Raw genomic sequence first — 144,179 nt, 5'->3', positions numbered from 1 at the left:
AGACAAGAAAGAACACTAATTCAGGACACATCAGCTCAAATTATATGGCTGAAATGGAAGCTATTCTCACTACTTTGAAAGAAATAAACAGCAGAAACAGAGGCGGATGTTATGATGTTAGAAACTCTGCCTGTGGGTCAACTCAGTTCCTTTTAAAGAAATCAGAACACTATTATCAATCATAAGGAGGCTGAGAGTGTGAGGCAACACTCTGACTTTTCAGTGAATTCCATCGTACATTGGTATATAGGGGAAGTAGCTTATGATCTGGCTAAAGTAGGAAGATTGGAAACTCAGGTAGGAATGACAACAGTTGAGGATACTGATGCCCTATGAATGAAAATATTAGCTGGAATAAATGGCTGAAAAATAAAAGATAATCTGACCGATATCGGAGCATCTCAGAAAATAATATCCACTATTATGAGACTGCAGACAGGGCACACAGCAGGAATGAAAATTAGTAGAGATCGCACCAAGATATATCCACTCTACAAGTTATGTCAGGAGCATGCTTTAGCACCTGGCCATGCTTTTGAATGTAATTTTGTAAGGAAAATGATACTCTTTGGATTTGACATCTTGGATCAAGCCCTAACAAAGGACCCTGTAAGAGTCGCCAAATTCATTCTTGAACTTAATGGCCTGATATGATTATTGTGGGACATGACAATAACAGCAGCAAAACAAAGCATTCTTATGATAGAGAGGGGACAAATCTACCCAAACCATATCAAAGCTCCTCAATTCTTTTCTTTCAGATGACAGACTAAATTGAATACAATCATAATTTATCCATATGACTCTAAAGTGTCATGTCATCTTATTAAGCTTTGATTTACAAAGGTTTCTGTACTAAATTGAAATACTTATTGACTGTTGTTTTAATTTGCATTATATTAGAAGATGTCTTGCTGAGACAACAATGTATATTGGCTTGGATTCAGCATGCTACTTAAGCACATGCCTAGCTTTAAATGAGTAGTCCCATTGAAATCAATAGGATTATGTACATGCTTAAAGTTAGGTACCTAAGCTTGCTGAAGAAGGGCCAATACTGCCTGTATCAGATTTTCAATTTTAAATAATTTTACCAGCTTTAGTATTGGCCCAAAAAATCTCTCAAGTGAAGTAACATGGTTAAAAAGTAGTTAACTAGATTTAGGACCACACTACAACATATTAAATGCATTTTGTAACTGTGTTAAACAATAGCCTTTGAAGCCTGCTTTGCAAGATAGCTGAATAGGACTTTGCTTAAATCATTTTAGCAATAGTAAAGTCCGGGCCTGGGCGTTTCAGGATTTGCTGTAGATCCATGTTAGTTATTCATTCCAATCCAGGGGCGCCGGAACGCGGGGGGGGGGGGGGGGGGAAGAGCAGGCAGCTATGGCCCCATCACTTTTAAAAGTGGGAGGGCTATGCTCTTCCACTTTTTACCTGCCTTAAGGGTGAGTGATGGAGGGAGGGGCAGAGAGAGCAGGGGTGGGGCCTCAGAAGAAGCGATGGAGTCAGGGCAGGGCCTTGGGAGAAGGGCGGAGCGAGGGTGGGGCCATGGTTCAGGCACCTGTGTCCCCCCCCACCCCCACCCTTCTAGGGAGCTTCTGGCGTGCCTGCTCCAATCAATCCTACCACACACATTGATGGCACAAAAAACACATGGGCCAAATTTTCTAAGTCACCAACAAACTTGTGACTGCAACATATGCACGTGCACCCATTGCCTGCACAAAATGTAGCTTTGCCCATGCAAGTTGGTGTTTGTGCACAGAAATGGTATATTTCCCAGTATAAATATTCATTTGAGAGTATTTCACACCTAAAATTTAAATGGCCAGCTTTGAAAAATCTAGCTCCACAACAACAAAACCCTAGATCCAGATTATCAAAAGCATCCTGTAAGTCTGAACCCACAATTTTACATGAGGGGAAAATTGAATCCCAGTGTCTCACATCCCAGGTGAGTATCCTAACCACTTGGCAAAAGCTTACAAGGGAGGTACCACCAAGCACCACCACTTCCCCCACCTCCAGCTGTTTTATGCATTCTTTTCTTTGTTTCCATAAAAATGCCTAGAAATCTAAACACAATTTTTCAGGTCAAAACGAAGTGTTTAATTTTGACTCATTGTTACTCAACATTTTTTCAACTTTTCAAGTCACTGAAAAACAGATTTTGGTTCAACCCAAATAAAAAATAATTCCAATTTTTTTAAATTGCCAGTGAGCTGAAAAATCCATTATTCACCCAGCTCTATTTAGGTGTTCAAAAATAAATAAATAAATAAATAAAATCAAAACATGTCCATTCAAATTGCATGAGCAAACTGTGTAAATGTCTATCCATTTTCTGCAAATGAAACATACAGTAACTCTTCACTTAAAGTCATCCTGGTTAATGTTGTTTCGTTGTTACATCGCTGATCAATTAGAGAACATGCTCGTTTAAAGTTGCGCAATGCTCCCTTATAACATTATTTGGCAGCCGCCTGCTTTGTCCATTGCTTGCAGGAAGAGCAGCCCGTTGGAGCTAGCTGGTGGGGACTTGGAACCAGGGTGGATCAGCAGCCCCCCTATCAGCTCCCCTAAGTTCCCTGTGTGGCAGCTGCTCAGCAGGTTACAATTGCCGGCAGTTCAGCTGTCCCTCCCCCCACTGCCTTGTGCTGCTCCTGCCCTCTGCCTTGGCGCTGCTCCCAGGAGCTTGCTGTGGGGGGGGAGGAGGGGGGAAGAGGGGTGCTAATGTCAGGGTGTCCCCCTCCCCCTGCTCCTGTACCTTATCCACAGAGCGGGGGGGACACAACAGGGCTCAGGACAGAGGGAGCTTGCTGGCAGCAGCAGCTGTCTCAAGTTGCTGATCTACTTGAAAAGGGCAATGTACTTAGAGTGGGGTTAGCGTACTTAAAGGGTCAATGCGAGTCGCTCTCACACACACTCGGTATGTGTCTCTGTCTCTCTCTGCTATGCTGTCTCCCCTCCCTACATCTGTGCTGCCTTGTAGAGTGTGAGACTACATTAACAACAATGTGTTAACCCTTGAGGGCCCAGCCAAGTGCTAGTTCATCATTTATCAGTAAGGCATTCCCTGGGAAATATCCCACCCTCTTCCACCCTCTGACTTCACGACCTAAACCAAGCTTCACAATCATCATTGCTGTGTACTGTATTAAATTGTTCGTTTAAAACTTATACTGTGTCTATGTATGTGTATATATAAAAAATATAATCTTTTGTCTGGCAAAAAAAATTTCCCTGGAACCTAACTCCCCTATTTACATTAATTCTTATGGGTAAATTGGATTCGCTTAACATTGTTTCACTTAAAGTAGCATTTTTCAGGAACATAACTATAACGTTAAGCGAGGAGTTACTGTACATGCACCAGCGTGAGTTGTAGGATCCAAAATTCGCACATAAAAAACATGCATGCAAAATGGAAACACAATTTTAGATGCTTTGTTAACATCACTTACAATTTTTGGACCAAATGGTCAAAAATGGTCAAAAAGAACAAGAAAGACAGATCCTTCATATCACATATGGATATAGAGAAGTATAGCAAAGATTACCAATTGCTTCTGTAGTCAGGGGTCTATAAAAGTGTCACATTGTTCTTTACGAGCAGAGACTCTCAAAATAAATCAAGAATCATTTAATAACCTACTAGGATGCCTCTGAATTTAAATAAAATCAGTTTTCAGACTCTGACTATTCTCTTGTATCAGTCTAATTAAATTAGTTTACTGTGCCTCAGTGATTTGGCAGAGATACCGATTAATCATCAAGATGAAGAAAGCCCACTAGCAAACTGCTATTTATAGTAGAATTCAGTGCATGGTAACGATGAGAACCTGAAGCATGACAGGAAGGTGAAAATTAAGATTACCCATTTGTAGAAAACATATTCCCATAAACTGTTAGTGCAGCAGTAACTGGAAAAATAAAATGACAATGGTGTGATTTTTGCAGGGAGCTGAATGGCAATTCCTCACTCTGTAAACAATAGTTTTGATCCACACGTACATCTCCTCTCTGACTGTTTAATACTATTTCTTCTGCCCTTCTTATTGCCCCACTCATTTGTTGTACTTTATAAATACAAAGCCCAGCTGCTCACTAAAGCCTCTCCTAGAAGTGTTATAGTTTCCTCTCCCAAGTTTAATTTATATTTTTCCACCTTCCATAAAGTAACTGTCAGCAGAAAACAAATTGGCCTATAGATTAAAGATAATTACTGCACTTGAGCCTCTATTCAAAGTATGTGTTTCCCACACTCTAAGGGTGTGTGCCCCCTACAAGGATAATACATGAGTAAGCAAGTGCCAGAAATGGCACCACAAATCCCTTTCTCACACAATTTCTATGGTAGGAAGGAAAATATGGCTTATGCCAGTGTATCTAACATATGAACTTTAAACTGACACAAGCGTTATGCACCTCTAACCTGATTATGGATGCTGGTTTCCGATAATAAAAGCAGGTGATGAGATTTGCTACAAAATAATCATTAATTTAGCAAAGTGTTGACTATGTATTTTCACAGTGAAGCATCCAATTACGCTGATTAATAAAATTTCCTGTGGGAATGGTTCACTGTAAACAATATCCTTACAATAGATCCATTAGAAAATGTAAGTTGCTCCAAAAAGAGTGCTACTTAAGGTGTATTAAATTATAGCTATTAAATAGCATATGATGTTTACATAATTAGAGTTAAATTTGCAAAAAGATGAGGGTTTCCATCTGCTGGTTTCCAACTGGTGGTGTGTAAAAGCAAAGAAACTACCGTATGAGAGCCCTAATCCTATTGAGAAATCATAAGTGGGGAGAACGGAAACAAACAGGCAGACTTGGAGGGATAGCCCTTTATTTAAGGACATAACTGAACATCTATACCTAATTAATAATGTGCAGTGTTTACATATGTAAATAAATATTGTGGCAAAGTAGCATGAACAATATCTAACAACTTTTTACTTATTTGGGCTTGTCTACACTCAACCACTATTCCAGACGCATCTTCAGATGCATCTGAAGAAGTGAGGTTTTTACCCACGAAAGCTTATGCCCAAATGAATCTGTTAGTCTTTAAGGTGCCACCAGACTCCTTGTTGTCACTATTCCAGAGTAACTCCATTTCTAGGCAAGCCCTTAGAGGTACTGTTGTCTTTAGAGAAATAAAAAATACAAAGGGAATTTTTAAGCCTTCTTTGTTATACATGATACGATTGATTAGTTTAACAACATAACCAAAGAAAACTGAAAAAGCAAGCTAACAGAAATTGTTGCATACAGACATGCATTTCTCCCTGCTGGAGTCTACTAAACTTCATGCATGTTCATTGACTATCCTGCTTTAATTTAGGTCATTCACACAGAATCAGAGTTTGTGCAATGTACGTTATGCCCCTTGGACTATACAGTTTGTTTTACTGGAATCATGCTCCCATAGGGCATTTAAGATCATGGGATAAACTGTTAAATGTCATCAATGCAAATTATTAGCATTGTGATATTGTAAACAGTGTCTCAAAGCTAACCAACCCAGACCTCATTAAAAATTGCTCAAGTATCCAATTCACAAGAGTTAGCACTGCTCATATTGGAATTTATCCAACACCCAGATTTTTCCTATTGATGGTAGATGGATTACATGAGATCAAGATGGCACGTTGCCTAAATACTACCCATCTACATGTGTTTTACTGGAGATTCAACATCAAGAAACTAACAGAATGGTAGGGGGAATAGCTCATGGGATAGCTCTATCACTTTTACTCATGCTAAATTGCACCTTGTCCCACTGACATCAATGGGACTATTCACAGGGTAAAACTACTACAGTGGGCAAAAAAGGCCCTCAACTCACTACATTAAAAAGTTTAAATTGGTCAAAATGAGTGACATGAGCACACACATTTCCAGAGACAGAGAAGAAGAAAGGAATTGCCCTTCCTTCTTTTAAGTTTGGAATTAGTTTAATCTTTTAGATAATCAGAAAAAAAACTAACATCACTGTGAGGAAGATTTTGCAAAATAAGTATTTTCTGCCTGAAATTTAGCACCTGCTTCCTTGGGCTCATGAACTGACTTCTCAGCAGGGGAGCAAAGAGCAAAAGTATGTTATTTGAACAGCTGATGTATGGTGCAAAGAGTTTATGATGGGAAGACTGTGACCTACAGGCACTTTATATGTTGGCAGCTGTTTTAAAAGCTTGCACAAATTTAAAGGGCATAGAAGTCCTTTATTACATCACATTAGAGATACTGAACTTGCCAATACATTAAAAAAAGATACAAAGGTTCTATTTGGTGCGTTAAATAACTGCAGCATCTATTTCAGAGACTTAGTTTGAAATATTCTCATTTATCTGTGTGTCCATTCTTACTAACAATATCTCCCTACCCAGATGAATTAAGTTTTATTAGTTGCTCAGATAAATATATTTGTTTCAGTCCAGGTGACATGAAGATCAAGCACAACAAATAGCTAGCCAGCAAAAGGCATATGGTTTTGTACAAAACCACTCTTGTATTGTAGATTATACCTACTATACAGTTTTGCACTGCAGGTCACATGAAGCCAAAAATCTGTGCTGTAAAATGTCATTCCAACTTTAGCTATTTCCTAAAGAAATGTCATTGCTGAAAAGGAATCTATAACAAAATCTTCACTGGACTCTACTTCAATCAAAATTTTAAGTGAAGATGTTGCTGGATTTAGAAAGAGAGAAAGTGTCCCTATTTTAACACAGAGTTCACAGTGGCAAGAGGATGAAGATTTAGAATTCCAGTATTTCTAGTAATGTGATCGTTTTTTTAGGGTAGAAGCAATAATACCATTCCACAGATACTCACTGTGTCATTCATATTTTAAACAAACCACAGTGGCTACATATTTTAATAAGCAAAAATTATATGGAGTTATGCAAGTGTGGGAAAAAGACAAGTGTGGGAAAATACAAAGGGGACAGGCAATGAAACTTGTGTTGACCTTTGTTCAACATTCCCAGAATCTAATACAGATTGAGCTGTAACTCATGAACTGTGGCAATGCTTTTATGATCCCCTATGTTGGATTTATGAGCATTGCTGTACCTTTAAGAACAATAGTATGAGAGAATAAGGACATAGTCTTTCTCTAGTTCTCAACTGATTCTAAAACAAAATCAGTTAGAGAAGTGTGGGCTCTTTTTACTAATGCTACATTCATGGATTTTTCAGTTTCTCCCTTTTTTTAAATTTGAGGTTTTCAACAGAAAAATCAAGATAAATTTAACAGAGCTTAAGGAAAATAAACGTTCCTTTTTAAGAGTTAAAAATGGACTTATGTAAAAACTGTTCTTCATGAAGGATGCATCCTGTCCATTAGGGCTTCATATACAGCGAGTTACCATTATGCTGAAGTGATTCTTGCCTGACTTCATTCATCATAGAGGGTGATGTTTTTCTGAAGTAGATTTGCTGTTGCCTTGAGAACCACTTCTGTCTTCTAAAAGACTGTGCTTAATTATTATCCTAGCAAAGCTTAGGTGCATGTAGCCTCTGAGAGCATTTAAGCCATAAAATGAGAATCCAGAAAGATCACTCTCCAAAGCCTTTCATAGATGGTAGATGGGAAAGAGCTTCAAGGGGCCCCTCTCAAGATTTACAAGGCTTGAATTGCTGCCAGACATATGCAACTTGGAACTTTTTTTTTTTTTTTTTTGGCGTTTTCTGAGCTTTACCGGACAAGTCCAACCTTGGTGATATTCCTGAGCAGTCATTGCACAATGTAAAACATTACAAAAAATATAAACAAAATGGCTCAAATCAACTCTGTGGACAGTTTTCTGAAAAGAGTTAAGGGTTTAAGAAGCAGCACTTCAAAAAGCCATGAGTAAGTGCTTCCCAGAACCAGAAAGATCAGGAAGATTTAAATTTCCAAACAAACAGGACTTCAGCTGCTTAGCCTTTCTTATCCCACAACATTCACGACTGAGTTTAACTTGATCTTTGTAATCATGTAACCTTGACTAAATGGGGGAACTCTACTCCTCAGACCCCCATGCAAAGGAAACCATCCTCACACAAATCCCCCCATACCCCTATGAAAGGGGGCCTCAGCCACTTTTGCGCTACCGTTCCATCTTTACTTAAGTCCCATGAGGATGCTCCACAGGGGCTGGACCCACATGGTAGGAAGGGGTGGTGAGTGGATGAGCCCAGGACACACTCCGCCTCCCAACCCTCTGAAGCCTGCAGCGTTTACCCAGAAAAGATCACTGGATTATATACCGTATGAGATTATATTAGTTCTATTGAGCCCTCTCTAATAGCACAGTTACTTTGGAGTCATTTTATCAGAAAACATGGACGGGAGCTGCCACAGAGATGGCCCTGGCCTCCTGCAAACCCCAAGGAGTAAGGAGCAAGATCCTCAGCTAGTGTAAAAGGTCATAGCTCCATTGACTTCAGTTGAGCTACTGATGATTTACACAAATTAAGCATCTGTCCCTTGAGCTGGATCCTGTGGTCTGTTCCCCCATGGAATGATTTGGGAGGGAGCGGGGAAAATCTGCAAGGGGATCCTCACAGAGATTTCCTCCTCTGACTCCCTTGCCATAGGTTTCACCAGGCAAGATGGAGGGTGATGATGCTCAGTAAACCTTGATGCAGACACACAAGTTATTATTTTCTAATTATATAATAGAGTGCAAAATATAAAATAAAAAGTAGGATCACATGGAATAAAATGATACATATTATATATATATCATAAATACTTGTTTTTCAAACTAATGATTCTTTAGAGTTTTGCCAGTTGTTTGGACCAGAACATTTCAATGGACAACTTTATCCTCTATTTAAAAATACAATCCTTTAATATCAAGTCTAGAGGTGTTTTTGTAATTTTTTTTTTTTAATATTACCCTATATTGAAATAGAACATCAGCTTTTATAAATTACAAAGAACTCTGACTCCCTCTTGTGACTGAGGAACAGAAAGTGAACAAACCTTCAAGTTGAAGTTTGTTTCATAGAGTGTGCAGTATGTTATTCTTGCAAATGAGATTGCATTCAGAATGAGTTCCAAAAACCTTTCGCCCATTGGAACTAGAGAGAATTAATTCAGATTAACTACATTCCAAATGATTTCTTCCAAACTTAATAGCAGAGATTCCAAGGGGAAATGGATCATACCGCAGTGACAATAATATTGTGTGTGTGTTGTATGTCTGAGTGCCTTTGCTTTAGGACCCATTGTGAATTTCACCTCGTCTTTATTCCTGAAGCACTGTGTCTTAAGATAAATACAATATTGACCATCAAGTACCATTCCACCAGCCAAGGATTAGAGATGTTCATCACACTACCTGTTCCCCCTGCAGCACGCCCCCCCACCCGGTCTCCAGAAAGCCATTATGTGACCCCTATGTGAAGGTACAATGGAATGGGTGGTATAAAACTATCCTGGCTTTATGTCATCCACACCGGGGAAATCCTCAGATGAACCTTTAGGGTAGCTTTAATGTCATTTTGTGCTGTTCTAGTGGTGCAAAGTGACCTTACAGGGGCTGAAGTTCTTCTGCCCCATTATTAGGATGTCTCCCCAGGAACCAACTAATGGTAAAAACTGCAGCCTAATTTATGCAATTCCTCTTAGTTCCTCTTAGAATTTTCCAGCCTGTGTCAAGTGATTGTTTAATGTTTTTATTTAAAAAAAACAACAAACACACCTCTAGCTTTTATACCTATGTTTATATATTAAACATGCAGAAATAGCTTTCTGAATACAAACAATGACCATTAGCACTGCCTGGAATCTCCACAGTGCTGTGTGGGCCTGCCCTCAACACATCCCTCCTACCCGCAGCCTTGCCCCTGCACACTCCTTACACCTGGGTTTGCAAAAGGGTCACTGGAAGGTAGCCTTATGGCTGTTTTCCACAGTGCTTCTCCTGGGGGAATTCCACCACAACTGAAACCAGGGCTTTTAGGGCCCCTTTATGTGGCATTAAGTGGCTGGAGTGTATGTGTGGGTGAGTGGGTGAAGGATCTGTGGTGTCTGAGACTGACAATCCTATAATTACAGCAGAAAGGAGAAACTACTCCCCATTTTTTTCAGATCATCAAGAACCATCATTTCCACGGTATTGATGAAGTAATGAAATGTCTTTTCTTATCCATACCTGGAGTGACCTAGTTTGAGATGACGGTTTCTTCCCTTATGTCTGGAGCGAGCTCGGCAAAGTCTTCAGTCAGAGATCTTTCCCAAATATTCCAAGAAATCCCCAGATAGAGAAGAGCCTCTACAAAGAATTTTTCAGATGGCTGCCAGAATAAATAGGGACATTGGATTCAGTGTGGCCCACTTAGTGCTAACGAGAATCTGTGCAGAAAGGGACAATAATGATGTGCAACTATGCTGGAAAGAGCCACTTCCACAGTGAGCCCAATCCCTTCTTGGCACCTGGAGGAAGTGATGACCTTGTGAGAGATGTTCAATTAGAGGGCAACCCCCAATCTGAAAGGGGAGTTTTAAATCATTAAGGAATATATACAGCATATTTGTGTTACTAATGAAGTTCATTTATTATGAGACCACGGTCAAGGTGCAGCTGTCAAAGTGAGTGACTTTTCTGGTTTGGCCATCTCTGCCTTTCCCATGACTTTTCTGAAAGTTATGCATCTGAAGTAAGTAATATCCCCCTGAGGAGAGGATGGTCCTCAAATGAACAGCATAACGGGGGGGGAGGAGGGCGGGGCGGAAGGGGAACACCTTCTCAAAAATGGTGTACATATAATAGGGCAAAACCTTCTGTCTTCTTAAATGGTTATGTCATTTCCTGCTATTCTCCCTATGGAAATATTTATTTTGTGATCTCAAACCAGGAGGCCTGATTCTTTGTAGAAATTTTCAATGTGCAGTTGAATAGAATATTATTTAGAATGAATTCTTGGGCAGTGCCCTTCCTGTCTAATGAGGAGTTGTTCTGCTGGGAAACTGCAAAAGCAAAAGATATATACAGGCTTTTATTAAAACAGGTTTTTTTCCTTTGTTTTTCTCAGAGGCTACAAAGGACTAAAATAGCAAACTATAGGGAAAGTGGCCATGATAGTGAAAGATGACATTCAGGCCCACTCAGACACTGAGATGTAGAAAATGCTGCGCCTTTTGGGACAAGTCAACAAAATAACAATACATTTTTACAACTATGCTACTTTCCATTTGGTTGATAAGCAACACAGAAGTAATATTTTTGCTGATTTTCTGAAGCACTAGGAGGGCATTAAGGAGTGCATAGTATTATAGTGGAAGCATTCGTGCATACCTCTTGTAAACTTCTAAAACACAAAAGGATAGATAGACTAAGGGACTTAAAATAATTAAATATCAATGGGGCCAGAAAGTGAGAGAGTGACTTTATAGCCTGGTTGTGAGGACACTCGCCTAGATTTTGGGAGCATTGGGTTCAATTCCATCGTCCAACCAATATTTAGTTACACAAAGTGGAACAGCTTCAACAGGACAGATTGAGAGGGACCCACCCAGCCTGAGGTTTAAGGGACTCACCTGGGATATAGAAGACCCAAGTTCAAGTCCCTACTCCAAATCTGGCAGAGTAGAGATTTGAAAACAGGTCTTCTACATCCCAGGAGAGTGCCCGAACCACTGACGTATTGGCTATAATGTGGTGTGGTGTCTCTCTTTCCCTCGAGCACTTAACTCCAGAAGAGGGTTCATAGCTGTGACTCTGAAGCAGAGGTAGGTACCTCCCTCCAGCCCAGAGCTAGGCGCTTAACTACCTTTTGAGGTACCTCAACCCCTGTTGGTGGCTGTCATCACATCATCTTGTGGACACATGATTCAGTAAAGCAAAACATAGGAACAGAAGAAATGTATCCTTAAGGAGTTGCTGTTCCCAAGCAGATCCAAAGGCAGCCAAGAAAAATGTGTGTTCGTGTGGAGCTATATAGTGGCACATCTTGGATGCTCATCACCACCGTAGTTTCTGCCAAGATGGAGAATCCAAATCGATTTAAAAAATGACAGGGGGGCACTTCAGGTGTCCCCATAAATTTTGAAATGTTGATGCAGGTTAATTATCCTGCATTGTAGAAGATTGAAAGTCATTTAAGAAGAGATGTTATACAAAATCCGATCTCTTCGGTAGTATTCATGTATGTTTACCTCCAGAAGTACTCTCTAACACTGCCATAATTGAGAAAATCCAATCATTCCATTGACTCACAACACCCCTGGCAAGCAAGATATACACCTCATCATTCAGAGGGACAGCTGAGTCAGCTGGGGTATTCATGCCAGTGCTGCTCTGCTCCAAGGCTTATGTAGGGTCAGAGCAGTTTTAAAATTCATTTGTGACTCCACAGGCCCCCAGCTGATGGAGCTGCACCTCCTTTCCAGGTGGACTTAATACCAGCATGGGCCGACAAGCCAGGTTGCACCAATGGAAGTGTACATATCCTCGGGAACAAATGCAGTCAGGGTGCATAATGATGCTGTTGTAGGTACACACCTGAAGCACATATGCAAATCTTCCCTTATCACTAGATCTTCGTAAAGTACAGTCTCTTGTGAAACACAAAATAAGGCCTTGTCTACGTAATTATCAACTGAAGATTTTTGATTAACTCCTAGCATTTTTAACCATCCTATTACCATGCTGACAGCTTCAGATGGAAAGAAAGACAGTCTCACTACAGATGTGTGAATCACTGGTCTGGCTCTTATCAACACCCACCTTGACTGCATAGCGGGGAGATTTAATCTAATCATGGTAGCCGGCAAGCAGAGTACACAGAATCATAATAAAAATATACTATTTTAGGGCCAGAGCACAGCAAAGGAACAAAATGAGGCGCCTGTTACAAGAAGACTCAAAATCCTTATCTGGGCTAACAGAATTAGCCGTGGCCTGAGGAACTAATCTACCTTTTAGTTTGCTGAAACACCTGCTACATAATACAAAAGGAACTCAGCAAAAGTGAATTAGTTTCATTACATGATATGTCAATAAAGAGATTTTAATCACTTCAGTCTAATCAGAATTTCAAATTTGATTTCCTTCAAGAGGCATAAAAGAGCAATTCACAAACAAACAACTTACTCACCACTCCATTAGAAGGAAAATCATAAATAGGAAGATCCAGAATCAGAAAGGCAGCAGCATGCTCAAAAGGAAGACCAACAATTCCAGAATATAAACATTACTCCTAAACCTCATGATTAAAAACATCTTCACTTTTTAATTCTTTATAGAGAATATAGGAAGACAAAAATATTAATAGAAAATATGATCGGAAACAAAAACTCACTACCTGATGTTTTTCTATATTACTACTCAAAATCATAAGTAATCTGCTATGATATTACTGTATGATTTACCTAATGCAGATAAAAATAGGTTGTACCTACTATCTCTAGATTAGAAGATTATATCTAGACTAGTTAACTTGTATTAACTTTGTGATAGTGGTTGATAATGCCTATTTTAATGGTCATTTATTCCTTTTACAGTAAAATTTAAGAGATTAACTAAGAAGTTCCCTGGAAGTCTGACAGCCTGTGATGTTTTTTATTTTCCTTCTTATTCATTTCCAAAAAATGGTTTAACTGGGAAAGGGCAGAGCCACCAGACATCTTTGAAAACCTCATTTTTCCTCACAGCCTCTCTCTCCAGCTTTCATCTATATATGCTTCACTTTTCTAATAGACCTTGTAGAGTAACAACTGGATTAAGCTATTTAAAGGGGGGGAGGGGGTGCTATTGAGGAAGGGCTAAAGAATTAGGCCCTTAAAATTTAGGAAATGGAAAGGCTGCATATCACTTTCTGTGAACTAGTGATAGAGAAAGATCAAGAGGTTCAGAGGTTTACCTTGTTCCGATAAGAAAAACATCCCAGCTGTGTGGTGCTTACATGGACATTTTCAGCTTCATCTAGCATTTAGTCCATAGAATTGCTTACATCGGGGTGGCAAAAGCAAAACTACACGCCAGTCATATTTCCTGCATACCCAGTCAAGATTCCCTCCAACTTCCTTTTTCTGAGTGTGGAACAAATAACCTGCAGACGGGGCCGGCTCCAGGCACCAGCCCTCCAAGCATGTGCTTGGGGCGGCACCTGGAGGGGGGCGGCGCTCACCCGGGGAGAGCGGGGCCGCGGCCGGGCTCGCCGCCCTCCTCCCGGTGCTCCGGCTGGTCGGGGAGAGTGGAGCTGCGGCAGGCTCACCGCCCTCCTCCCGGTGCTCCGGCTGGTCGGGGAGAGTGGAGCTGCGGCAGGCTCGCCGCCCTCCTCCCGGTGCTCCGGCTGGTCGGGGAGAGTGGAGCTGCAGCAGGCTCGCCGCCCTCCTCCCGGTGCTCCGGCTGGTCGGGGAGAGTGGAGCTGCGGCAGGCTCGCCGCCCTCCGGCCGGTCGGGGAGAGCGGGGCCGCGGCCGGGCTCGCCACCCTCCCCCCAGCGCTCCGGCCGGCCAGGAAGAGCGGGGCCGCCCTCCCCCGGCGCTCTGGCTGGCTGGGGAGAGCGGGGCCGCGGCCGGGCTCGCCGCCCTCCCCCCCGGCCGGCCGGGAAGAGCGGGGCAGCCCTCCCCCGGCGCTCTGGCCGGCCGGGGAGAGCGGGGTCACGGCCGGGCTCGCCGCCCTCCTCCCGGCGCTCCGGCCAGTCGGGGAGAGCGGGGCCGCGGCCGGGCTCGCCGCCTTCCCCGGCCGCGCTCCCCGCCAGGGCGGGGGAGGGCGGGAGGCTTTTTTGCCTGGGGCGGCAAAAAAGCCAGAGCCAGCCCTGCCTGCAGAGTTCAAGTTCAAACCACATGACCAGAGTCTCTTCCCAGTCCCATTCCATGTCCCTCTGACTATACCACATCTCAAATTCTATCTCCTCAATCACTCAAGCCTCCCCTGCTTCCCCTCTATTGACTCAATGCATTATCAGCACTGCCCTTGAGCCACCACGGCAGTTATACCACTGTAGCTGCTCTAGTACAGATCTCGTGTGTAAATCATGACTTGCACTGGTGATGCTTCCCGCACTTTGAAACCAGGGTAAGCAGCACTGATGCAGCTATGCTTTCCACAGTGCAGCATGTCTACACTAGGGGCTTGCACCAGGTGACCTATGTCAGTGTAGTTATACTGGTGGCTAAAAACCTTCATTTAGACAATGTCTCATTCTTCCAAGCCCGTGCCACTTCCCGCAGCTCCTATTGGCCGGGAACAGCAAACCACAGCCACTGGGACCTGCGGGCGGCTGTGCAAATGTAAACAGATGGTCCAGCGGCCCGCCAGCGGCTTGCCCTGATGGGCTGCAGGTTGCCCACCACTGCTCTAGTGCCCCTGCTGTTAAAGTCACTATTTCTAATGTTTCTCCTTTTTTTAGAAAATGAGCAGCTAGCTAGAGACCTGGCGAGTTATGGTAAGATCACTAGCCCTAATAGGAGGATACCTTTGGGCTGTAAAGCCCCAGAGATTCGGCATGTTTTGTCCGTTCATAGGCAGGTTTGTGTGATATCAAACAATGCTTCCAACGTTTTAAAAGTTCCCCTAAGTATAGGACTGGGAAGTGTTACTACACTGTGTTTGTTGCCACTGAGGACATGGCCTGTTTTCCTTGTGGGAGTCTGACACATTTGGTTAATCAGTGCCCTAAAAAGAGGCAGGCTGCCCATAGGAATGGTGACCCTGTGCCTGGGCATATGGGGGTTTCTGAGAGTGAAGCACTGGGTGGGGTGGCTGTAGCAGAGACGAGGTCCCAACAGGCTCCAGAGGTCTCTGGGCTTGTTAGTTCTGGGGAGTTAGTGCCCCCTTTACAACCTGCGGGAGAGGGCATTACTGGATCTGTGGATGCTGACTAAGAGGCCTCTCAGCCTCAGCCTGACTGTGATTCTGGCTTGCTGGCAAAGCCCCAAAGTGAAAGACAGCCATGGAAGGCAGAAGGGGCTCCAATTTCTCAGGGTGCTGAGAAACGGGCTAGTTTGGTCAGCGCAGTTGGGAAGCATGCTATTGAAGGTGATTCTCACAGTGGTTCTTCGGTTGGGGTCATGGAAAATTCTCAGGTATTAGTTTTGCCTTTTCGGTCCCAGTAACCTCTCCCTCCGGTCTCTCTGAGGTTTCCCCCTTGAGTTCAGCAGTTACCCTGAGTCTGTGTGTGTGGGATGATGAACTCACAGATCCTCTGGGTCCTGAATGCTCTGAGGGGGGCGTATACCCTGGATGCTATTGGTTAGTCTCTGGATGAGCCAAAGACCAGACTACTACGTTACTCAGGGGTGTGAAAAATCCACACCACTGGGTGATGTAGTTATACCGACCTAATCCCCAGTGTAGACCACACTATGTTGACAGGAGAGCTTCTCCCGTTGACATAACTACCACCTCTGGCGGAGGTGGTTTAACTTCACTGATGGGAGAAGCTCTCCCGTTAGCACAGTAGCATCTTCACTAAAACACCAGTGCCACTGCAGCACTGTACATGGAGACAAGCCTTAAGGCAAAACTTAGATTAGAGGTGAGAAAACTGGTTTCTTGACTTTAATCTGGTTTTGTTGTCTGCTCAGAATACTATGTCAAACTCAGATACAGAGACACATCTCAAACAGAAGCGGTAGAGATTTGGGGGGGAGGGGGGGAAACCTGATGGTCAAAGCATATGTCTCTTTGAGCAATGGAAATGTTGGGAATTAATGGATATAGGAGAATTTCATGGTTTTATGGGGGGGCGGGGTTTCCCCTGTGTTCATCTTTTTCTTATTTTTTCTGATGAGTTCTGGTCTGATGGATAATTTTCTATGCAGTTCTCCGAATGTGAATGGGTGCAGGAACATTCAAAAAGAGAGGGATTTTTTTTTTTAAATACCTGTCCCAGAAAAAGCTGCACATTTCATTTTTGCAAGAGATGCACATCTATGCAGGCAACCAAAGCCACTGACTTACTGGGGTTTTTTGGAGTCATGGTTCCACTCCAAGTGCAGGGGTTGCCTTTCTCTTTACAGACAGAGTGAAGCCAGATTTGGTGGTTGTGCATGAAGTTTTCCAGGACATTTATTGACAGTTCAAGCTACCTTTGAGTAACATCATCTTTTCTGTATTAATGTCTATGGTCCTGCTATAGGGAAAGACAGGGTGTGAGTTTTTCAGATTTTGGAAGGTCGTTTGGCAAATTGTTTGGTAAGTGATATTTTAATTTTGGGCGGTGACTAATTGTACTCTGAATGAGGGACTGGATAGGAATCATTTAGGACCACATCCACTGTCTGCTCAGTGACTTGCACCTCTTTTACAGGCTTCTTACCTGACTGATGTGTGGAAACATTTTCACTCTTACGCACAGCAATACATCTGGTTGAGTACTAGTGGCAGTTCTTGCTCTATGGCCTTTTTGAACCATTATTATGTTTTTACTGATCATTTGTCTCATTTTCTTTCTAGCTGTATTGTCCCTACCAGCATTTCAGATCATGTGTTGGTCTTATTTGTGTTGTCTCTTCCTTCTATTCAAGACCATTGTCTGTACTGGCATTTTAAAGCTCACTTTTTACATGATTTCACTTTTTGGGGGAGCCTGGAGTGCCTCAAAGGATGTTTTTCCCTCCTTGAAGCCATAGAGGGAGGTGGGTGGGCACTGGTAAACCAAGTGCCAGGTCTGGCCAAGGCCATAGGCATTATTTAAGAACTGACAGACTCATAGCTGGAAACCAAAGCAGCTGTATGTTAGTTTTGTTCAAAATAGGTATTAGTCTTATAAGAATTTATTTAGTGTTTAAATTCCATGAAATGCTTGTAACTTGCTGCATGCATTAATCTCACTTGTGTCTCAATTCTATGCTACAAGGTAAAATATATGTTTGTTTTATTATTGTAAAAGTGCCTGCTCTGAACTTGAACTCAGACAGGAAGAGTGGCTCCCCCCCCCACCTATCCCGGAGGACTATCAAAATGAAGTGGGCCATTACAGGACAAAAGCTTTGTTAATTGCCCCATCCACCCATGGAGAAGTAAGTACAAAAGGCCTCATCCCATCGATTTTAATGCTGGAAAAGGGAAATAAAAATAGCTGAATGAAGATTTTTCATCTCTGTGCTATTTGGGCTCTTAAAAGGGCTGGAAAAAGCAGAGATTACTAGTGTTGACCTTAGTTAAGCTCCAAAAAGACATTTAATACTGACAGATTACTATATCTCTCTGGCACCTTTTGAATCACAGAATGAAATTCATTTGTATATACATTCTGGAATTGAAGTTAGGTTTACTGGCCTGTTGCCAGGATCAGGATCTTTCCCCTGGAACAGCAGCACCAGACAGACAGCAAAAGGGAAAGCCCTTGCACCCCTCAGTCCAAGAGCTATGACAGTGGCCAGGAGAACCTCTGAGTCCAGTGGAGGAAACTCTCATGTGCAGTATTGTCCACATGACCAAAAGCCCTACCTCCTCTGATCTCAGCAGGAATAGTAATAGCTACGATGCTTAGCTCTTAAATAGGGCTTTTTCCCCAGAGATCTCCAAGTGCTTTACAGAGGAAGACAAGTATCGTTATCTCCACTTTACAGATGCGGGAAGTGAGTCACAGAGAGATGAAGTGATCTGGCCAAGGTCGCTCAGTAGGCAGAGTGCAGGGAATATAACCAAGGTCTCCTGAATCCCAGTCCAGTGCAAGCCCATTGGACTGTTCCAGGTATGTCAGAAGCTTGGTAAGATATCTGTGGACCAGTCCATTAAAGATGGAGTCATTTAGGGCCAAATCCTGCACAAATTGAAGTCACTCGTAATTTGGCCATTGATTTTTATGAGTTCAGGTTCGTGGTCTTAGATTGCAAGTGCAATAAGGAAGGGACCATTTTCCTTGTGATTTGTAAACCATCAAGCACACTATCCACACTCAATAAGTCAAAATGAGCAAATGCTACTACTGTTACTGACTTTAGAAACACTGGAGGTGACACTGAAGACAGAGACCTCACCCACAATGGGACAGACTCCCAAGATGGGGCACAGCTCCTTTGTGCCAGTGAGGTGGTGTAAAGGGGCCACAATGTTCTGAGCATTTGTTGCAGGAGAGTAGGGGGAACTCTCCATTGGTGCATCTGTGATGCTGCTGGCCCTGAGCCTCTGCCTTCAACTCTCTTCCCAGGATAGGGGGCATGTTGGGCGGGGCAAGGGGAGCATGGTGGAGCGGTGTTCAGTTCCACTAATCCTCCACTGATGTAAGATTCATTGAGGATCATACACTGATGGCACAGCTATCAGAACAATTTTTATAGTGGGGGTGCTGAGAGCCATTGAACAAAACTGTAAACCCTGTATATGATGGAAACCACTTCAAGCCAGGGGATGCGGCAGCACCCCCCGCATCCTTATTTCCAGCACCTTTGATTGATGGCGCAACCTAGCTGGCCCCTAGAACCAAGAGCTGGACCTGGCTCTAAGTACCCCTGGCCCTCAAGTCTCCTGAACTGAGCAAAGCCCTGAGTAGAGAATCTAGACCATTATGTGCAATTGTAAAAAAGTTGGAAAGACATTCCTCAAGTAGTCAATAATGTACTGGAAACGGAAGACAAACTGCAATTGGATCCAAAATTAGTATTAATGAGCATAATTCCAGAAAATCGGCCATCACTAAAGAAACCACAAAACTCCTATTAATAGTATTCTGATGTGCCAAAACTATCATTACAAAGAAGTGGAAATCCCCTACCAGCCAACAGTAAAACAGAAGTGATGACTCAAGGTATTGCATGCTGTGAAATAAATGAAAACATGGTTTATGTAGATTTACAAAAAATGCCCTGTCAAATTTGTTACACATGGAAATCCTAGACTCATTACTCAACATAGTATTAACTTACAACATGAGATCTAAGTCTTTCACAGTGAAGTAGATATATGCTACAACTATTATCTCTATTCGAGAACTAGGTTTTTTTTAAAAATGTACAAACTGTAACAAACACTCTAAGAGATGACACCTCCTGTAAAAAATTTTAAATGGTTGCATGATATTATGCTATAGGCATATAGCACCAACCAAAAATGTGGGGAAACATGACTGTGAATCAAATCATAAACAGTATATAGTATTAGTTTAATATTCTCTTAGCAAAGCTTCATCGCCTTTTGCCCAACCTGATACTCTTCCTGTGTTTGTGCTCTGTTGAACACAAGCAAGCTCACGGCTTCCTGTGTGATAGTGATAACATCTGACTTTGTTGTTGGCTGCTGGAGTGGAGGGGAAGACAATGCCCTTTCACCTGTCTAAAGCAGCACAGAGCTTATCAGATCCTCTCCAGATATCGTTGAAGGAAATGGGCCGGGAGGGCTGGCCCCACATAGGAAACATATATATATAAAAAATGTCAGTGGTAATCTTTTTTTAATGCCATTAGAAAAGCACTTCTGCAAAATTTAGTCCTAGACAGTGGCATTTGTACAAGGTAATCTGAAGTAAAAGAACAGGAGAAAGCATTATATACAGCACATTAAACTTAGGTTCTTATCTTCTTAAGTGATTTTATAGTCACACATAGCAAGCGTGCTTCACTTTATGGTGCCAGAATAAATTGTTCTTCACTATTCTTCCTCTTCTCTGTTTCTATAGTGGACCGAGCCTTTAAAGGTCATACATTGTGTGAAACATTATAAGCCTCCTTTTCACCCAAATAGTACATTTTAGGATTTTATTAATATACTAGGACTTCTTACCAAGCTATGGTCAAGCACATTTCCTTTAAATGACCATAAAAGAAAACACATGTCCAGATGACTATTAGGACCATCTCTGACTGTCCCAGTACAGCAATCTAGATAATATTCATACTCTAAACTGGTAAATAAAAAGGACTGTACTGTTTAATAAAATATTTGATCTGTTCTACATAGTTATACTAAGTCAATTAACAGTAAAAATGATAAAAGGGCATTAACAAACCAAACTTGAGTCTGAATTTTTTTTTTCATATCCTCGTTACCAAGGCACACTTGAACTGATAACTAATTGAGATTAAAGAAAAACTCTTTTTCATTTTGTTTACTTTGTGCATTTGACAACACTTCATTTATAATCAGTTTCACTGCTTCCTGTATACAGGGCCTGATCAAACTTCCCATTGAAATTACTAGAAACACTTCCATTGACTTCAATGGAACTGGATTAGGAGAGAAACACACTAAAAAAAAAAAAACAGGATGTAATTGACAAAACAAAAAATTGCAGTGGGACTCAGGGTCAGACATAGCACCAGAAATGACAGAACTTTCATTTTTTAATTAACAAGATTTCAAGCTGGTGTTGTCCTTTTACTTTTACGTATTTATTAATGTTGTTACATTTCACTCTCAGAATTCTAAATTCTTTCTAGAAACAAACCTCTCAATACAATAACAGAATTGAACTGTGAAATAATTTAGAAGTCAGGAAATGGTGTTGGAATGCATAGAAACACAAGAGTGATGGTAAAACTGAACTTTATTCCCTGACCTAGTTACCTGACATGGGTCAGGGTTACAAAAGGTTAGTGCCCGTTTCACGACAAGGTTCAGTATCCACTTATTCCAGAGAACCTCTGAGGATTGAGAAACTGGCTTTGCGGGAAACCTTAACCACCACCAAGCTTGGAGAGAAAGATTAGATTGAGGTTTATGTTCCTTCCATTATTGTAATTTGAGTTAACTATAAAGCCAAATCCCAAGAAGAGAGAGGTGTGTGAACTATAGGCAGTGTGTGCAGAGTCTGATCAGAGCAGATGGGAACCTCACTTAATCACATTAAAGATTCATGCACAACCTTAACTCAGCTTCATCTATATCAGGGGTGGGCAAACTTATTGGACCAAGGGCCACATCTGGGTATGGAAGTTGTATGGCGGGCCATGAATGCTCACAAAATTGGGGGTTGGGGTGCAGGAGAGGGTGAGGGCTCCGGCTGGGGGAGCGGGCTGCGGGGTAGGGCTGGGGATGAGGGTTGCGGGTGCAGGAGAATACTCCAGGCTGGGACCAAGGGGTTTGGAGGGCAGGAGAGGGGATCAGGGCTGGGGCAGGGGATGGGAGCACGGGAGAGGGTCAGGAGTGCAGGATCTGGGGGGGGGTGCTTACTTCAAGCTGCCCGTGGAAGTGGCAGCATGTCCCCCCTCTGGCTCCTAAGCGGAGGCGCCGCCAGGCTGCTCTGCGCACTGCCCTGTCCGCAGGCGCCATCCCTGCAGCGCCCATTGGCTGGAAACCCATTGGCAGGGGTGGCGCTTGGGGCAGGGGCAGCATGTGGAGCCCCCTGGCTGCCCCTACGCATAGGAGCGGGGTGGGGGGAACGACGACATGCCGCTGCTTCCGAGAACCACGGAACAGGGCAAGCCCATGACCCTGCTCCCTGGGCTTGAGGGCCAGAATAAAATGTCTGAAGGGCCGGATGTGGCCCCCGGGCTGTAGTTTGCCCACCCCTGATCTATGTACACCAGTGGTAAGGTTTTACATCCACTTTGCAAAGCTGTAAGGGACTACACAAGAGTTGTAAAAGCAATAGAGATCCCATACTCTTTCCTCCAACAGTACACTCTAAAGCATTATGCAGCCTTTTATTACATTATTAAATACCTGCAGTTATAGTAACTCCTCACTTAAAGTCATCGGTTAACGTTGTTTCATTGTTACGTTGCTGATCAATTAGGGAACATGCTCATTTAAAGTTGTGTAATGCTCCCTTTAACGTCATTTGGCAGCCGCCTGCTTTGTCTACTGCTTGCAGGAAGAGCAGCCCGTTGCAGCTAGCTGGTGAGGGCTTGGAACCAGGATGGACCAGCAGCCCCCCTATAAATCAGCTCCCCGCTCCCCTAAGTTCCCTGTGCAGCAGCTGCCCAGCAGGCTAGCAATTGCAGCTGTCCCTCCCCCCACTGCCATGTGCTGCTCCTGCCCTCTGCCTTGGAGCTGCTCCCAGAGACTCCTGCTTGCTGTGCGGGGGGAGGAAAGGAAGAGGGGGACTAATTTCAGGGTGTCCCCTCCCCCCTGCTCCTGCACCCCGCTTACCCCATCTTCCATAGAGCAGGGGGGACACACCAGGGCTCAGGACGGAGGGAGCTTGCAGCAGCTGCAGTCTCAGCAAGCTGATCTCATTAACAAGGCAGTGTACTTAAAGGGGAATGTGCATATCTCCCTCCATTCCTGCTGCCTTGTAGAGTGAGAGAGTTAACCCTTGAGGACTCAGCCAATTGCTAGTTCATCATTTAGCAGTAAGGGAAATATCCCACCCTCTGACTCCTCCACCTCAACCAAGCTTCACAATCATCATCACTGTGTACCAGTATTAAATTGTTTGTTTAAAACTTATACTCTGTGTGTGTGTGTGTATATATATATAGAGAGAGAGAGAGAGAATATAGTCTTTTGACTGGTGAAAAAATTTTCCCTGGAACCTAACCCCATCATTTACATTAATTCTTATGGGGAAACTGGATTCGCTTAACATCATTTCGCTTAATCAGGAACATAACTACAATGTTAAGTGAGGAGTTACTGTATGCACAGAGGTCACAAAAATAATGAGACTGGCCTAAAAGTGATGAGATTTCTTTTTTTTTTTTTTTTTTTTTTTTAAATTGTGGTTTGGTCCATATCCTGACTTTGGAACTTCCCATCATCACACCCAGGGTACGTTGAGTCAGTTACAGGGTAAAATTCAACCTTAATGTATGCCAAGTATGCACATAAAAAATGCAAGCCTTGGCTCCACCCGGCACCTGCTCTCCAAATTCCCCCCTCCCCTCACCCAGATCCCTGCTGGCTCCTCTCAGGCTGGCTCTGCCAGCCTCCCCCATCCCCACCCCCACCCCTATCCCCATCCCAGCAGGGTCTCATGACCCTTCAGTACCCCAAGCAGTCACCCCTTGTCTCCAGCCTGCAGAGGAGATGGCTCCTCCTGGCCTCTTACTTACATGAACTCCCCCTTCCTGCACTGTGATGGTGAGGGTGAAAGCACTGCTGCCCAGCTGGCAGGGAAGAGGCAGCTCTGCTCTGCTGCACCTGCTCCAGAACTCCACCCCTCTCAGAGCACAGGAACGCACCTGGACTGCAGGCAACAGCTATGGCTGCCTGGCTGGAGCACAAGTAGCACAGAGGCCTCTAGCGGCTGAAGGAACAGAACTACAAAATTTGGGCAAAATTCCTGAGCTGCCTGAGTTCTCTTGCAATATCACAAATAGGGAGATTGCAAAATAGGCCCAAAATTACTGCACTTGTGATAATATCCTGCATGTTAACAACACCGCATCTGTAGTATTTCATAGTTCTGTGCAGTGCTGTGTGTGTGTGTGAGAGAGAGAGAGAGAAAGAGGCACTGCATCAAAGTCTAAGCTATGTACTTTTTTGGTTTATTTATTTTGGCTTGTAAAACTGCACGGAAAGAATGTAGCTAGAGAGGTCTGCTGAACTGGTATCCGCTTATTAATTTAGAACCTACTGCCCAGTTCTCAAGAGTCCACAGAAATCATTGGCTGTTTTTGTGGATTTGTTTGATAAAAACCTATACTGTAATACAAATATGATAAATTTTGGGTAACACCTAGCAGACCTAACCAAGATCAGGGCCCATTGCTCTAGACACAGTAGATACATAGTGAAAGATAACCCCTGCCCCTAAGAAGTTACAACCTGAACAGACAAGGTGAACAAAGAGTGGGGAAAAAGGAAACATTGCCCCTATTTTACATTGGGGAACAAAGGCTCAGAGAAGCTGAAACAATTTGTATAGTGGGGGTGCTGTGAACCATTGAACCAAACTGTAAATCTTATATATAATGGAAACCACTTCAAGCTGTAGCACCCCCCGCATCCCTAGTTTCAGCACCTATGAGCTAAGTGACTTGCTTTAGGTCACATAGGAAGTCTGTGGCCAAATGGGAAAATTAAACCAGATCTCCTGAGTCCCAGTGTGGTGGCTAAACCACAAGACCATCCAACCTGTCAAGTCTTAATATATTGACCTGATAGTTTTCAAATATGTTAAGGGCTGTTATAAAGAGGACATTGGCCAATTGTTCCCCCATGTCCACTGAAGGTGAGACAATAGTAGTTGGCTTAATCTGCAGAATGCAATATTTAGATTAGATATTAGGAAAAACTTTCTAATTACAAGGTAATTAAGCTCTGAAAGAGGATTCCAAGGGAGGCTGTGGAATCCCCCTCATTGGAGGTTAAGAATAGGCTAGACAACACCTGTCAGGGGTAATCTAAGGTTTACTTGGTCCTACCTCAGTGCAAGTGGCTAGACTTGATCTCTCAAGGTCCATTCCAGTCCTACATTTCTGTGATTCTGTGTAGATACTTATAGACAATACTCAAGTCTCTTAACCTTCTCTTTGTTAAACTAAATAGATTGAGCTCTTTGAATTTGTCACTATAAGACATATTTTCTAATCATTCTTGTGGCTCTTCTCTGAACGCTCTTCAATGTATCATGCATGGACATTGCTCCCCTTTCAGTGAATAACTGATTTTAATGGAAGTTAAGTGTCTAAATACCTTTGAGGATCTAGGCCAAATGCTTATGCAAAGATCTGCTTAACTTCTTTAGAAACTATACTGAACTATTAGGATAACTGGTATTTCTTGGTTTCAAATCAGGATGGAAATACAGCATGAAGAGGGAGAGGGGAGTTTCCCCGCCTCCATAAAGGGGGATTTCTCTCTTTTTTTTCCCCCAGGACAGATTGGTTATAACAGGCAGCTTAAAACTCCTTAAATTGCATAGTCCTGGCACCAATTTGTTTATTCGATTTACAGTTAGTGGCTAGAACAAGTCCAAGCTTTTTGTTCCTATTATAATTATTATTTTATAACTTTTAGAACATTATGAACAATGAGATGGGAAGCTTCTATTTACCATAAATACTCCCCTTGCACTCTGGACTTGCTTCTAAGTGAGGCACTGCTAGAAGTGGAGGCTTCTTAAACTGGAAATGATAGTGTGAACTTAATGCTGGGTCTTTGGGGAATTGTAGTTTAATAACTGGGTAGCTGTTTTATTCTAGACATTGTGCTTTGTGATTCACTGGCTCTGTTAAGAATGTAATTTTATTACAGGTGTATAGATGTGAACAGCAAATTCAGCCTAGAGCTGACAGTTGTGATGGCAGTATACATGCAGTAGATTCTCAGAAAGCCAGGTGTAAGAGAAAGGAACCCTCTCCCCCCCCCCCCCCCCCCCCGCCCCCAATATCTTTCACATAGGGCAAAGCCTCATCAACTGTCAGAATTACCAGGAAACTCCATAAACTGTACTCTGTGGAGTTTCCACTCCTCTAAGTCAGAGTAACCGCACACATAGGGAAGACTGTTGCTCTTGTTTATATACTTCTAAAGTAATTGGAGGAGCACCTAGTGTGTATAAATACAGCTTAGACCACGACCCTGTGCAAGAGAAACCCTGTAAAATGGAGTCTCAGGGGAAACCCCAGCTAGAGGAAGCACTTGTATCATGGTTCCATCAAACCATGCAATAACAATGGAACAACTTGGGTGGGATCTTTGGAGGAAAATCTTTGGTTTTTCCTGCCATATAGCCTCCTCATGTAGCTTTTACCACCAGGGGAGCAGTGATCGGGCCTAGCGATCTCATACAGGGCCTGCTTTAGGCCAATTCAACCAATTCCCCTGAATCGTGCCCTGCACCTAAGAGGGCCCCGCGCCCTAAAGAGGAGAATTGGTTGAATCGGCTTAAAGCCGGCCCTGCCCTGGAGTAGCGGGGGCTCCGGGGGCTATTTAAAGGGCCAGGGCTCCAGCTGCCTCTGCCGCCCCGTCCTTTAAATAGACGCGGGAGCCCTGCCGCTTTCCCAGGGCTCCCGTCGCTATTTAAAGGGCCGGGGAGGTAGAAGCAGGGGAGCTCCGGGCCCTTTAAATAGCCCCCAAGCCTCAGGCTGCTGCTGCTACCCCCTGTCCTGCCCGCACCAGCCCCACCCTGCCTGCAGCCAACCCGTCTCCAGCCAGCCCCGCACCCCGTGCCCGCAGCCAGCCCCTGCTGCACCCCCTGCCCTGCCCGCACCAGCCCGTCTCCAGGAGGGAGGAGGAGGGGGCACTTACCGTACAGGGTGTGCTGGGGGCTGGCTCTGACCCCCTCAGCCAGTGGTGAGCTGGAGCCGGTTCGCATGAACCGGTTGTTAAATTTTAAAGCAGTTTTAGAACCGCTTGTTAACCGGCTTCCCTGAGGGGGGAGTGGGGGGGGCACGCTGCGGCTTTGATGGGCTCTGGCCGGGAAGCATGTAATTCCTCCTCTGGCCGCCAGGGGTGCTGTGCTGCGGGATCCATGTGGGCCACCTCCTGGCCCTGTTGCTGCTCCTCGGACCCCTGGCCCTGGGGCTCCTGCTGCTGCCTGGTGGGTCCCCGGCTGCTCTGCTGGGCCTGGGCTGCGTCCTGCTGCTCGGGCTGCTCCGAGACGCTCTCCCCGTGAGTACCCGCCACCCTGCCCGCAGCCAGCCCCTGTCTCCAGCCAGGCCTGCACCCCCTGCCCTGCCTGCAGCCAGCCCCTATCTCCAGTCAGCCCCTGCCCTGCCTCCAGCCAGCCCCATGTCCTCTGGTGCCCTGCAGTTCCCAGGGCAGTAACCCTGCACACCTGTTTCAATGAGGGGGAGGGAGCAGCTGGGATCCACACATGTGCACATGCCACACCCCCAGGGAGTGGCGGGGACCCACACATGTGAAACGGAGCTCATTTCTAGTTCAGGCCCATCTTTTTAAAAAAGAACTTTAGGTAGGGTTAACATACATCCACATACATTACGCAATGTACGTAATATATAATTTTGTTATTATTTATATAGCTATGGAAAGTAAATAATACGTGGAAGAAATGAAAGGGGGAGGGATAGCTCAGTAGTTTGAGCATTGGCCTGCTAAACCCAGGGTTATGAGTTCAATCCTTGAGGGGGCCATCTAGGGATCTAGGGCAAAATCAGTACTGGGTCCTGCTAGTGAAGACAGGGGGCTGGACTTGATGACCTTTCAGGGTCCATTCCAGCTCTATGAGATAGGATATCTCCATATATTATTAATTAATTTAATTTTTTACATTTTTTTTTTTTTTAGTCATCCCTGCCAGGGCCCCACCGAAAATGTTCAAATTGGGCCCCGCACTTCCTAAAGCCGGCCCTGATCTCATATGTCCTACTGCATCAAACAACATTACATTAAAAAGATGCCATCAGAAAAGCAGCATGATCATTTCACTTTGTATTTGCATCTTACATGAGAAATTAAGAAAACTGTAAGTCATTTGAGTCTTAAAACTTCTCAGCACCATCACCCCAATATTTTGTTAATTATTTACTAACAGTGCTCTGACTAGAACCTGAAAAATATAAAATACAATGTAAAATATGTAATAAAAATATGATCAGGACAAATTTATAGTCTTTGCTTTCCTAATAACATATCACTTTATGATCCACCTAAAACTGCACTACTTAAGTCAATGGCAGTTTTGAGATTGATAATTTTGGCTATAAAAGGACACTGAACTTGCATTGTGGAAATCACTTACCTTCACAGTTCATGGGAGTAGAAGTCTCAACCTCCTTTGTGCTTGAGAGCACCACAATCGGCACCAGTGGGAAAACTGTTTTCCTAGCATTACTACATACACCCTTCACAAACTAGTAGGTGGGAAATAGATGGAGAGGAGCATGGAATGACCAGAGCCTTGGCTCTGCCTTCCAATAAGTCAGGCAGTAAAACTGAGTTGGTGAGAGGGAGTAAACTGCACTATCTTACTTCCATTCTGGGCTAAGGGTGAACCATAAAAGGAATTGAGACTCAGAAAGCCATTTCCCAGGGCTGCTTCTGGCATGGCATGTCTAAATCCCACAAATTACACAGGGCTATATTTAGGTCTCAGGGCTGGTCTACACTGGGGGGGGGGGGGCAGCCTCCTCTAGCGGCAGCCTCCCACTGCCCTCCGTCTGTCCCCTCTTCTCCCTGTGTACTCTGGGCCACTTCCCCTTGGCCCGTGCACCTTCTTGGCCCTTTTAATCAGGGGCTGCCACCTGGCAGGTAACAGGCTGGAGATCTCTCTCTCTCTGCTCCCCTGAGTCCTGCTCTAGCCTAGGTGCTCTGTCTACAGGGAGCCAGTCCTTCTCCCTTGCTTGTCAGAAAGACACTCCTATCTCCTCTGCTTTGCAGCCTTTATATAGGGCCCAGCCTGGCCCTGATTGGCTGCCTTTCTGCCCTTCTCTGATTGTCCAGGTTCTGCACAGGCTCCTCAAGCCTCCTTTAACCCCTCCTCTGCCAAAGTGGAGCAACTGTCCCACTACAATGTGGAATAAACAAAGGGGGAAAGATATTCCATAAAAGAGCTTTATTTAAGGGTTCGTGCTCATGGCAGTAGAATATACAATTTTTAAAATAAATATATCCAGAAACAAAGCTGAATAATGTCATACAGGGATAAATCTGTCAGATTGCTAGTATATCCTATAGTTATGATGATTATTTCTCTTATTCAACAAAAGAAAAAAAATACATTTAACCATAACATCAACAAGGGAAAATATATTGTTTTAATTCCTTGGGAATAATTGGTAGCACTGTAGAGCCCCCTCCCCCCCGCCTTTTTTTCATTTTCCAGTTGCATCTTGGTGGTGTGACATGGTGAACAACTGTTTAACATCAGGTCCTAAAACTGAGTAATTGTTAAAAACAGTGTACAGAAATTAGGCAATGGACACATTTGCACAGCTACTCAAAGGTATTTAGGCTCCTAGCTTCCAGTTGCTCACTCTGGTCAATAGCTTTCAATGGAAGTAGGGCGCTTAAATACTTTTGAGGATCAGGCCATAGAGTCAGTCTTTATTGTCATTTGTGAAGGGAGAATTTTGCAGGCTGTAATTGGCTGAAACTCTTATCAGTGACCATGTGATTAAAGGCTGTGTCATAATGCATATGCAGAAGGGATCATCAAATTAAGGTTGTATGGGGCATATTTCTGGCATTTCCTCACTTGTCAGTAGTTGATATTGCAACCTTGATGTTCTTTTAACATATCTGTGGACAGGGTTGTTTGTTTCATCTGCATGTGTAATGTCCTAGGTTTAAATAAAAAAAGCCAGCTATTCCATCATGTGACATCTTATTAACAACTGCATGATTCATAAGCAGGGTTGGAACCTTTAGATCTACCTCACAGACCTCTGCCACTTGAGCTAACGATATAACTGAAAGCAGTAGTAGGTTGTCATCCTCTACGTGGACCAGCACTAGAGGTGGGTGAGACATACTTTGCCAGTGAGTTTCACGTATATTTGCTGACAGCAGAAGAATGGTAGGACTCAAGAATCTTGGGTTCCATTCCAGATTTGGAAGAGAGTATTCTAAGATAGTCACAGATCAGAGCCATTCTGTTTTCTCCACTCCAACCCTGTCCATGTCCTATCACTTTCCCACCTCTGGCTCCTTGTCCCAGTGCCATTCTCTTTGCCTTCCCAATCCCAGTCTCCCTTCCTCAGGTTTCTCATCCCAGTCCCAGTCTCCTCACCCAGTCAGTCCCAGTCTTCCCCTCTGGATGTCCCATTCAAATCCCAATTTCTGACATCCTCAGCCCATCTCCTTGCCCAAACAATCACAGTTCCCTCCGCACAGTCCCTCATCCAGTCTGCCTCTTCCTCCCAGCACTTGGCGGGGGGCGGGGGTTTGGCCAGCCCAGCTCGGCCCGGCGCTCCGCTCCGGGGGAGGGCGGGGGGTTGGCCGGTGTGGCGCGACGCTCCAGGGGTTTGGCCGGCCCGGCGATGGGGGGGGGCGGCCTGGCACGGCGCTGGGGGGGTGGGGTGGGCGGCTCAGCCCGGCGCGGGGGGGGGGGGTTCGGCGGCCCGGCTTGGTGCTGGGTGGGGGGTCGGTGGCTGGTGCTGGGAGGGGGCGCGGGGGTTTCGGTGGCCCGGCGCGGCGCTGGGGGGGGGGTCGGCGGCACGGCGCTGGGGGGGGGGGGTGTTACGGCGGGGCGGCGCTCTTCTTTTTTGCCTGGGGTGGCAAAAAAGTTAGAGCCGGCCCTGCTCCTAGTCTCCTTGTCCAACAAATCCCAGCCTCCATGAGCCCCAGTCCCAGTCTCCTTGCCCAACTAGTTCCAGGCCTCCCCCAAATCAGGCACAGTTTTTCTCTCCCCCCAACTCACCCCAGTGTCACAGGCTCCTTTTCCAAATCTGCTCCCTCCCCTCAACCCCTCAGTCTGGATCTTGTGACCTGTGCATTTGAGTCAGGCTGCCTTGGTGTTAAGAGGGGGTGGGAGAGTGGAAGAGGCTGGAACGTAGGGAAGGGGGGGCGGAGGGGCTGTGTGTTTCTGTTGCTTGAGGCAGCACCCCCAGCAGCTCCAATTGACCGGGAACGGGGATCCGCGGCCAATGGTAGCTGCTGGAGGCGATGCCTCAAGCAACAGAAACACACAGCCCCTCCGCCCCCGCTTCCCTACGTTCCAGCCTCTTGCGGGGGTAGGGCAGACAGGCAGGGAGCCTGCCCTGCCCCCGGTACGCACCGGGCCAGATCCTGCCCCCCTAACACCTCCTGCAGCTGAACCCCCTGCCCTGAGCCCCCTGCTGCACCCTGCACCCCGACCCCCTGCCATACCCTGCACCCCGACCTCCTGCCTCATCCCTCACCCTTCCTGCATCCCAACCCACTATCCTGAGCCCCATGCCGCACCCCTCCTGCGCCCCGACCCCCTGCTGTACCCTGCACCCCTCCTGCACTCCGACCCCCTGCCCTGAGCCCCCTGCTGCACCCCAACCCCCTGCCTCACCCCACACGCCTCCTGCACCCTGACCCCCTGCCCTGAGCCCCCTGCTGCACCCTGCACCCCTCTTGCACCCCAACCCACTGCCCTGATCCCCCTGCCACACCCTGCACCCCTCTTGCACCCCAACCCCCTGCCCTGAGCCCCCTGCCGCACCCTGACCCCTTGCTGTACCCCTCACCCCTCCTGCACCCCACACCCCAATTCCCTGCCCTGAGCCCCCACCACACCCCACACCCCTCCTGCACCCCCTGGGGGCAGGGAGGGGGCAGTGTTGGGGTGGGGATTTCGGGGAAGGGGTTGGAATGGGAGCAGGGAAGGGGTGGGAAGAGGCGGGGCAGGGGCGGGGCCTCATGGAAGGGATGGAGTGGGGGCAGGGCCGAGGGTGGCGGGGGTGGGGGGGGAGGTGTCAGTAATGCGGCCCTCGGGCCAATGTACTAGTCCTCATGTGGCCCTCATGGTCGTTTGAGTTTGAGACCCCTGCATTAGAGGGAAAGACTGGTTTAGCTCCTAGCCCTGGCTGGAGCATGCCCGGTCACTTTCTGGAGATAATTCATGCCTAGTCTGGTCAGCAGTAGGAGTTGAGAGAGGCCTGAGCATGCCCAATGTACATGGAAGCTTTGGAGACTTTAGATACTAAACTCTAAGGCCCAGATCCACAAAGATATTTAGGTTCCTAACTTGAATTGATTTCAATGGAAGTCAGGAGCCTGAATATCTTTGTGGATCTGAGCCTAAGTCTGTACTGAGCATTTGTGAACCAAGACGTTTTGAAAAAGGGTTATAAATTGGCCAAATTTGGTTACATTTTCACAAGTAGAGCAAAAGGCATACCCCTGACACAAAGACCACTTCACTGCCTGATTTTAAGTGTCTGCTCCAAAGCATATGGGCGCTAGAGCTTCTCAAAGAAAAGGTTGTCAGACTATTTTTAAATACCAAAACAACATATTTCCCTAACCTCGTTCTCAAAAATGGCTGAACCTTTTTATAAAAATTCAGTCTAAGGCAGACAACCATCATGGAAAATTTCAGCCCAAAGAGTTAAAGTAAGGCAAACTTGCTAAAAATAGGGGGTTATAATGGGAAGTGTTGGATAACTTTAATAATAGGGGAACTACCATCCCCACTATAATATCATCTAATTCTCTGTTCACCTGCTCTTTTTAGTTAATACCTTGTGAAATCAGATTGGTGATGTCAGCAGCCAAGCGTCTTATCTTTTCTAGTGATAGGTATACATAATATGGTTATTTTAGATTAGGTAAGCAGATACAAGCTATTCCTATAATGCACAGCTGGAACATATTTGGGAAACAACTGAATGAGTCAAAACAAACAGCCTGGGAGGAAATAAATTAAACTAATCAAATAGATTTAAGATGCAGTTGATTTTTGGTCACTTTTAACTTGGCTGAAATTTGATGAAAGGTCAATATGCTATTTCTAATCTAAATCATCCAAACCAATCTAAATTATCTGTACAAACTTTACAAAAATTTAGAAGACATCTGCAAGACTTCTTGTCCGTCCCTCTCCCCCACACCCATGTTACACAAGTGAAGCTTCATATTTGTAATTAGGATCTGCTCATAGCAACACTTCCAGTAAATACAGGAAGTTGTGTCATCTTAAGTGTTTGGTAGTTACAATTTAAATGAGTGGAAAGTCTGCAAAGGAAATCTTCTGAACCTGAATAGTTAGTGATTTGGGTGGAGCACTGGGATAAGGCATTGCTTTACTATATTGACCTTTCACCGCTGGAATTTAAGCTTGGAGTCCAGAGACACGTAATGGAAAATTCACTTTAACAATTTAACATTTAATATCACATATAGTGTGAAATTAACTACAAAAATATAAAGGCCTCCACAGCTAATATTTTAACTCCTAGGGTGACCATATTTCCCAAAAGGAAAATGGGACACTGCGTTGGGATAGCCCAAGCCCTCCCCTCCCCTCTGCAGGGCTGGCCCGAGCCTCTCGCCCAAGCCCCCCTCCCTGCACCAGGCTGGAGCTGGTGTCGCTGCTCGCCCAAGCCCTGCCTGCCCCGTGCGCAAGGCTGGAGCTGGCACTGCTGCTCACATGAATCCTGTCTGCCACCCGCCCAAGCTCTGCCCCCCCCCATGGGGTTGGCATCGTCGGTCGCTTTTTTGACAAAAGTGGGCATTTGTCCCATTTGCTCTTGTCAACTGATCAAGTGGGCAAGAGAAAATGGGACAAATGCCCACTTTTGTCAAAAAAGTTGGGAGGGCCGGGACAGGGCTTAAAAAATGGACTGTCTCAGCCAAAACAGGACATATGGTCAGCCTAAATCCAACGATCAATGGATTGCTGTGATGTGAAAATAAAAAAAACAGCATGATCTGGCATGTTTCATCACAAAAAAAGAATATTTAAAGTATATATTTTACCCACTCCATTAGGTATATTCTAATTATATAATTAAAAATGAGATTGGCTTTGAGATTTAAAGAGTACAGGACCAATGACATATAGCTGAGCAGGTCTGATTCTGTCCTGCATAGGGCAGTGGTGGGTATATATATTTATATATACACACACACACACACAAGCCATTTCATGTATTATGAAGTAACGCATGCACCACTATGCTAACCCCAGTATATTTTAGAGGGAGAAACACAACTGTTACCATACTTGGAAAACAATACATTTAAATTAGGCAATGAACCCAGCCACACATCAATGCATATATAGAGTCTCCCACAGCAGTGTCAACAGCAGTGGTTCTCAACCTTTCCAGATTACTGTACCTCTTTCAGGAGTCTGACTTGTCTTAGTAACCCCAAGTTTCACCTCACTTAAAAACTACTTGCTTACAAAATCAGATATAAAAATACAAAAAAGTGTCTCAGCACACTAGTACTGAAAAATTGCTTACTTTCTCATTTTTATTATGTAATTTTAAAATAAATTGATTGGAATATAAATGTACTTACATTTAAGTGTAAACTATATAAAGCAATATAAACAAGTCATTGTCTGTATGAAATTTTAGTTCATACTGATTTTGCTAGTGCTTTTTATGTAGCTTTTGTAAAACTAGGCAAATATCTAGTTGATGTACACCCTGGAAAACCTCCGAGTATCCCCAGGGGTACTTGTCTACAGGTTATTTTTAATCTGCTAATAAAAGGGTTGGTACAAACCTTTCAATACATACCTGCTATGCTGAACTTCACTAACAGGTATAAAATATAGTGGGGAAAATCACTGGGCTAAAATCTACGTTACACATTATTTCCTGCTGCATCTGCCAGTGGCTTAAAGATGCCTATGATCTGACAAAGATTAATTGATAACATGAATATTACTTCAAGAAAACCATGTCACTTCAGCTCCACATGTTGTTTATGAAGCTGAGCCCTCATCCTCATCAGTAATGCAATTCAGCTGCTCATTACAACCCTCCACCCCACACATGGTTGTCTGTCATTAAAGTAGTTGATTAACAGGGATGAGTCTGATGAATAACAGATAACCAGATTGTGGAATGAATAGCTGAAGAAAACACACCATTGTTTAGTACAACATAGTATGTATCAGTGTGAGGTTATGATTCCCCTGCATGCAGAGAGTGACTGCAAGCACCCCTTAAAATAGAGTGATACAAGTAGCAAGGATCTGAAAGGAGCAGGTGTGCAAATTTCAATGCATCAGTTCAAAGAAAGATGTTAAGTAGCAGTATTTGCTTGTTCATCTATTCCAGATATCCCCTATCACAGTAGTTCTCAACCAGGGGTCTGGGGGCCGCAAGCAGGTTTCAGGGGGTCCACCAAGCAGGGTTGGCATTAGACTTGCTGGGGCCCAGGGCTGAAAGCCCAAGCCCCACCACATGGGGGTGAAGCCCGGAGCTCCAAGCCCCACCACCCGAGGCTGAAGCCGAAGCCTAAGCAACTTAGCTTTGCAGGGCCTCCTGTGGCATGGGGACCCAGACTATTGCCCTGCTTGCAACCCCCTCCCCCCCATGCCAGCCCTGCCTTTTATATGTAGAAAAACAGTTGTTGTGGCACAGGTGGGCCATGGAGTTTTTATAGCATGTTGGGGGCGGGGGGGCTCAGAAAGAAAAAGGTTGAGAACCCCTGCTCTATCACACAATCAGACCAGCTGCCTACAAGCTCTTATTGGTGCCCATGCCCCATAAACACTACAAGCATCTACGCAATGGCTAATTCACAGGGTCTATGACCAGACATGTTACACCGAGATGGAGTGAGAGATTACAGTTGCCCATCTACCTTTGGAGAACACCATGGTATGCAGCTGTTCTGGATGCTCAAAGACAGAGTAAGTCTATTGCACCTATTAAATACTGCTCAACCCCCAGGACTAGATCAAATGATCAAACTTCCATATGAATTTAATAGATGGTACAATATGAGCAATAGATTGTGATTACATAACTAAAGATAAACAAAAAATCAGAATTAAGTGGAGCACTGAGTTTTAATTGATATTTCTTGACCTTGGAGTGCTCCATTTTACAATCTTAACACAGTACCAGTATTTCAAATTTAATTTTCTAAATTTGGTGGTGTTCTGGTTTGTGGAGGTACTACAGAGTAAAAAGCAAAGGGCACTTCAGTCTCCAAGGTTTCCAAGCTCCCTTGGGCCTGAAAAAAATTGCAAATGGAAGTTGTAACATCTCTTTCGCTATATATAATTTTGAATTACTTGGCTTCAGTGCCATTGTCCTTTAACAAAGACCATTAGAACCCCATTGCCTTTGACAAAGGGTTGTGGATTATCAGAGAAAACATACACCTCAGTCTTGTTTTGGTAAAACCTAATAAAGTTACTTAGCCTCACTGTGCCTCAGGTAGCCCACTTGTAAAGTAAGGATTAACATTATTAATCAGGTTTATTATGGTAGTTCCTAGAAACCAACCAAGAATGGGCCCTGTTGTGCTAGGCACCATACAGAATAGTAATCAATCTCTAACCCAAAGAGCTTATCCCAAAGGAATAGTTACTAACATCACCAGTATGGTAGGAGACCTAACTAAATAATGCTTGTAAAGTTTAAAACCTTCCTAAGGTCACTGGTTGGAAGAAGACAAATTCTATTCTAGTCTATCTTGTATACATTCTTATACCACACTCATCACCACAATATCTGAATACCTTCCAGAAGTGCATTACGAATATGTCTGCACTACAATCAGGAAGTGTGACTACAGCATATGTAGACGTACCAAGCTAGCTTTGATCTAGGTTGCTTGAGCACCAATATCAGGGAAGCCACGGCAGCACAGGTGGCAGCTGCTTGAGGGTCCTGGGTTGGCAAAGCTAGGCAGTACTGCAGCAACTTCATTACTAGTGTTACTCAAGCTAGCTTTGACCTAGGGTTCAGTTCATCTACACTTCAAACTGGAGGTGTAACGTCCAGCTCAGGCAGACTAGCACGTTAGCTTTGATTAGACTAGCATGCTAAAAATAGAAGTGTAGCTGCAGCAGTGCAGGTGGCAGGATGGGGTATAGCTGCCCAACTAAGTACTTCGGGTCCCAGGTAGGATTGTACTTGGGATATCTAGCGTGTCCCACTGCTTGCACCTCCAGGGCTACACTTCTAATTTTAGCATGCTCACTCTAGGGCATTTGGAAGCCACAGATTTATGAAATGCCGGCTTTTCTAAAACATTTGCTTTGATTGTTTGCCAGGTTTGGACCAAAGCATGACATCCAACATTCCACTATGCTGTTATATCACATCTGCATAGGCACTGCATCTGAAGTTAACACCAGACTTTTCATATTGAACGTCCATCAGGATACATTTTCAAATGTTCTCAACTTTTTTTTTTAATATGTCCAGATTTTTCAAAGTGTAGCAAAGGTTTAGCTACTTTTAGTTTTCTTTTAAATGTGAGAATATTTTTTGTACCAGAGTATTTTTCCCCATTCTTCCATAACTCAAAAATGGCTGAATACATTTTGCCTGTAAGCTAATACACAAGCACCTTTGCACAGAGACCAAATATAGAAAATTCCAGCCAAACAGGTGAATGTTTTGGAAATCTGAGCATATGAAAACAGAAGGAAACTGTTTATCAGTCTTATTGTTGAAGTGAATTGTGTGCTTAGCACAATGAGGTCTTGGTCCCTGACTGGGGCCTTTAGTAGCTACCATGAACAAATAATAAAAGAATAGCATGCACAATCAAGCAAACATTATAATATCTTAAGAACAAGTTATTCAAACATTTAAGTTGATATTTTGGTGTGCCCAAAGTTTGTTTCCTGTACAGTCAATACAAACAAGGATCCGGTTTTCAAACACATCCAAAAGGTTGATTCTCAGCTGTTGGAATCTTGTGTGACCAAAATTATAAATACAGACAACAGAAAATTATTGTGATGCTTGAAAAAATCAGAGCTATTTTACAACTAAACAGTAATTATTAGAGTTAGTTACACACATTTTTGTTGGTTTGTATAACTTTTACATCCAAGCAAATTGAACCTACTGCTGGACAGAAATATTGATACAAACATAAAATTCTCCTTTATGATAGATTCAGAGCAAATGTGTTTCTGTAAGCAACTTGCAAAGCTAAAATGTACAAAAATGAGAATCTCGCTATCTGAATTAGCAATTATAGTTCATCCCCTTAAGTTCACAGTTATGTCACAAGAGCATAGAAAAAGAGCTACTTTGTATTATTCTTACAAAGTTATTATGTAGTAACAGGGAGCAGGGGTAGCAGAGGACACTGTGGATACAGAGCTGGCAGTCTGTGGTCTCCTGCTGATCCCCTGGAATCTGTGCAGGCAAGACACAGGGGGTTGGACTAGATGACCTCCTGAGGTCCCTTCCAACCCTGATATTCTATGACTCCAGCCTGTCCTACCACTGAAAGGAGAGCAATATCTGCCTGCCTCCCAATGGAACAATTCTAAACCGATACTGTCAGATACGCTTACAACATACTTTAGCTAATATTGACACAAGATGGTAGGAATTGTAATATCCTCTGAATAGACACAATTCCATCATAAATACTCTCCTGTACCCTTGGAGAGGTGATGAGCAGATCGTAGGAGAGATTAAATCACTATGTGGCTATAAAGAGATCTATTATTTTTGTTGCTGTGTATTTTTCATTGAAATGGGATAAGCTGTCCATTTTTAATATTATTGGGTAAATTAATTACGTAAGGATGCCTAAAGTATGAGATTGGTAATTAATCTAAAAGAAAGAGATACATAAAATAAGAACACTAAACAAATAATGATCATCAATATTTAAGGACTAAGGAAGAAACAAAGTGCAACAGTTCCCCCTGTTGGCTCCACAAAAACAAGGTTACTAACAAATACTGTTCCCAGATCGACACTCACATTATATTACTGGTACATAAGCATGAACAAATTAAATACAAAATACCAGATTAATTTCAGCTGCATAAGAAAATAATCAAGTTTTGCGAAATGGTAGAGGACAAAGTGTTATTTTCAAACTTTTGAGGAAATGCTACAGACAGTGAAGAGTAAAAATAATATTGAAAAAACCACTGAGAGTGTTCTTAGGTTTATTTTTAGTTACTCATAATAAAGAGGGAAATACAAAAATGACTTTAAAGAAAGGTAAAGAGTTCACACAGGATTTCAATTAAGTTCTAAATTAGGGCTGCTATTTTTGGGCCAGTTACCTATGATGATGTGAATGATTTTGGCACAAGGCAAGTATCCACTCCCTCCCAGCTGATGTAAACACTGCCCCTGACCATTCCTTAGGTTCTGCTGCAAACAAGCATCCCTTCCTTATCCAGGTTGAACTGCAGCCAGGTCACTTCCACCAAGATTTTACTTTGGTGAAGTAGACTCTGGCAGTAAGACTATAAAAAGGCAGAGATAATGAAGAGAGAACTAAGACCAAACATTAATAACGCTGCAGCAGAAGACATCTCACAATGGCCACAAAAGATTAAACAGAAAGGGTAAAGCCCACAGGTGAAAGGCCCTGCAGTAAAAGAGCAGTTACACACTGGGAAGCAGGGCTTGGATGCTGCTCCATAAATCCCCATTATCTACTTGAAGCTAAATGTATTGTGTGGGAAGCTGTGGGATGTTGTGGTGGTGGGTCATAGTTCTACTTATATGTGATTTTTTACAACTGCGAAATAACACAAAATAAGATGGAAAAAACCTGGCAGGGGAGTATTACTCTGGTTTGGCCTGGCCTCTGCCCCTCCGGACAGGCCAACGCCAGACGTGAGTGGTGCTGCGAGCCTGTGCACCAGGTCACAACACCCAGCGTGGGAACCAAGCCCAGGCTCTGCCTGGGGAGAGTGTGGGGTGGATTTATTCTCCAGCACACACACACACACACACACCGTAAATGGAATTTTGATTTAATCCCCAGGGGCGCAGGACACGCCCCAGCCTCTTACCCCGGGGCAGGATCTGACCCGACCTCTCCCCACCCCCGGGGCAGGCCCAGGCCCGACATGGACAGGTGATAATAGGAAATAACACGAATTTCCCGAACAATAAACGGAACAGTCCGAGCCCCACGGAGTTGCGCGGCTCTCCACGGGAGCCCCGGGGCCCAGCGCCGGGCAGAGGCCGACCCGCGGACGCCAGCGCAACACGAACGCCCCGTGGCCTGGAAGGGCTCGTGGCTAGGACCCGGCCGCCGCGCGACACACCAGCAATTAACGGCTCCTGCGGAGCCAAGGGGCCGCGCGCGTCACAAGCAGTCAGGCATCGTCCCCGCGTCGCTTTGCCCCCGCCACCCACGGGGGCGCGCGCGCTGAGAAGCGCGGAATGCCCCCGGGGACGCGCCGTTTCTATGGGGACCGGCATCAACGGCAGAGCGTCTGTGGCGGCGGCGGCGGTTTTAGCCCCTCCACCTGCTCCCAGCCGGGACCCCGCCATGTCCCGGCGGCGCTGCGCAAGCGCCGGGCTGAGCTGGCAACAGGACCAGGCGCTGGGCAGCACCATGCGCATCGTGCGGGAGCTGGGCCCCACCGGCTTCGTGCTGCAGGAGGAGGGAGGGCCCGCGCACCGGGTACGGAGAGATGGGGGGCAGGGGTGCGCTCGCTATGAAGCCCGCGGTGCCGCGCCAGCCCTGCCCGCCGCTGGGTGCTGAGTGACCCCCCGCCCCGCAGAGGGCAGCGAGCCCGGCCGGCTGGGTCTGCCGGAGAGTCAGCCAAGGGAGCCGCAAGGTCCTTCCCCGGGTCCCAGCTCCCGCTGCGCCGCGACCAACGCCGCCGTCTGTCTGTTTCCCCAGGTGTTCCTGGGGGAGCCGCACTCCTGCACCTGCGCCACGTTCCTGAGGGAGAAGGACCTGTGCAGCCACATCTGTTGGTAAAGGCGTTGCTCGTGGCGTGGGGCATCTCCCCCTCTCCACCCCGGATGCGGGGGCAAGGCCAACCCTTACGCCTTCCTTTCCTCCAGGGAAGATGAAGCACTGGTACAGATCAGGTGTCAAAACAGGATTTGCTGAAACCACCACACTTACCTCTTAACTTCATAGTATAGGTGAAAGAGCAGGGAAAGAACCTAAGAGTGAGGTGGCCGAAGTGCTCACAAAAACGTGCAATTTCGCATTAAAATGACCTATTTTAAACGTAGAATGGAGGGTAGCAAACTTTGTAACTATCTGGAAGAGAGTAGTAGGAGTGAACCTGGAAGTTACAGACCAGTGAGTCTTACTTCAGATTCAGGTAAATTACAAACTCCCTAGGTTAACATGAAATGATGGGGACAAACTAGCCATGGCTGCTGCAAAAACATTGGTTGCTTTCTAATTTATCAGTTTGCTCTAGCACCTCTTCCTTGATACCCCGACCTCTGAGAGTACTTCATCTTTATTACCAGGAGAACTCAGGCCCAGGATAGGTATCTCCACCCACATCCTCCATGGTGAAGACTGATGCAAGGAAATGATTTAGAGTCTCAGCAATGTCCTTATGTTGCTTAATTTCTCCCTTTAGGCCCTGGTGAGTTAGCAGACCTAGCAATTTTATGAGAGGCTTCATAAAGAATTTCTTGATGGCTTTGACACCTTTGCATATTTGCTCTTATAGATTCATAGATTCTAGGACTGGAAGGGACCTCAAGAGGTCATTGAGTCCAGTCCCCTGCCCGCATGGCAGGACCAAATACTGTCTAGACCATCCCTGATAGACATTTATCTAACCTACTCTTAAATATCTCCAGGGATGGAGATTCCACAACCTCCCTAGGCAATTTATTCCAGTGTTTAACCACCCTGACAGTTAGGAACTTTTTCCTAATGTCCAACCTAGACCTCCCTTGCTGCAGTTTAAGCCCATTGCTTCTTGTTCTATCCTTAGAGGCTAAGGTGAACAAGTTTTCTCCCTCCTCCTTATGACACCCTTTTAGATACCTGAAAACTGCTATCATGTCCCCTCTCAGTCTTCTCTTTTCCAAATTAAACAAACCCAATTCTTTCAGCCTTCCTTCATAGGTCATGTTCTCAAGACCTTTAATCATTCTTGTTGCTCTTCTCTGGACCCTTTCCAATTTCTCCACATCTTTCTTGAAATGCGGTGCCCAGAACTGGACACAATACTCCAGCTGAGGCCTAACCAGAGCAGAGTAGAGCGGAAGAATGACTTCTCGTGTCTTGCTCACAACACACCTGTTAATACATCCCAGAATCATGTTTGCTTTTTTTGCAACAGCATCACACTGTTGACTCATATTTAGCTTTTGGTCCACTATAACCCCTAGATCCCTTTCTGCCGTACTCCTTCCTAGACAGTCTCTTCCCATTCTGTATGTGTGAAACTGATTTTTTCTTCCTAAGTGGAGCACTTTGCATTTGTCTTTGTTAAACTTCATCCTGTTTAACTCAGACCATTTCTCCAATTTGTCCAGATCATTTTGAATTATGACCCTGTCCTCCAAAGCAGTTGCAATCCCTCCCAGTTTGGTATCATCCGCAAACTTAATAAGCGTACTTTCTATGCCAATATCTAAGTCGTTAATGAAGATATTGAACAGAGCCGGTCCCAAAACAGACCCCTGTGGAACCCCACTCGTTATGCCTTTCCAGCAGAATTGGGAACCATTAATAACAACTCTCTGAGTACGGTTATCCAGCCAGTTATGCACCCACCTTATAGTAGCCCCATCTAAATTGTATTTGCCTAGTTTATCGATAAGAATATCATGCGAGACCGTATCAAATGCCTTACTAAAGTCTAGGTATACCACATCCACAGCTTCTCCCTTATCCACAAGACTCGTTATCCTATCGAAGAAAGCTATCAGATTGGTTTGACACGATTTGTTCTTTACAAATCCATGCTGGCTGTTCCCTACCACCTTCCAAGTGTTTGCAGATGATTTCCTTAATTACTTGCTCGATTATCTTCCCTGGCACAGAAGTTAAACTAACTGGTCTGTAGTTTCCTGGGTTGTTTTTATTTCCCTTTTTATAGATGGGCACTATATTTGCCCTTTTCCAGTCTTCTGGAATCTCTCCCGTCTCCCATGATTTTCCAAAGATAATAGCTAGAGGCTCAGATACCTCCTCTATTAGCTCCTTGAGTATTCTAGGATGCATTTCATCAGGCCCTGGTGACTTGCAGGCATCTAACTTTTCTAAGTGATTTTAAAATCTTCAAAATCAATTTGGCCCTCTGGTTTCCCTCTTACTTTTTTCCTGCTATAACTTATGCGCTTTTTATTGGCCATTGGTCAGATTTCCAAAGTTTAAAGGATTTTTATCTAGCTCAAATGGCCTCTCAAACCTTGCCATTGAGCTAATTGGTTCACTCTGGCCTGCTTGGTTCTTTATTTGTTCTGCAGTGCACAGGCCTTCTGAGATTTTTAAGCAGCATTCATGCCCCCTCGAAGGACTTTACTTGCAACTTTAAGGCCTTTTTGACTAACCATCTCATTTTATTTAACTGATTCTAGAAACTTTAGAAAGGGAATTATGTTTAGATATCTTATTTCCTCCTTCCCCTCAGGGTGTTGTTACTATTTAATGGCTATTTCTACTTTTCAAATTAACACTTCTGTGTCACATAAGACTCAATCAACAATAGTTTCTCCTCATGTTTGCTCTAGAATTAAGCATGAAATTGTTTCTCTAAATGTTGCGCCAGTGTGCAATTTAACCAGTTAGATGTAGTCAGTTATGTATTTCCAATCTAAGAGAATTCTTTGAAAATAGGGGATGAAAGAGAACAAGTGGATATAATTTTAATTTGGATTTCAAAAATGTCCCTCACAAGAGGCTCTTAAGGAAACCAAATAGATCTTGGGTAGTAGCTAAAGTACTGTCATGGATTAGACAATGGCAAAGAAATGGGGGGAAATAGTAGAAATATTTGGTAATTATGAGGCTTTCAAACAACTGGCAGAGGCACAGAGGACCCCAGTTTGGATAAGAACTCATTTGTACCTTAGCACTGTAAACTTTTGTTCTTACAGTTTTAGTCCCAATATTTTCTCTCTGAAGTATTTAAGATGGCTGTTGTCCTTGAAATGTAAATGTGACGGGTTCAGTCACAGAGCCCCCTTGGAACTGTCACCTGATGTGCTGGAATTACCTCTGAGCCCATTTTCCCTGCCAGCTTGGGACTCCAGAACCCTGCCTTGTTGAGCCAGACACGCTAGCCTGCTGCAACACAGACCCAGGTCTGGTCCATGCCCCCAAAGCTGATTAGACTCACAGATTAGACTCCTTCCTAGTCTGGGCCCAATCCTTTCCCCTGGTACAGTCCTTGACATTTTAGGTGGAAACTAGAGGTGTTTTCAGGACTGGCCGCCCCCTTTGTTCTGTTCCACCTCCTTTTATAGCTTTGGTACAAGGCGGGAATATTTTGTCTCTAGGTCTCCTCCCCTCCTAAATGGAAAAGTACCAGATTTAAGATGGATTCCAGTATCAGGTGACGTGTTCACATGTCCTGGGAGACCCCAGCCTCCATTTTTCCAGGGCTGACCCGCAGGTATCCAGAATGGTTTGCAAGTAAACAGAGTCATTTATAACCAGTTGTACTAGTCAATGGGAGCCATCAAGATTCTAAACCACCATCAATGGCCCACACTGCATAATTACAATAGGACCTCAGTTATACTTCATATTTCTAGCTTCAGATACAAGAATGATACATGCATACAAATAGAATGAACACACGCAGTAGATTATAAGCTTTGTATTGATACCTTACAAGAGACCTTTTGTCTAAAGCATATTCCAGTTACATCATATTCACACTCATAAGCATATTTCCATAAAACATTATGGAGTGCAATGTCACAGTAAAGTTGAAAGTAATAGCCAGTAGTTAGCTTTAGTTGACTTCCACAAGCACCACCTGATGGTTATCTTATTATCATTGTTAGGATATTGTTGAAAAAATTCAAAATTCCAAGAAACCATGAATGTAAGTATAATTCTTTTTGCTTGCTTGTTTTATCTTGCATATAGAGTTTAAATGCACAAAGGCAAAGTTCTCTGGAGGTTGGCTAAGATCAGCTTTTAGATCAATGACTGTTTCCCCCTAACTAGCATATCAACATTTTAATGCTTTGGAGCATTGTCAGGATTCTGAAATATGACACCTTTTTCATATCTGTAACACTGCTGCTAAAGGTACAACTGTAAAGTACTTAAAGAAAAATATAGTCATTTGCAACACTTTCATGGCCTTAGAGTAGATGATCATGTGATTTAATAAAGCACCTATCCTACTCAGGGTATCATAAAACATTTTCAAACCCAAGTACTTCATTGATTTGGCAAACGTATAATCCATTTTGCACTTGGACAGATTCTGCACTGCACCTCGTACTACTCATTACAGAAAGTGCAACGCCCTTCTAGCCATGTTTGTGCCACACATTCTAGGGGTGATGGGTCTCCTGGAATAAATTAATAACTGCTGTTTGGGGTTGCTTCTGATCATAGTTTAAACATATACACCACCATATTTTGGTGTTGTTTCAGGAAACCTGACTTGCGTTCTATAGAAAAATCTTTGAACCAATTTTGCCATAAAGATCAGTTTTAGATGTGAAGTTGTACAAACTATCATTACAAATTGCAATGAGAAATGAAGATATACAACATTTCTGGCACTAGCAGCACTGACATCGTTGGTTTGCTGCAGATGATTTACCCTGAAAGTTATGATAGCTGAGTATTAGTAAATGTTAAATTTTTGCCAAAGAGCTTTAATTTGAGTTTTCTATAGATGCTTTTCAGCTGGGTCTTCTGGAAGGAGAGATCAATGATATACTTCAGCAATTACAGCAAGAACAGACACTCCCCCCAAGAGCAAACACTCTCTCCACCAAAACATTACAGAAAGAGGATGATGGATACATTAATCAGAAAGAAATTGATGCAGAGGATGTCTGTCCTATTTGCCAGGAAGAGCTACTAAAGAAAATGTTTCCCATCACTTATTGCAGGTTAGATGTATAGTTTTTCTAGTTTGTTTTCATGGTGGAAACTCAGAAAAAGTTTTTTTGTGTTTGATAGAAAGTTTCTACACAGTTAATGGTGCACGGATCCCATTGGAGGGCTGGTCTTGACATGTAAAAATCGTAATTTTAAATAGTTCATTTTTAGGGATGGGTTTTTTATAAATGCTCTTTGAAACAAAGCAGGGCTGTTGTGTTGCATTGTAGCTGAAAAACTATTGTATTAATGATACTGGGTTTTCTAAATGTTTATGGACAGTGTACAGTAATTGATGCCTGTTTCAGACCTTGTCTACACTCTACAGTTTTTTCGACAAAAGTCAGCTTTCATTGACAGAACAGTGGAAGTGTACACCCTGAAATGCTCCTCCCGCTGATGTAACTCCCCTGCTATGGAGACATAATAAAAGAACCTCAACAAGAGGTGTAGGACTTATGTAGGTGTAGTTAAGATGATGCAGTGTCTGTGTAGACACTGTGTTCCTTACATTGGCTGTCATTCTTGTCAATAAAGCCGACTCCTGGCCCCCCAGCCAGGCTGCTGCACTGTCTCTGCTCCAAGCTGGGTTGCTGCCCAGGCTCCCTGTTCCCCGCTGGGAGCCCTGCTGCCCCTTGGGGTCCTGGCTCCCTGCCAGGAGCACAGCAGCTGACTGGACTCTAGGAATCTCCCCACTAGAGGCGAGAAGCCCCTGGTGTCTGCCGCCTCCCCCCCGCTCCCAGCTGAGAGCATGGAGGCGAGAAGCCCCAGGCAGCAGCTGGGTTCCCTGTGGGGAGCTGACAGCCCTGACTCTCAGTTCTCCACACTGCCCCTCTTCAATTGGTGGAAGCACTCCTGCTGAGGACATGCACCATCGACAGAAGAAAGGTAGTGTGGACATCAGCCACTGCAGTAATTAATGTGGTGGCTGTAAGTTGACCTAAAATAGGTTGACTTAAGATTGTATCATAGACATAACCTTACTTTCTGTAGGTACGGCTGTGGAAACAACGTTCACATCACATGTATGAAGATTTGGGCTGATCACCAGGGTGAATTAGAGAGTGACTCTGTGGTGAAGTGTCCCCTCTGTAGAGAAGAATTTGCACCATTAAAGCTCATTTTAGAAGAATTCAGGAACTCCACTCAGCTTGTGACTGCAGCAGAGAAAGTGAGACTTGACAAACACCTTGGACTCCCCTGTAATAACTGCAGAGCATTTCCAATTGAGGGAAAATGCTACAAGTACGTACTTTTAAAACACTTTTAATTTAACAGTACAATTCCTTGTAACAACCTATAATTTACTACTTATTCCCTTTTGTCTTTACTATAACTAAACAAACAGCATTTCTCTCTGGGATAGATGACATTGGTTCTTATAGCTCAAGTCTAATTATATGCTCAACCCCTTGGTGCTGAGTTCTGGTCAATTTACATTACAGCGATCGGTGTAACAGACTCCTAATGGGATCTTTAGCTCAATGATATATGAGGTTGAGTCAGCACCTCCGAATTCCTTAGTGTAATGCATTTCATCTGAAGACTTATGGCTATATCCACTAAAAGCACAAGTCACTTTACTCACACAAGAAATCGCATTGCCAGTGATGTGAGTAAAATTATTCATGTTTGTGGTGGCTGTAGGTCGACCTAACTTAAGTCTACTTAATTTTATAGCATAGACATGCCCTTAAAAGCAAGTAAAATTGAAAACACATCTAAAACTTAATCTAACTAGGTACAGGCTTTGTTCAAGATGGTTGTCTCTCATCAGTATTCTTCTCAGTTATGACTGAGTTTTCCTCGGTCAGGATCTTCCACAGAAGTACAAGATGCTGGCTACCCTTGTCTTCCTAGGTGAAGGATCTTTGCCTAAACGTATTTCTCACCTATTTTCAGTTTCCAGAGACTTCAACCCCTCCTTCTGTTGGTGAAACAGATGCCCTCCAGGGGTCTGCAGACCACAGGTTGAAAACCACTGTTCTGTGGTAATGACAACTTTTCGCTGATCTCTTTATCATAGTCTGTGGACCCCCAGGGGTCCGCAGACCACAACACTGGCATATACAATTCACTTTTGTATAAAATTCATCCAGAAACAAAGCAAAGCAAAGGGTTTTATTTTATAAAAACTTTCACTGATGAAATGGGCTTGAGTTAAGATAATTTTATACTGTAATATGGGACTTCCTGATACGAAATAGTAGAATTTTCAACAAAGGCTTTTCATACATTAATAAGTTATACTAAACTGTTAACATTCCACTCTAACTACCTTATATTGTTATTTTTTAGGTGCACTGAGTGTAGTGAATATCACCTATGCCATGAATGCTTCACTAGCTTTTGCCATCCTCCACATGTTTTCACCTTTCGACAGGTAGAGAACTATATTTTATTGCATCATATCCAAAGCTATCTAATGGTCAGACATAGAAAAACATTTTATGTAGGAATGTAAAGCTGATCTTGTTTTTTAAAAATAAAAACACCATTACAGTGATGAGGATTACCTGTGATTGAATATAAACCACTATGAAATACTTAAATAGCGAGGAAGGAGTAGAACCGTAAACTGAAATAGTACTTCAAAATAGGCTCAATTGTGGGGGTGAGGAAGGAGACATGACAGGAATGTCAGCTGCCTCTGTACTATTTATCTTCTGTCTTGCTCTGGACCTTTCAAATTATTCTCTGCAGAAACGGAACAGACAGAGAATGGGTCATTTCAGGGCAGGGGGACTGAATGTCGTCATCCCCTCTCCTGGCCCTCATGTCCGGTGGTATTTTCTATGAAAAAATAATACAGAACATACTGTATTAACTTCTCGGTGCCCCACTCCTTGGTAGGATCACCCTTTAAAAAAATGCTCAGGACAGCCACTAGCTGGAGGATCCCTGTCAACATGGCTGTGTTGGAACCACAGTGCTAGGGGAGTGCTGGGAGCACAGACCTAAATTGAAGGCATGGGGTTATCACTGTGAACTACCTTGGCCTTCCACTGTGCCCTACCCCAGGATCTAAAAGGCTTGGGCAGTGATCTAGCCTATTATCAATTTGTGCATTTCCATAGTTAACTAATTTTTATATCACTAATTCACTGCGCAGAGTCAAGGCACAAACCACATGAATGAGGATTGCCATAACCTCCATATGTTCAATAGCAGGTTCTGCAGTTTTGCTTCTCAAGACCCAGAAATATTAACTCTTCAAGTTTACCATCCATAAGGATAAGTTTGTTTGGGTTTTTTGTTTGTGAGACATGGGGGCCAAGATTGTCCTGCACTGTTGTGAGAGACAGCACAGCACTTCAGAGCTTTTGCAAAACCTCATACAAGAGAGCCTCTTAAAATACAGGGACTTCAGTCAGAATGGTGATTAATCTGTGTTTGTTGCTACAGAAATTTCTAGAGAACAAATTTGTTAAATTGTTCATAGTTTCTTTTCATGATTTACAAAACCCATATTTTGGCTATTGAAAATTGGAGGGTTTTTTCTCAATTACTTCTTGCACCGTATTCTGCGGTCTTTCATTAGCTCTTTCTGTATTCAACAGAAGAGAAATCAGAAGTGGAGGTCACTTGACCAAGTTTCACAATTGTCAACTTCAGGAGGAAATTTAAAAAGCGTTAATCCAGGCGATAATTCTAAAGAAGAGATGTTACATCTTCAGGAGAAGTAAGATACAATTCTTTCATACTATTTAATGTAATCAAATTCAGTATTCTTTAAAAACAATTCTTTTTTTCAATTCATGAAGATTTACTTTTGTTTATAGAAATGATCCTGTAAAGGGTAACAGGAAATGCTTTAGAGAAACCAGATGTGTATTAAGTCATATCTTCTTAATCTAGACAAAATAAAATTTTAAACGCACTTTGCAGGTGAGTGTGATTCTGCTCACCTGTGTTTAGAGACTAATGGCATGAGCCTTGGGAAAACATTTTAAACCATCACATTATGAACTACCCTTTGAATAGCAGTAAAAAAAAAAAAAAAAAAAAAAAAACAACAACAAACAAAAAACAGCAAAAAGCAAAAACTATGCATTTAAAAAATTAAATGTGTTTGTGGAATTTCTGAATGGAAAGAGAAACTACCAGCAATACCATAAGAAAACCTTATGAAAATAGGCTTACCATCCAGGTTTTCAGATGAAAAAGATTTGAATAAATATGAATTAATGTGCTTATTGAAATCAAACTCTTTGCAGTTCATTGATAACTAAGAGCTAGCATCGTGCCACTTTGCACTAGAACAGAATACTGTTTTAGGGCACTCTAACTGCAACAGGATCCACACATGCAAACAAAATCTGTGTACACCTCACAGAAAGTCTTAGTGAGGAAGGATAGCCTTGTGGTTAAGACACTAGCCTGGGCCTCAGGACAGAAGGATTAATTTCCTGGCTCAGCACAAGCTCCCTGTGTGACCTTGAGCAACTCACGTGACCCCTTTTTGTGCCTTGGTTCTCTCAGAAATAAAAAGGAGATTATAATCTTTCAACCAAAAGTTATAGGCTTGATGCAAGAATTACTTGAGTGAAATTCTCCGGCCTGTTTAATACAGAAGGTCAGACTAGATTATCATAATGGCCTCTCTTCTGCAGAGAGTAAGGGTCCACTGATGGTGGTTTTGTAGCAAGATCAGGGCCTCAGTAATAGTGGCCAAATACATTAATCTGCTGAACCATCAGCTTGTAAAGTGATAGTACTATCACCAAAACTAACCTGCCATTTTGAAGGTTTCAGTTTCTATTGCTATTTTCCTACTATGTACTGAAAAAAACATGTTGTGTATTTTCTATTGTTTAGGTCCAGTTGCATCCCAAAGCACATTGTAAAATCTTTACCTCTGATGTTGATTAGAAAATGTAGCAACTTTCTTGCTCCAGGTCTGCAATGTAGGCTCTGCTTGAAGATCTTTTGTCTTGGTCAGTATGGAAGACTCTTGCCATGTAATCACAAGGTAAAGAAAACTAAATTTTACTGAACCCAAAACCCAGTGTTCATGCCAAAATCCCACTGTTAGCCTGTGTGTTCATGCTTGTGGTTCAGCTCTTTAGCATAGTCTAGGGTCCTGTGGCACCTTTCAGACTAACAGAAGTATTGGGAGCATAAGCTTTCGTGGGTAAGTACCTCACTTCTTCAGATGCATGACTTGCATCTGAAGAAGTGAGGTTCTTACCCACGAAAGCTTATGCTCCCAATACTTCTGTTAGTCTGAAAGGTGCCACAGGACCCTCTGTTGCTTTTTACAGATTCAGACTAACACGGCTACCCCTCTGATACTTAGCATAGTCTAGATACTTATAATTCTCTTCTACAAAGTTGATGAAAATGTAAGCATTGGAGGGAATATGTGAAGTATGCTGAATGCAGTGTTGTTGTAATCGTGTCGGTCCCAGGATATTAGAGACAAGGTGGGTGAGGTAATATCTTTTATTGGACCAACTTCTGTTGGTGAGAGAGACAAGCTTTCATGCTTACACAGAGCTCTTCTTCAGCTCTGGGAAAGCTTACTCAAGCTAGGTCTACACTACAGCTTATGTCAGCTTAAAAATGTCACTCGGGGTATGAATAAGCTCTCTCCCATCGGCTTAGAGCAGTGGTCCCCAACCTTGGTGGTGGATGCTCATCCGCCAGCCAGTACGCAGGCGCACTTAGACGTCCCGGCGCCTGCGGGCACCGCGTTGGGGACCCCTGGCTTAGAGCATCTGCACTAGCAGCATTACAGCTGCATCGGTGCAGCTGCGCTGCTGTAAGCTCTGTAGTGTAGCCGTAGCCTCAGTGTCACAACTATATACAAGATGGAACAGATTGTTTAATATAAGTAGTTAATATATTTCAAGGAACCATTCAGGGTGAAGTGGGCCGTTAACACTCTTCCAGTCAGTGCCGGCTCTAGAATTTTTGCCGCCCCAAGCAAAAAAAAAAAAGCCACCCCTGAAATTGTGCCACCCGAAGCACGAGCTTGGTTTGCTGGTGCCTAGAGCTGGTCCTGCTTCCAGTCATAGGGAGGAAAGGAAGGGGCGGGGGAGAACAGCTGGGGGGAGTTGTCAGTGGGTTATAGATTGTTGTAATAAGCCATAAATCCAGTGTCTCTATTCAATGCTTGATTTTTAGTGTTTAGCAAAGTTATGAATTTTAAGCTAATCTTTTGAAGGTGTTGTGCAGGTTTCCTTTGAGGATGAGGACTTAGAGGTCAGATATAGAGTGATTGCTTTGTGAAAAGTGTTCACCCATAGGTGGTGAGGTGGTTTTGTGTTTTATCACTTTCCTGTTCAAGTTCATACAAGAACGTAATGATTGTCTAGCCAGTTGCTGTAGGGGCATTGAATACACTGAATGAGGTATATCACATGTTGTGATAGCTATGGATAGGAACCACAGATCTTGAAAGGTGTGTTGATGGGGCAGCTTCCTCCAGGACACAACAGACTTCCTCCACAAACTCCAACATTAACAGCTGCCCTCAGAACACCATCCTTGTCACCATGAACGTCACCGCCTTATACACCAGCATCCCTCACAATGATGGCATAGCTGCCTGCCTCAAATATTTACAAGACAATGACCAACCCTCAGCTGTCCTCCTCAAACACATCTATTTCATCCTCACCCATAACAATTTAACATTCAACAATAAACACTTTGTCCAAACCATGGGAACAGCTGTGAGTACTAGGATGACTCCCCAATATGCCAGCCTCCTCATGGGTAACTTTGAAGAATAATTTTTAGACAAATGCACCACAAAAACAATGATACATCAATGATATTTTAATCCTCCGGACAGACAAAAAACTCCCTCAGAGATTTCCACCACAACTTCAACAACCCACCAGTTGTCCATTAAACTCTTTTTGGAACACCTCCACACTAGCATCAACTTCCTGGACATCATGATCAGCTTTAGCAATGGAACCCTATATACAAGAAACCCACGGATCACCACACGTACCTTCATAGATCCAGTAATCACTCCAAACACACCAAAACAGCTGTTATCTACAACCAGGCACTCATACGACAGAATATGCTCTGAGGAGAAAGTCCAGGATATACACCTTAACACACTCAAAACTGCCTTCACCAAACAAGGATACTCTATCAGAGAAGTAGATCACATCATGGAATGGGTCACCCAAACACCCCAAGATAACTTGCTTCAATACAGAAATAAAATTCCCTCTGACCACACACCCCTAGTCATCAGCTGCCCTCCCACACTGGAACGCATACAGGGTATCACTAAACAATTACAACGCATATTTGATGGGGACTCCATCCTGAAATAAATCTCTCAAACCCCCCCCCCCCTTTCTGGCCTTCAAAAAAAACACAACAGTCTCTCCAAGCTCATCGTCAGAAGCAATCTCCCCACAGACCAGGGCATACCAACTCAAAGAGGCACCACACCCTTCCAGAACAGCAGATGCAAAACCTGCAGACATATCTCCACTGCTACCATGACTAACACCCCCCACAACACACCTTTCAAGATCCATGGGTCCTACACATGTCAATCACAACATATAGTGTACCTCATCCAGTGCACTAAATGCCTCTATAGTAACTATGTGGGTGAAACCAGACAATCATTACACTTTCAAATGAACTTGCACAGGAAAATGATAAAAGACAAAACTACCACATCCCCTATGGGTGAACACTTTTCACAAAGCGATCACTCTAAATCTGACCTCTTTGTCCTCATCCTCAAAGGAAACCTGCACAACACTTTCAAAAGGTGAGCCTGGGAGCTTAAATTCATAAAACTTTGCTAAACACTAAAAATCATTGACTGAATAGAAATACTGGATTTATGACTTATTACAACAATATATAACCCACTAACAACTTCCTTCCAGTTGTTTCCCCCTTCCTTTCCATGCTATGACTGGAGGGGTGCTAACCGCCCACTTCACCTTGAATGGTCCCTTGAAATACGTGTTAACTACTTATGCTAAACAATGTGTTCCATCTTGTATTTAGCTGTGACACTGAGGCCAGGTCTACGCTATGCCCTTACTTTGGAATAACCATGTCACTCAGGGCTGTGAAAGATCCACCCCCCTGAGTGACGTAGTTATACCAACATTAACCCTCCCTCCCCCGTGTAGACAGTGCTGTGTTATTGGGAGAGCTTCTCTCGCCGACATAGCTACCACCTCTCATGGAGGTGGAGTTATTAAGCTGACGGGAGAGCACTGTGCCATCGGCTTAAAGCATCTTCTCCAGAAGTGCTACAGCAGTGAAGCTGCACTGATGCAAGTTTGTAGTGTAGACCTAACCTGAGTACGTTTCCCAGACCTGAAGAAGAGCCCCGTGTAAGCTCAAAAGCTTGTTTCTCTCACCAACAGCAGTTGAGTCAATAAAAGATATTACCTCACCCACCTTGTCTTTCTAATACCTTGGGACTGCCACAGCTACAACATTGCAACCCAAGTTAAAAAGCAGAATTGCCAGGTCTTCACTGCTATTTCAACGCTGGTTATCTAACCTGAGTTAGGATTTTTTTTTTTCTGCAGTGAAGACATACCCTATGTCTCTAACAAATGAGCAAACTCCTTTTCTCCTTTGGAGAGAGGAACACCTCTGACCTGTGCTCTGAGGGGTTTCCTGAAATGGAACCTATAGTATTTCTTGACTTTGGAGTGCTTAGACTTGCAACCTTAGAGTTCTTTCAGTATACATTTGTAGAAAGGAGCTTCACCCATCTGAAACTCAGATGTCTTGCAACAAATTGGCAAACATTTTTGTAAATGGCTTGGGACTACCTATCTGATTATACCACTCTAGTATCTTACCATGTGCATTATAGGCAGGCTACAGGAGAAGTCTCTCTTCTCCAGCACACCTTAGGAAGCTCATAGAAGATATCCTTTTTCAGATTTGTATAACTGGGGATCTTCTAGTTGACAAACATGATGAACTATTTTTATAGCAATTCACTCCATCCTGTAAAAAAAAAAAAAAAAAAAAAAAGCCAGCGTTACCTGAAAGTACACAAACAAATATTAATCTAACATCTATAGTTAGTATCTTTTTATAGATTTCTAGAAAGAGTGGCAAGCAAAGTGCCAGGAGAATTAGGCTGAAAGAAAAATACTGAAGTCAACATTGAGTTTGTAGATCAGTGAGCATAGGTGCAACTATTTTCTTCATGGGAGGTGATTAAAAATTTATTTGAAATCTGAAGCCCATCAATAAATGGGCTTCAGATGTATTGATTTACAGCAGCCAATCTAAGGCCTGGTCTACACTAGGCGTTTATGTCGAATTTAGCGCCGTTACATCGAATTAACTCTGCACCCGTCCACACCACGAAGCTATTTAGTTCGACATAGAGGTCTCTTAAATTCGACTTCTGTACTCCTCCCCAACGAGGGGAGTAGCGCTAAATTCGACATGGCCATGTTGAATTAGGCTAGGTGTGGATGGAAATCGACGGTAATAGCTCCGGGAGCTATCCCACAGTGCACCACTCTGTTGACACTCTGGACAGCAGTCCGAGCTCGGATGCTCTGACCAGCCACACAGGAAAAGCCCTGGGAAAATTTGAATTCCTTTTCCTGTCTGGGCAGTTTGAATCTCATTTCCTGTTTGGACATCGTGGCGAGCTCAGCAGCACTGGCAACGATGCAGAGCTCTCCAGCAGAGATGGCCATGCAATCTCAGAATAGAAAGAGGGCCCCAGCATGGACTGATCGGGAAGTCTTGGATCTGATCGCTGTGTGGGGCGATGAGTCCGTGCTTTCCGAGCTGCGATCGAAAAGACGGAATGCAAAGATCTACGAGAAGATCTCTAAAGCCATGGCAGAGAGAGGATACAGCCGGGATGCAACGCAGTGCCGCGTGAAAATCAAGGAGCTGAGACAAGGCTACCAGAAGACCAAAGAGGCAAACGGACGCTCCGGATCCCAGCCCCAGACATCCCGTTTCTACGAGGCACTGCATTCCATCCTAGGTGCGGCCGCCACCACTACCCCACCACTGACCGTGGACTCTGAGGATGGGATATTGTCCACGGCCGCTTCCTCGGACATGTTAGCGGACGGGGAAGATGAGGAAGGAGATGAGGAGGATGAGGCAGTCGACAGCGCTTACAACTCTGATTTCCCCGACAGCCAGGATCTCTTCATCACCCTTACAGAGATCCCCTACCAACCGTCCCCAGGTGTTAACCCGGACACAGAATCAGGGGAAGGATCAGTCAGTAAGTGTTTTAAACATGTAAACATTTATTTTTAACAGAACAGGAATATTAACAATATTAACAATGGGTTTTTCATGATTAGTTTGCCCTAGACGCTTCACGTTTCAGTCCTTGGCAGTGCAACTACTGAAAAAAAATCTAACAATGTCCGGTTTAGCATGATTGGTGTGCCCTAGGCGCTCTACTGTTTAGTCCCTGCCAGTGCAGCTACAGTAAAATCCGGTCTATATGTCCGGGGATAGAGCAGAAATCCTCCTGGGACATCTCCACGAAGCTCTCCTGGAGGTAATTGGAAAGCCTTTGCATCAGGTTCCTGGGGAGAGCGGCCTTATTGGGTCCTCCGTGGTAGGAAACGTTTCCGCGCCAGGAGACAATCAAGTACTCAGGTATCATTGCCTTGCAGAGCATGGCGGCATACGGCCCTGGTCTTTGCAGGCTTTCCCGAAGCATCCGTTCTTTCTCCGTCTCTGAAATCCTCATCAGAGTGATGTCGCTCATGGTGACCTGCTTTGAATTAGGTAGGGGAATGTTAGTATTGGGACTGCGTGCCTGTTCCTTTACAGAACTGTAACCGGCGGTTTACAGCCACGCGGTGGAGGCGGGAGAGGAGCAGCATACAGGGATCTTTCCCTGGGACAGCCGCGAGGGGATGGGACAGGGGCAGAGTTCATGCTTGCCGGATTGCTGGCAGCAGGGACTGGCATTGCTTTGAACGTGAAAGGAGGCCAGTGCTATTATTAAAGTTTTAAGCAGCCACAAGTCTACGGCTTACCATGTCAGCCTGTTTCCCAAATTCCGCTGTCCTGTCCTGCTTGTCTGATCTGCACTGCAAGACCCCAGGCACTGAATGAGAAGGCTGAAAATTTGACCTTGTCCTGAGTGCGCATGTGATAGGTGCTGTGCATGGTCTTGTTCACAGAGAAAGACTATGTTCTTTGTTCACAAAAAAATTTATCTTTCTGAGGAATTCACTCCCTTTTTCCCATCCCACAGCTGCGACTGTCTCCCGACCTACCCTGGCATCACACTCCCAGAGGCTAGCGCAGATTAGGCGTAGGAAGAAGAGGACACGGGAGGACATGTCCTCGGAACTTATGGGCTGCTCCCGAGCCCAGGCAGCCCAGCAGACCCAGTGGAGGGAGAACTTGTCCCAAATGCACCGATCACACATGGAACGGGAAGAGAGGTGGCGGCAGGAAGACCAGCAGGCGACTCAAACGCTGCTTGGACTAATGAGGGAGCAAACGGACACGCTCCGGCGCCTTGTGGATGTTCTGCAAGACCGGAGGCAGGAGGATAGAGCCCCGCTGCAATCTATCTCTAACCGCCCTCCCCCGCCACAAAGTCCCATACCCCCCTCACCCAAAGTCCCAAGAAGGAGGGGCGGCAGAGTCCGTGAAAACTCTCACTCCACCCCTGCAGACTGCTCAAGTACCAGAAGGCTCTCATTCCCCAAAATTTGATAAGTCCTTTCCTTCCCGCCTCACCCAAGCCCCCGTCCCAGTTTCATCCCCCAGTTTCATGTGTAGTTGCTAATAAAAAATACGTTTCTGTTAATTACTGTTTCCATCATGTTCTTTTAGAGGAGAGTCTGTCTGAAGGGGGGGAAGGGGGTTGGTAATTGGACAGGACAGTCACCTTTACCAGGGTACAGAGGCAGGGGCAGGTTCAGCAGCAGGGCACACACACATTGCAGTCACTAGTTACCCTGGTCAGTCTGGGAGGTGGTTTTCATGTTCTGTGTGTGTGGGGGGGGGACTATGTGACTTTGTGGCGGGGGAGGGCGGTTAGAGATCTTATGCAGCAGTCCTTATCCTGGATCACAGAGCCACGCAGCAGGGGATCTGTAACCGTCCTCCCCCTGCCACAAAGTCACATAGCCCCCACACACAGAGTCCCGAACAGGAGGGGTGGCAGGCTCCGTTGAAACAACCAGTCCACCACTGCGGAGCCTGTCATTCCTGGAGTTTAGAAGCGTCCTTTGCATCACTACACTACACCCGCTCCCCACCACAGTCTGCGTCCCAGGTTCAACACTTTACCGAGAAAACAGTAATAAAGAAAACGGTGTTCATTAACAAAATTCAAGTGATTTTATTTTTAAACGTGTGTTGGAAGGGGGGGAACGGGGTGAACGGGGTATGTAACTGGAGAGGATAGTGAACATTTACTGGGTAAAGAAATGGGGGCAGGTTCAGCTTCTCTGTAAACAAACTTAATAGTCACAGGTTACCCTGCTCACTCAGGAACCTAGCTTTCAAAGCCTCCCGGATGCACAGCGCGTCCCGCTGGGCTCTTCTAATCGCCCGGCTGTCTGGCTGGGCGTAATCAGCAGCCAGGCTATTTGCCTCAACCTCCCACCCCGCCATAAAGGTCTCCCCCTTGCTCTCACACAGATTGTGGAGCACACAGCAAGCTGCAATAACAATGGGGATATTGGTTTCGCTGAGATCACAGCGAGTCAGTAAGGTTCTCCATCTCCCCTTGAGACGTCCAAAAGCACACTCCACCACCATTCTGCACTTGCTCAGCCGGTAGTTGAAGAGTTCTTTTTCAGTGTCCAGGGCGCCTGTATAGGGCTTCATGAGCCAGGGCATTAGCGGGTAGGCTGGGTCCCCGAGGATGACTATAGGCATCTCCACGTCCCCAAGAGTTATTTTGTGGTCCGGGAAGTAAATACCTTCCTGCAGCCGTCTAAACAGACCAGAGTTCCTGAAAACACGAGCGTCATGAACCTTGCCCGGCCATCCGACGTTGATGTTTGTAAAACGTCCCCTATGGTCCACCAGTGCTTGCAGCACCATTGAAAAGTAGTCCTTTCGGTTAATGTACTGGCTGGCCTGGTGGTCCGGTCCCAGAATAGGGATGTGAGTTCCATCTATAGCCCCACCGCAGTTTGGGAATCCCATCGCGGCGAAGCCATCTATGATGACCTGCACGTTTCCCCGGGTCACTACCTTTGAGAGCAGTACCTCAACGATTGCGTTGGCTACTTGCATCACAACAACCCCCACGGTAGATTTGCCCACGCCAAAGTGGTTCGCGACTGACCGGTAGCTGTCCGGCGTTGCAAGCTTCCAGAGGGCTATGGCCACTCGCTTCTGGACACTCAGGGCTGCTCGCATCCGGGTGTCATTGCGCTTCAGGGCAGGGGACAGCAACTCACAAAGTTCCAGGAAAGTCCCCTTCCGCATGCGAAAGTTTCGCAGCCACTGTGATTCATCCCAGACCTGCAGCACTATGCGGTCCCACCAGTCCGTGCTTGTTTCCCGGGCCCAGAATCACCGTTCCACAACATCAATATGACCCATTGCCACCATGATGTCCTCGGCGCGGGGTCCCGTGCTTTGTGACAGGTCTGTGCCACTCTCAGACTTCAGGTCCTCACCGCGCTGCCGTAGCCTCCTCGCCCGATTTCTCAGCATCTGCCTCTGGGAAAGGTAGATGATAAGGTGCGAGGTATTGACAACGGCCATAACTGCAGCGATGGTCGCAGCGGGCTCCATGCTCGCAGTGCTGTGGCGTCCGCGCTGTCACTGACCAGAAAAGTGCGCGAACTGATTTCCCGCCGGCGCTTTCAGGCAGGGAGGGCGGGAGTGACGGTTGGATGACGACAGTTACCCAAAAGCACCCTCGACACATTTTTTTCCCCAGAAGGCATTGGGGGCTCGACCCAGAATTCCAATGGGCAGCGGGAACTGTGGGATAGCTGCCCACAGTGCACCGCTTCCAATGTCGACGCTTGCCCCGTTAGTGTGGACTCACAAAGTCGAATTACTGTCCTTAGTGTGGACACACACGTTCGACTTTGTAATATCGATTCCACATATTCGATTTAAGTAAAATCGAACTACTCTCGTAGTGTAGACATAGCCTAAGTTGAGATAAGGCACTTCCCATAGTAAATTAGAGTTGGGGCTTGATACATGAAAGGAGTATGCCAATTATACACTAATGTAGCTCCACTGAGACCCAGTGAAGGTACTTCTGGTTTATAATGGTAACAGAGAAGAATCCGGCTCCTTTGAATGTTGTTTTTGCATGCAAGAATAATTACTTCTATAGTATTCTTCGAAGTTGGATTAAGTATTATTATATTGATAATTATCAGGACACAGCTCCATATATCTTAACGGACTCTCTTTTTTAAGTTCCACAGAGAATGTATTGACAACTGGTTATTGCACCAAAAAAATGCATGTCCTATTGATGGATATATTGTGTATAATCCATTAACCTGGAAGGATATATCAGCCAATCGTGATGTCAATCAGCCAGGATCTCAAACAAATACTACCAAACTTGCAAAGCAGATGAAACCAGAGCTTTTCATACCTGGAATTGGATTGTTCTTCAAGCAAACATTATTAGGCCATCCACTTGAAAAATCTCAAGATAGCCTCCAAAGACTTCATAACAATAAAGATCCACCACATTCTCAACAGGGTTTAATTTTAAATGGTATAAGCTACTTTCATTTAGGAGATTCTGATTCTAGTCAGCACAGCATTGATAGAAATTTAAATCTGCAATTTTCCAGGCATGGTAAGGATTTAGCCCATAAGCCTTTCCAGAAAATACTCTCTCAAAAATCCTATTCTGTTACATCTAGAAAAGATGCAATTTCTAATGGTACGAGAGGCTTAAATGGAACTTGTACTAATAAAGAAAAAGGAGCAAAAGTGTGCTATGACCATGCTAACCCAAACAAAGTAGTTTCTTTTGAAGACAGGAATAACCATGAAATTTCAGCATGTGTAAGATTTCCTGGGAAATTGAACTTTGAGGATAATTTGGGGGGTACAATTGACTATACGTTCCCAAAAAGGGACAGTAAGTGTGTGGGAAAAGCCAGACAGCAAAGAAGACTTCTAGCAAGACCACCTAAGCATAAGCCTCTGAGCCTTAAAACTACAGAAGTAGCTTTATTAATGGAAGGAATTCCACTGAATAACAAGTCATAATATAAAGAATGTATGAAATGTTTAGAAAACAGCTATATTTTTATAGTTTTAAACTAATGCTTTTTTCTGAGATTTTATTTTCCATTAGTGTATTCCCTAGAGGCTGTTTCTACCAAGTTTAAAGGTCCTTTACACCACTGGACAGGAGTCCAAGAATCAGATCCAATAACTAACCTGGGGTGAATAAAGTGAAGCTAAAAGCTGAATATTTATTGCAAAAATACTAATAATTTTAAAACTTACAGCTCTTAGTTGGCTAGTCAAGGATATAATGCAAGTCTTTCCTGTTCTCTCAGAAATTCTAAGTTACTATATTGAAATAAAATATTCAGATTTTAACTGAAAGACTACAAAGTGGGCTTCAGAGTACTGTAAAGCAGATTTGACATACACATCTCACTTACACTTAACATAGAAATCCACAATGCTATTTTTAGTTGCTTTTCAGACTAGAATCACACCATTGAAGATCAAAGTTTGATGCACCATTTTTTAACCTCCAATTAACTTCAGCCAAAAAAAGAGGAACTTAATATGTTGCAGGGGGCCAAAAATCAGGGTCTTTAATTTATTTGAAATTAATTGGAGCAAGTATTTTATCTAGTTATATCAAATTATGTCCGACTAGTATTTACATATTGCTGAAATACTAATACTGAACCTGCCATTTTCAATAAAAAAAAGATTTAACAGACAGAACCGATTTATAATATTGAATTATATTAAAGCCATTCTTTCTCTGCTGCCATTCTAACTCTTTTCCCTATACATTTCCATTGACATAAAAACAATATACAAGACATATTATGATTAAATCACTACTCATGATCTAAAAGTTGGTGGGCTGCTATCTGACATCGGACAAGGAGCTCTTGGGTAATTTAACAAAAATTATATTCATTTTCAGAGTACAGACCAAAGGAAAACAGTATCATCTGAGGAGTAAATTTTTACTATAATGCATAGGAATTTAGCCACACAACTCCCATTAACCTTAGTGTATGTCTGCATCCCTGTGCATTGTACCGTCGCAGGGTAGGTACATCCCGTCACAGGTACTGGGTCACATATGGAGAGAAGAAAGGGAAAGGCTGTACAGCAGTCAGTTAAGTCCCACATTAGTGACCCTGACTATAAACTGGGGTAGTATGGCCTAATGGCCGGAGTCAATAAAGCAGCCCTCCCAGTCAGGGCAACATGGTCTAATAGCCCGAGTCAAGAGCACAGCCCTTCTACTCAGGTCAGCGTGGCCAAATAGCCCGAGTCAATAGTACGTGCCTCCTGCTCAGGGTAGTGTAGCCTAATAACTAGAGTCAATAGCGCGGTCCTTCTACCCAGGACAGAGTAGCCTAAGGACCAGAGTCAATAAATGCGCCCACTTCTGGGATACAGTGTGGCCTATTGGCTTGTTGGGGAAGTGGGGTGCCCAGGGTAGGGGGACTCAGGCCCTCCCTGCTCCTCCACGTCCCATACCAGGGCCCTGGCAGTGATGGGAGTGCTCACCACCGAGTCAGCAGGGATCTTCCCAAAACACGCTGGCCTGTTCCCCGGTTCACTCACCAGAGCAAAATCTAAGTCCCCATGGCTGCTTCCTACCCTTTCTCCCTCAGCAATGCTCCATGGTCCCCCCCGGGTCTCTGGGGTCCTCAAGCAGTGTAGCTCCTGCTGGTGCGGTCTCTTCTCTGGGTTCGTCAGGCAGCCTGGAGTCCATCTGGAGCTCTGTGTGTCGTGAGTCTGTAATCGAGGCCTGTAGCAACTCCCTGAGGAGAGCCAGCAGCCTGTGTCATCCCACTTCAGCAGCCTGCCCAAACTGAGGTGGGCTGCTTCCTTTTATACTCTGCCTCCAGGTTGAGCATGTGTAGCAGGGTCTGAAGGGTGGGGCTTCCTCAGCCTGCAAAGCACAGTTAACCCTTTGGGGGCAGGTGCGGGGTAGGTACACCCCATCACATGTACCAGTAAGTTAATCAGTTACTAATACACTAAACGGAAAAACTGTTTTTAAAAAAGTATTAAAATGTAGATATTTGTGATAGCAAACTACAATTTTTTTTTACGATTTGGTTCTGATAAAATGAGAAACGGGAGGTGATTTTATGAAACTTATTCAAATAATTTGACATCTGTCTTTTCCCAGGCATCTAACATTGCTTTGGTCTTTAAATCAGATGCTGTAGATTTTGGTAGTGCTTACAAACTCTCTAGTTGCAATATTTTTATTGCTATCTTCCATCCAGTAGCTTCAAATTATATTTAATGAGATCCATCAAATATGCTATGATGTAGTGTATCTGTTTTAATATTTTTTTTTGTTGTATTTTTTTTTTTTTTGAAAAGTACAACCATCTACCACCAGACCTCAACACAGCCTTTAATTTTGCAAGTATTTATTTGCAGATAGAAATCAGATGGGGACCCATCAGAGGTAACTTTGAGAAAATGTGGCCCTCTTTACTCATAAAAGTGGAAATAATCTATTAAAAGTCTATAATTGCCTGTAAAAAGAAAAGTAGTGCTTCTAATTTATAACATATGTCTAATGAGATTATAGTGGTAATGGGATGCATTTTGTTGAATTATTGAAAACGTACTGGACATGAAACTATCAGTCAGGGGAGCAGCACATAAAGCCATTATGTACAACCAGGGAATTTCCCAATATTTAATAGGTCAGAATTTAAGAATACTTAAGCAACTAATGGGTGAGCTCTACTGAATTCACTAACAGTCTGAAGTCTTGTGTTAGAGGGAGCATTCTTGAATGTATATGGTTTCCTCTCTTGATAAGAGAACATCAGAAAAATGGAGGCCAATGAAGGGAAGAAGCAAACAAACTCACTGAATACAGCTGAAGGCTTGAGTGATTCCTGAGTGACAATTCAAAACACTTTTAAAAATTGCATTTATAAAGAGGAAGGTTTTTTATTTATATTTAATTGAAATTTTTTTTCTAAAATAAGGGGAGAACAGGGGGAAAAAAGTAAAGAAATGAAGGGAGGGAAAGAAAAGGAAGAGGGAAGAAAGAAGACTGACATCTGGTTCCATCCACTAAGAATCAAATTTTTTTTTTACAAAATAAACTAAAATCTTTTCATGTTTGTCTCAAGTCCCTTTTCTCCAAAATGTTACCTGCTCATCTGCAGCTTACACATCACTTAAAGGACATATTTGGTCCTGATGCACTGGGAGCACCAGAGACTCCAAAATTGTTGTTTATGTGGAGAAAGCTCCATAGGTTCACCCGACTAGTTTAACCTGTTAACAATTTCCAGAGAGAGGGTTTGAGAGATGAGTGTCCAGTGCTGGGCACCAGTTGGTACAAAAGCAGGACAAGAAGTCAGCATGATGCTGTTGTGTAACAATGTCTTGCTGGAGTTGTGAAGATAGAATTACCTGTGATAGCTTTGTTGTGGCTTTTGCCGTCTCTGTTCAAGATGAAATGGACAGGAGGCCTCTTATCTGTAATCAGTATTGGGGTCTCATTATGCTGCATGGTGTACAAACGTGTAGCAAGATAGTCCCTGCAATCAAGAGCTAATCTAAGAAAAGACTTCTAAGTAGGTTTAACAATTGCAGGGAATATGGGGCAGAGTGGGAAAGAACACCACATCTGAATGAAATAGACTAGGAAGAATACCCTGAGCTGCTGGGTAATATTTCCATGACCTCAAGAAAATCAACATACAGTAACTCCTCACTTAAAGTCGTTCCACTTAACGTTGTCTCGTTGCTGATCAATTAGGGAACATACTCATTTAAAGTTGTGCAATGCTCCACTCTTACGTTGTTTGGCTGCCTGCTCTCTCCACAGCTGGGAGCCTCCCTACGCGCCCCCCACTCAAGCGCCTCCCGCCTGCCAACAGACCCGCAGATCAGCGCCTATCCCTTCCTCCCCCCGCCTCCTGCCCGTGGCAATCAGCTGGCTTGCGGCGTTTTGGAGGCAGGAGGGAGGAGCGAGGACTCGGCGTGCGGGCTCCCCCTCCCTCCCCTGCCTCCCAAATGCCACAAGCCAGCTGATTGCCCCAGGCAGGAGGCGGGGGGGAAAGGGGAAGCCTGCGCCAAGTCCTCCCTCCTCCCCCCTGCCTCCTAAATGCCGCAAGCCAGCTGATTGCCCTGGGCAGGAGGGAGGAGCGAGGACTCCGTGCGCCTCCCCCCTCCCTCCCTGCCTTCCGAACACGGCAATCAGCTGGCTTATGGCGTTCAGAAGGGAGGGGACGGAGGGGGAGGAGGCAGGACGCAGCGTGCGAAGTAAAGGGGGAGGAGGTGGGGGAGAAGAAGCGGGTCAAGGTTGGGGGTTTGGGGAAGGGGTGGAGTGGGCAGGCTGAGGGTTGAGCCCCCCACCCCTGATGCTTGCAGAGTAGGGGAAGCTGCCCTGGAACCTAACCCCCCCATTTACATTAATTCTTATGGGGAAATTGGATTCGCTTAACATCATTTCACTTAACGTCGCATTTTTCAGGAACAAAACTACAACGTTAAGTGAGGAGTTACTGTACTTAAGTAATAATTTCAGTTTTGCCTTTGGCTGCTCAGGAGCCAGGGACTGAGACCAGTACAACTGATATAATCACGGATACAAAAGCTTTGCACCTTTGAAGAAAACAGAAACGATGAATATGAGGTATCATCCTATCCAAGAAAGAGCACCAGGAAGTCACATGAGAACAACACTGTATAAAGAGATATTGTCCCTTCCTAAAACTGATCTTTGCAGCCATATGGAATTTAGAAACAAAATCAAATACCTCTATCCAAAGTTACACAAACGTCATCAAGTCCTAAACAGCATTTAAGATCAGAATTTCATGGCAGTAATCTGAATTTATGTAAAATTATGGTAATCAATATACATACCTTTAGGAAGCTGTTGCTTGACTAAAGTGTACCACAAAAAAATCAATTCTCACGAAATTGCTAATTTTGCTCCCCTTCTGGTCCTCTTTATTCTTTTCCTAGTTTTATGCAACTTAAACTTAATTTATATGATGACACACATGCCAAAATATCTCTAAGATTAAGACCTGAAGCCATCCCAGTGGTATCAGCCAGTATCTTGACATTAAATTAGTTACTGCTGAGTACAACAAACTAGCACAGCTAATTTGATTTAAAGCACATTTTCTACAAATCTGGTTAGGTAAATCAATCCTGCACAAAGACAGCACCCCTTCATTTGAATCCCAAAGCAGCTGTATAACTAAAAACCAGTTTATCACCTGTTAATTTTATATGTGCGTGAGAGAGAGAATACACTGGTACAGATAAACTGAGTGTTTTCCTTTCCTCTGGCCATTGGATAGGTGGTATCCCATCAGACTACAGTGTTTTTTTTACTTTGCTGTACATAGGTAAACTCCTCAGTTGATGACTTTCAAAGCTGCAAATTATGGATTGTTGACCCTATCATCCTAACTCAAGTTACTCATACCAGGCCTCGTATCTAATGAGACATTTGAGTAGGGTGACCAGATGTTCCAATTTTATAGGGACAGTCCCAATATTTGGGGCTTTTTCTTATATAGGTGCCTATTACCCCCCACACACACACTCTGTCCCGATTTTTCACACTTGCTATCTGGGCACCCCACATTTGGGTGTCTGTCTGTTACTGGTCAGACCACAAAAAAACAAGAAATTTGTTTTCCTTGTGGTATAATTGCCAAAGGTTTATGTGGGTAGGCCTGACACACTAGTTATTGGTCCAAGGAACCAGGAACCAACAGCAGGGTCATTGAGGTCATACGGACTACTCAAGCTGTTGAAATAGAAGTGAATTTGCTCCACAGATTACATCACCTGGGGGCATTAGATGATTTTCTAAGGGGTTAAGCAAACGAACAATCTAAGGCCATGTGTACATGTACAGCAGTGCAGCTGTACTAATGCAACTGCATCGCTGCAGTGAATGTAGTGAAGATGCTCTATGTCAACAGGAGAGAGCTCTCCCATCCGCATAATAAAACCACCTCTGTGAACGGCAGCAGCTTGGTCAGCGGGAGAAGCTCTCCCACCAACAGTGTGCTGTCCAGACTGCTTTGGCGGCCAGCTAGTAAACATTTGTTTAAAGTTACAACAACCAAGTATGTACCAAAGAGAGCATGAGAATGAACAGGGTATAGTCTCCTCTAATTTCCATTATAATAAACAAGGTTACATTTGTGTATCAGGAGCACTCTGTGCACCTGCTGAAGAGATAAAATATAATTGTACCTCTCTTTAGGTAGTGTCTTTGTGATGTTACAAAACAATTACAATGTTGTTCTTAGACTTCCAGGTTTGTCAATAAAGCCAGACTATTGAGATAACATTCTGTGGAGTTCATTTCAGATCTTATTTAATCCTTTCATGGCTTGTCTGTGAACAATCAACATTCCTCGGACATTAACAGAAATTAGGGCTTATTGTTACAGTCATCAGCAATCTAGTGACTAAGGACATTTAAAAAATGACCTCAAAGATGTAACTGGGGACCGAAACAGAAGGCAATTAGTGTAATAACACCACATAGACTTCAAAGGACTTGCTCTGTTCGGGAGGTAAAATCCTGAGATTCTCTGAAGCAAAGCACATTATGCAACAGGACTACGAGCCAAAAAATTTGGGCTTGGGTCTGAGAATGTTTCTGCAATTCCCAGTGACGTCAGTAGAAATTGTGGGTCAGCACCTTTCAGAATCATGCCTATTGTAAGGACTCAGTCCTGCTCTAAATATAGTCAGTAGGGGGTTTATTAGGACATAAGGTCTCAATCCTTTAGTGAGCTCTTTGAGGACACAGTTGTCTGCCTACACAGAGCTTATTACTGGATTTGGAGCCTATGTAAACAAATTAATAGTAAGTGCAGTTTTGGGGACCGATGACAAGTTCTTAATATAGGAGTGATTTGGTGGGAAAATTTAATTTCTTGTTATAAATCTAGCAAAGAAAGTTCACATGAAATTAGTGTGTTCCTGAATAACGTGCGCTTCTTAAAGAAATTCTAAATGCAAATTAAAAATAAGGCAGCAATAACTTTTAAAAACTATTTTATTATATTGCATGAGCTATAATGTTTTACAAATCTTAATTACATTTTCAGCAATAAATACAGTAGTACTGTAGTAAATACTCTGAGACATGGAGACACCTGACAAAAGGATACAAAAGATAGAAACACGTAAAAAGAGGGATGCAAAATGTCAAGTATGTTTGAAATGGAAAATAAATGTTTACAAGAGTGTGTGTTTGAAAATGATTGCCAAGGCAATGAAGTGCTTGTTCAACATTTAAGGTGCAGTCCTGCAAGATGCTCAGCACTTCCTGTGTCATCAGCTCCATGGGTTTCATCATCTCACAGAATTGGACTCTGAGCTTCATGCGCTAGCGAGCATTAAAAAGGGCCTTTCCCCCAACACAGCTGCAAAGATGCTGTAAAAATATTGTTACAAAAGACTTGAGATCATAATATGCATTAAAGTCTGACATCATATTGTGCTTTAACTGAATCTATCAGTTTAATTGAGGAATAATGTATCCAAGTACTTGGAAAACATATATAGAGATTTAATAAATCTTAATTTGTGACTAAAATTACCGAAATTTCAGTTGGTAAAACTAATTTTTAAATTTTAAAATGTTGAGAATATGAATTACTGCACAAGCTTTTTTTCTTTTATTTTCTTTTTTTTTGGAAAGGTTTACTACAAAGGGGTGAATGGCTTCAGATTTTTAGCAGGAAATATTTAATACTTCTCTTAAAAGTAAACAAAAAAAGCTTGGATAAAAGTGTTTATCATTAAAAAACTGCTATAGTATCCCAAATCCTTAGCAGAATGCAGAGTGCATTTGGCCAAAAGAGTAACACACATTTACATTTTAATACAAACAATTTCAAGAATAGCATCCTCACTTTTTAAACATGATTGGCCTTGTCCTGTATCTCTTGCATGCCCAAAGGCCCACTAAAGTCAACGACTGGGAAGTCAGCGGGGGAACTTTGAGTACGTAAGCAATGCAGGGTTAGGCTCAAAAGTGTGATTAAAATTAGCTCCCTCATTCTAAGTAATAAAATACCTGTCTTCATGCTGCTACCACCTCCTGCTAGCCAGGTAGTGCAGCACTTACATTAGGATGTATAATTTTTTAGCTATGTGTACATTCCATTTGAGATAATAAATATATTAGATCTGATATTGATCTCATTTAAATCAGTTTTATACTTTGACATCAATGGATTTCAACACATTTACTCCCTGATTTAAGGAGGTGTGATCAGAATCAGGCCCCCTGTGTTTAAAAAACCCCTTGACTGTTGAAATCCTCGGAGAGAGGTGATTTCGTTGATAATTTCTAACTTCTTTCCAACAAACATTTTCTTAACAATTCCCGAATAGAAAATGTAAAAACATGAGTTACAGCAAACAAGTGTTGTTATCTACATGCAGGAGTCAATGTTCCAGCATGAAACACTAGATTTGGCTTTCAAAAACTACAGAAACTACATAGTTTTAGCAATGATCTTTTTTGGCTAACAGAAAAAATTTACATGTGCTTTTTATATAGTGGAGTGTCCTACTGATAAAATAATTCTCTGGGGAAAAAGAAAGGCACTTTAGCAGGCTAGTTTAACTTTCTTCAGCTTTTCCATGCTTGGGTTGTTTATTCTATCAGTGTAAAGTGTTCCAAATACAGTACTAGTCATTGAAAGTTGTCTTATTACCGAGGTAACTGCATTTTAACTTATAGACTGCTACATTAAAATCTACCATTAACCCACTTTTTCATTAGTTGTAGTAAAAACAAAGACTGACAATGTGAGGATGAATTCAATTATTGTGGAATATCCACAGGCAATTTCCTCCTCTTTGGTACAAATCACTGCATGTGAGCAAGACAGTGGAACTCAAACAAAATATTTTCCTTCCTGCATCATGGATTTTGTTGTGAGGGTCTGGTTGTGGGAAGATTCTCCAGATCTGCATTGCTCGAAGATGCTCACTGTTTGACTAGTAAATCTGGCAGTACACTTAAGTATTTTTTTCAGGATATCAGACATAGAACAGGATGCCAAACATAGTTGTGTTCTAATCAGAACCCTCTATGTACATTCTTGATAACAGTGCCCTCACATCAGGAATAAACAATTCCTCTCCTGTGTGTTTGTCTATATATGACGGTGTTTGACAAGTTAACAGAAAACTACCTCCATTTGGCTCCTAAGAAAACATCAATAAGTTTAATATTCTCAGTTTACTCCAACAAACAGAGTCACTTATCTTCATTACAAAGAAGTGCTTGGTCTGAGAAATGTGCTACATTGCACAAAAATACATTATGACTAAATTACCTTTTGGGGGGGGGGGACGTCTCCATTAACCTACCTTTTACAAGACAGAAGAGATTTGAAACTGGTGTTCTACTCTGAGGTGGGAAAATTCTGGAGCTCCTTAAGTCACACACTGCAGCCACAGGGGGGAAAAAAAGCTATAAAGTTACTTATTTGAAGTCTGCCCCATGCATCTGACAAAATTTGACCCTCAGGGGGGAGGGATAGCTCAGTGGTTTGAGCATTGGCCTGCTAAACCCAGGGTTGAGTGTTCAATCCTTGAGAGGGCCATTTAGGGATCTGGGGCAAAAATCTGTCTGGGGATATGTCCTGCAATTCTTTCAGGCCATGAGAAAAGCAGTCAACATTTGACAAATGTTCAAACATGGAAGGGACTTGAACTGCGATTGAAATACAAGAGAACAACTGATGAACATTTGCACTTCATTAAGCAAGAAGAAAAGTATTGGCAGCAAATACTAAAACGTCTGATTGCTTTGGTCAGAGTTCTTGGTATGCAAAACCTGGCCTTTTGGGGAACACAAGAAAAACTGCACACTGCTGGTAACGGGAACTTCCTCAAATTTGTCGAATATCTAGCTTCGTTTGACCCGCTTATGGATGAGCATCTTTGCAGGATTAAGGACAAGGAGATGCATGTACATTACCTAGGGAAAGACATGCAGAATGAGCTTATTCAGCTTCTATCCAATGCCATCAAACAAAAAATCCTAGCATCTGCTCATGCTGCAAAATACTTTTCGATCCTTCTAGATAATACACCAGATGCAGGCCATGTTGAACAAATGACCATGATCATTCGGTTTGTGGATAGGCCTACTTCAGAGACAGAGAATGAGACTGAATCAGTATGCATAAAGGAACACTACTGGGGATTTGTGTCGCTTATGGAGACAACTGGAGCGGGTATGACAGAAACTATTCTTCATCAGTGAGAAGAGATGTCACTGCCTATAGAAAACTTGCGGGGTCAAGGCTAGGACAATGGAAAGGATGCCCCCCACACTCATTGGCGGTGGGAGGTGGAGAAACGCGGCCCCAGCCCGCTCCACTTCCCTTGTCACGGCCCCAGCTACGTCACTCGGGTTGGGGAAAGGACCGTCCCCGGCTCTCACCAGCAGCGGGAAGCGGAGTGCCATGGCTGGGAACTGGTGGAGTACAGCGGGCTGGGGCCAGGCTGCTCTGCTTCCCACCGCTGCTGGTAGTGGGGGTGGGGGAATCCTTTCCCCCAAGCAACATGGCTGGGGCCTGGGCGAGGGAAGCTGAGCGGGCTGCTCCCGGCCCCTCGCTAATCCCCCGGCCCACTCTGGGCCTGTGGGGCCCCCAAAAGTGCCCCCCCCCACAGCTCCTGCCTCCCAGACCCTGGGGGGGGGGGAGAGGCCTGGGGCTGCGTAGGGCACCCAAATGGCTAGGGACAGCCCTGATTCTGGTCTATAAGCACAAAAATGTAGCAAAGCCACTTGAAATGTCTCACTGTTGTGAGAGTGCTGGAGACGAACAAGCGAGCCAGCCCTCTGATCGCTTAGGTACCAATTAGTTCCCCTGGAGAAGACTCATTGGCAGATATGTAGCTAATTGGTTCATCAGCCCAAGACTGATCAGCTAAGGGCTGGAAAAGTTGACACAGGAAAGGGAGAGATTGGGTTAGCGAACCCAGCATGCTCTGAGATCCCAAGGTAGGGATGTTTCTGTTTTTCTCTGGCCCTGGGGGGACAGGGCAAGAAACCACTGTAAATACTTGCCTGCACAAGACTATTGGTGGCAGTGGTGGGAATATAAATAAATAACATGAAGGTGCCACTTACTGGAGAGTCTGAGGTTTCTGGGCATACAAGGGTTAGGACAGAGCGCACCACATTACAATTGCTCGTAATACTTAATCAGTTCATGCCAGCAAATCAAGAGAAAGAGCAACAAAAACAGTAAGTGGGAGGCTGCAAAATAAAGATGGCTGCAGTAAGGCTACTATGACAGATGTACTACTGCAATTATCACCAAACCAATGGCTGGTGGGAATAGTCCAGAAAATCCCAATACTGACACTGGACAAGAACATGGGCAGGTAAAAGTGAGAAAATCCCAACAGAGATACCAACCAACATTTAGATACTGCAGTGAGGATATTACCTGAGATGGTGGTTCAACTGTCTTAGAACCTTTGTTGTATAGACATGTGCTTTGTGTATGTTTGCAGTGTTGTTGCAGCTGCAGAACACCTTCAAAAGCAGAGCCTGGGAGCTTAAATTCATAACCTTGCTAGACACTAAATATCATGGACTGAATACAGACACTGGATTTATGGCTTATTACAACGATCTGTAACCCACTAACCCCTCCCCTGCCTTTTTTTTTTTTTTTTGGTCCTATGCCCGCAGGGGTGTTCTCTGGCCACTTCACCTTTAATGGTCCCTTAGAATATGTTAACTACTTATGCTATACAATCTGTTCCACCTTCATTTAGATGTGACACATTGTTTCCCAGACCCGAAGAGCTCTGTGTAAGCTCAAAAGCTTGTCTCCTTCACAACAGAAGTTGATCCAATAAAAGACATTACCGCACCCACCTTCCCCTAACGTGCTTCATCTACACAGATAATGTGTCATTTAACATGTATTGCCTTATCCACCCATCTTATGTCTCTAATATCCTGAGATCAACATGGTACAGCACCAATCCACACAACATTGCCTTGAAATGTGTATAAAAGGGACTATTTTAACAAATCACTCATTCACCTATGAGCCAACACAATCTCATGAAGTCCAAACACTACCTATATGACTTTGCATAAAAAAGGTTATATATTTTTGATCCATGTTGCTGCTGGAAGCCTAAAAGCAAGCCAAATTTTCTGGGGTCTGTTAGCCTAACAAACCAAATCTGAGGGTATCATCTGAAATGCACTACTGGCATATGTCCTCAGAAGGAGTCACTTTGTATTGCCACATCTATAGGGTTAGATTCTGCCTGATGAGCCCAAACAGCACAACGTTTGTTTGGGGGATTTTTTTGTGGGAAGTGGAGGGGTGCAGGAGTGCAATCCCCTACTCTGCTGTGGGTGGGAACCTGGAACTAGCCAGCACAACCCATCAGGTAGATGCACCAGTCAGTTCAGTGCATATCCCAGGCAGCCTCCACTGGGCTTTTATGGAGTCCCAGACTTAAAACTGAGCCTCCCAACAGACGTACACACTCCTGGGGGGGAATGAATCCCAGCTTTGGTGCATAATAACTCCTTGTGGGAACAGCAGAATGCCAAACTGAATCTCTCTGAGCTTGCAGGGATTAATCAAGCCATTATTTTATTGTGTCCTGTCACTCCCATTAGTGAGCCACATACAGTAGGTTTGAGGAATCAATTATTTTCTTCTCCGCATAATTGATTTATTCACAAAAATTCCGAAGTGGAATCTGCAAACTAACATTCATCAGTGTCAAACTGCTCATGAGAGAGATTTTTAGTTGCTCTATTACGGAGTACAGCATTAAGAACACTGCCCTCCCACCATTAGCTGAAGGGAAAAATAGAAATAAATATTAATAACAATTGGAGTGGAAGCCGTAGAGCCTAATAAGACGATAAAAATATATTAAGGAAATAAAATAATTGTTTATAAGGTTCACGAGCGTGTATGCTTGAGATACAGTTGGATGTCTATGCATGTATGTTTGTTATTATGTACAAAGTATAGTATTTGACTAAAATTGCTGTCAGCATCCTACATCTGATTGATCACCATATGTAGAACGAAATCACTTAAGCCACCACCAACTGTATGACACTATAGTATTGGGTACTTTAATGTACATACTTGTGCTCATAGAATTTGTGTTTCTGTTTCTTAATGTATGCTTTTAAGATCTAGTGTATTAAGGAATATTGGTACGTTAAATAGAGAATATTTTGTTTTCAATGATTACTGCTTAAGTGTCAATCCTTTGAGCGGAAGGCTGTATCCGTCCTCCCAAGGGTAAACAAAGTTAGTTAGTTCTGGAGAGTTCCCTGAAGTTCATAGGGGAACCCATGGTAAAACCCTGGCAATTCCTCTAGGGTGGGCCACCTCCTTTTACCTACCAAAACAGACCATCGAGTTACTGGAATAGGCAAACCATTGTGGGGGTGCCCCAAGTCTGATTTTGGGGGTAACACAGCTTGTCAAGGACATTATATTAGTATCAATGGAAACTCTGGATCTGTATTTGAAGGACTGAACAGAACTGGTGCAACAATGAAAGCATCGACAGTGACAATAATTTATAAGCTTGACATTCAAATAGTCTTTTAAATGTATATCTGGTTTGAAGTGTGGTTGATTATTTAACCATTATGAATCCATCAGAGAAAAAAAAATTCCATCCAGAGGGTGGAACTTGATGAAGGACATATGTTATAAAGATTTTTATACGAATAATTAGTTACACAAATCAAAACACATTACTGAAGGCAGGCGAACATGGCAAATACCCACACTCACCTGTAAGGCAGATGACTTGTGTAATCTTGCAGATTTATTTTTCTGTTGGCCAAACAATAATCTACTTACCATATTTAATATTTATCTCTGAACATTTTGTTTTTTATTGTTATATTCATGGGCTCGATAAGGATTTCATATGTTCAGGAAGCAATGACATACTAGGAAGAGTCAGAAACATGGTATGGTTTGCAATTTGGTTTGCAAATTCTTCTAGTAAAAGAAGGAATGGTACCAATGCCCAATGGTAATTCACCGAGTTTGATGGTATTGTTTCCTGAGTGAAGATGACTGCAGCCCAGGTCCATAGAGTGTATACATATTTTGGTTCTGTTACTTTAACCATACGTACTATACAGACATTAAAAAGCTTTTTTTTAAAAGGAATTTTCTACTATAACAATTTTTAAAGCCATCCTTTATAATCAAATTGCTAAAGCCAAAATGCTGTGACTTATTTCTTCAGAGAAACATCTTAAAGGTCACAGGAAATATTCTATTTCATGTGAAGCACATTAAAAAGTGTGTGAATCTACTTTTCTGTTAGCCAAAGCTAAATCTATCACTTTGACAAAATGACCATTTAAAACAAAAAATATATTTTGATGGACATTTCCTTCCTCTATACATATGTTAGTTACATTTCATGCATTCACAAATTTTGGTAACTGTTTAACTTAGTAATAACTCATAATCAAGTGTCTCTGTTGTACTGTGGACCAAGTTTGGAGCTCAGCTTCCATACGCTCAAAAGTCTAAACAATAAGCAATCAGGTTTTTTTTTTAGCCTGTTTAACACCTCTGTGCTGCATGGCCTACCACCAAAAGTAGCAAAAAAAGTGGCACATTAGCCAATGTGATCAAATTTACTATTTGTTTTTAAAAACTTTTAAAAGTGTATAAATGTAACAGTACAGGTCATTCCTTCTAAAAGTACCTTTTCTGCAAAAGGCACCATTTGCCCATGTTGACAAAGGTATTTTCATTAGACATCAAGTTTTATCCTAAATACACCCGTGTGAATCAGGAATAACTCAATAGCCTATGACAGAGAGCCAAATTTGACTCAATATACATTGAGTAACACATGAAAAGGAAGATTTTTGGAGACTTTTAACAAGTGTCTGGAGTAGATACCAAGTCCCTGATTATTTCCAAGAACACATTGAGACTAATGTAGTGAAACTTTCTACGAAGTAGGAATTACTATGGTCAGGGCACCAGTAAAAGTTATGTGTAAATGCTACACAATAGCCTGCTGGTCACTCCAGTGAGGGACAACATTTTGGAAACATTTTAACATCGCTACCCAGAACTATGCCTACAAAAAATAAAATACTTTCTTTTTCTAAGTGCCTACATTTCTAGCTGTGCACCCCCAGAGGTGTACCCCAAGAATGAAAAATTTAAACAAACCATAATAGCATTTCTCAGTGATAAATTCAAATTTTATATCCAATGCTCCGTTGAAATCATAATCCTTGGTCTGCACATTAAGAAATGTAACTTTACCTGATACTAGAAAACCATTTTGACTGCTCCTTATAAATCCAACATTGCAAATTTACAACAAGAAGCAAAGAGGAAAGAGTGCACAAACTGCTAGAAAAAGCAAGAACACTGAACACACTGTGTTTCAATTTATAGGAATCAGTGGCCTCTCCTCTCTCTTTTTCCAGATATTGGTTTGACTCTCTTTCTTAGCCATAGGTGGTCTACCTCTTTTTTTAGCTGGAGGAGTACTGGACTCATGACCTTTTGTTGTGGGTTTTTTTCGTGGTGGTTCTTCAGTGTGCTGTTCTACGACTGGCACACTTCCTCCGTCCAATACGTGTCTCACAGACTGTTCATCAGGGCTACAAACAGTGGTCCCACTTTCGCTGCTACTCAGATCCAAATCTTCCAAATAAAGGATCTTAGAATGATGCATGCTTTTAATGAAAGTTTTCTCTCTCTCCAGTTTTCGACTGGGATGATGCTCATTCATGTCCACGCCAGAGTCCAGGCTGGTGTCATTACTTTCTGTTTTCCTGCCCTTTTTCAGATCTATAAACGAGTGCCTCACTTGAGCGACGGGCTTTCCATCGAGTGACACGAACCATGCTCTGGGGTGTGGGGATGGTTTTCCTTTAGAAAGCTCCAATAACGTTTGCTCTGAAATACCTTGAAGTTCAGAGGAAAATGGTGTCAAAACGGCTTCGTTCAGTGTCCCAGGAACAGAGACAGACTCCAGCAAATTATTGGTATACCGACCCCAGTTTGAAGTTTGTGAGGATAAACCCTGTTGACCATCTAATGTGGCTTTCTCATCTCTGCAGGCAGGGGGCTGGAGAGGAGAGTGCATTGGCATTTTGGGCAGCGTCTGTGTATAGCTGTCTCGATTCATGGGCTCCATCATTGGGCTATAGACTAACTGCCCTTTTCTTGGCAAAGTAGCTGACTTAGCAGCATGTAATTGCTCCGGAGAGTGGAACAGGTCAGAGGTTTGAAGGATGGCAACAGGCTGACTATAAATATGCATTAGTTGTTCTGGGATATGGGAAAGCCCATACATCTCTTCGTTCACTGCAAGATATCTGTTCTGGTCTTGAATGTCCCTGGGAGATTGGGAAACACTGCTGTTAATGTGCTGTAATTGTCTAACTCCAGCATTAGGCTCCAAGGACTGGGCTGAATTCCTCGAGTGACCACTCTGATTGGATTGATATGAAACATTTTCTGTGTAGATTTTAAAATTGTCCCAAGCTTTTTTGTCCTCTGTTTCCATAGAAGTCTTTCTGTGAGGGCTAAAGGAGGAAAGCTTGGGCATGTATAATTGTGATTTATCCTCTAGCTTTACTGACCCCTTCACAGCACTGATATGATTTATGTGAGTTGTTGATGTTGTCTGGTCCTTTTTTAAGACCTCCAGTTTAGTTGTATTTTTTCCCCTCTTATGTGATTGGCCACATTTATCCCTATGGGAAAAAAGGCGGGGGGTGGGAGGAGAGATAATTGTAGGACATATGATTAAAATACTAGTGATGAGCACAGATTGCACTTAAGACTTCACAGACTAAAAGGTATGATGTACAATTTGAAAGCCAGTAGGTACAAACTTAAACCTGTTCAATAACCACTGAAATCATTTGTGATTACACTGCATATTAATATAGTGTACATATTTAAATTAGTAAGTTTGAAAAAGACTTTAAACACATGCACTTCCTAGATATTACTAAGAAAACAATTATTTTGTCTCAAAAGAGCCCCGTTTGTTAACTTTAAACTCCATTCATATTGAGCATATTAAAGCTTTTCTTTTTCCTTACCTGCAGTAACAGAGAAGAACAGTGAAGAATCCAATGATAATGACTATAGTACCTCCAAGTATGGCTGTAAGGAACACTGTGTGATAGGCTGTTATGTCCTTGGAAACTGCACTAATAATAGAGTCTAGATTTTTCAAACACAAAACGAAACAAATTAGATGTCAAGAACTAAGAATTTTGTTTCTGGTGCAAAACTGCATTTGATAAATTGCACTGTAGTTTTCTAGCCGCTGTTGTGCTCCCTTGCACTATCCTGCTGTTGGTCATTTTAGCCACTATGGAAATGTGGGAACCATCACCAATATCAAATCACACTTCAGGGGCTGATGTCACAAACACTGACATATTGCCTTTGCATTTGCTCAGTTCCAGCCAAATGGTGTTCATGCTATATGTCCGAATTTATTTCAAAATCCTAGTCCCTGAACAGAGCTGCTGTCACATCATGTCACTTTAAATCTAAAATTCTGAAATCACATTTTCTCATTCAAAAGTTGTCCATCTGAATCCCCACTCAGGGATAAGTACAACTTTAAATGTGCAAGCTCAGATTCTTCTATATAAGCAGTAACCACTGGGGCCAATCAATCCAATCCCATTCTCCTCCTCACATGGTTCTAGGAGCTAAAACAGACAGAGGGCTCCAACTGCTTTTCAGTTCATTATGTTGATACTTCTCTTCTAGAGTACGCCCAGAAGATGGCAGTAATATATATACCTAACAGGGCTTGGCTATCTCTCGCATCAAAAATGTTTCTGACAAGCGATCTGAAAATGGGGAAGATGAGGGAGACCATGTCTGTTCTGAGGCACCAGCTGATCCAGAATAATAGTTTTTCCAACTTATTGGAAAGGATTCCATAAATCTTATTTCCTCTTTCGAAGTGATGCTGGGTTGCAGGGCCGTCCTTAGGCATATGCAGCATATGCGGCTGTGTAGGGCACCTGAAAATTTGGGGCACCACTGGGGGTTTTAGTGTCCACCCTCCTGTCTCTTCCTATCACTGTTCTGACCCTTCCTGCAGGCTCCCGCCACAGCTGGCTGCTGGTGAATGAATCTTCCTCCAGAGGGGATCTAGTAACTTAAAAGTGAAAAAGCCTCCAGCCTGCCAGACCGATTAGCACAACATTGAAACTGTTACAGAGCCATTCAAGTGGTAATGAAGCCATTTAACAGGCATTTCCCAACCTCCAGGTATATACTGTCTACAGGACCTTAGTTTAAAATTTGCTTCAAAAATATTTCATTAGTGAGTTGGTGAAGATTATAAAATCACATCTTTAAAAAAATCCTTGCACAGATTTTTAGATGCACAATCATCTTTAGCCTTAAATGCTTGGATCTTCAGACTTAACGTTTTTTAAATAAATCCTTCAAAAGACCATCCTTATCTAAAATACGCATTTTAATTTTAATTACTATAGAAAAAAAACTTGCTTCCAAAGTCTTCCTGTCCTTTCTGTCCATCCCTTTCTCCTTTGACCTCTTCCACCCCCTCCCCCGCCCCCGGCTCCTTGAAGAGAGCGCTTAAAGGGACAACACCCCTTTCTTTACTTTACTTCTGACTATCTGATAAACTAATTTTAAGACAGCCCTCCAGCAAAATCAGTACCTAGTAAGATATATTTCAGAGTAGTAGCCCTGTTAGTCTGTATCTGCAAAAAGAACAGGATAGCCCATTTAAGACAGTTTGACAAGAAGCTGTGAGGATACTTAACATGGGGGAAATAGATTCAATGTGTGTAATGGCTAAACCATTCCCAATCTCTATTTAACCCTAAATTGATAGTATCTAGTTTGCATATCAATTCAAGTTCAGCAGTTTCTCATTGGAGTCTGTTTTTGAAGCTTTTCTCTTGCAAAATTGCCACCTTTAAATCTGTTACTGAATGGCCAGAGAGGTTGAAGTGTTCTCCTACTGGTTTTTGAATGTTATGATTCCTGATGTCAGATTTGTGTCCATTTATTCTTTTGCGTAGAGACTGTCCGGTTTGGCCAATGTACATGGCAGAGGGGCATTGCTGGCACTTATCACATTGGTAGATGTGCAGGTGAACAAGCCCCTGATGGTGTGGCTGATGTGATTAGGTCCTATGATGGTGTCACTTGAATAGATATGTGGACAGAGTAGGCATCGGGCTTTGTTGCAAGGATAGGTTCCTGGGTTAGTGTTTTTGTTCTGTGGTGTGTGATTGCTGGTGAGTATTTGCTTCAGGTTGGGGGGCTGTCTGTAAGCGAGGACAGACTCCAATGAGAAACTGCTGAACTTGAATTGATATGCCAACTAGATACTATCAATTTAGGCTTAAATAGAGACTGGGAATGGCTGAGCCATTACACACATTGAATCTATTTCCCCCATGTTAAGTATCCTCACAGCTTCTTGTCAAACTGTCATAAATGGGCTATCTTGATTATCACTACAAAAGTTTTTTTTCTCCTGCTGACAACAGTTCATCTTAATTAATTAGCCTCTTAGAGTTGGTTGGGCAACTCCCACCTTTTCATGTTCTCTGTATGTATAAATCTCTCCTCACTATATGTTCCATTCTATGCATCCGATGAAGTGGGTTGTAGCCCACAAAAGCTTATGCTCAAATACATTTGTTAGTCTCTAAGGTGCCACAAGTACTCCTGTTTTTTTAGTAAGATATAAAATCCTTTGGAAACATATTTTTAAAAGTTGGTGAAATTTCATAAACATGTCTATTGTTATGGACATCACACAAAGTAAAAAGTGTTCCCTTTTTCTAAAAGCAATGAACATTGTTATGAACACACTAAACCTCTGTGACTAATTTAAAATAATGTCTTTGTTTCAGTGAGTTAAATATGTAATAATCTGGAATGATTAAGAGTACATTTAAAATATAAAATCAGCTTAGAAATACTAATTAAGAAAATGTAAAACAGAGAAGAGCTGCATCATGTGTTCCATAATATTTAATGTTGTATTCAGCAAGACAGCTGACTCGCCCTCACTACAAAGTTTTTGGAAATAAATCTCTGACAAACTTCAGGGCATATCAAAAAACCTATGACTGACATTTTTTATTCTCAAATTTAGTGCTTTTAATTCTTCACCATCTGGCATGCAGTGGGGAAAATGCCCCATTTTCTTTAGAAAGAAATTGCAGAAGAGTTTTTTTTTCAAATGTCATTTGCTTCATTTGGGCTCAGGGATTTGGCTGGAAGGGGGTGAGCAGGGAGTGGGAAGGAAGAGAGGAGGGAGACAGTGGTGAGAGGACAGGGCCTGGGCAGAGGGGGGTGGGGCCACAGGCAGAAGAGGTGGGCTGGCAGCTTCACCCACTGCCCATGATAGCAGGTAAGAGCGGGTTGGCTCCCACACACCCAGAGCGCACTGCAGTGTCCTTAGACAGGAGCCATATTCACAGAGCTGAATGCGCCAGTGCTGCGCATTCTGCGTGAGGGAGAGGGTACAGTGGTCTCTGCAGGGAACTGTGACTCTCTGCCGCCGTGAGGTGGGCTGGGCGCCTCGGTATCCTTTGCTGCCGCTGCCATGAGGCAAGCCCGGGCTGCCGTCGGGCATAGTGGCACCAGTTTAATAATACTGCGTAGGGCCCCATAAATCCTAAGAACGGCTCTGCTGGGTTCTGTTTCCTGCAATCCCCAAGGCAGCTGTATCACTAGCGGTTAAAGGACACAAGTATGCACGTGTATGTTGTATACAGAAGCAGAGGCACCCTAAGAATTCCATCTTATTAACCATGATTATCATCAGATTGAAGCCACCTGCATCCCAATTTTTCCTCTATTTTTCAACATGAAAATTATACTGAGGAACAGCTATTAAGATATTATTTGGATAATGCAATGATTTTTGTGTTCCAATAATATGCAATACCTCTGGTTCCAGGCACTGGAGCTGCTATCCAGTATCCCAAGTGTGGAGCAACATACGTCCATACTAAATGGTCATTTGCATTCTTGACCATTCCCAGCCCACGACTTACCCAAGCACCTGAAAAAGAAGGCAGCCATTAAACATATCACGGGACATGGTTTTTATATGTGGTTCTATCACTGAAAAAGGCATAACATAAAGCAAGTCATCAGAAAAGTATGGAAAATCAAAAAGGAACCGTTTAAAATCAAGCTCTTCTGGGACTTTCATCTTATACACTAAACCCTGGTCGACACACAAACTTGTATGACTTAACTAAATCTTTTCCTACACCTGATTTAGATATTTTAGTGCAATTTCTATGAGTGGACAGTTATTTTAGAATAAGAGTGACTAAAGTCAATTTAGTGGTTTGTTAAATGACTTTAGCAAGTTTATTCCAAAATAATTATTATTAATAATAATAAAAAAAGAGTTCACACACAGACTTGCACCTAAATAATTTTAATTCCTATCTTCTGCTAATTTAGTGCAAGGCCTAAGTTTATTAAAGATGGGTAATTTAAGCACAATGAATAGAATGTCCAGCATTAGTTATTAGCATACAATGGACAAGCCATGGTAATCCATTAAGACTGCAACAGGATCAACAATACCTGTATTGAACATTTTTTTTTCTGTTTAAATTGTCTAAGGCTGAAACAGCTAAATTAGCTCAAGGAAGACTTATTGTTTGGCCACAGATCCCACACCATCTGACTTGCAGTGCAAACGACAGGTTTTGGGGCTTGTCAAGCTTCTGCAAGGTAGGGAACTGCACTTGCATACTGTGAAGAGATAGCAAAGAAGTGTACTTAGTAACTGTGGATATGTTTGTTGTGTAACCATCTGTGAAATTCTCAAGTGGAAAAAACTGTACAAGAATGTAGTGAGGCAGAGTGGACTTCCTCTGAGCCTGACAGGGAGGAACTGCCCCCTGGTGGGAGGAGCCAGCCCAGCCCTGCCCCCCATGACAGAAGCAGAGGGATGGGACAGGAAGTATAAGAGGGCAGCCCTCCAGCTCAGTTGGGCTGGAACCAGGGAAGGAGGCAGATGTCTCTGCCTCGCAGCAGAACTCCGGACCAGGGACCGAGCTGTGCAGCACCCTGCCCCTGGAGGACACTGACTGTGGAGAGGAACTATGGGGACTGCCAGCCGCTGTTTACCCAGAGGAGACTGAGGACTCTCTGGCAACGGAGCCCTGCCAACAGACTGTAGTAGGAAGTAGCCCAGGGAAACCAGACATTAGACCAGTTGTGTTGCTGGGAGATGAGTCAGCGTGTTTCAGTGATTTCCCTGCTGACCCAATGGTGGGACCACCCGCCATTGTTAGGGCCCTGGACTGGGACCTGGTAGAGTAGGGGGGCCTGGGTCCCTCTGCCACTAACCTCACCCCTGAGGTGGTGGCCTACTCACCCTAGGTGGAGCGCCTGTGTCGCATTTGGGGCTTGCACCAGCCAGGAGGCTGTGAACTGCTAGGAGGCGCAGACTAAAGACTGCTTGTTACTGTGCCTCGGCCCAAAAGGGTCTGGGCTGTAGATTGTGAATTGCTGCCTGGCCTGCCAGGAGTCTAAACTCACTGGTGGGTGTGTGTGCGTGTGCGTGTCTGCTGACGTATTACTGTGGCTCTTTGGCAATGTACATTGGTAAATTCTGGCTCCGTCTCAGGCTCAGGTTGGCCACCCCAGTTTGAGAGGTAATTTTATGAGAAGTACAACCTAGATTCTCATGAGAATTAATCTTTGTAAAAGTCCTACCTGGAGTTAGAATTAAAAATATCTATGCAAAGTAATATAAAGATTTGTAATCACCTCTAAAATTAGAGAGTTAGCATTCTTTAATTTTTTACTTTCTACTCCATAGGAAACAGCATGCACTAAGAAAAATGTAGGGGTATTTATTTATAATTTAATTGCCTTTTAGTACCTTTTAAACACAGTTATGTAATTTTCAGTTATCTTATAACAAGTCTGAAAAATCAGTTTAACTACATATTGAGAACACAAGAGTACTTTAAATATTATTCATGCAAATACTTCAGTAAGAGTCAAAAAAAGGATTAGCTCTATATGAATTAGAATAGTATCTATAGTAGCTATACAATTACATAGGCTTATATTTCAGGCATAAGCTAATTGCCAGTGAGTCAGGACCCCCTGTCAGTATAGTATTGCAAGATGAGCTGCATTATGGAGGTTTCTGCCTGCCTTTGGTGCATCTGAGCGGGTCAACACGATCACTGGTTTATTTCAATTTAGTTGTTACTGTAAATATTTGACATGGAGATATTTGTATGTCAGATTACAGCAAAATAAAAGTTCTAATTTAATTCTAGTATTTCTCCTGTATAACTACTTTACTTTCTCAACTGCTTGCAATAATCATAAAATAATAATAATAATAATAGTAAAACAGACTAAAGCTATGTCAGCCCAGTGTTAACATTTCATTTCAAGTGAACGTTAAGGATATGACTCTGGAGCACAATATATTCAAATAATTCTTAATTTTGAATGTCTGTGAAACCATCAGCCAAGACACTATCATCATGCTTAAATTTACATCAGTTTTAAAAATGTATCTTGTCCCAAATACTTATGGAATTGTGAAAATAAAGATCAATATCTGATCGATCCTTAAAACTACTCTTTGATATAACTCATTTACATACATATGGTTCATGGCTGACTTCATCAAAGCAGGGATGCCCTTTTGAAAAAACAAAAACGCAAGTTAAAACATTTACAACCAGGAAAATCCTGCTTAAGTGTCTATGTCCCTACTTTAAAAAAGCAAAACAAAACCGACAGGTTTTAGTGCTATATATTATTCGATACATGCACTCAAACTACTCTACATCACACTAATACTACGTATTGTAGTGTATGATATTCAGCATTAAAGTGGGATTCCAAAGTATATAGCAGACATACCAGTTTTCATATCAAATGTCCACGCAGGTATAGCATCTCCTGATTTTACCCTACTTGTCGGTAGAAGAGGCAGCGTAATATGAATTGAACCAGTCACTTTCAATTCTTTCCCAGCTGAAAGGAGGTTTACACATATTGCAGCAAGAGGGGTCAATTCAATGCTTTTAAAACCTAATCAACATAAGGAATAATTTGTCCGTAAACAATACACACACTAGAACATATTTACTATTTTTTTTAAAATGGGTTTTCATTTGTAACTGAAGGCAAGCCATCATGAGAATGTATGGTCTGTACTAAGTGTCAATATAACTTGAGAAAACTCAAGTCTCAAGCATTTCACCTCTTCAATTAATACTTTTTAATAATTGGTAAGCAGCAATTCCTATTTAAAGCTGTAAAAGAGAAATATATCTTTTAAACAGAGCTGATTTGACAGTACTCACAGAATACAATATTAAGCAAATTTGGCTTTTGGGGAGCTATACCTGGTACCAGGTACTTTAAATCTCAGATATCAGACTAGCTATTCTACGCTGAATATTGCAGACCAAGCAAGTCAAATGATTTGTGAATCCACACATATTAAGGGGGGTTCTGATACAGATTAACCAAACTGAAGTTCCAGTATTCATGATATATTTACATGTCTTTTCCAGTATTCAAGCAGCTCTGTTAATAAAATTTACTGAAAGGATTTATTTGCTAATTTAGAAGTTTCTGTAGAGTTAATCATGAGATATAGTACTTATGGCTTGTCAAAATATTCAAAGGAACCACTGTGGTTGCACTGCTTTATTGTGTGGGCTGTAAGTTTGTCTCCCTTTGTTCTTCTTGCACTAATTTTCAATAACACAGATACTATGTGATATAAATACTTCAGAATCCACAGTGTGACAGGTTGCTCAAGAAAGACAAACAGAATTATTAAGTAGCAGAATGATATTAGAGCTTTGCACACTGTTAGAAACTAGTTGCGAGACATCTGTCAGTGTATCAGATATCAGCCTCTACCTGCTATAAAATACAGTCCTGAAGGAATAGGCTCTATGAATAATTTAAAAAGACATCAGACAGAATTTAAGGGAATAACACTATTTATCTCTGATGCTTCAAGTTCAAAAGTTGTATTATAAACAATTTTTTAAAAATCTTCAAATGTCCACACACAAACAGGATACTGGTATTTGTGAGAATTTTGATTAAGTATAGATTAAACAAACTGGAATATGAAATTCAGATAATTTGGCTAGAAGCCACATCAAGGACATCATCCAATTCACATTAATGAAACCATAAAACTGCCGTGAATTTTTAAGAGCCTTGCTGTATAGTGGGCATTGGGAAGAAAAGGAAAAAACATTTAAGTAGGATGGAATAAAGGGTCCAGCATTGTGATCTCCTGGATACCAACATAACTATGTGGATTAGAAAGTAAGCATGAATAAATATTAGTAATGCAGTCGGTGGCTTATTTCAGAGTGCATTAAAATGATGTAGCACTACAGATGTACTAAGTATTAATAGTACAGTAGAACCCTGTCAACACTGGTTTTCCTCTTGTTAGGTAACTCCCTTCTCTTCATGTGTCAGTATATAATGCCTGCATCTGTAATTTTCACTCCATGCATCTGAAGAAGTGGGGGTTTTACCCACGAAAGCTTATGCTCAAATAAATCTGTTAGTCTTTAAGGTGCCACCGGACTCCTCGTTGTTTTTAAGTATTAATACTACTACTACCAACCCATGAAACAACTTAGAACTGTCTCAAAATGTATTTTTACTCACTGAAACAGATGTGTGTGGAGAACATACTTGAATTCTGCAATTGCTCTCCATATATTTAAAGTGCCTGTTTGGTATCACCAGGTTTACATGGATTAACTGCAAGTAAATCAATAATGCTGCATGGATTAACTGTCTGCAGGTCAAATGATAGTTTATGCGTTTTCCTTATGTTGGGTGGGGCAAAACGCCAACGCCACGTAGGTAATAGCATTAAAGTGAAAAATATAGGTAGATCCTCCGCTGGTATAAATTGGTGAAGCTCCATTGACTTCAATAGACCTAACCCAATTTACACTACTTGAGGATCTCACCATAGAATTCTGAATACATTCTGGAAAGTTGTTAACACCTTCAACTCCCAATAAAATCAATGGGAGCTGAAAGTGTTCTGCACATTGCAGGATCAGACCCTACTTGGGTTGCACTTAGGGCTTATATAGCATGTGTGGAACTCCCAGAGAGGGAAATCAGCACATGGTCCTCTGTATGACTATTTATGCCTGTGGAAAAGAGGTGTTTATTATGTTCTTGCTAGTAGATGTGAATGAGATCTAAAGTGATGTGAATTACTCATCTACAATATAACATGTATTGGTTCAATCCAGCTCTTGTGAAAGTCAAAAGGAATTTTTCTATTGAGTGAAATGGGAGCAGCGTAGGGCCCTCATGACTACTGAATGTATATTTACATAAGCACATACTTACTTGTATTATGTTTTAAAAGTGCAGATTCTAACAAATTTAATATACCTGATTTATTTAGAAGAATCCCTGTTGTATAAAGAAAATTGTCCACTTTCAAAAACTGCTGTGGCACTGTCAAATAGGCGGTCACGTTTGTAATATGGTGGCTTATAGGAAGTTTTATTAAAGTTTTGGGAAACTGAACACTTGGTTGAGATTTGGCATCTGAAAAAAAAAGAGTAACATTTTAAATTAGCAATGTTTCAATCTGAATTAACGCTTTCTATAGCCAAACTGTCCAGAAATCCTTTGTACAAAACACTGTTTCAAACCCCTACTCTCCAGTGTTTGCAATTGTCTAGATTTAGGCCAGTACTTGCCGCTAGCATATATACAACATCATCTGAAAACAGAATAATTTCTTCTTACTCCCATCCCTAATCCTTGGCTTCTCTAAACACTCTCCCCTACAGCAAACGTTCTCCAGCTTCAATCTTCCTGAGGCAGATACATTTCAAATAACTATCTTGGGAAACCATATCGAAGACTACCAGAGCCTTTCAACGCAGTGGAATAATGCACATGCACGCCAGTGCAATGAGCTCCTCTGAGATTTCTGGTGTTTTTAATAGCGCTGGTTCTCCAAAGGATGTGTCTTCAATCCATTAATCTCTTCCCCTCCACCTCCTACCCCTACATGTACAGAGTGCAAAATCAGCAGCTTTCTATTCAGACTCTCTTATGATTTGAGATGAGAAGGTCAGAAATACATAATAAATATAGGGATAATAACCTAATGCCTACATGGCTGTAAACAACACTCACATCCATGGAAGGCTGGAAGATTTGGAAGGAGCTTTGCTTGCTACAATAAATACAGAATCTGAGGGCCAGCTCTTCAGCTGATGTAAATAACATAGCCCCAATTCAGTGGAGCTGTGTCAATTTACACCAGCTTGGAATTTGGCCATAAGTAATATATCTATTTATTTTTAGTGGAAACTGGTGCCAGAAGCCATTGCTTTGCTAACTAAGAGTTGGCTATTTATGCACAAGCTGGAAAAACATTCATGAATAAGCCCTTAAGTGCACAGAAAACAACAACATTTGGGAGGTCACTGACTCCTCCCCACAGAATTTGTTGGCAAAAAACAGTTGTATTCATTAGTTAAGGCACATAGTTTTACGTACAAAAAGCGTTTACATCCTATCACGTGTAGTGCTGTACTTACCAGACAGTTTTCCAGTAATTAAAACTGTATCTTCAAACAACCACATATTAGCTTGGCTTTGTGGGAACAGTGAAAGTGTTACAGATGAGTATACTGTGGAAAGACAGACATTAAGAATATCTGATTACATGTGTAAAAGTTTCAAAGAAAGTTGTGATCAAACATACGGTTCCGAAGACAGGTAAACAAATGGGGAAAAGAAAAAAGGAATGGGAAGACCGAAGGACTAAGCAATCCCGCTAGTCCAGGGATGAATCATACTGGCTAAGCAATGTGGACTACCAGTGTTCATGGTGCACATGTTCTGTGGATTAACGGATAGCTTGAGTTCCTGGACAGCCCATCCTCTTAAAAAAGACAAAACAAAACAAAACAAACAAAACTAGACACTTTAAAACACACCCTAATAGAATTATTAAAAACAAAATGTGATAGTTAAAAGCAGGCCATTCATGATGAAACACTGCTGAAAACATAACTAAATTGACAGATGGAAGAGTTCAGAGAAGTAGCTCTGAGCCACAATCACATTTCAGCCTCTTGGTACCCCATAATCCTAACACTTTCGATATTCCTAGCTGGCCTTTCACTCACTCTGCTGTGAACATGAGACATACACACCTGTGTGTATATATATATTACATGACATACATACATATATGCATATGCACATGAATTCACTTTCTTCAAATCATGCCCCCACTGCAGTATAATCTCTCAGAGTGGACAGATATTTTCAACAACAGTTAAAAATATTATTTCAGTTTTAAAAATCCATGTTATAATTTTGTCAAGTCTAAAGGGTCATTTACCTTTAATAACTGGCATTCAATCATGACCTACTTTGACTTCATTCAGTCATGTACAGTTCATTACAATTAGATGGATTACCCAAGGAAGAAATAAGCTTCAATTGCACACAGTGTAATAATAGGATTTTAAAGGGTTTACTTACTTGGCATTCTCCCAGTCTTCCAAGGCAATGGTGTTAACATGTAGCCCTCTTTGTAAGATGCAATAGTTAAACTTAGACCTAACTTGTAGGGAACTTTTATTAATACTACTCCATTGTTTCCAGTGAGTGTGGAATTCGTCTTTGTGTAGTTAACAAACACTTCTACAATTGCTTGGGGTAGGTACTGATGACTGATGATGTCATTTACTTGAACTTTCAGCATAAACACAGATCCTATGAAAAAAGAAAAAAAATGAGAGGTTATAACCAATAATGACTAAGCATAATATTTAACTAAGCACCAATATTTTGTCATAGTTTAAATTACCATGCTGATGACAGGCAAAAGTAACCATATTCTGTGGTTTATTGGTTGCCAAGTTTGCATATTTCTCTTTTTCCCACATTCCAAATTTTAGCATTCAAAATGCATTTGTCCAATAAGAATACTGTGATTGTTCAACACTAGCATCAGTGCAAAATTATGTAGATGGAATGCTTAGGGGATATTTTCTTTAAAGTACTTTTTAGTCCTTTTCTCTAGGTTTTCTTCTACCATCTTTCAAAGCCAGCTTTATAGGAGAAGTGATGTCATAGATCAAAACTGTAACCTACCAAGAGGAAAAAAAGATAATGCTATTGGGACACAACATACTGAGATAGGAAACTCTGAAGCAACAGATGCTGCAGTTCCAAACCCAAAATAAATGATAGCTCTATTGGGAGCCAGATTCTCCTGTACCTTGTATGAAAGAAGTCTCATATCACAGTGTGCTGTGCCTTTCCAATAGAATCTCAGCAACTCAGAACATTATTTATCCTATGTGATGGATTTAGAGTTGTCTGTGATAATTTAGGAATATTATGTGTTGACTTGGTTATCAGGATGTTTACTGTATGAAAATGCTGGTTTGGTTTAATAGCAGGGTGTGGGGAAAACAAGCAGGTTAAATGCTTCAAGGTGTCTAAGAGACAATGCCTGGGCTATTAAATAGGATGATCTCACCTCCTTGGCTACAGTCAACTTACACAGCTTGTTTTGCCAATATGGAACAAAAGAACTACAAACTGTCAAGAAGGGGAGCAGCTGTTTGAGGTCAGACACAAACAGACCCTGCTGGAAGATCTGAAGCAGTTAGGTCTCCTTAGGCTTCCGACACAATGGGTAGATAAGCCTTAGATAAGATAAGCATTTTGGGGCAGGGACTGACTTTTTGTTTTGTGTTTGTATAGCATCTAGCACAACAGGGCCCTGATCCATGACTGGAGCTCCTAGGTGCTATGCGAAGAGAAATAATAAGTAGTAAGAATAGACTTGTGGAGATCATTTGTTGTTTTAAAACCCCTTCTCTCTTATCTTATACTTTGTTCCTATGGTTAAAATAAACAATACTTTTTTCTTTTAGAAGGCCATTTTGGGTCACTAGATCCATTGGTCACAGACTCTCGAACGGATGAACTGCAGCTACCCAAACCCAGTCGGACCTGTTGGGTTAAACATGTTTAATCTACAGAGTACTGTAGGACAGGACCTTGTCTAAGAATGGAAGAAATGCATAATTTCACTGAGGATGAGAATACATAGGAAGGTGTTTGCTGTTGCCTCTGCTTCTGCTAAATGATCCAGATTCAGAGAGGTTTTCTACATCATCACCAGAGTTCATGATGGGGCCCCAAAACCTATTGAAAAGATCCTTCCTAAATACAAGGACTCACATCACCAGTCCCCATATAGAAATGAGGAATTTCCACCAATTTACAAGCTCATAGTGCAACTATGTTTTCTGGCTTGAAGAACAGAGTGATAATCCTAGAACAGCCAACAGAGAATGCTACCAGAGCAAAGGCTTATGAGATTTCTGTACCATAACCAGATGGTTAGGATTCATCACCAGCCAATCAGATTGCTCAAATTACTAAATGTCATTTTGTAATGTAATATATTGCATAAAATAAATACAGTTCCAAATTTACAAATTAAGGAACTGCAGATTGTAAGGTAACCATCTTTCCAGGATATGTTATTCAAGAGAAGGTCCACTTCTACATATTGATCTCAATAAGAGAAATGAGAATTTTGCAAACAAAACAACAAGACTTCATTGATTTTTTTTTTAATGTTTTTGTTTTGGCGAATCTAAAGTTTTAAATCCAATGAAAAATATTGTAGTTAATTTGTTTGAAATTTTATTTCAACAAATACTCCAAGCAGTGTATTTTCATTCTATTGCAGGCACGCCCTATTACAGAAGGAGCACAATTTGACTAATGGTCATATTTTGCATGCCTGCATCTGAGCAGGCCTTATATGTGAAATTAGGTCCATTGAACGCCACGAGTCTATTTGGTGGAATAAGGATAAAAGGGGTGTAACAATGAAGAAACAGTCTAGGCCAAATTCATCCTAGATATACCTATGCAGATCTTACAAGTATTTTTAGAGTAGAATTTAGAGACATCTATTCCAATAAAGGTCTGTACAATAAAAGGGAAGCTAACAAGAAGCTGAGTAGTGACATGACAAGAGAAGCAATTACCTAAAATAAATAAATAAATAAATAGTGCAGATTTTATGCATGTGCTTAAGTACTCCATGCACATATGCTTGTGCTTTAAGTTAAGTACAAACTTAAACACTTTGCTGAATTGGGGCCTAATTGATGATACAAAATGAATGTCAGTGGAGGACTCAGGCAGGTCGATTCCAAACTGGACAGCTGAATATCTTCAAGAACAGATCCAAAGCCATATTTATTTTTACACACTTGCTGCTTTCAGACAAATCATTTGAGAATCGATCCAAAGCTCTAGGATTTGTGCCGAATCCCAAGGATTTTGGATTAGCAAGTAGATGATCAACTGCATCAAAAGCTTTAGCTAAATCCATAAATAAAACAGTAAACATTCATTTACCATCCAAGGCTAACAAAATAGCCTTTCAAAATGTACTTGTCAAAGTAACAGTTACAGATCTCTTCCTAACCCCCAACAACAATCTCTGAAAGATGTCATTAATCAGAGGCTTTCCATTATAGCTAGACTCTATGATTATTCACCATCTACACCATCACCAACTACATATAAACGATTATTTACACTTCTCCAATGTTTAATAAACTCTTTCAAAACAATGAAAAGATCTACAAGATTAGAAACCAGAGTTCAAGTATAACAAATCTAATAATTATATTATCAGCTAATTTAAAATATAGTAATTGGGACAGTTGAGATTTTAGCCTGGCAGTTTCAGAATACAAAGAACTTCATTGAGATGCTAATTTAAAATAAGAATGATTTAAAACTACTGTTTCAGGGAATTAAAAAAATAAGTGCAACTTCAATATAACTCATCACTACACTGTTTTCAAAAGGCCAGAGTGGCCTTTATAAAAAGTGTTTATTAGAATGTATAAAACCATGTTTTGAAACCGCTATTCATAAGCCACCTTCATTATAATCATGATATGCATGTTTTGGGGTTTTTTTTGTCTGCCTTGCCACTTAAGAGAGGCAAAAATGATGGCTGGTTGAAAGACACAGATTTCTACAAAGTCCCATGCAAATAATAAAGCATAGCCATAACATTTTAAAATGTCAGCTATCCACTGAGGTAGTTCTAACCTTTTAAAATCTAATGCTAAATGTCTTAAGTATTTCTTTTCTGAATCCAACGAGTCTAGAAAAAGTCTTAATGTAGTTGTTAGTGAATAATGGGTCTCACTCAATTCCATAAAGCAAACACTCTGGGCAGCGGGGCTGCGAACTCCTGCTGGACAGCGCGGCGGTGTGGCTGGCTCCGGCTGGGCAGTGCGGCTGCCAGTCCTGCTGCTCTGAGCAGCATGGTAAGGGAGCGGGAGGGTGGGGATGGGGTCCCGGGAGGGGACGGTCAGGGGACAAGGAGCAGGGGGGGTTGGGGATTCTGAGGGGGGCAATCAGGGGACGGGAAGAGGGAGGGGGAGGAGGCCAGGCTGTTTGGGGAAGCACAGCTTTCCCTACCCGGCCCTCCATACCGTTTTGGAACCCCAATGTGGCCCTCAGGCCAAAAAGTTTGCCCACCCCTGTTCTACAGGGATCTTCCTTTGGGCTTAGAGGACTCCTAGGTGGAACTGTTTGGACCTCCACGCCCCCCATTATCTGAATTTTGTTTTACTAACTGAGGGCTTGTGAAATTTTTCACTGGTCCTTGTCCTTTTGCCCAGGGAGACAAGGAGTGCTTCCCAAGAGTATTTGGTGAAAAAGACTGGAATCAGGCCATAATTCCTGGCTGAAGCCATAAGACTGAAGGCACAAAAACTGGAAACCAGGAAGGAATAAATCCCATCCACTGCTCTCCAGATGGCTCCCAAGCATGTGGTGAAACACATGGTAGTCTCAGAAACAAGTGTTCAATAAAAAGGCATTTAGCCTGGGATCAAGCGCCTGGGAGAGAAAGTCTGACTTTCTTCCAAGGTCTTCTATGGAGGGAGTGGTCATCATTACAAGGGCCTAGCTGCACCTCTGTCCCTTTGAGGTCTCTGAGCTCACCTCCTCAGGTATTAGGCCTCATGGGGTAGAATTTCACAAGTATTCCACTCTTAGACTGTGCCTGTGACCAGAGGTATAGGCTGACCAAACAGCCTTCTTAAAACAAAGTGTTGTTTATTTAGCAGTAGGTGCAAAGAATTAAAGGGGGAAAAAAGAGGAATTTTTTAAAAGTCTACACACGTCTCTCTTACCATCTCCTGATGGTAACCAATGCAGGCCTAACTTCTTCATCCATACCCAGAGAAGTCCTGTGTCAGTCTGGTTTTCCAGAACAACCACTGCACTGCCTCTCTTTAGAGAGCGTCCCTTTTAATACTGCAGGGAAGTGCATTTGTTCCCAGGCTTTGACCCTTCTGGTCAAAACACATTTTGTAGGTTGACTGGAGATGGAGGTAAAATCATGAAAGCTACCAGTTCTGGCATTGTCCCTTAACAACTCTTAACTGTTTGCTGAGGTAGCTATCTTGAGCCATTCTTTTCCTTCCTTCCTATTTTTCCAGACAGTCTCCTGTTGAGTTAAACCAACAGCCATACAGAAAACATGCCAATAACCAGGCCAACATACAGTATTCATAAATTATCACAGAATATGTCCATATCCATCACAGCAGCCAGACAACCCTGCTTGCCTGGACTAATCCCGAAAGAGGGAGGGAGAGGGGGGAATCTACATCTGGAAACCCCAATAAATTTCACTCTCTCCCCAAAAGCTGCAGGGTCAACTGAAGAGACATTGCTAGAATCTGTGGACCTGCCTGAGAAAGAACGCATTATTGGGTAAACACGTGTGTGTTTATCCTAGTGAATAAAAATGTATCAGCAACGCATCAGATCTGTTGCTCCCCATAAGATTTTCATTCTCTCAGTCTAGTTCTCAATTCTCTGTATCTGATCTGCTGTATTGTATTTGTCTGCTTTTTAAACACTGCTAAGTAGAGGATTTGACATCCCCTTGTGATACCCAGCCTCTTGCAGAGATAATAATTACAGTGACTTTGAGTGTGCTACAAACCGGGGTTTTACTGATAACATCTGCATGCTACACTTATTCTCAAGATGTTCTGCATAACCTTAATTAATCTTGCATCCTGGATTCCAAATAAGCTATTAGGGAATCCCTGGCAGCAGGAACACAGGAATAGAGGGAGTACCATGCGGTCATCAATATGACCATATGCTTTTTGGAAAATGAGTTCTCCCATCACCACAAACTCAGATACATATGGACCCTGATCAAGATGGACGCTGAATCACTACTTTCGAAGCATTATGCATCTTCGTTACAGAATCGACTGTTAAACAAGATGACATCTGTTTTATATACAGGCGTTTAAGTGTTTTACCATAAATAGGACAACATTTTAATTATGTCAAATGTCATGTAATTTTTATTTAAACAGCACTAAAATGGCCAAGATTTTTCAGGATACAATACAGTTATCTACTGATAAAAAGCAGATACTAGTTCACCACAACTATGCTATCTTTCCTATGGTCTATATTGTACCGTGATAATTATTACTGCCATTGACCCATAATTTGCTTCTCAATGCCTTTTTTCTTTAAAAAAATAAAAGCAAGACAGAGATAAGTACATGAATAAATGCTATGTAATGCAGGGATCTGAACGAGAACCTCTGTAGGGATTTAATTATTTCGATTTATTATATCTAAAGTATACACAGTACATTAATCTGCAGTGAAGAGGTACAATAAAAACGGCGCTGGATTAAATCTAGTAAGAATTATGATACTTAGGCCTGGTCTACACTAGGAGTTTATGTCGAATTTAGCACCGTTACATCGAATTAACTCTGCACCCGTCCACACCACGAAGCTATTTAGTTCGACATAGAGGTCTCTTAAATTCGACTTCTGTACTCCTCCCCAACGAGGGGAGTAGCGCTAAATTCGACATGGCCATGTCGAATTAGGCTAGGTGTGGATGGAAATCGACGCTAATAGCTCCGGGAGCTATCCCACAGTGCACCACTCTGTTGACGCTCTGGACAGCAGTCCGAGCTCGGATACTCTGACCAGCCACACAGGAAAAGCCCCGGGAAAATTTGCATTCCTTTTCCTGTCTGGGCAGTTTGAATCTCATTTCCTGTTTGGACATCGTGGCGAGCTCAGCAGCACTGGCAACGATGCAGAGCTCTCCAGCAGAGATGGCCATGCAATCTCAGAATAGAAAGAGGGCCCCAGCATGGACTGATCGGGAAGTCTTGGATCTGATCGCTGTGTGGGGCAATGAGTCCGTGCTTTCCGAGCTGCGATCGAAAAGACAGAATGCAAAGATCTACGAGAAGATCTCTAAAGCCATGGCAGAGAGAGGATACAGCCAGGATGCAACGCAGTGCCGCGTGAAAATCAAGGAGCTGAGACAAGGCTACCAGAAGACCAAAGAGGCAAACGGACGCTCCGGATCCCAGCCCCAGACATCCCGTTTCTACAAGGCACTGCATTCCATCCTAGGTGCGGCCGCCACCACTACCCCACCACTGACCGTGGACTCTGAGGATGGGATATTGTCGACGGCCGGTTCCTCGGACATGTTAGCGGACGGGGAAGATGAAGAAGGAGATGAGGAGGACGAGGCAGTCGACAGCGCTTACAACGCTGATTTCCCCGACAGCCAGGATCTCTTCATCACCCTTACAGAGATCCCCTACCAACCGTCCCCAGGCGTTAACCCCGACACAGAATCAGGGGAAGGATCAGTCAGTAAGTGTTTTAAACATGTAAACATTTATTTTTAACAGAACAGGAATATTAACAATATTAACAATGGGTTTTTCATGATTAGTTTGCCCTAGGCGCTTCACGTTTCAGTCCTTGGCAGTGCAACTACTGAAAAAAAATCTAACAATGTCCGGTTTAGCATGATTGTTGTGCCCTATCCGCTCTACTGTTTAGTCCCTGCCTGCCAGTGCAGCTACAGTAAAATCCGGTCTATATGTCCGGGGATATAGCTGAAATCCTCCAGGGACATCTCCACGAAGCTCTCCTGGAGGTAATTGGAAAGCCTTTGCATCAGGTTCCTGGGGAGAGCGGCCTTATTGGGTCCTCCGTAGTAGGAAACGTTTCCGCGCCAGGAGACAAATCAAGTACTCGGGTATCATTGCCTTGCAGAGCATGGCGGCATACGGCCCTGGTCTTTGCAGGCTTTCCCGAAGCATCCGTTCTTTCTCCATCTTTGAAATCCTCATCAGAGTGATGTCGCTCATGGTGACCTGCTTTGAATTAGGTAGGGGAATGTTAGTATTGGGACTGCTTGCCTGTTCCTTTACAGAACTGTAACCGGCGGTTTAGAGCCACGCGGTGGAGGCGGGAGAGGAGCAGCATACAGGGATCTTTCCCTGGGACAGCCGCGAGGGGGTGGGACAGGGGCAGAGTTCATGCTTGCCGGATTGCTGGCAGCAGGGACTGGCATTGCTTTGAACGTGAAAGGAGGCCAGTGCTATTATTAAAGTTTTAAGCAGCCACAAGTGTACGGCTTACCATGTCAGCCTGTTACCCAAATTCCGCTGTCCTTTCCCGCTTGTCTGATCTGCACTGCAAGACCCCAGGCACTGAATGCGAAGGCCGAAAATTCGACCTTGTCCTGAGTGCGCATGTGATAGGTGCTGTGCATGGTCTAGTTCACAGAGAAAGACTATGTTCTTTGTTCACAACTAAATTTATCTTTCTGAGGAATTCACTCCCTTTTTCCCATCCCACAGCTGCGACTGTCTCCCAACCTCCCCTGGCATCACACTCCCAGAGGCTAGCGCAGATTAGGCGGAGGAAGAAGAGGACACGGGAGGACATGTTCTCGGAACTTATGGGCTGCTCCCGAGCCCAGGCAGCCCAGCAGACCCAGTGGAGGGAGAACTTGTCCCAAATCCACCGATCACACATGGAACGGGAAGAGAGGTGGCGGCAGGAAGACCAGCAGGCGACTCAAACGCTGCTTGGACTAATGAGGGAGCAACCGGATACGCTCCGGCGCCTTGTGGATGTTCTGCAGGACCGGAGGCAGGAGGACAGAGCCCCGCTGCAGTCTATCTCTAACCGCCCTCCCCCGCCACAAAGTCCCATACCCCCCTCACCCAAAGACCCAAGAAGGAGGGGCGGCAGAGTCCGTGAAAACTCTCACTCCACCCCTGCAGACTGCTCAAGTACCAGAAGGCTCTCATTCCCCAAAATTTGATAAGTCCTTTCCATCCCGCCTCACCCAAGCCCCCGTCCCAGTTTCATCCCCCAGTTTCATGTGTAGTTGCTAATAAAAAATACGTTTCTGTTAATTACTGTTTCCATCATGTTCTTTTAGAGGAGAGTCTGTCTGAAAGGGGGGAAGGGGGTTGGTAATTGGACAGGACAGTCACCTTTACCAGGGTACAGAGGCGGGGGCAGGTTCAGCAGCAGGGCACACACACATTGCAGTCACTAGTTACCCTGGTCAGTCTGGGAGGTGGTTTTCATGTTCTGTGTGTGTGTGTGTGTGTGGGTGGGGGGGGGTTGCTCTGTGACTTTGTGGCGGGGGAGGGCGGTTAGAGATCTTATGCAGCGGTCCTTATCCTGGATCACAGAGCCACGCAGCAGGGGATCTGTAACCGTCCTCCCCCTGCCACAAAGTCACATAGCCCCCACACACAGAGTCCCGAACAGGAGGGGTGGCAGGTTCCGTTGAAACAACCAGTCCACCACTGCGGAGCCGGTCGTTCCTGGAGTTTAGAAGCGTCCTTTGCATCACTACACTACACCCGCTCCCCACCACAGTCTGCGTCCCAGGTTCAACACTTTACCAAGAAAACAGTAATAAAGAAAACGGTGTTCATTAACAAAATTCAAGTGATTTTATTTTTAAACGTGTGTTGGAAGTGGGGGAACGGGGTATGTAACTGGAGAGGATAGGGAACATTTACTGGGTAAAGAAACGGGGGCAGGTTCAGCTTCTCTGTAAACAAACTTAATAGTCACAGGTTACCCTGCTCACTCAGGAACCTAGATTTCAAAGCCTCCCGGATGCACAGCGCGTCCCGCTGGGCTCTTCTAATCGCCCGGCTGTCTGGCTGGGTGTAATCAGCAGCCAGGCTATTTGCCTCAACCTCCCACCCCGCCATAAAGGTCTCCCCCTTGCGCTCTCACAGATTGTGGAGCACATAGCAAGCTGCAATAACAATGGGGATATTGGTTTCGCTGAGATCACAGCGAGTCAGTAAGGTTCTCCATCTCCCCTTGAGACGTCCAAAAGCACACTCCACCACCATTCTGCACTTGCTCAGCCGGTAGTTGAAGAGTTCTTTTTCAGTGTCCAGGGCGCCAGTATAGGGCTTCATGAGCCAGGGCATTAGCGGGTAGGCTGGGTCCCCGAGGATGACTATAGGCATCTCCACATCCCCCAGAGTTATTTTGTGGTCCGGGAAGTAAATACCTTCCTGCAGCCGCCTAAACAGACCAGAGTTCCTGAAAACACGAGCGTCATGAACCTTGCCCGGCCATCTGACGTTGATGTTTGTAAAACGTCCCCTATGGTCCACCAGTGCTTGCAGCACCATTGAAAAGTAGCCCTTTCGGTTAATGTACTGGCTGGCCTGGCGGTCCGGTCCCAGGATAGGGATGTGAGTTCCATCTATAGCCCCACCGCAGTTTGGGAATCCCATCGCGGCGAAGCCATCTATGATGACCTGCACGTTTCCAAGGGTCACTACCTTTGACAGCAGTACCTCAACGATTGCGTTGGCTACTTGCATCACAACAACCCCCACGGTAGATTTGCCCACGCCAAAGTGGTTCGCGACTGACCGGTAGCTGTCCGGCGTTGCAAGCTTCCAGAGGGCTATGGCCACTCGCTTCTGGACACTCAGGGCTGCTCGCATCTGGGTGTCATTGCGCTTCAGGGCAGGAGACAGCAACTCACAAAGTTCCATGAAAGTCCCCTTCCGCATGCGAAAGTTTCGCAGCCACTGTGAGTCATCCCAGACCTGCAGCACTATGCGGTCCCACCAGTCCGTGCTTGTTTCCCGGGCCCAGAATCGTCGTTCCACAACATCAACATGACCCATTGCCACCATGATGTCCTCAGCGCGGGGTCCCGTGCTTTGTGACAGGTCTGTGCCACTCTCAGACTTCAGGTCCTCACCGCGCTGCCGTAGCCTCCTCGCCTGATTTCTCAGCATCTGCCTCTGGGAAAGGTGGATGATAAGGTGCGAGGTGTTGACAACGGCCATAACTGCAGCGATGGTCGCAGCGGGCTCCATGCTCGCAGTGCTGTGGCGTCCGCGCTGTCACTGACCAGAAAAGTGCGCGAACTGATTTCCCGCCGGCGTTTTCAGGGAGGGAGGGCGGGAGTGACGGTTGGATGCCGACAGTTACCCAAAAGCATGCTCGACACATTTTTTTCCCCAGAAGGCATTGGGGGCTCGACCCAGAATTCCAATGGGCAGCGGGGACTGCGGGATAGCTGCCCACAGTGCACCGCTTCCAATGTCGACGCTTGCCCCGTTAGTGTGGACTCACAAAGTCGAATTACTGTCCTTAGTGTGGACACACACGTTCGACTTTGTAATATTGATTCCACATATTCGATTTAAGTAAAATCGAACTATTCTCGTAGTGTAAACATACCCTTAGGGTGATAATGTGCCAGCCTCTCCTATGCAATTCAATAGAAATGTATACTTTTGAATGTTTTCTAATACCTTCAAAATTACAGTACCAAGAGCGACCACTCATGGAAGTTAACAAAAGTGGTTGCTTGTAAGAGGTGGTCTCTCTTCAAAGGTTTGCACACCAGAGAGCAGAGTGCTCTGTGGCCTCTGCAAGTTGTCGCTTGTGACAGGTGGTCTCTCTTCAGAGGTGGTCACTAAAGAGGTTTTACTGTGTATGTATGTATGTACATAACTGAGGGATACCTCCCTAAATAATCAGATGGTATTTCTTGAATGTGTTTATTAGAATTAAACATATAAGCTGTTTCTTTTACACAGTTAGTGTGCAAGTTTTGCTTTAAAAAAGCTACCAAAGAACAAATTTAATACATACATATGTTCTGTCTTTTACTCTTTACACAATACAAGTAATAGGAAGGAACCACAACACAAGAAAGGTGGGGTTCAGATAACTCTTTACTTAACATTCAAGGCTTAGCCACATATAGGAACCACTGCTCTGGCAGAGTTCTGGCAGCTTCTGAAACACAGAAGACGGTGAGAGCCATCAGAGGGCTCACAACGGTTTAAAGGGATACCACCTAATTCCTACACACTACAAAGCACATAATCACACATTAATTAATACTTTTTTCCAGAATATATATATATTTTTAAAACTACAGCATTTTGGCTATAACTCACTTCTATTATGAGCCACCCTAACTGACGTATAACACATAACACTAATGTTGTAATCTCCAAAATGGCTCCTAACTCAATACCAGATCCACCTGAAGGTCCTGATTAGAGATGGTCAAAAAAAATCTAAAGTTGCAAAATGGTTCCAAAAAAAAAATTATAATTGTTTTTGCAAAAACAAATAAAAAATATCTCACAACAAATTGTTGTTTTTTTTAAAACCAACTTTATTCTATTTTAGGATTTTATGCCTTAGAGGGGCAGTGTGACCTAATGCATAGAGTGCTGGACTGGGACTCAGGAGACATGAGTTCTATCCCCTACTATGTTGGGTGACCTTGGACAAGTCACTACAGTCCCTGTGCCTCAGTTTCCCATCAGTAAATGGGGATAATGATACTGATTTCCTTTGTGAAGAGATCTATGGATGAAAAGTGCTATACAAGAGCCAGCCATTATTATACAGCTGTCCATCATTAACTGAGTGCCTTACATGTAAAGTGGACCTCAGTGGACCTAATTTGCAATTCCTTAAGAGGACAGACCTAGCTTCCTCAGATGCCACCTCTCCATCCCCATCCCACTGAGGACATATCTACCAGTGGGGACAGTCAAAACTGAAGAAACATAGAGCCTACTCTCAGACAGGACTCTGGCTCCTTTAAGAGAGAGTAAAAGGGCCAGGGCAGTACACACAGGAGATCTAAAAGCTCCCTATCTAGTCAAGGAGGATTCCCCTAGTACAGGAACTGACAAATACAGGCAAAGGCTGCCTGCCAGGGACTCCCTTCCAAGCCCCAACATAGAAGACATGCCAGGGGTTCCCCGCAGGGCTTATGGCTGTTTAAGATACGCACTAATGACCAGGAGGGTGCAAAAGTGGCTAAAAGCCACCTTAGCCCTGCCTCCCTCTGGGCTACAAGTTCTTTGCTGAGCTTTTTAGAGAAGCAGAAGAAGATCTCCCCCAGACTCACAGGAAAAATCCAGCCAGACTTCCTAGTTTACATAATGTGGAGGCCGTATTTTAAAACATTTTTTAAGCGGCCAAGCAAAGTTTTAGCTAAATTATTTTTTTCTGTGGCTGAGATTATTCGACAGAAAAGAGCCATTTATCTCCTTACGTTTCTTGTCCTCTCTCCCCAATGTCCCTTCTAAGGGTACGTCTATACTTACCTCCGGGTCCGGCGGTAAGCAATCCATCTTCTGGGATCGATTTATCGCGTCTTGTCTAGACACGATAAATCGATCCCGGAAGTGCTCGCCGTCGACGCCGGTACTCCTGCTCCACGAGAGGAGTACGCGGAGTCAACGGGGGAGCCTGCCTGCCGCGTGTGGACCCGCGGTAAGCTCGAACTAAGATACGTGAATAACGTAGCTGAAGTTGCGTATCTTAGTTCGAAGTGGGGGGTTAGTGTGGACCAGCCCTAAGAGAAAAATAAAACTTAAAGGGGAACATTGTCAACCTGATAGCTAGTCAATGTAGAAAAACAAGTTAAAAGCAATTTCAGATTCTACATCTGTGTGTTCCCCTGCCAGTTTTTGTGGTTTATTCCAATCACACATTTTTAAAAAATATTTCTATCTTCCCTGGTAATGTGTGGAAGATCTATTCAAAAGAGAGGAAAACTGACTGTATGGGAGGAAGAGTGTAGCAACATGCTGTCAAATGCACAAAGTAAACAATATGAAAGGATATTTCTCTTTCAGTTACAAACACCTACTGTAACAACAGTAGGTTAAAAAAAGATTTCAAACAGCAAGTATGATATTTGATGTGACAATCTCCCTTTAAGTTTATAAAAAGATTGCATACTCAAACACTCTGGGAGTACTGTAGTGGGGACAGCAGGTAAGAAAGAAGAAGGATGAATGTTACACTACAGGTTCATGTAAACTGACAGAAGTCACATCATTCCCCAGCGCATTAACCCTCCTCACCTTTTAATACTATTTACTACCTTGGCAAGTGGAATTTTTACTGCATTTATCACAGTTGATATTCTGAACAGCTTTGAGGCAGAAGACTAAATGAAAGAGAAACATGCTTTGAAAGCACGTGTACACTGGAGAAATTACTGAAACATAGTGCTCCAGCGTGAAAGTGTTACGCCCATCATAATGCTATTAGAGGCAAGGTCTGAAAGAGTAATCACCTGGGCAATTATTCTACTATATAAATAACATTCACCTAAATTTAAAAAAAAAAATGCTCATCTCACCACCTATAAAGGCTAAATCAAGATTATATAGATCCATTGCCAGAAAAAGCATAACCAAAGATTGATACTAACAGAGTTTGTGTGTTTTTAAAAAGTAGGTCAACAGGAAGGAAAAAATACCTTGTCCACATACCTGCAGTACAAATATAAATGCTTTCGCTCACTCATATTGAGCGTTAGGCAGAATTATACTGGGCCAACAAGCTCTTTTGATTTTATGTGGAATGTCTTTGGAAAGTTTATTTTAAAAGTCATCCTTTTCTTCCCTAAACAGTACTGACACTAGGACCAAAAAAATGACTATACAATATGATGTATCAACATAAGTAAATACAGTGACAGAAAAAATGTGTAGTGTCAATATGAGAAATAGCTTCCCTCATTTTTTTTCAGATGCAATTTCAGTCTTGGTTTGTGTAAAACTGACTGCCATGAGAAAAAAAGTTCAGATAGCACCCTGCTGCAGTACAACCATATTTATTAGGGATCTAGTTAAAACAAATAATTGCTAGGATATACCACCTCAGGTTTTAAGCCCACTGATGCTGTGATATATAGAGCTGGTGAAAAAAAAATCTCAAAATTTTGAAAAAAAACTTGGATTTACAAAATAGTTTTCTTGCAAACCACTTCCCACTTTTTTGGGCAGCTCTAGTGATATTGCTGATAACACTTTGTTCACCTTCTGGTTGTAAGCAAGTTGTAATGACTCTACACCATTAAACAACACATTATTTAGCTACTCCCCTCCCCCACTTTTTCATGTATTTATCTGTCGTGGTGGGGACATGCAGATTAAAAATGAAACTATTTCTCCACTTAAAATGGAAAACAAAGGTGCTTGCAAGATGGTATGAATTTCAATTTGCCTTGAATACTATTGCTGGGTATCATTTACTAAGAAAACTCTGTATTTTCTTACTTCTCAGAGATCTTAACTACAGTTTCCTCTTCAAGCCTCAAATATGCAGGTGTAGTATGAACTTGTTTATCACAATAAAATGGGCTGCACAACATTTCACAACAAATTAACTACTGGTTAATTACTCTACAATACTGAAGTTTCAGATATAACAAAAATCACCCAACTTGCAAACTCATCATGTTCATTTTTGGTGGTGCACATATGTATAGGCTCAACACTGAAGAGATTCAACAGAACTTCCAGAATTAGAAAGATAACTCAATCTTAGCTAGTTCACTACTCCAGAGGAAGTGGGATTTGCATACTGGAAATGCTAACCTGTAAAACATTTAACCAGTTGCTGCTAAATGGTCTCACAAATACAATTGACATTGATATAGAAGTGAACACAACCACTAAAGCTCTAATTTATTCAGCACAGCTATCATTTTAAAATGTACAATATCTTATAGGTAATAAAAGATGGAGTTTGATTTCTTGCATTTCTGTGAGCAACAACATTCCAAGCTACCCTGTAATTCAGGCTTCAGAGTGTTGCTCTCCTATGGACAGGGCCGGCTCCAGGCACCAGCTTGCCAAGCAGGTGCTTGGGGTGGCCACTCCGGAGAGGGGCGGCAGGTCCAACTATTTGGCGGCAATTCGGCGGACGGTCCCTCACTCCCGCTCAGAGCGAAGGACCTTCCGCCGAATTGCTGCCGCAGATCGCGGCTTTTTTTTTTTTTTTTTTTGCGCCGCTTGGGGCGGCAAAAACCCTGGAGCCGGCCCTGCCTATGGACATGTCAAATGCCTTGCTTAACTATGGAATTGCATTTATGGAGTCCCCATGAAGAGAAAAAATGATTCTTCTACAATCCAAACCTCATAATTCTAAACCAACAGGGCACTAGACTGATTTTTTTACATTATGTGGACAGCTATTTTCTTTTCTCAGTGGATGTTCCTTGAGGCAAGTTGGTTATATCAGCTATACTGTTTCCTGTGCTGAATACATCAAAATGCAGCTTTTGGGGAAGGATTTGATCAAGGGCATACAGATGCAGATTTCAAATACAGACAATCCCCACACTCTCATAGTCCCACATACGGTTTTTATTGAATTTTATCAAATATTAAGAAACTGTGCAACTCAAAGAACACAATATCCACTTTATATACTGTCCTGTGCCACTTCATAGCAATAGCTATTGCCATTGGATTAAACCAAAGAACTGCTTGGGATTTTTAGAAAATTGGTGTTTGTGCTAACTCTGTAGTTTGTTTATACTCCTAATGACACTGCACTGCAACTCCTGAACAGCTGGTGCGTTCACATCCTCCGCCGCGGCTGACTCTTGGGAGATGGCACAAGGGCATACCCTGGCTCAACATATTCCAGGATGAAGATAATCAGTCTCAGGTGTCACTGGGGACAAACAAAAATGAATCTACTGCTGGAGAAAACGAATAAATTCAGCCAATTACTGTTTCATACAGGAGTCTTGAAAGAGAATCTTCCAGAAAAGCCAGCATAACTAGATCCCATGCTAAATTGCCCACTGATCTGAATGGAGATGGGACTTCCCCCTCTCCTGCTACTAACAATAGCGAATGTTGGTCAAAAGAAAATACAGGAGGAAACAAACTTCTTAATGTCAGATTTGGAAAAAAACATAAGAAAGGCCATACTGGATCAGACCAAAGGTCCATCTAGCCCAGTATCCTTTCTTCTTCTTCTATCCTTTCTAGTCTGCCAGGTGTCCCGGAGGGAATGAACAGAACAGGTAATCATCAAGTGATCCGTCCTGTTGCCCATTCCCAGCTTCTGGCAAACAGAGGCTAGGGACACCATCCCTGCCCATCCTGGCTAATAGCCATGGATGGAGCTATGCTCCATGAACGTATCTAGTTCTTTTTTGAACCCTGTTATAGTCTTGGCCTTTAAAACATCCTCTGGCAAGGAGTTCCACAGGTTGACTGTGCGTTGTGTGAAAAAATACTTCCTTCTGTTTGTTTTAAAACTGCTGCCTATTAATTTCATGTGGTGACCCCTAGTTCTAGGAGTAAATAACACTTCCTTATTTATTTTCTCCATGCCAGTCATGATTTTATAGACCTTTATCATATCTCCCCCTTAGTCATCTCTTTTCCAGGCTGAAAAGCCCCAGTCTTATTAACCTTCCTCACAGGAAGCCATTCCATACGCCTAATCATTTTTATTGCCCCTTTTCTGAACCTTTTCCAATTCCAATATATCTTTTTTCAGATGGGGCAACCACATCTGTACCCAGTATTCAAGATGTGGGCATACCATGGATGTATATAGAGGCAATATGATATTTTCTGTCTTATCTATCCCTTTCTTAATGATTCCCAACATTCTGTTCTCATTTTTGACTGCCGCTGCACATTGAGTGGATGTTTTCAGAAAACTATCCACAATGACCCCAAGATCTCTTTTTTTGAGTGGTAATAGCCAATTTAGACCTATCATTTTATATGTATAGTTGGGATTATGTTTTCCAATGCGCATTATTTTGCATTTATCAACATTGAATTTCATCTGTCATTTTATTGCCCAGTTACCCAGTTTTGAGAGATCCCTTTATAGCTCTTCGCAGTCTGCCTGGGACTTAACTATCTTGAGCAATTTTGTATCATCTGCAAATTTTGCCACTTCACTGTTTACCCCTTTTTCCAAATAATTTATGAACATGTTGAATAGGACTGGTCCCAGTACAGACCCCTAGGGGGGCCAGCACTATTTACCTCTCTCCATTCTGAAAACTGACCATTTATTCCTACCCTTTGTTTCCTATCTTTTAACCAGTTATCAGTCCACGAGAGGACCTTCCTTCTTATCCCAGGACAGCTTACTTTGCTTAAGAGCCTTTGGTGAGGTACCGTGTTAAAGGCTTTCTGAAAATCTAAGTACACTATATCCACTGGATCCCCCATGTCCACATGCTTGTTGACCCCCTCAAAGAATTCTAGTAGATTGGTGAGGCATGATTTCCCTTAACAAAAATCATGTTGACTCTTCCTCAACAAATTATGTTCATCTATGTGTCTGACGATTTTGTTCTTTACTATAGTTTTGACCAGTTTGCCCGGTACTGAAGCAAGGTTTACCAGCCTGTAATTGTCGGGATCATCCCTGGAGCCCTTTTTAAAAATTGGCATCACATTAGCTATCTTCCAGTCATTTGGTACAGAAGCTGATTTAAATGCTAAGTTACAAACTACAGTTAGTAGTTCTGCAATTTCAAATCTGTGCACTTTCTTCTATTTTCTCTGTCTCGATAGAAAGGCGAATGGGTTAACTACTAACTTCTGTAGATCAGTACAGGTTCTGGTTTTTAAACAGGCAAATAACTCCATTCTCCTAGGCAAATAGAGGTTTCCCCATACAGTAATTGTTTTAGGACTTGAGGGAAGAGAATAAAATTAAGACATTCATTAATTATTTCTTTTCTTAATAGAAGGCTTTTCCCCTCATCTTTGCCTATGGCATATTTAAATCGATGTAGGAGAAACTATTCTGGCTAGAAAATGCAAGATATTCATGTAAGCATGTTTTACAGAAACTGTCTACAACATATTAACATCCCATCGGTAAGCAGATGAGAGCACCGTGCTGTGAGATTTATTTGGTCTAAGCTGAATGAACAATCATCATTTTTCCACACTTCACTACTGCCTTTATAGAACATGGTATTTTCAGCTCAATCTAATTAGGGATATGAAAGGTGCACTGACCTGTAAAGAGGAAATCAGATGTTCTGAGAATAAGAGGGCTTACCATGTATTAGCACAGCATGTGTAGAATCACGCAGAGCTACCAATGTGGTAGTTAGTTAATTTATATAGTCAACACACACAGCCATGTTCAGCGATGGTGCTTATTTAAAAAAAAAAAGCCCAAAAGAATAAAAAATTCCTTTCCTTATGTTTCCATAAAAGCAGAATAATCAGAATCAAGCAAGAGTGACAAAATAAAGGAGCATATTCCAACAAAAGTAAAACCTATTATACCTTCAAAGCAGCTTTTTTTTTTTTTTTTTTTTTTTTAAACCCAGCATATTTGAAAGTGAATTGTGACAGCAACTAATTTATAGGGGACTGATTTAATGCTGCAGTAAGCCTTCCACACTGCACTGCCAGTCAGCTGTTATCCTTCATTCTTTATTTCAGTACAATGCACTGATACACCTCAGATTTTACTGAACAGTACATTAAAATTACAAAAAGTGACCCTGAAAATATAGTGAAACTATTTTATTATTATATTCTGACAATTATTATTAGCACCCTTTGATCATTTTTCAATTATCATTCTTTCCAAAGAGATTTGATTACCTGTGAGTCCAAACGAAAAGACTACAAACTAAAAAGTAGTTAATCAGAACTAATTCACAATCACATCTTGCTATACTGTAGGTATTGCACTATTAGCTGAATCCAGATTTTCTGTACAGTACTTTTAAAATGGATTGAAAGTAATTTCAGAGTAATTTAATCACAATTGTTATGTTTCAAGAAAATAATATGCTATTTGTGAATCTGTGTTCATTTTAATGGGTTGCACTAATATTGGATTATGCTATAAATGGTTGCACACAGAGCAAGACATCTCTTTTGATACTAAAACATTATTTATATATATATTTTCAAATGGTAGAAGATCAGATTCAGAATCTAATGGCAGGGTTCATTTGAGAAAGAGAGATTTTAATAGGTTAATCTTCAATGAAACAAGTAACTCACTAACCATGTGGAAAGTAAATTACTTTTTCCTAAAGGATGGTATATGGAAGCCATTAAAACATGGAAACCACCAACGGTATAAAATGTTTAATATTAGTCAATTTCAAATTTATATTGCACACCATTTACTACTATAATATAAAAACCTCATAAAGTACACATAAAGCCTTCAGTACACATAAAATGAACGGGGAAGGGAATTAGATATCTAATTTGTGGGTACAAGGAAATTACAGAAAACTTCACTGCCTTTTTTGTTGTTGTTGTTAGAAAATCATCTTCTTCAGAGTACAAACAGAATTTCAAAGCCTGAACAGATGCTATTGCATGCATAGTTTCATACATGATTAAAAATGCAAATGCTGAAAGAAGAACAGTTCTTCTGGACTTAAAACAAGGTTAAAAGTTGACGTATCCCTCTACAGGGGTAGGCAACCTATGGCACGAGCGCCAAAGGCGGCACGTGAGCTGATTTTCAGTGACACACTCACTGCCCAGGTCCTGGCCACCTGTCCAGGGGGCTCTGCATTTTAATTTTAAATGAAGCTTCTTAAACATTTTAAAAAACCTTATTTACTTTACATACAACAATAGTTTAGTTATATATGATAGACTTATAGAAAGAGTCCTTCTAAAAACATTAAAATGTATTACTGGCACGCGAAACCTTAAATTAGAGTGAATAAATGAAGACTCGGCACACCGCTTCCGAAAGGTTGCCGACCCCTGCTCTATAATATTCCCCTAACTAGATTAAAACCCTGGACACGATCACCACTCACATACAGGACAACTTTTAACCATGGTAACTGGGTAGGGACATGATGGTTTAACTAGGTCTCTGACAGTTATAGTTTTTGCAGGGCCTTACACTTAAACATAGGCATAAATATAGCATCATTCCACCAATTAACTTAGGGCGAGGGTTGACTGCTGCTTGAAATGTTCTTAAATTTTTGAGTTAAGGACATCTTGATAGACTCTTTGATTTTCACATTTGTGCTATTGCTCTACGAAGTTCAAATATGCAGAACAGTGGTTCAATCTTTTTGGGCTCAGGACCCATTTGTAAACTTTGATGACTTGTTGCGACCCAATATACTAAATATTTCTTACCCACAATATACAATACACACATTAACGTAACAAGTACTAAACAAGTACACCGTGTGTATCATATGGGGGGCTACAGCACTGCTCAGGTTTCGTATGGTGCCCCAATGGGGGGCTGGCCAGGCCAAATTTGTGGCACTGCAACTTGGCCAGAGTGGGGAGCCAAGCCCAGCCAGCCCCAGGAGATCAGAGCTGCCGCTGCAGGGCAAGCTCTACACCCACACACACCCCAGGGTCTCCCTCCTATCCCGGGAGCAAGACCCAACCGCAACCCTCAGGCCTCCCACACAACCCTTTGACACATTCCAGTGAAGCAATTTTGGGTTGCAACCCATGGGCTGAGAAACCCTGAAGGCAGGGATGTAGAGAAAAACAGGTCTTGTCAACTCCAGGATAACTGAAGAGAGAGCAGATCTTGTGTGAATTTTTATAGAAATAAACAGCTCCCAGAACTAATCAACGGACTTTGAATCTTTATTGTACAGTCCTGTTGTCTAGTATTCTCTGGAGATGATTTTTAAATGCAGGACTGAACACTGAGATGCATTCTGTGCTACTGCAGAATATTTTATCAAATATACTGTTCTTGAAATACATTATTCACTTCAACAGTAATCAAGTGCAGCACAACAAAAAGCTCAGGGCAGGAGGAAATGGGTCAGTAGGATAGCCTAGGTTTCAGACTGCCCTGTTTCCAGCGATCCAGTTCCCACTGAGGTCAATGACAAAATTCCCATTTACTTGTAAGGAGCTAGGATTTTGCTTGAAGAGAGCAACATTACCTTTTATTCTGGGTAAGTACTTGTACATTCTATACAATAGCACAGTGGTTCCCAAACTTTAACAACCTGTGAACCCCTTTCACTAAAATGTCAAGTCTCGCGAACCCCCTCCTAAAAATGAATATTTCCAGGGATTTTCTCCTTCACCAGAGTATAAATAATAAAAGTAGTGATCTTGGAAATATAAAATTTGTTTTTATGACATTCTTATTACACACTATTTATTATTATTATTTATCATTACAGTATTTGTATTACATTATGAAAATGGCAACACTCTTCCAAGATCTCACTTTTGTAGCTTGTATCACTTTGAATAAGCCTGTTATAAGACAAGGATCCTATGTTTCATCAAGAAGTATCAGATGTGAAACAGCATGAAGGGATTTAGGAAGCCAACTCAGAGTTCTTCCTACACAAGCATTCAGGTCTTGAGCAGTCCAGGCAACCACCGCATGTTACAACAAAGCTTAAACTTGTCCTTGATAATAATTTTAAAAACAATACTAGCTGCCTATTTAATTTTAAAAACAGCAAAAAATATCCACCTCCCTTTCCATTTCTTATAAGGAGTATTGAAGTTTAAATCTCCTCAGTGTGACAGATATGCTTGCTTTGATCGGGTTAGCTCTTGGAAGTCCAGGGGCTCCAGGCTGCTGGCCCAGTGCTGCCTGGGGTTCCTAGGGACAGCTCTGTCCGCCATTAGGGAATTTTTTCCCGAGAACCCCCTGTAACATTTCACGAATCCCAGTTCGCGAGCTGTCAGCCTCCACCCCAAACCCTGCTTTGCCGCCAGCATTTATAATGGTGTTAAATATATAAAAAAAGTGTTTTTAATTTATTGAGGAGCTCGCACTCAGAGGCTTGCTATATGAAAAGGGTCACCAGTACAAATGTTTGAGAACTACTGATGTAGTTAGTCTGACCCAGTGTCAGGGCAGACACTGTGTTGCTTACATCGACTGTTGCTGGCTTTCAGAAGCTGTCCCACAGTGCCCCACACTGACAGTACAGTCAGTACAAGCGCTTCTGGTGAGGACGCACACTGCCAACACAAGGAGTGTAGTATGAACACAGAAAAGCGATTTAATTATTGTGGCAGCTGTATGCTGACATAACTTAGGTTGACATAATTCCGTAGTGTAGATATGCCCAAAGGTCTGTATTTATAAAGGTGCAAGCACTGATATGCCAAACGTGAGCATGAAAGTTATGGGGGGCATGTGCATACCTTTGTGAATACAATAACTAACCTGTGTGCATACACCAGGTATTTTACAGACACACCAGAGCACGTAAAGTTTTCATCCTTAGCCTCTATGGTGGGAATGGGGATAAGAATACTTATCTAGTTCATTAGGGTGTTGTGAGGCTTAACATTTATAGTACACTTTGAAGACATAAAGTGCTATGTATTATTAATCATTCATACCAAATAAAATCCACACACAATTAAAAAAGCAGTGTTTGCATATTGACCTTAAATGAGCAATTAACAGAAGATGCTACCCAGATTAGTAATAAAACATTTAACTTATTAAATATAGTAAATTAAAGCACTTGATCATTAGAGTTTAATTAAATAATTTACTGTGTGATGTCTTAAAAGTAAGTCTGTTTCAAAAGAAGCGAAATAATTAGTGCAGAAGGGAAGCCAGCATTTTTTGACAATTCATTGCATCTCAGAAATAATATATTGGCCCTCATCCTTGCCCTCTTTTCCTCCTATTCACCCTCCTTGATCACCTCATTTTTCTCACAGAGAAACGTCTCTTCTCTCACTCTGCTTTTCATGTTGTTCCTTCACTTGGAACAATTTCCCACCTCTGTCTACCAACTATCCTCCTCCTTCAAATCCTTGTTAACATCCATTCCATCCTGGGATGGTCTCCTTTGTGCTCTCTCTACAACCCCATACACCTGAACCATGGCGGCCCTACACATTTGCATCTGTGACAGGTTGTAAACTATGGGGAAAGAACCTTGCCCGCTTGTTTCTCTAGAGCACCATGCACACAAATGGAACTACATAAATTATTAATTACAAATGCATCAAATTAAAGTGAACACGTTAAAACAAATCCTTCAAAAATGAGCACTGTTAACCAGAATCTATGAACCCATCAGATTTCACAAACTAAACAAGATCGAGCCCAGCAGATAATTCAAAGATCCAGAAGAAGACCTAGGGTCCTTAAGAAACCGATGATGGTGAATCAATAGGAGGCACTCTTCCATCTGGTTGGGTTCCTGAAGTCCCTGTATTGTCCAAAAAGTGCTGCCTTTCATACAAAACGAAAAACTGAGCAACTGACAGTTTATGGCCATTAAAGATCCCAGAGCGCTTTTTATAGCCAGATAAAAAGCTTGAATTTTGTCCTTATTCAAAACATATTGTCCTGACAATATAAGGACTAGCAATAAAAACAACTTCACTTATTTTGAGGACTTGTCAGTCATTTTATCCACATCTCAGCCATGATTTGATAAATACTTTTACTGCAAAAATGTTAAATTGACTTAGTTGTATAGCTTGGCATATAATTGAAATGAGGATAATACTGTGTTCTTATCTACTGATTTTGCAAAATTAGAAATAAAATTATACTAGAGAGGCAAAATTATTGTGGCTGTATATTCCAGTTCTGTTAGAAACAAAACAATGAGAGTTATGTTCACTATTAACATAAAGAATAAAGAAGATAGTAAGGTTACTTGTTCCTCCATTCTTCCAAATATATATTAGAAAGTTGATAGTCATTTCAGTGCCTCTCCCTGCAGGAAAATATTTACTGACATCTCTACAGTCTAAATAAATAAATATTACAAAAAATTTCAGGGTAACAATATCATCAGGTCACCTGTGCTCAAACAATTTTTTTCAAAATTTATTTCTATAGAAAAATATTTCTATAAGAGATCTTGGTCATATTTTTCAAAAATAGGAGCCTAAAATTAGGTCCCTAAATCCGTATTTAGGCATCTAAATAAGTAGCCTAATTTTCAAAGTGCTGAGCACCCAGAGTTCCCACTGAAGTCAATGAGAGCAGCTGGCTGATCAGCACTTTTGAAAAAAACATGCTACTTCTTTAGCTGCCTAAAAATATGAATTTAGAAATAGAACTTTAGGCTTTGGTTTTTGAAAATCTGATGCAAATTTCAGTCCTCCAAACTCAGATGATTCCAGTGAAGGCTTTGACTAATCAAGCCTTAATTTGGCCCATGGACACTGATGAAGTATTTTAATCTCAATTTGGCAGCTGATGTGTAATATGAACTAATTCTTTGGATAAGTGAAATGGTTTGGAAATTTTCCATTCTTTAAGAATTACTCTAGAATACATATTCCACAAATACATCAGCTAACCAATTATATTATATGTCTATATAGATTTATCTCCAAATAACAGCACTCAGACACACATAAAAACCCTTTTATTACTTGCACTCATTTTAGTGGTCTAGAAAAGATTGATGATTTTATATCTAATCTCTAAGAAAACCACCTCATTAAGGTTAGACAGCCAGCTACAGAGAACAAAATCTGAAGTATAAAATTAACAGTTCCTCACAAATAAGACAGAAGAAAAATAAGTTAATATCTGAAAAATAATTAGAATGCTACAAAGTAGCTAAACTCCCTGAACATCAGAATTAAAGTGACCTAATTTTAATAAAATACAGAAAAACATCTATTGCTTAGGCACATTAACCTTTCACTTCCCATACAAAGTCATAAATATGAGAAACAGATAGAATGCATGCATTATTTACTGCAAAACCTTGCCAGTACCAGCAGCTTGATAATCCAGCCAATAGTAGTAAGGCTTTGGAGCAAGATCTCAATCTGAACGCTCAGTAAAAACAGCCAGGAGGGCCCTTCTAGAAATATGACAAAGGCCAAATGTTGTCAAATTAAGGCCCTGATCCTGCAAATTTCCATTAATTTTACACTCATTAGTAGTTCCCTGGACTTCAAAGAGACTCCTCATGAGTGCAAATTAAGCACATGAATAAACATTTGCAGGCTTGGGACCTAACATATCACACTGCATCTTCCATTACCTGCTCTAAATTCAAGGAGAAATACAGTGCGTAAGTGGATGAATTTGAATTTCTACAGAAGAAAAAAAATGAGGCTCCTGCTTAATAATAATAATTTTAAATGCATCAAGTGCCTCCTGCCAAGTTGATCCAAGCTCTGCCAAAGCCATTAAACAGCAGCAACATTCATCACAGAATACAGAATATATAAATCTAATGAAATATTTAGAAGCCAATGTGGTTATTTACATGAAACATTTACTGATTTATAGGCCCTAATCACATGTTCTTTTAACATTCTTTACCAAATTTTTCATATAAAAATAGTCAGGAGGAAAAAAAGCAACTGAAAAATACACTACTACAAAATTGCTAAGAACAGTTCCAACTATATAAACTTATTCAATACAAGCTTTACATGACCTGTCTAAAAGCAGTAGTTCTAGAGATATTATGAAAAATAATTTCCAAAATTTCATTAATTCCTGGAAGCTTCATCATATGTTTAGCACCAAGTTTACATATTAGCCTAATTAGGTTTTAATTACAACCCCTCGTCCTCCCCCAGGAGAATTCTTCAGGAAACCTATAAATGTGAAAAGTACTGAAGTACTCTCTCTAACTTGAGGGTCTACAATCATTTAAAGGCCTGAAGAAGAGCTCTTTGTAAGCTCGAAAGTTTGTACCTTCCATCAACTTGGTGCACTAAAAGATATTACCTTACTTACTTTTTTTCTCTCATATCATGCGAGCAATACCACTACAACAACACTGCAAACTATCATTTAAAGGGGGAAGTGACAACTGGAACTTCTTTAAATTGACTAATATTTTGAAAAATAAAAAATAGAATTTCACCTTTTTAAAAAGCCTGCATAGTGAGACAGTTTGGGGAATACGTGCCTAATGATAGATTCTACTTGGTATTATGAACACTATTTGTATTTGTAACAATCATTGTGAATTGAATCATCCATTTGTAGGAAGAACTTGGCAGGTAGTTCGGAGCTATGTCTGGAAAGCATGGCAAAGCAATCAAGGGGCCATCTCCAAAATGATTTCCCTCTGACTGATAATAATCTGGCATTGCAAGTGTGACGTTGTGCAGTCTATATGGTTTTATAAAAACTTGATAATAAGTCAATATAATGTAACTGGGATAGTTGTAGAGAAAATACGGTAATAAGTGAATGTAACGTAACTGGGATATGCTTCATGCAAAAGGTCTCTTGTAAGGTATCATTACAAAGCTTATAATCTACTGAGTATGATCATCTGATATGTATAAATGTACCACTCTTGTATCTAAAACTAGAACTATAAAATGTAACTCTGAGGGCCTATTGTAATTATGTAAAGTGTGGGCCATTAATGATGGTTTGGAATCTTGATGACTCCCATTGTCTGCAGATGGCTGTTTACCTGTGAGTCTCCCTGTATATGTGTGTGCTGGCAAGTGAGTAATGAAGTCTTGCAGTGACATGTGATCATGTCACCTGAACTGGAATCCATCTTTAACCTGGTGCTTTTCCAGTGAGGGGGGGGGGGTGGAAACCCAGAGGGACAAAGGGTTCCCGCCTTATGCAAAAAATATATAAAGGGGTGGAAGAGAACAGAGAGAGAGAGAAGCCATCATGAAGAATCCCCTAGCTATCACCTGAGCCAGGAACAAGAGCTGTACCAGGGGAAAGAATTGTGCCCAGGCCTGGAAGGTGTCCAGTCTGAGAAAAACTTACTGAAGCATCTCTGAGGGTGAGATTATCTGTATTTAGTTTGATTAGGCATAGATTTGCGCATTTTATTTTATTTTGCTTGTGACTTACTTTGTTCTGTCTGTTACTACTTGGAATCACTTAAATCCTACTGTCTGTATTTAATAAAATCACTTTTTATTTAGTAATTTACTCAGAGTATGTATTAATACCTGGGGGAGCAAACAACTGTGCATATCTCTCTATCAGTGTTATAGAGGGCGAACAATTTATGAGTTTACTCTGCATAAGCTTTATGCAGGGTAAAACGGATTTATTTGGGTTTAGACCCCATTGGGAGTTGGGCATCTGAGTGCTAAAGACAAGCACACTCCTGTGAGCTGGTTTCGGGTAAACTTGCAGCTTTGGGACAAGGGATTCAGACCCTGAGTCTTTGTTAGAGCAGACTGGAGTGTCTGGCTCAGCAAGACGGGGTGCTGGAGTCCTGAGCTGGCAGGGAAAACAGAAGCAGGGGTAGTCTTTGCACATTGGGTGGCAGCTCCCAAGGGGGTTTCTGTGATCCAACCCGTCACAGCAAGTTTCCACAGTGCGATCACCAAGTGCAATGCCAGATTACTATCAGTCAGAGGGAAATCATTTTGGAGATGGCCCCTTGATTGCTTTGCCATGCTTTCCAGACATAGCTCCGAACTACTGTCAGTACAGCTCTCATTTTGGTATCCCTGTGCTGGAGGGCTGGGGCAAGTTCAGCATGCAGATGCAGAAATGTGGCCTTTTGCATCCAAAAAGTGCTTTGTGGGTTTGTGGGATTTAAATAAAAGGCACAAAATTATGGAATATGGATGGCATTATGGGATGGAGAAAATTGTGTGCTGGAAATTTGACCCCCTAGCTCCCAGACATCCTGGGTGAAAAGTTCCCAAAAGGCATTTGCACCTGACTGCCATTCATGACCCACTGGGACACCTACTTGGGGTGCACTGCACTTTGCATCGAGAGAAGTACACCCGTTGAGTACACACAGCACTGACGCAAGCAGCCACATTTGCATGAGCAAGATACCAACTTTGACAGCTGTACACCAACATAACTCGCATTGATCAAAGTTTGAAGTATAGACAAGGCCTTAAGAGTAAAGACATCATGCTTAAATTCCGTTGCTAAGCCTGAATTCCTTTCTTTCTTGCCACATTGTCTCCAAAGGGATTAAATTAGAAGTCCAGGGAGTCCACAACCAAGGTGGAGCTCTGGAGAAGCACATGTAAGCAATTGCGGGGGACGAGGAGTGATGGGAGGTGAGAGACACCATTTTGGGTCTCTGGCTCCTGAGTTGTGGTCCCCCCACATCCCAAGGAAGGGCATCAGACAAGATGTTTGAGCCCAGGGCATATCTTAAGAACCCTGAGCTAGAAACCATGGCTTGGAAATGACTGGATGCATTCACAACTAACTGGTGACCAAACAGCGTGGATCTGGGCCAGGTTATAACAATGCCAACCTTTTGATTATGTTTCTAGTAAATTAGCAAATGTGAGGGAGAAATACCTGAACTTCTGTGGAAGTACAGTATCCCATGCTGTACCTTACATAAGTATTTTATCCTTTCAATCAACAGCAACAGTGAATAGCTAAAAGTACGCACCGGCTAAGATAACAATTCTGCCTATTTTGTGTTAGAGACATGCTCACAGACAATCGGCTTGTGCTTTGACAATCAGAGTAAAATTACATTAAAAATAAACAAACAAACAAACAAACACCTCACAGAAACAGTGAGATTGCAAAGTCAAACACTCAAAAATCAGGAAGTGTCACTAGTAAAATTGCCCCCTTACGTATGCACTATGATTCCATCTTTAATAACATGATCATATACTTTTTTTCCCATTACGCCCCTGCCTCATTTAGTGCACAGGATGAAAACTGGGTCTAGTTCTATACATGTCTTGGGGGTACAGAACATATTTTAGTAATCTCATGAGTTATCAGAAATTTTATTACGGTGTTATATTTCATTATTTGTGTAGTCTTCACTTTATCAAAATCTCTATACTTTATCCAATACATAAACTCTAGGTACATGACTGTGAAGTTATGCCCAGCATTTTAGTTACCATAGTAACTTCCACTTTTTCAAGTGCCACAGTTAAGATATCCAGCTGCATGAGTTTTAGAACTTTGGCTATTATGATACCCAGAAGATTCACCGTCCTGAATGCAAAGACACAAAATGAAGGACAAAAGAAAAACTATGGTCCAGGGAGCTTTCAATTACACAGGATTCATTTCTTCAGCACAAATAACATTTTCTGTAGCCTTATTTAAATGGCTCAGCATTTCTGATGTAAGTAATTAACCATATTAGAGCAATAATTAAATAAGCCCAGTTAGGTGTGGGATAAGATAAATTCACATCATGGGCCGTTAAGAGAAACTGATCTAAAGTACTTTAATGAGCGAGTTCTGCCATCACAATCTATAAAACATACTGACAGAGAACATCTCTGTACATATACTTCAATGGATTTATTTATTTTTTAAAGGTGGCTTTCTCTCCTCCACTCCCCCTCAGTTGCTACCTCTAAATCTGAGCTTTTATTTTTAAAATGAATGACTATACAAGTCTATCTTGTAATGAAGCGGATGGTACTATGAAGGAGTATCAAAAATATAATCCCTTATATAATATTTTTGGGCATTATAATAGTCTTGCATCAGAGTGCTTTACAGATACTAGCTTCAATATCTTGAAAAAGTTTTAACAAATGGCTGTTTCATAAATGGCATTCCTGTTATGAACGGTATGTATTTCCTTCTGACAATCTTCACAGAACCATAGAAGTTAAGACGTGGAATGGAGCTATTAAATCATCTAGTCCCATCTTCCTGGCAATGCAGAGTTGCTTCTATAGTATATTTCCTAATATTGTCCACTCTGGCATTCTTTTGTCCACTGAAGCATTTTATTTGGGGGACAATTCCACACCTTAATAATCTTATAACATGTCTTTTTCTTACTATCATATTATGGGAGTATTTTTCAGCATGGTACAGGTTTGGTCTAGATTGATTTTCATTAGCACTACTGGGTGTCAAGGTGGACAAAAGTGGATCATTTAAAAACAATGGACTTCTTTATTTTAAATGAAACACCCATTTTTTAAAATAATCCTATTTAAAATTAAATTTGAAATTGACAACCTATGTTAAGGCCTATATTTATAATCTATTAAAATCATTTAAATTATATATATAAAAAAAACTAATATTAAGCAGTGCGTGTCTGCTACCAAGATTTAAAGAAAGGCAAATCACTGAACCTGTGGATATCACTGGCTAACCACCTGGAGCCAGAGTTTGTTGAAGTACTAAACCAGCTTTTGACAGCAGTAGCCTCTTCTGCAGGCGCAGAGAGATTATTTTCTTCCTTGCCATTTATTCAACTAGTTCAGTTCAACGACTAGTTCATTTAAAGTTAAGTGACCAACAGGGAGTTGAATAAGCAGGAAAGCTTGTTTTCCCTCTTTGAATCTATAAATAAACATTACACAGGTGCCAACTTTTCAAAGTGCCAGTGGGTGCTCAATCTCCGGCTCCACCCCAGTCCCGTCCCCACTCCAACCCTTCCCCCAACACCCCACCCCCGCTCCACTTCTTCCTGCCCAGTTGTGTCCTCGCTCCTCCCCCCAGCCGCTGCACGCTGTGAAACAGCTGTTCACAGAAGGCAGGAGGCGCTGGGAGGGACGGGGAGGTGCTGAGATGTGGGGCCTGCCGGCAGGCTGGACACACTGGGAGGGGGAGCTGATAGAGGGCTGCCGGAGGGTGTTCCAGCCCCAGAGCACCCAAAGAGGCAGCGCCTATGAAACATTAGATGTGAGGATGAGATCTACATGTTCTAAAATCTTGAAGGACAGAAAATCAGTTCAATTCACTAGCTACAGATACTTCCTACATTTAATAATTTGTTTTGTTTTAAATGCAAAACATGTTTTGATAAACTTTTTCTCTTATGTATATAGCCCACTTACAGTAGTTTAATTTAATACAATAATTAATATGCTGGTTTTGTGCATTTAATTGAATTTGAAGTTCCATCCAAATACAGCTTGAGACAAACTATATATAGCAAAAAAGTTAAGCTATCTAATTACTGTATACATGTGTATAGAACTAGTGTATCCTCTAGCAAAAAGAAGCACCAAATTTAGTGTTCAGGCTATATTTAGTTTTAAATCAACATATTTTAATGGTTACCAACCAATGAGAATCAACCGTTCTTTAGGAAAATAACTAGAAAGTACAAATGCAAAACACAACATTGATTATTTAAATCAAGGTTTCCTGCTCGCTGACTTAAATCTGTAAGATGTCAAAAGTATAACAATTTCCACACATTGAAAAAAAAAAATCACAGGAAAACAAATAGAACCTCCTTCAACCATGACATTTAACTCCCTAAAGATTTTGAGCTCAAGACAGATGTACTCATCTAAACTCAAAGTGGAGTAATATAACCTAAAGACCAGTATCACTGCATGGTTCTCATTAGTTATAAAGAAAAACTAGAAATGCAGCTCAAAAATTGCACTCATTAAGGACAACTACAGAATGCTTACTATTTTTTGCTAAGAATCTTTTCAAAAACAAAAAAGCTAGAAGTGAGTTCTTTGTACAAGTGTGGTAGTCATTTCTCTCTCACCTTTCATACCAAAAGATCTGCAAATGGGAGTACATACGGAAAGTGACACTGAGGCCTTAGCTACACTTGCAGCTGTACAGCGCTGTGAGGTAAACCTGTCTTCATACAGCTGAGTAGGGAAAAGCGCTGCAGTCTGTCCGCACTGACAGCTGCCAGCGCAGTGGCGTGGCCACACTTGCAACATCTGCAGCTGTATTGGGAGCGGTACATTATGAGCAGCTATCCCAGCATTCATGTGGCTGCAACATGCTTTTCAAAACGGAGGGGGTGGGGTGGAGTGTGACAGGGAGTGTGGGGGGAGAGAGAGTGCTTTTTGGAGCGCGTCAGCACTCTATTTTGCAAGTTCCGAACTCCCGGCCCCCTGCTCATTCATTCACTCACTCAAAGCAAACAACAAACTGTTTTTTCTCTGTGGTAGGAGCTTTGAAACCAGCACTTCCGCATTCCTGCAGCCAGTCACAACAATGGAAAGGATTGGCCACTTGACAAGGTGATCAGTACAGCGCTGCAGGTTGATTCCTGGTACACACTCACAGGGGAGAATCGTAGCCACTCCGCTGTATCTCTTATGCTTCTCGGGGAGGTGGAGTAACTGCAGCGGTGTACCCAGGGAGATACAGCGCTGTAAGTGCCCTGCCAGTGTGGTCGGGGAGTGAGTTACAGCGCTAGGGGAGGCTTTACAGCACTGTAACTCGCAAGTTTAGCCAAGGCCTGAGGCATTAGGAGGCCAAAATTTCCCATCTTTAATTTGAGAACACAAATCAGTGGTAAAGCACTTCAGCTCTATGCTATACGCTGCTACCTAGCTGAAAAGAGGTTGCAGGGTACACTTCACATTTGTGAAAAGTCCCAAATCCTGCAACAGCAGGTACAGTTGCATGCAGTTCCCTCATCTTGAGTGTGCAGGCAGAAATATGCAAGTCTTCCCCAAATGGAGAGAGAGAGAGAGAGAGGTTTTGAGGGAAACAGTAGCTGTTGGTCTGTGCTGTGCTGACACAGATATATCTGTTTCTCAGCCCACATCTATACTATGGGGACTACTGCAACAAAGCTACAGCACTGTAGCCATGCCAGCATAACCCCAGAGTGTAGACAGAGCCTACAGCGACAGAAGGGTATTTTTTCATTGCTCTACCTCCCCAGCGAAGCATTCTTCCATTGACCAATCTGCATCTACATCAGGGATTAGGCCGACATAGCTACAGAGCTCAGGGATAGGGATTTTTCATACCCCTGAGCAAAGCAGCTATCTGTATCTAAATTTTAAGTATATACCTCTCCTCACACTTTCTTGAGGACAACTGAAACACCAAGGGGTAGGAGGGACACACAATAAAACAGAAATGCAAATCAGAGAGTAACAGTGCTTCACTTCATTGCATTATCGAGTATGCCAATTTAAATGAAAGTGACCCAGTGCTGTAGGGACAGTGCACTAACATATGGTGACTTGTGAAAAATCAGAACTCAGAGCTAGGGGCAAGTTCCATGCTTCCTTGGGGAAAAGGGATAGGGAGAAGGAAAGCTGCAAGAGTGACACTAATGAATTCTGGAGGGAGTAGCTTTCAGAATCTTTCTAGACCAGAGAATGCTGCTGTGATGCAGCACTTTTCGGGAGGGATCACAGGGAAAGGAGGGAGATCATAGAGGAATCTCAACAGTAAATGCAAGTTAAGGATTCCTGAGCAATCTAGGTGGGGAAAAAAGGGTAAAGCCACCCACACCAAAACTCTAGAGAAGACCAGTGGCTAGGGTGCTAATTTGGGATGTAGAAGACCCAAGTTCAATTCCTTGCTGCACCACAGGCTTCCTGCTGACCTTGAGTCAGTCACTTAGTCCCTGTACCTAAGTTCCCCATCTATAAAATGTGGATTATAGTTAGGGCCCTACCAAATTCATGGTCCATTTTGATCAATTTCACAGTCAGAAGGTTTTTAAATTGGTCAATTTCACATTTTCAGATGTTTACATCTGAAATTTCATGGTGTTGCAACTGTAGGGGTCCCAATCCAAAAGGTACCCGGAGGTGGGTCTGTTCTCCCCACCTTTGCTCCCCCCAGTCCCCCAGCCTGGCGGGGGGGACTTGTAACTTGGAGTCCCCTGGCTGGGGCGTTCCCAGCAGCACAGGGGAGATCAGATTTCACGGGGAAGGTCTTATTTCACAGCCCGTGACACGTTTTTCATGGCCGTGAAATTGGTAGGGTCCTAATTGTAGTGTTTCCCTACCTCAGAGCTAGACATCTCTAGATTCCAGATTCTACTATTTTTAATAAACTTGCCTCCCTCAAATCTCAGCCTTAGTTTGGCTGAGGTATAATCAGTGCATGGATAATGCTTTGAAGATGTAAAACTTGACATATTATATATATATATATATATATAACATCTGTCTGGGTGCTTGCATTAATTCTAAGCTCTCCTCTCCCTTTCCAAATGTTTATGTAGAGAAATGCTACATTCATATGCTCTCCACGAAGCTCCTAGAGGCAGTGTAGAAATCACTTCTCTCCCCATTACATACTGCTGCAGTTCAAATCAGCAGAGGCACTCGAGCCAAAGTCCTTCAGTATAAATGAGGGAGCTGCTGGCAGGTTGTTCTCTGTAATGGGGCCTTGTGTTTTGAATCTCGTGTTGTGACCCTGCCTGGTCCTCTAGGGTATGTCTACACAGCCCACAGCAGAGAAGTGTGGGGCTGAGGAGTGAGGCAGTAGAGCTGTATGGGGGAATTATCCAGCATCTGTAGAAAGAAGGAAATTGTGCAGCAGTTTTCCTGGCTGCATAATTGTATAGGACATGGGGCCTTGCTCATGAGGTCAGGGCTGTCAAATTAGGAACTATTGATGCAGCCAGGCGGCATAATTCCCATCACAGAAATTAAGATCCATTGTCTCTCGCCGTCATTTCTGGGGTTAAACTTTCCACTGGCAGCTTGGCTTTTTCAGTGGAGGGTCATTGGAACCAGAGTTTAGTCAGTGTCAGGGTGCAGTGTGATAAGACTTATATATTCAAGTCTTTGAAAAATTACTGATTAAATCAGGAATTGTGGGTTTTTTAAATTTATTATGGGATGGGGAAGGATGCCTTGCAGCCCTCAGTTAAAAGCCTAGTGTTTTGCTTGTGTGTAGTGTTTAGGAATGTAAGGTGCCAAGGCACTTGAAGATAGGCACCCATATGCATTTCCAAATAAACAAATAACTTGAACCTTTTGGCAAATCTGCACCTGGTTTCAAGTAGAATTACATAAGTTTGGTACAGTTCTCACCCCAGACAGAAGAGGTCATTGGACACAATGCAAGGTACTAACCCCTGCTGCCTCCAGAAACAAGTTCTGAATGCACATTGTTGTGTGAAAGCTCATTGCTGTGCTCTAAAATTTGATTCTTGCTGGCATTTTTAGTTCTTGTTTCTTAACTAAGTAGAGGTGGGAAACACAATTTTTTGTATAGTGGTTTTCCGTTTATTCCGGACCTGTGTTTAGAACACTCAGTTATTAGAAATGGCAAGAGAAGATCATTGTCGGTGACTACAGTAGCACAGCACAGGAAGAGATTGGATGAAACTATAAAACTTAGTAGACTGGAGACAGGAGAATAGTGCAATAAAGGAACAAGATAAGATGTTATGAAACCAAGTTAGGGAAGAAATTGAGAGGTGATATGACAGGTGGAATAGCAGACAGGAACGTATAATGGAGAAGGGGAAATATATGTGGAGGGAGGTTTATTTTCTGTGTGTTTCATGAAGGGTGATTGCTCGGCTGCCAGGAGCAATCATGGGAAAGGTAAACCCAAAAACTGAAACCAAAAATCGACATTTCAGCAGGGAAAGTTGGTAGGAGATGTAAGCAATCTGTGACAGTGAAGTAGTGAGGGGTGAAAGAAAGGAGAATTATTATAAACAATGCAGTTGTATTGAAAGTTTGAGGACTATCATACTGAACAGTAGTAGCACCAGTGTTCCAATGTGATTCAAGAAGCCCAAATTGGCATTCATTTCCTCAGTAAAGAGCAAGGAGGTAATTGGGGGAAGAAGTGTTGAGTGCAGAATTGGGAAATGGAACCTCTGATTCAGCCCTGAAGAGCTTGTAGTTTAGTTTGTCAGATGGCAATAAGTGAATGAAGCCAAATGGTGGTAGTTTCTGCCATTCATTTTATTGGTTTCTGTTAGTTTTTAGTAAGATGTTGGCAGGCACTAAATCATCAGTGGCCAATCAATATGTCAGAGCTTCTATGAAAATTGCTGAGTTGATTATTAGCGATGCTCACATAAATACCACCCTATACCGGAAACCTACTGACCGCTACACTTACCTACATGCCTCCAGCTTCCATCCAGGACACACCACACGATCCATTGTCTACAGCCAAGCTCTAAGATATAACCGCATTTGCTCCAATCCCTCAGATAGAGACAAGCACCTACAAGATCTCTATCAAGCATTCTTAAAACTACAATACCCACCTGCTGAAATGAAAAAACAGATTGACAGAGCCAGACGAGTACCCAGAAGTCACCTCCTGCAAGGCAGGCCCAACAAAGAAAATAACAGAACACCACTAGCTGTCACCTTCAGCCCCCAACTAAAACCTCTCCAGCGCATCATCAGAGATCTACAACCTATCCTGAAAGATGATCTTTTACTCTCATTGATCTTGGGAGACAGACCTGTCCTCGCTTACAGACAACCCCCCAACCTAAAGCAAATACTCACCAGCAACCACACATCACTGAACAAAAACACTGACCCAGGAACCTATCCTTGTAACAAAGCCCGATGCCAACTCTGTCCACATATCTATTCAAGTGACATCATCATAGGGCCTAATCACATCAGCCATACCATCAGGGGCTCGTTCACCTGCACATCTACCAATGTGATATATGCCATCATGTGCCAGCAATGCCCCTCTGCCATGTACATTGGCCAAACCGGACAGTCTCTACGCAAAAGAATTAATGGACACAAATCTGACATCAGGAATCATAATACTCAAAAACCAGTGGGAGAACACTTTAACCTGTCTGGCCATTCAATGACAGACCTGCGGGTGGCTATCTTACAACAGAAAAACTTCAAAAACAGACTCCAACGAGAGACTGCTGAGCTGGAATTGATATGCAAACTAGACACAATCAACTCAGGATTGAATAAGGACTGGGAATGGCTGAGCCATTACAAACATTGAATCTATCTCCCCTTGTAAGTATTCTCACACTTCTTATCAAACTGTCTGTACTGAGCTATCTTGATTATCACTTCAAAAGCTTTTTTCTCTTACTTAATTGGCCTCTCAGAGTTGGTAAGACAACTCCCACCTGTTCATGCTCTCTGTATGTGTGTATATATATCTCCTCAATATATGTTTCGCTCTATATGCATCCGAAGAAGTGGGTTGTAGCCCACGAAAGCTTATGCTCTAATAAATTTGTTAGTCTCTACGGTGCCACAAGTACTCCTGTTCTTTTTACCAATTTCCTTATGTTAATTCTATAGCAAAGTACAGGTGATGGACCTCCTTCAAAGTCGTCCTAATTATCTTTTGTTCACCAAGGTATTCTGTCATCTCAGATCTCCTTGAGGCTTCATACAGGGGAAGCTTAGGCATAAGGACTGAGATCCCAGTCCTAAACTGGAACACCCTGCAAGGACATTGGACTATAACCTATGAACTATTTCTGAAAGACCTCTTTGCAACTACAAAGCTCACCATCTCTGCTATGAATCTGAACCTCAATGAACTGAACTCATGTCTGTATGAATATTGATCTTTTAACCATACTCTCTCTCTCGTTTTTTTTAAATAAATTTTAGTTTAGTTAATAAGAATTGGCTGTAGCGTGTATTTGGGTAAGATCTGAAACATTCATTAACCTGGGAGGTAATGTTTCCGATCCTTTGGGATTGACAGAACCTTTTCTTTTTTTATGATGAAATAAGATTTTCAGAAATCATCATATTTGACGTAGGTACCTGGATGGAGGCCCGAGGCTGGATCACTTTAAGGAAACTGTGCTGTTTGACTCCTGAATAACCAGGGAGGTAATTAAGAAGCTGTTTTATGCTGACTTGGTAAATCTAAGTATTGGAATATCCACCAGCTTTTGGGGGATTGTCTGCCCCATTCTTTACAGTTCACCCTTATTGAGTGACCTCAGCTGGCCCCCACTGGGACCCCAGTCACAGACTTATTTAAAAAAAAAAATTAGCTTTATTCACCTGCTGACAACAAGTGTTTCCAAAGTGTAAGAAAAGGATGGACCCCTCTTCAGATATTTCTCAGAATCAGACCGGACCCATCCTAGATAGGCTTACACACTACGTTAGGAGTTTGATCCCCTCAGTCCATTTGTTGTTACTGTCCATTCCTGAACCAGAAGTAGATTGCTATGCCACAGAATGCCATCTCTCTTTTTTCTTCCAGGCTCAGCCACAGTTTTTTATTCATCAATTGTTGATGAGACGTCTTATGAATCGTGACCATTGGAGGGAATGTCTTTCTTGTGCTTCCTTGTATCTGGGACATTGGAGTATAAAGTGTTGCTTTGTCTCAATATTTCCTCTGCCACACTGGCTCCTCTCTGGATTTAAATGATTTTGTGCCTCCCAAATTCCTCCTCTAATTAGTGATCACTGACTTGATTTTTAGTGAGAGTCTGCCGTGGTGATGTAATGTGATGGTTCTGTGCAGGTGTCTAACAGTCAAGCTTGTGGCTACTTTTTGATTTACTCTCCCTGGTGACTCATAAATTAAGTGTGATAGATGCTGTTCTAACAATGGGCATTTTTGGTTTTGATAGCTTGCTCTGGCGATCAGGGGGGTTGGAGTTGTTGAGCATTAGGAATGACGACAAGTAGGAATGCACTGTGTTTTCATTTAGATCTATTTTTTGATTTTGTGGTGGAAGGCGTATTTGCCACTTTGGTTGAGATATCACTAGAAGCTGAATATTGTTTTCTACATGTTAATTAGTTGAGGGAATTGGCTCAGTTCTGCTCTGGCCCGCCTCTCTCCCTGGGCTTCTGAGCCCGAGTGCAACTTCAAAGCACTGTTTACACAGCTATTTTTAGAGTGCCAGCCCAAGTCTGTAGACCCGCTGCGATGCTCATTTCTGCAGCTTGTGTAGAGGTACCATTAGAGCCTAAATGTCTTGGCTTGCAGTGTGACTCGAAGGTTCTTTCTTTTTAACTCTCTGCTCTAAGGCTGAGGGGAGGTGGGGATGGCCTGCAGTGGACAGACATATGGCCAGTCCTTTGTTTCTGTGATTTCTCATGAACGGGCTAGGCACACATAACTAGATGGGTACCTGTAGTTGTATTTTTGAAAGCTGAACAAACTAATAACAGTTAAAGTTATGTTAAAAGAACATTTTTTAGATTGCAAAGTCAAGAAATCAAAAGTTAGACAAAGCCAGAATTAAGGTTACCTGTGCAACCTCAATTCAGCTCCCCCCCCCCCACCTTGTGCAATATGATAGTCTTTAAATACAGTATCACATACTATTTTTCCCCCCGCCGGAGCCCTCATTCATTGCACAGAATAGACCGTGCTGTGGGGATGAGACAGATATTTCTTTTTTATCCTTATAATTCAATTAGTGGCCCGACTCATTTACTGCACACCATCCAAAATCTGTATTTTACAGAATTATTCATTTTCTCAACATCTTCAGAGTAACAGAGTGCCTCACAAGCATTAATTAATTTACCTCCATATTTCCCTTGCAAGGTAAGAAATTATCTCCATTTTACAAACGGGGAAACTGAGACAAATATTTGCCTGACTGAGATCAAAGCCAAGAGCAGAACATAGGAACGCCTAATTCCCAGTCCTGTACTCATTCCCCCAGACCTCACTTCCTTACTGACAGAGATGTTGAGCATTCACAGCTCCCATTGACTTCAGTTGCAGTGTTCAGCATTTCTGCAGATCAGACCCCACATGTCTCAAGTTGGGCACACAGAAAATAGGGAATATACAAAGTCTTTGGGGCAGACACAATCTTTCTGGTCTGCATTTGTACAGCACCGACCATCATGGAGTCCTGGTCTATTACTGGGGCTTCTAGGTGTTACTTCAATTCAAATAAATAATATGAGTGGCCATTTGCCAAAATAATGCTTCAAGTGGCTCTCTCAACATCACATAGGAAGTCTGTGACAGAGGGAGAGAGAGAATTGAGTTCTCCTGTGTGACAGTCATCTGCTTTAACCATAAGCCCCATCCCTCTCTCTTCCTGTTAGGCCTGTGACTTGTTCTCTACACATCTTCTAACTTATAGAGAAAATAAGGGAGGAACCCTACAAACAGCCTCATTCACTACATAACCCCGATTGAGTCCCTGAATACTACCCATCCTGTGCACACTGCAGCTCTATGAACATATGTTTACCATAGTTCTTTAATGCAATTCTCTAGGCTTTTAAAACAGAAAACAAGTAAAATACAAATTCTATTATATGCAACTGTACATTTGTACGGTGAACTTAAACACAAAAAGGAACCTTACAAGAAGTGGAAACTTGGACAGACGACTAGAGAGGAGTATAAAAATATTGCTTGAGCATGCAGGGGTGTGATCAGGAAGGCCAAAGCACAATTTTAGTTGCAGCTAGCAAGGGACGTGAAAGGTAACAAGAAAGGTTTCTACAGGTATGTTAGCAACAAGAAGGTGGTCAAGGAAAGTGTGAGACCCTTACTGAATGGGGGAGACAACCTAGTGACAGATGATGTGGAAAAAGCTGAAGTACTCAATGCTTTTTTTTGCTTCCGTCTTCACAGACAAGGTCAGCTCCCAGACTGCTTCACTGGGCAGCACAGTAAGGGGAGGAGGTGAGTGGTGAAAGAACAGGTTAAGGACTATTTAGAAAAGCTGGACATGTACAAGTCCATGGGGCCGGATGCAATGTATCTGAGGGTGCTGAAGGAGTTGGCCGATGTGATTGCAGAGCCATTGGCCATTATCTTTGAAAACTCGTGGCGATCAGGGGAGGTCCCGGACAATTGGAAAAAGGCAAATATAGTGCCCATCTTTAAAAAAAGGAAGAAGGAGAATCCGGGGAACTCAGTCCCTGGAAAAATCACGGAGCAGGTCCTCAAGGAATCCATTTTGAAGCACTTGGAAGGTGATCAGGAACAGTCAACATGGATTCACCAAGGACAAGTCATGCCTGACCAACCTGATTGCCTTCTATGATGAGATAACTGGCTCTGTGGATATGGGGAAAGCTTTTGATATGGTCTCCCATAGTATTCTTGCCAGCAAGATAAAGAAATATGGATTGGATGAATGGACTATAAGGTGGATAGAAACCTGGCTAGATCGTCGGGCTCAACGGGTAGTGATCAACGGCTCGATGTCTAGTTGGCAGCCGGTATCAAGCGGAGTGCCCCGGGGTGGGTCCTGTGGCCGGTTTTGTTCAACATCTTCATTAATAATCTGGATGATGAGATGGATTGCACCCTCAGCAAGTTCATGGATGACACTAAGCTGGGGGGACAGGTAGATACGCTGGAGGGTAGGGATAGGGTCCAGAGTGACCTAGACAAATTGGAGGATTGGGCCAAAAGAAATCTGATGAGGTTCAACAAGGACAAGTGCAGAGTCCTGCACTTCGGACGGAAGAATCCCATGCACCGCTACAAGCTGGGGACCGACTGCCTAAGCGGAAGTTCTGCAGAAAAGGACCTGGGGATTACAGTGGACGAGAAGCTGGATATGAGTCAACAGTGTGTCCTTGTTGCCAAGAAGGCTAATGGCATATTGGGCTGCATTAGTAGGAGCACTGCCAGCAGATTGAGGGAAGTGATTATTCCCCTCTATTCGGCCCTGGTGAGGCCACATCTGGAGTATTGAGTCCAGTTTTGGGCGCCCCCACTATAGAAAGGAAGTGGACAAATTGGAGAATCCAACGGAGGGCAACAAAAATGATTAGGGGGCTGGGGCACATGACTTATGAGGAGAGCCTGAGGGAACTGGGCTTATTTAGTCTGCAGAAGAGAAGAGTGAGGGAGGATTTGATAACAGCCTTCAAGTACTTGAAGGGGGGTCCCAGAGAAGATGGAGCAAGGCTATTCTCAGCGGTGACAGATGACAGAACAAGGAGCAATGGTCTCAAGTGCTGTGGGGAAGGTCTAGGTTGGATATTAGGAAAAAACTATTTCACTAGGAGGGTGGTGAAGCACTGGAATGGATTACCTAGGGAGGTGGTGGAATCTCCATCCTTAAAAACCTGTAAGGCCAGGCTTGACAAAGCCCTGGCTGGGATGATTTAGTTGGGGATTGGTCCTGCTTTGAGCAGGGGATTGGACTAGATGACCTCCCGAGGTCTCTTCCAACCCTAATCTTCTATGATTCCTACTGTCTCCTTTATGTCGCATCAATAGGATCTGAACCCTGAAATTGGAGCACAACAACTCAGGCTTTGACCACTTGAGCTACCAGACTAAATATTTCAATAAAAGGCTGTTGTCCTAGAAGACAATGGGCCTCTGAAGCCACATGCATAACATGGGGTGGGGGTGGGGGAGAAGAGTAGAACGCAACCCAACTCTCTCCCTCTCTCATTCAGGAGTCTGGGGAAGCTCCTTCCTCCTTCGGTGGAAGGGGGATGGGTTACTAGGGCAACATGATGGGTTGGAGAACGGAGCCAAGTCCAGCACAGTTCTCTTTACCTCCTGGAAAGACTGTCTGCTCCTGGGGTTCCCAGTGCAGTGTGTGCTCCTGCTGCAGCAGCGAGGGGGCAGTGCTTTAGAATGTTCGTGTTCAGTTATTCTGCTGCCTGGACATTGCTGGTAATGGAAGTGACAGAAGGAAAATTACCATTTTCAGCAGTTGATAATTCAGCTAAATCTGAACAGAATTTCACGGGACAAAGAAAAGATTTATTTCTGGCCCCAAGGCTTTCTTCTTGTTGAATATCAATGTGAACAATTAAGGTGTTAGAGAATCTCGAAAAAATGTCATAAATCTTATGATGAAACCTAAATCTTACGATAGACAACCTAAATATAAAGCTGGCTACCAAACTCCCCATAATAAAAACGAACTGCCTAATTCTCATGTAAAGAATGATTATGTTTAGTCACAGCTATTTAAAAGCAATATATGGTAACATAAGTTGGACCAAGATCATTTCTAAAACAGACAACTGGAACAGTAGCTGAGGACTGAGATGCACACTAACAGAGCTGTGAATATATTTAAACAGTACCTAGTCAGTGCATTCAATCATTTTGATGAATGTTAGTTGGCTTGGATTGTCAACAGGAAATGTGTACCAAACTGCCTTAGGCCTTTTTTTAAGCCCAGCCATCAAGAATTTTTATTTAAAATAAAACCAAATAGAATCAGCTAAGAATGTGGTGCCATTAAACTGTTGTTTAAATGACTTCACCGAAAAATAAATGTCTTATAAATAAAAAGTTTACCACACAAACCAGTAATGTTGACACAATATTTTAACTTGGGCTAGGGTAAATGGTAAATATTTTCCATAAAAATTGGGGGGCGGGAAATACAGGAATTTTTGTTTTTCTTCTAATGCTGAATGACAACAATGTAGTTTTCAGTTCCCACAACTAAGCCTTTTTCCCCCTTTGCCTACATTAAAAGGTTTCTGAAAAACAACGTTCTGGTTTTCCGTAGAAAAACAAATGTGTGGCAGCAAAAAAAAAAAAAAAATTTCAATCCTTTTTCTCTAAAGCTTTCCTGGTATTTGTTTAATTATTTTATTTGCGACTGTAGAGGGAAAAGGAACAAATCCCCTGATCTACAACAATAACCATGAATTGTATTCATGCTCAACAAAAACTTTTTCCTTTCTGTATACATGTTCTAGTGGTTATAAAATAAGTCTGTTTCCAGCTACAACTGACCTATCTGTGCAATCAGTCTAACACTGACATACTTCACATGGGCTTCACTTCAGCAAAGCACTTAAGCACACACTTAAATTTAAACATATACTTAGGTCTCGTAGGCAGTAGTCAGTGCCTGACTGGACTGAACTGAAATGAAGCTAAATCTGTGCTTAAGTGATTTGCCAAAGTGAGGCCATGATAATATAAAGGCTTCAATAATGTTTGGAAACATTTTGAAATCCTTAGATGAACGCCAGTATTACCAGTACAATTTTTTTTTAGGCTGACTTCAGAAGATGCGTGTAGAAAAATGTCTTTTAATCAGAAATATTTTCTAAAAACCGTATTGACTGGTTCCCCGATTCTGCACCTGGGTCTATCTACATGGATTCAATTGCAGGATTGACGCCTTCATTTGTGAAATAACTACATTGTTCTACATACAGTTGTTGGGAAAATTAACAGATTTTCTTGTTCCACAGAGTGCATGTGAAAACAAATGAGCTCACAGATTTTGCCACTCATTTGAGAGATTTAAGAAACCTACACATGCATCATCCATTACATTAATCTAGTGATTACTGCCTGCATATAGGAATTCACCAAGGCACACTTCCCTAAACAGCATTATCCAGTCACTTAAGGGACCATCTCCTGCTATCAATAGGTCAAAACAACCATATAGCTAAAGGGATACATTCCTCCCTCCCACCCCGCAACAACGTTATAGTATCTGCACAGTAAAGAGATCCAGTGATAGCAAAAATGGATTCTGCTTAGGTGTTAGGAACTAATATGGATCTACTATCTGCTTCCCTAAAAACACTTTTTTCGGGCTTCTGAAAAATAAAATGTTCCGTTCTTTGCATAAGCAACTTGAAGCTGTATTTTCACAAATTCACTCATCACTGACGTGTCGTAGATTGCAGCCAGCAGCGTGTGTTCGTCAAGAGTGCTAACACAAGCAGTTTAAAACGATGCTGAATCTGCCTGAATCCCCATCCCGTTTTTAGCAACGCGCAGAATGAAAACACCAGGCGGGGGTGGAGGGGAATAAAGACCACTGGGACACGTAATTTCGCCCAAGCCACGCAGAAACCTGGGTGGATTTGATGGAGAATAATCATGACGCCTTCTTTTCCACTCCCACAGAAATACTATGTCACCCTTCCCTTGGGAACAATTTTGTTTTTCAGACAAGAAAAATCTAGGTAATGGCCTTTTCAGCTCCGGATGCTGGGACAGCTGTGGAGAAAGGTCCATTCAAAGGATCCCAAGGGTTCTGCCTCCAGGCGAGCCCCAAGTCTGGCAGCTGCTGCTCTGAATTCCCAGGCCAGGCCAGGCCAGCGAGGGGAAAGGAAGAGCAGCTACTCCAAGACTAATTCACGTGCCCGGGAGCCATGAAGGAGGCTTCGCTGAAGACAGTGGCCACGACCCTGCGCTCCGCGCAGCACATGCACAGGCGTGTCCGGGCACCCCCCGGGGGCAGGGCTCTGCAGGGGGCGGTGCAATCGCCAGGGCTAGGGGCGAACGCCCGGCCCCGCACCCAGGAGGTCCCGCGGTGGGAGGGCTGGGGCGAGCTCCCGGGGGAAGGCGGCAGGTGCGCTCCCGGGGATGGGGGAGCGCCGGTGCCATCTCCCCGGGGCAGGCAGCGGGGGCATGTGCCCGGGGCGCGAAGCCGCGGCGGGGTAGCGGGGACGGTACCTGCAGTAGCCGCGGAAGGTGCCCCGGGGCGGCTGCGGCTCAGCTCGGCGGGGCTGGTGGCGGCGGCGGGGACCAGCCGCCCCCGGAGAAGCAGCGCGGCCGCCAGCCCCAGCAGCAGCGAGGGGAAGCGCCCGCACAGCCCCGGCATGGCCAGCGGGCAGTGGAGGCATATTGCGGGCGAGGCGGCGGAGGCTGGGGCCGGCAGCTCCCTGCTGCCCGCCCGGCTGCGGCGGCTGCCGGAGGAGGATGGCGGGGCGGGAGGCGGCCCGCGCCCCCTGCACAGACACACGTGACGAGGGGGAGGGAGCCCAGCGGGGGAGCTCGGCGCGTCCCAGCCCCCACAGGTGCTCGCCGGGCTGCCCTGGCCGGCCGGCCACAGCGCGGGAAGGGGAAGCTGGGCAAAGTCTGCCTGGAACCGGGGATTAGTTGCCCTGGCGCGTCAAAGCAAGCGGGGAGAGGTGCTAAAACATCCGCTCTAGGGGGTAGCTGGGGCCCCTCTAGGAGATGGGGAGCAAGGGGGTGACTGCGACGGCCCCTTGCAATCCAGTGAAGCTCTGAATTCCCTGAGCCTGCTAAACTACAAATGTTAGTAAAAGCTGCCCCGCCTCTGTTAAACCCCAAAGGTGTGGGGGAAACCTTGGGCCTGGTCTCTGCTGAGCTCATCTCCACTCAGTTTAACACATACTGAGAGCCTCAGTCTCCCCCCCCCCCCACTATCTTTACTCCCCCTCACTGGGACCTGGCCCCCCAAACAGGCCCAGTGGGCACTGCTCAGGTCTAAACCAGGCAGACTCAGGCCCCAGGTTGCTAAGTCTTTTGCTTTTACAGCAAGTCTTGTGGAGCTCTGTTGTTTTTCTTAAAGTCTCGGGTCCTGGAATCAAGACATTAATTGACAATCTCCGCTTTAGTTTCAATAAAAATTTTTAGTGTGTGTGTGTGGGGGGGGGGGGGGGGAGGGGAAGGAAGAGGGAAGTAAGTATATCCTAAACATACAGAAAATAGAAGGCAAATAAAAACCAAAAACTGTATTACTGTTTTAAAAACACATCTCATGATTTTCAGACTAGGCTCATGATTTTTGAAAACTTGAGGTTAGGAATAGGGAAAGTCTTTACTAATAAAGTTACATCTATCCCAATTATTTCCTCCCCAGTGAATCCTATCCTGCTTTCTAGATCATATGCGCTATACAGCATCTTGTACAATTAAGAGTTTTTTGGCACTTAATGCTAAGCACTTACATTTTAGTCTTAGTAATCATAGAATTGTAGGACTGGAAGAGACCTCCAGGGGCCGTGTAGTACAGTACCCTGCACTGAAGGTAGGACTAAGTATCTATCTAATAAAAGTATTATCTAAAAAAACAGAGTCTATCAAACAACCCATTTCTAGTGCACATATTTTATGGAATGCAGAAATTTACAGTTGTACGGGGCCTTATCTAAACTCTGGACTAGCTTAAGCTCAGCCATTGCTGGCCAGCAATCAATGTAGCTACACCACTTCAAACCCCTACAGGCCTTGATACTGCAAACACATATGTCTTAACTTTTAAGCATATGAATAGTCCCATGAGTTTCAATTGAGCTATTCACATGCTTAAAGTTAAGACGTGTTCATGTTTGTAGGATTCTAGTGTAAATGTAGACAAGTGCAAATTGGAGTTTGTGTTGAAATTAATAAATTATGGTCCCCAATCCTGCAGTTGACTGCATGCAGGTGGGCTGCTGGAAATGTGTGGGGCACAACAGTCCACTTGCCCACAGTCCACTACAACTGGGGCCTAAACATACCTTTTTCTAATGTATGGGGTGAAGTCCTGGTCCTTTTGAGGTGAATGGGAGTTTTGCCATTAACTTCAGTGATGCTAGAATTTCACCCATTGTATGGGCAGGATCAGTGCTTTCCAAAGTTTATATATTACATTTTATCTTAAAACTTCACCAAAGAAGTAATTCTGAACTATGAGTGCAGGTTTTTTTTTTTAAAAAGGCCATACTATAATTTTACAATTAAAATTTCCCCTTCAATAAATAGATTAGCCAAATACAGCAGGTTGTAGGGAGATATGGACGTGTCCTTATCTCAGAAACTTCCATAGTGGGGGAGTAAGAGGAAGGGGGAAATATTTGCACAATTGTGCAACAATGAAAGATTTCCCAAACCTAAAAGGGAACTATCAGGTTAAAAATCTTTACGTGTTATCAAAACTAAAAGAATTTTCAAAATCTAATTTACTTTTCCTTATCATTTAATTACTTTAATGTCATTCTCTACACTACAGAACAGTGTAATTAATTAATTGTCATCAATAATGACTTCATAGAGATGAAGGGTTGAAGGAACAAAAATCTAATTTAATTTTAACCAGGGGCGCTGATGGTTTAATGCCACTCCTTTTGGACATGGAAAATAGACAATCAGTTTGATTCTCCAGATCTCATGCTCTAGTCTAATATAATGAAGCCCCCACTAATAACTACTTGCTGAATCGAGTTGAGCAGGCATGGGGAAAAATATGCATCTCTCTGCACCTTAGTCTTATCCCTTAGGATCTCATGATTTTTCACCTTTCCTCGGGAATGGTTGGATTAAATGTGGCATCCCTGCATATAGTTATGTAAAGATGAGGAACATGGGTCTATAAAAGACTTTCTAGTTTTGTCTGCTACCTGCTTCCCCCTTTAAGCTGATGAATGATGAAAGATTATATGGCCCTGGGAAAATGGTTGGATCCCTTAAGTATTCATTTCCAAATGTTCTAATATTTGGATTTTTAAGTAGTTCTAATATTTGGCCTTTAAAAAGTATTGATTTTTAAAAAAAATAAGTTATTTTGGATGTTGGTTGGACCCACTCTCCACCTTAAATTTTTTAAACTAAGGTTTTGGTTTACTAACATGCAATTATTAGTTATGTACAAAAATATGAAATGAATGCTGAAAGACAAAAATTGTTGTTGAAGATGATGACTTCCAAAGGAGAATAATATTGTATTTAAACGAATCATTGAGGTGGGACTACCTCTGGCATATCTACAATTGTTCATTTACAAAAAAAATTGTATCAGACATTTTTTTTTAACCAATCTTGCAAGGATATGAAAGCCAATAATAAAAAATTTGTTTCACTTACCTGAATACTTCTTTTCTCTGAGGTATTATGTCTGGCAGTCCCTTTTAGGGAGTAGCTCCTGCAGTCGTCAGAGCTCTCCATCAACTACTGCTTAAATTTCAGACATGATAGTAATTCATCAGTCTACAAGAGGTTGCAGTAGATGAAACACAAGTTTAGGGCCTGGGTAAAAATGTAGCTGTCTATATACTAGGGGGAAGGTGAAGATGTTACAGATATTCTGAAGGAAGAAGATGTGGCAAGATTTAGCCCTAGTCTACACTATGAGTTTAGGTCGAATTTAGCAGCGTTAGATCGATTTAACCCTGCACCCATCCACACGACGAAGCCTATTTGTCGACTTAAAGGGCTCTTAAAATTGATTTCTGTACTCCTCCCTGACGAGGGGATTAGTGCTAAAATCTACCCTGCTGGGTCGAATTTGGGGTAGTGTGGATGCAATTAAACGGTATTGGCCTCCGGGAGCTATCCCAGAGTGCTCCATTGTGACGGCTCTGGACAGCACTCTCAACTCAGATGCACTGGCCGGGTAGACAGGAAAAGCCCAGCGAACTTTTGAATTTCATTTCCTGTTTGGCCAGCATGGCGAGCTCAGAGGTGACCGTGCAGACCTCATCAGCAGAGGTGACCATGGAGTCCCAGAATTGCAAAAAAGCTCCAGCATGGACTGAACGGGATCTGATAGCTGAAATGGATCTGAGTGCTGTTTGGGGAGAGGAATCCGTGCTATCAGAACTCCGTTCCAAAAGACAAATGCCCAAATATTTGAAAAAAAATCTCCAAGGGCATGAAGGACAGAGGCTATAACAGGGACCCGCAGCAGTGCCGCGTGAAACTTAAGGAGCTCAGGCAAGCCTAACAAAGAACCAGAGAGGCAAACGGCCGCTCCGGGTCAGAGCCCCAGACATGCCGCTTCTATGATGAGCTGCATGCCATTCTAGGGGGTGCCCCTACAACTACCCCGCCCCTGTGCGTGGACTCCGTCAATGGATTCTCACGCAACAGGGATGCAGATTTTGGGGACGAGGAAGATGAGGAGGAGGAGGTTGAAGATAGCCCACAGCAAGCAAGCAGAGAAACTGTTTTCCCCTACAGCCAGGATTTGTTTATCACCCTGGAGCCAGTACCCTCCAAACCCACCCAGGGCAGGCTCCCGGACCTTGAAGGCAGAGAAGGGACCTCTGGTAAGTGTACCTTTGTAAATATAATACATGGTTTAAAAGCAAGCATGTTTAATGATTAATTTACCCTGAAGACTTGGGATGCATTCGCGGCCAGTACAGCTACTGGAAAAGTCTGTTAATGTGTATGGGGATGGAACGGAAATCCTCCAGGGACATCTCAATGAAGCTCTCCTGGATGTACTCCCAAAGCCTTTGCAAAAGGTTTCTGGGGAGGGCAGCCTTATTCCGTCCTCCGTGGTAGGACACTTTACCACGCCAGGCCAGTAGTCTGGAATCATTGCATAACAAAGCATGGCAGCGTATGGTCCCGGTGTTTGCTGGCATTCAAGCAACATCCGTTCTTTATCTCTCTGTTATCCTCAGAAGAGTGATATCATTCATGGTCACCTGGTTGAAATAGGGGAATTTTATTAAGGGGACATTCAGAGGTGGCCGTTCCTGCTGGGCTGTTTGCCTGTGGCTGACCAGAAATCATCCCTGCTGTTAGCCATGTGGTCGGGGGAAGGGTGAAGCGATCATCCCAGAGAATTGGGTGTGGGGAGGGGGTTTAGTTGGGTTTGTGCTGCACGTTAACCTGAAAACTGCAGACCCTCCTTTTAAATGGCCAACCCAACAGGTGCTTGGTATGAGAAATGAGGGCACTGCTGTTTGAAACCATTCCCATGTGTTATGAAGGTTAAAGAAGCCAAAAGATTGTGGCTTACCATGTCTGCCTGCAAGCCGAATTCTGTTGCCCACCGGCCCTGGGTGTGTGATCTCTCACACCAAACCATCAGGCCCTCAATATAAGAGGCTATGTAACGTTAACAGCTTGGTTCACCATGAAAGAGTCTACCCATTGTTCTCTAAAATGTGTCTTTTTAAATACTGCTCTCCCTTTTTTTACTCCCACAGCTGCAAATGTTTCAACGCTCCCCCTATCATCTCCATCCCAGAGGCTAGCGAAGATTAGAAGGCGAAAAAAACCACACTCGCAATGAAATGTTTTCTGAGCTTATGCAGTCCTCCCACACTGAAAGAGCCCAGCAGAATGCGTGGAGGCAGACTATGTCAGAGTGCAGGAAAGCACAAAATGAACGCGAGGACAGGAGGGACGCGTGAGAGGACAGCTGGCGGGAGCAAGAGGAGAGGTGGCGGGATCAAGATGATAGGTGGCATCAGCGTGATGAGAGGAGGCAGGAAGCAATGCTGAGGCTACTGGAGGATCAAACTGATATGCTCCAGCGTATGGTTGAGGTGCAGGAAAGGCAGCAGGAGCACAGACCGCCACTGCAGCCCCTGTATAACCAACCACCCTCCTCCCCAAGTTCCATAGCCTCCTCACCCAGACACCCAAGAACGCGGTAGGGGGGTCTCCGGGCACCCAACCACTCCACCCCAGAGGATTGCCCAAGCAACAGAAAGCTGGCATTCAATAAGTTTTGCAGTGCAGTGTGGCCTTGTCTTCCCCTCCTCCACCACCTCACACCGTGCTTCCCTCCTCCTCCACCCCTCCCGGGCTACCTTGGCAGTTATCCCCCCATTTGTGTGACGAATTAATAAAGAATGCATGAATTTGAAACAATTACTTTATTGCCTCTGCAAGCGGTGATCAAAGGGGGAAGGGGAGGGCGGTTGGCTTACAGGGAAGTAGAGTGAACCAAGAGGGCGGGGTTTTCATCAAGGAGAAACAAACAGAACTTTCACACCTTAGCCTAGCCAGTCATGAAACTGGTTTTCAAAGCTTCTCTGATGCGCAGCGCGCACTGCTGTGCTCTTCTAACCGCCCTGGTATCTGGCTGCGCGTAATCAGCAGCCAGGCGATTTGCCTCAACCTCCCACCCCACCATAAACGTCTCCCCCTTACTCTCACAGATATTGTGGAGCACAAAGCAAGCAGTAATAACGATGGGAATATTGGTTTTGCTGAGGTCTAACCGATTCGGTAAACTGCACCAGCATGCTTTTAAACCTCCAAATGCACATTCTACCATCATTCTGCACTTGCTCAGCCTATAGTTGAACAGCTCCTGACTACTGTCCAGGCTGCCTGTGTATGGCTTCATGAGCCATGGCATTAAGGGGTAGGCTGGGTCCCCAAGAATAACTATAAGCATTTCAACATCCCCAACCATTATTTTCTGGTCTGGAAAGTAAGTCCCTTGCTGCAGCTTTTGAAACAGACCAGAGTTCCTGAAGATGCGAGCGTCATGTACCTTTCCCGGCCATCCCATGTTGATGTTGGTGAAATGTCCCTTGTGATCCCCCAGTGCTTGCAGCACCATTGAAAAGTACCCCTTGCGGTTTACGTACTGGCTGCCTTGGTGCTCTGGTCCCAAGATAGGGATATGCGTTCCGTCTATTGCCCCACCACAGTTAGGGAATCCCATTGCAGCAAAGCCATCCACTATGACCTGCACATTTCCCAGAGTCATTACCCTTGATAGCAGCAGCTCAGTGATCGTGTTGGCTACTTGGATCACAGCAGCCCCCACAGTAGATTTGCCCACTCGAAATTGATTCCTGACTGACCGGTAGCAGTCAGGCATTGCAAACTTCCAGAGGGCTATCGCCACTCTCTTGTGAACTGTGAGGGCTACTCTCATCTTGATATTCTTGCGCTTCAGGACAGGAGAAAGCAAGTCACAAAGTTCTATGAAAGTGCCCTTACACATGCGAAAGTTTCGCATGCACTGGGAATCATCCCAGACCTGCAACACTATGCGGTCCCACGAGTCTGTGCTTGTTTCCCGGGCCTAGAATCGGCGTTCCACGGCATGAACCTGCCCCATTACCACCATGATGTCCAAATTGCCAGGGCCCGTGCTTTGAGAGGAGTCTGTGTCCATGTCCTCATCACTCTCGTCACCGCGCCACTGCCGTCGCCTCACCTGCTTTTGAAGTTTCTGTTGCTGCATATACTGCAGAATAATGCGCGTGGTGTTTACAGTGCTCATAACTGCCGCGGTGATCTAAGTAGGCTCCATGCTTGCCGTGGTATGGTGTCTGCAGGAGAGCAGAGTGGCAGCGGAAGCAGTCATTCGAGGACGATGGTTTGCAGCCTTACTGCACCGTTTGCTGCCAGCAGCACCCAGGACACAACAGCGGCGGCTGAACTGAGCGGGCTGCACGCTTGCCGTGGTATGGCGTCCGCACGGAAAAAAGGCACGAAATGATTGTCTGCCGTTGCTTTCATGGAGGGAGGCAGGGGGGCCTGACGATGTACCTAAAACCACCCGCAACAATGTTTTTGCCCCATCAGGCATTGGGAGCTCAACCCAGAATTCCAATGGGTGGCGAAGACTGCAGGAACTGTGGGATAGCTACCCACAGTGCAACGCTCCGAAAGTCGACGCTAGCCTCGGTACTGCACTCCGCTGGCTTAATGTGCTTAGTGGGGACACACACAATTGACTGTATAAAATAGATTTCTAAAAAATCGACTTCTATAAAATCTACCTAATTTCGTAGTGTAGACATACCCTCAAACACTGCCTGGATGTGAAGATGTAGAGAGAGGTTTTCTATGCTGCTTTAATGGTGGCCCCTCATTTTGGTCTTTGTCTCACAGGATAAAAATGGTGGCTACAGATCAGCTGCCATATATTGGGTCAGACCATGGTCCATGTTGTCCAGTATCCTGTCTCCACTAACTAAAAGCTTTTTTTCTTTAGCTCAAAATATACGCAATAGCTATGCTTGTGGAGCAAAAGACCTCATTTATGTTCCTGCTGTTGCCAGGAGGTGTCATATGGAGCATATGGACAACCATGCCACCTTAGGTAGCTATAGATTGACTTCAATATTGCACATCTTTCTTAGTTACCTTTTATGGTTTTCTCCAGTTAGTATCCAACCCACTATTTGTTTTGGTAATTTGATATTAGTCAGGCAGCACTCACTCTTATTTCTACTGCAGTCAACATGTATTATGTCAGGGGTAGGCAACCTATGGCACGTGTGCCAAAGGCGGCACGCAAGCTGATTTTCAGTGGCACTTACACTGCCTGGGTCCTGGCCACTGGTCTGCGGGGGGGGGGGGGGGGGGAAGGGGGCTCTGCATTTTAATTTAATTTTAAATGAAGCTTCTTAAATATTTTAAAAACCTTATTTACTTTTCATACAACAATAGTTTAGTTATATATTATAGACTTATAGAAAGTGACTTTCTAAAAATGTTAAAATGTATTACCGGCACGCAAAACCTTAAATTAGAATGAATAAATGAAGACTCGGCATACCACTTCTGAAAGGTTGCCGACCCCTGTATTATGTCATG

At 42.8% G+C, this 144,179-nt stretch overlaps 2 protein-coding genes across 2 annotated transcripts; one reads left to right on the top strand and one right to left on the bottom strand.

Moving 5' to 3' along the window:
- Positions 1-40,551: 40,551 nt before the first annotated feature.
- Positions 40,552-61,338, top strand: ZSWIM2 (zinc finger SWIM-type containing 2). The gene is made up of 9 exons (XM_065413779.1): positions 40,552-40,770; positions 40,993-41,069; positions 45,090-45,130; positions 45,941-46,160; positions 47,143-47,394; positions 48,448-48,532; positions 49,710-49,831; positions 50,968-51,121; positions 60,526-61,338. The coding sequence occupies exons 1-9, from the start codon at positions 40,552-40,554 to the stop codon at positions 61,336-61,338; spliced, it is 1,983 nt and encodes a 660-aa protein (XP_065269851.1).
- Positions 61,339-76,770: 15,432 nt separating this feature from the next.
- FAM171B (family with sequence similarity 171 member B) lies at positions 76,771-135,750 on the bottom strand. Its single transcript, XM_065413760.1, has 8 exons — positions 135,603-135,750; positions 89,943-90,176; positions 88,988-89,080; positions 87,822-87,980; positions 85,284-85,454; positions 82,312-82,428; positions 78,446-78,569; positions 76,771-78,091 (listed from the first exon to the last, which is right to left on the bottom strand). Exons 1-8 carry the CDS (start codon positions 135,748-135,750, stop codon positions 76,771-76,773), a joined length of 2,367 nt encoding a protein of 788 aa, XP_065269832.1.
- Positions 135,751-144,179: the final 8,429 nt, after the last annotated feature.

The sequence above is a fragment of the Emys orbicularis genome, chromosome 11, assembly GCF_028017835.1.
Source record: "Emys orbicularis isolate rEmyOrb1 chromosome 11, rEmyOrb1.hap1, whole genome shotgun sequence".
NCBI classification, from domain to species: Eukaryota; Metazoa; Chordata; order Testudines; family Emydidae; genus Emys; species Emys orbicularis.
Note: the sequence above shows the minus strand (reverse complement) of the source record. Positions and strands in the feature narration are given on the sequence as shown.

Coding starts and splice junctions, on each gene's coding strand:
- FAM171B (XM_065413760.1), bottom strand. CDS start 135,750: ATGCCGGGGCTGTGCGGGCGCTTCCCCTCGCTGCTGCTGGGGCTGGCG. Junction 85,455..87,821: donor GATTCTTCTAAATAAATCAG/GTATATTAAATT, acceptor TATGTTGATTAG/GTTTTAAAAGCATTGAATTG. Junction 78,570..82,311: donor TCCAGTGCCTGGAACCAGAG/GTATTGCATATT, acceptor TGAAAAATCTAG/ACTCTATTATTAGTGCAGTT.
- ZSWIM2 (XM_065413779.1), top strand. CDS start 40,552: ATGGGGACCGGCATCAACGGCAGAGCGTCTGTGGCGGCGGCGGCGGTT. Junction 48,533..49,709: donor ATGTTTTCACCTTTCGACAG/GTAGAGAACTAT, acceptor TGTATTCAACAG/AAGAGAAATCAGAAGTGGAG. Junction 51,122..60,525: donor TCTTGCCATGTAATCACAAG/GTAAAGAAAACT, acceptor CTCTTTTTTAAG/TTCCACAGAGAATGTATTGA.